The sequence below is a fragment of the Meles meles genome, chromosome 6, assembly GCF_922984935.1.
Source record: "Meles meles chromosome 6, mMelMel3.1 paternal haplotype, whole genome shotgun sequence".
Taxonomy (NCBI): domain Eukaryota; kingdom Metazoa; phylum Chordata; class Mammalia; order Carnivora; family Mustelidae; genus Meles; species Meles meles.
The window spans coordinates 104,089,449-104,227,940 of record NC_060071.1 but is presented as its reverse complement, the minus strand read 5'-3'; the positions used below and the strand labels follow the sequence as shown (position 1 = coordinate 104,227,940).

General features: G+C 41.4%; 1 protein-coding gene across 2 annotated transcripts; it reads right to left on the bottom strand.

Moving 5' to 3' along the window:
• Positions 1-19,136: 19,136 nt before the first annotated feature.
• On the bottom strand, positions 19,137-135,632 carry GNG2 (G protein subunit gamma 2). 2 transcript variants are annotated; one of them, XM_046009989.1, is made up of 4 exons: positions 135,432-135,569; positions 118,282-118,323; positions 44,744-44,859; positions 19,137-22,463 (listed from the first exon to the last, which is right to left on the bottom strand). In XM_046009989.1, exons 3-4 carry the CDS (start codon positions 44,828-44,830, stop codon positions 22,335-22,337), a joined length of 216 nt encoding a protein of 71 aa, XP_045865945.1. In that variant the 5' UTR covers positions 44,831-44,859; positions 118,282-118,323; positions 135,432-135,569; the 3' UTR covers positions 19,137-22,334. The 2 variants fall into 2 exon arrangements, with proteins under 2 accessions (XP_045865945.1, XP_045865946.1); XM_046009990.1 differs by lacking the exon at positions 118,282-118,323 and having other exon boundaries at positions 135,432-135,632.
• Between the last annotated feature and the right edge of the window lie 2,860 nt (positions 135,633-138,492).

Below are 138,492 nucleotides of genomic sequence, written 5' to 3'. Positions count from 1 at the left end.
TTTTTGACGTGGGCCTCTTTGATAGGGCACCTGGGAAATAAAGAACATCCCAGCCTGTCTGCTCCAAGCATCGCTGGAGAAAGGGAAATAAAAGCAGTGCACAATGTGAACCTGTTTTCTGCTTTGAACCTCCTTTCTACACAAGGTAGAAGGTAAGTCACATGTGGGATCTCTCTAAGGGGTGCACCTAAATATGGGGGGGGACTTCTAAAATGCTAAGCAGTGAGAGGCAGGTGGCAGATCAGTTCAACGTTCTCCTTGACCTCCACTGGGATGTTCTCATTTCTGGCCACTCTTTGTTGGTACACAATCACTGCTCTGCCTGCCTCATGCCCACTACCGGGTCTCTGGCTCCTCTGTGTCTTGTTCCCCTCCATTGTTTGGGAACATCTCAGGGCTTCTGCCCCATTCCCATGGATGCTGGGACCCCTGAGGCCACAGCTTTGATCCGCTGCCACAGCCAATGAAACACAGTAAATCAGCCCTACCTGCTTACACTGAAGTTGGCACCTGGCGGCCCACATGAAGACCTCAGATGCGTTTTGTCTGATGTGTTTTGTCTGACGTACTGATGGATGAAAAAACATAAAAATTAGAGCAATCACAAAATTCAGAAGATTTTATACATTTCCAATCCTTCTCCCATCCTTTTCTCTCTCTTGGCCTTCTCGGAGTCCCCAAATAGACTTACATCACCTTAAAAAACATCGCAAAAAAAAAAAAAAATCATTGTCCACAACATGACTCAATCAATCAGTTCAAGCTTTCTTTTCCAGTTCTGCTTCACAGGTAATGCTATATGATGTTAAAGACCTAAAATTCTCTAAACCCCATGTTTCTCAAAGTCTGTGGTGAAGGACCAATTTTTAAACTTTTAATTATCACATGTCAGAGACTTGTGTACAGTAAGCTTTCAACACACAGTTGCTGGGTTGAAGTACTTCAGCGAAAAAAAAAAGTGCAAGGAAACCATTGGATGGGTCACGGAGTGTTACTGGCCAAGTGGAAACAGAACTCAGTGCTTTGGGCTCTTAGTTTAATTATCACAAATTCTCACAAATTGAGCCCTAAATGTGAGGTAATTCTGACAGATAAAAACAAATATTGTATGACATCACTTACTCGAGGAAGCTAAAAGAGCCAAACTCATGTATGTGGAAATTAGAATGGCGGTCACCATGGGCTTGGGGTGGGGAAATTGGGGAGATGTTGTTAAGGGTACACACTTGCAACTAGCCAATAAATTAGTTCTGGAGAGCTAACGCACAGAATAGTGAATACAGCCCATAATACTGTACCATAAACGTCAAAGTTGCTAAGAGACTAGATCTTAATTGCTCTCACCACAAAAAAGAAGTGATAATTATGTGACGTGATAGAGGTGTTAGCTAATCCTACTGCATTATATAAACACACCAAACCAACATGTCCTATATGCCTGAAACCGGTGTCCATCTTGTCCCTTCAGGTGGAAGAATTAACACTAGATGTCCTATCACCCCCAAGCTCAGCCCAAACGACCAAGGAACCTAGAGGAATTGCAACCCCACTAACTTACCAGTAGTTAACCAGCACGACCTTAAAGATATAGTCACCAAGTGTATCTAATGAATTCTCTCATATAAAGAATAAAGAAATCTTCTCAGATTCCAAGTCTCTTGAGAGCAAAAGTCCTCGAAGGACCAGACAAAGCAGTACCAGAGAACCTGCTAGGACGATATCTTGGACATCCTATCAACAGTGTCCAGCTTCTCAAAACCCCTCTCTACTTGCAAGCCATCAGGGAGTTCAGGACTTCTGAGCATTAGCTCCTTTTTCTCCTGGGTGAGGCCACATCAACAAACAAGCTCTCTTTCTTCTCTGCAAAAGCTCTGTGTCCACTTTTATTGGCTTGCTGTGCATTGGGGAGACAAACTCTTGTTTGGTTCAGTGACACACCTTAAACTTACAAGATGTTTTATGGCATATCTGAATTTTAGAAGCCAATTAAAAAAAAAAACCAACAACCTTGAGCTATTATCGAGAATCACAGAAAAATCTGATGAACAAAAGAAAACCACAGCTCTATTTATTGTTGCCAAGTGAAATTTGGCAGTCTGAGTATCCTACCTGAATTATAATGAATGTTCAGACATCTTGAAGAAGGACATATAAAAGCCCCAGAAGTAGAATCCGTGTGTTCTTTGACCTTGGTACATGTTCACCCAAGAATGGGAATTCCTGATTCTTTTTCTGGCTTAAAAAAGGAGGTGGGGAGAGGAACTCAAGAGAATCAAGAGATTCAAAAGCCATGTTACTCAGGTGGGTGCGAGAGGGAGATCATCCAGCTTCAAGAGATTGTTCTGGGAAAAGAACAGCTCTCAAGGCTACAGCAGGAAAGGAACAAGCCAGTTCGGGAGGGATACTGAGGACACATTTAAAATCTAGACTTCCCATTCAGGGTCTCCCTGAAGTTGAGGGAGGTCAGACCATTTCTAGGTGTTGAGGTTTTAGGTTGATTTTGAAAATTAAGGAACTCAAAGCCTCGTAAAAATTGTGGTATATATTAACTATGTAATATATACCAAACCACTACTTCTCTCTCTCTCTCTCTTGCTCACACACACACACACAGCATATGTAGCCTGACATGGAAATTATAAGTTTGTATGTGAAACTGTTTGGGATTCAGCCAAGATATGGGGGTTCAGGTTATTTGTGGATGATGTTCCTTTCTGCCTCCCAGATTTTGAATATTTGCTTCTTAGTCTGTCTTGGGAACCATTTGCAGCCATTTTGGGTGTACAGTCAAACATTCCCCAAAATTCTTATTCATTCCAATGGTTTTATTTGCCATACATTTGCTTATTCTCAAACATACACCCTCAAGTCTGGGGGAAATTATTAAACTTTCCATGCCTCAGTTTCTGGATCTGTTAAATGAGAATGATAATGGCACTTGCCTGATAGGCTTGTGAAGTTTAAAATTTAATTACTATATGCATGAATGTTTATTGTACATATATTATACATGCATATGTGTACATATATGCATATGCATGGCACAAATTTGTATGCAGTGACATACATATCATATGCATGTTTTATGTACATATATACATGCATATAGGTTTATATGTTAATTCATGTGTACAGATATGTATATACATAAATACACAAGGGATGTCCTTATACGTATATAAACTGCTTGCAACATAGTACACACAGTATTATTTTCTTCTCATGTTCAATACTTGAACCACACTGAATCAATCGTGGTTTCCTCTCTTCTCTGCTCCTTTACACTTACTCCTCTCTCAGCCCAGAATAGCCTCCTGTTGTGGAGGGACACCTCCATTTGGCTATCTCCCTGGCTCAGATCAAGTCATCACCTTTAGGGGCCTTAAATCACCTTCTCTCCAGTTAGGTGTCCTTTCCACATGTGCAACTCCCTTTGGCATATCACCACTCCATGATATTATTTCTTTTTTTTTTTTCATGTAATTATTTATCTGTCCCCAGCACTAGATTGTGAACTCCTTGATGGTAGCATTTGTGTCTTACTGCTTTGGTGCGCTCATCTTCTAGCACAGTCTCTAGGCACAGAGCAGGGCTCACAAAATATTTGTTGAATAAGTGCAATCTAAAAAAATCTATAGGCAGGGCTCATAGCCACATATGTAAGTGTGGGCCAATGACCCCTGTGGAGAGCCTGGGCCATCGACAGGAGAGGAAGGAGGGCACAGTGTAGGTAGAGTGGGAGAAACCCTCTATTTCCCAGGTGGTGGAGGAAGGGGCAAGGATAGCAGACATATGGCCAGCTTTGCAGGTGAGGGCCCTGCATACATTTTGCTGTTCTTATCTCTGCCCCTACTTTGACTGTGATCTTAGAAAACAGCTTCGCTTAACTGCAACTTCCTCATCCCCAATTAACTACTCTACCTGGGATGACATTTAGCTAGATCAACTTCTGCAGCAGAATGGACTACTTTGGGCTGTCCCTTCTGACCCATCAATGTCACGCCTTTCTGGTTGTTAGTTTCAAACAGCCACCCTCATCCCTCTCTACATGCTAGGTATAAATGTCAAGTTGCTCTCCTTTTCATCTCATATTTCGTAAATATTAGTCATTTGTAAACCACTTTCTCATTTTTCCTATATTTGCATTTTACCTATACTCATTTTTGGCTTAACATTTTTGTTTAAATTAATCACTTTTTATTTATGCCTTTAGCCTTGTTCGAAGCAAAAATATTCTTAAAGTCATGAATTTGATATGCAAGTGGCACTTTTGAATACACTTAAAAATAAAAATATAACTGTAACAATGTATAATATTCATCTGTGTGCTTTCTAAAATGATCTTGGGTGATGGCATGCTCATTACCCTTTGGGGAATCTCAGACACCAGTGGCTCTCAAAGGGGGAGGTCCCTGATCACCTAGGAACTTGTTAAGTATGCAATTCTCTAGCCCCACCCCAGAGTTATTGACTAGGGCCAGTAATCTGTGTTTTAACAAGCACCCCCCTGACGTTTGCCCCCCTCCCCGCCCCACCCCGCCAGGTGATGCACTCAAGATTGAGAACGGCTGTCAGAGAACGTGGGGCACTCCAGTGAGCTGACCTCCTCTACCCAGGAGTCTCTAACTCAGACCCTTTCCCCAGCTTTGGCTCAGCCGACTCCCTTGGGGACCATTCATCATCCTGGTTCAGCCACTGAGACATGAGCAACAGCGCAGACGCACCTGCTTTTCCTGCAGCTGGCACAGCCTTCATTGGAACAATTTCCTTCCTGCTTTATTGTTTCCCAATCTTTCAGGCATTGAGTTGATTAAATTCAGAGGAAGAAATAGGTCAAATCCTCTGTCCCATAAAAACGAATTACCTTCTCTGTCCTCTTCATTTTGTCCTGTGAGGTGGGGTAATCTTTTTCCTTCCCTTTTCTCAGCACGGTTTTCTACGTGGTCAAGGCCCTCTCTATAGGGCAGGATGGCACGAGGACCTCAGATGTGTGTAGATGCCCCAAGAGGTGTCTCTGATCTCTGAGAAGAACCACTATCTCTGAAGAGAGAGTCATCGGACCTTATAAGCCATCTTGCTTTGCTCAGCCTTTGATACTGCAGCATATATATTGATGGTGGCAGGACAAGTCCAAAGACCCAGAGTGGGGTCCCACAGAAACAGCCAAGAGGGTCCTTGGCTTTGTGCAGGATGGAAATCAAATGTGAGCCAGCAGGAGGCAAAAGCAGAGTTTGCTGAAAATACATACAGAGAGAGATACAGACAGAGAATCTGGGACACTTGGAAAGGGAAAGAGGGAAGTCTCGTCTTTGCTTGGGCTCTGGGGTTTTTTACTGATTGTCTGGTGCACTTGTCCTCTCAGACATCCAGAAACCTGTCAGAATGAGGACAAGATCCAAGTGGACATCGTAAGTCACTTATTCCCTGAAGCCAGGGGTCTCGTTGAGAGGTCTAGCACCAGTGGTCTGGAATATGCAGGGTAACTTCCTTCCTCTGGTCTTTCTCAGCTGGTCCTTCATTAAAAGTGATCTATTCTAGAGAAATCAGTAACTCCTGGCCCCTTACAAGGAGGACATCTATTATTTGCTTTACAAGGCATGTGTAGAGTGAGGTGGGGTGCAGGTCCTGGCAAGAACAGAAGCCAGAAAAGAAGCAAAGGGTAAAAAAAAATCCAGCCTTGGGGCCCCTGGGTGACTCAGTGGGTTAAGCCTCTGCCTTCGGCTCAGGTCATGGTCTCAGGGTCCTGGGATCGGCCCCGCATTGGGCTCTCTGCTCAGCAGGGAGCCTGCTTCTCCCCTTCTCTCTCTGCTTGCCTCTCTGCCTACTTGTGATCTCTGTCTATCAAATAAATAAATAAATAAATAAAATCTTAAAAAAAAAAAAAAATCCAGCCTTTCCCCTCCTGGGGTCTCTTCAGTTTCTCTGTCTTGGTATCACTATTTCCTGCAGGGGCTTCTTCATCTCCTCTCCATCTACGTCATCAGTCATGCTGATTTCAGCTAGTTCATGCTTCAGCTTCCTACCTGCCAAGGAAGCCTAATCATTTTGTCTGTTCCACGCCCACCTCTCAGAGAAACTCTACTGTGGCTTTCCCTGGGTGATCCCCATCCTCTGAAACTTCCAGCCAACAGGTCCAAAGCTGAACATACCACCTTTGAGGGGAGGGGGGGAAATCTTTTCCCTCTACCTTTCTGAATTCTTGGCTGGGGCCCCTATTCCAAAACACAGGTTAACAAAAGAAAAACAAACAAGTTTATTAGCGTGTATATCTCATGTACACGTAGGACACACCTGGGTGAAACTAAGAAACTCTCTAAGAGGTGGCTTAGAATTCAGGCTGAAATACCATCTTCAGCTTGAAACAAAAAAGGGTATGGGAAGGCAGGTGTATGGGGATAACCGGGGAAAATTTGTCCATCAGAGTTTTATTATGCAGATTTAAGCTGGTGACTTCCCCACTGATAAGACTTTTTAAATATTCACTCATTCCTCTCTTCCAGGTATAGAAGGGAAAAAACCTCACATATGCAGGTTTCTTTTATAAACGTAATTTTCCCTTATAAAAGGGTAACTTCTACTCTGTTTTCAGACCTTCTCCTCTGTCTACTGTTCCTTGAAATAATCAACTCAAAATAACCTTTATGCCAATGGGGCCTATTTGGGGATGGCAAATTCTCGCCCTTCACCTTCCACAACAGCCCACTTGTTTTCTTGCCTTTCCCGTCTCAGTTAATTGAACCAAAGTCGGCTGCACCATCCAAGCCAGGAAAACTTGCCTCTTCCTCACGCACATTCAGTGGGTCAGCAAGGCCTGGTGATTCTGTGCCTTCATCTGAATCTTTCCTCCTTGTGCCCTGAAAGCCACGTTCTTAGTGAAGGTCCTCAGTCCACTGAGACAACAGCTTCCAGGCTGGTCAGTCCTTTCTGCACCTGCCCACAACTCGGCAGCTGAAGGAGATTTTAAACAACAAATCGATATCATGGCATTTCCCTGCGAAAACCTTTTCTGCTACCACCTCCTCGATAAAGATCAACAGTCTCACAAACCAGACCCTTGAGCACCCGACCCAAACCTCTTTCCTGCATTGTTCCCAAAGCATGTTGGAGTCCAACCACACAGCACCATTTGTCATTCCCAGGACACAGGAGCCTTTCTGCCTCTGGGCCTGGGAGACCTTCCTGCGGGCCCTCCTTTCCCGTCTGGTGATTTCCCACCAGCCTATGAATCCCAGCTCTGCTGTCAACTCTGTAGATTTCCCTGACTTCCCCCTGCAGCCAGCTAAGCCTGGTCCTTGTCCCCTGTGCACCTTCAGTAGCTCTTAAATGAGGGCCCCTTCTACTGGAGGGGGACAAGGTGGTCTCTCATTTGCCTCGGCCCCCCCTGGGGCCCAAAGCAGACACCAACCAGTACTGCGGCAGCCTGTGGAGATCAACCCCTTTCCAGGCACTGGGGAAGAGAACATTTTACTCTACCCTCTTAGGTTACCTAAGTCTGAAAATTAAGCCTACAAGGACATGAACAGGAGAAAACCCTACACACTTTTTAAATGTTTAGGTGTACAAGATAGTCTTCACAAGAGAGAAAGGTAACCAGAGCAGGAAGCTTTTATATCATTTAGGACAAAGGAACAGTGAGTTTGTGAAGAATTGACAAAAAAAGGGATTTGGGCCTCAGGGTAATCCAACTAGGGCTAGAAAGTCCTTGGGAGATAAGGGTTAGTTTAACAAGATTTGTTTGTAGATTGCTCAAATCCCATCTCTGTGGAGTAAGACTGCCGCAAAAAAAGAATTTATTTCCTGCTGCTAGTCAGAAAAGGGGGAGTTTCTCCCCTCTGGATTTGTTGCTAACTGCCTTCAGCTCAATTTTTTTTTTTAAGGTTTACTGATTTATTTTATTTTTATTTATTCTTAAGATTTTATTTATTTGAGGGGTGCCTGGGTGGCTCAGTGGGTTAAGCCGCTGCCTTTGGCTCAGGTCATGATCTCAGGGTCCTGGGATGAGTCCCGCATCTTTATTTATTTGAGAGAGAGAGAATAAGTGGGAGGGAGAGAGAGAAAGCGCGGGTGCTTGTGCACAAGAGCAGGGGAAGGGAGAGAGGGGAGGGAGGAGCAGGGAAAGAGGAGGGAGGAGCAGACTCTTCCCTGAGCAAAGAGCCTGATGTGGGGCTCCATCCCACAACCCTGGGATCATGACCTGAGCCGAAGGCAGACATTTAACTGAGCCACCCAGGAGCCCAAGGTTTATTGATTTATTTTAGAGACAGAGAGCACTTGCACATGGTGGAGGGGGGAGAGGGAGCAAGAATCTCAAGCAGAGCCAACGCAGGCCTCAATCTCTCAACCCTGAGCCAAAATCACTCAGGCACCCTCAAAATCAGTTTTATGTCAAAGAGGTATATTTTGGGGTGACCTATCCTGGTTTCCTTCATGGGCTACCTCATTGCCACAGAGTCCCACATCTAAAAATGAAGAGTTGTAAATCCAGCTCTAAACCTAACAAATCCAGAAGCCCAAAGCAGGCCCAGCATTTTGCCCAAGTCCACAGGGCACCGGCTGCGCTGCCATCCCACCCACACTGGGCTTCTTAGACAACATTTACCCTCTTAAGAAGCTGAGAACGCAAACCCTTTATCCCCAAGCCCCACAGCTTACTGTCTGCAAGAACAGTCCTCACTCTTCTGTCACCTTCATTAGTCCAGAGACTCTGACCTTGGAAAAGCAAAGGAGCAAAATTTTGTTTCATTATAGAAATTCTGGAAAGTCTTGTCAAATCATCAGCGGATCATCACATTCCTAGATTCCCCTTACTTGGTTGCGTCCCCCAGTTGTAGACTAGGATAATCCTTACCCAAATCCTAACCCAATCCTTACCCAGTCCTAACCAAACCTCCTCCCCACACCAGAAGACCTACCTTAGGGGCATGTGGCTGCTCAGTCAGTAAAGAATGCGTCTCTTGATCTTGGCTGTCCTAAGTTCAAGCCCCAGACTGGGTGTAGAGATGACTTAAACATAAGATAATCTTAAAACAAAACAAAACAAAGCAAAAAACACCCTACCTTAAACCAGACCTCAAAGTCTTTATCAGACCTTCCCCTTTCCCTATCGAGACACTATCAGACTTCCGTCTGGTGGTCAGCAATAAACTCACCTTCGCCTTATTAACAGGTTGTTTGGGAAGCTGGCCGTCAACAAGGATTTGTCTTCTCCAGGCTTCTCCTACCTAACGAAGAGACTGTTAGTTTGCATTCAAAGGGAGTTTGGTTCTCTCACCAAGTTCGACAGTGAAATTCTTTATCTTTAGAGGTAATGCCGGTGTACTTTGAGAAACCGGCACTGAGAGGATGCTTCCCTTCTCTAGATCCAAATCAGCCTTTGGCTTCTTCCTGGCGGCCAAACCCACCTGAGGCTGGAAATGCGATGACGTGGTGCTTTCTGAGAACTTACCAGCAGAGGGTGCTCTTGAAAAAAGAATTACTTGGAAGCTGCTTTTCAGGGACTGGAAAATTCCCACACAGGAGGCACCACTTAATTTTAATTATTGTAATTAATGGTAAATGCAAGTGGAGCTTCCACAGGACATAAACCAGAACAGGGACAGAGTGATAGAGGTGCCAACGGCGGGAAACCCAGCGGAGAGCCTTCCCAAAGTGGTGCTCAGATGAGGATTTAAAGCCTCTAGTGGGGGTTCCCTCCTTACTCAGACTCCTGCAATAATAGAATTTTCCCCCAAGTAATTCTGAAACCTGCCACATTTAACTCATGCCGCGTCAAAGTCGAAACTACTTACTCTGGGGCTCCTGAGAAATTATTCTCGACATTCATGCAGAAAGTCCCCCTAAGCCAGGAGTTGTCAAAGTTCTTCTGGTAATAATAGGTATTTTCACTTTCACAGGCCATACAGTTTCTGCCATAACTTCCCAAATCTGTCGTTAGAGCTCAAAACCAGGCACAAAAATTACACAACTTATGGGTGTGGCTGTTTCCTGATAAAACTTCACTTACGGACCCTGAAATTTAACATTCTGTCTAATTTTCACAGGTCACAAATGTCACTCTTGACTTTTTTTCCCCCCACCCATTAAAAATGTAAAAACCGTTTTTAATTTGTGGGCCATCAAAAGGCCAGATTTGGCCCATAGCCTGTGGCTTGCCCAACTCCCGCTCTAAGCCATCCGTTGGCCCAAACTTTTAACTCCCTCTGTAATTGCAACACCTCTTCTCTAACAGAATATCTCTATAAATTTTTCTCCCCAAGACTATCCAGGAATATCCTCCAAGAACGATGAAGGAAACAAAACAGCTCTTTGAGGTCCTACTGCGACTGAGCCGAAAGCTGTGGAAAATTCCGCCTGGGTACAGGGGTTCATTAAAAACAAGTGATTTTCAAGAGTCGACACAACTGACTGCTTTTTCTGGTGTGACTATTTGCTGCAAAACGCATGTTTTGCTGGGGAGGCTCTCCTGCATCAGCCCTGAGCGAGCAGAGAGAGTATAAGCAAAGCCACATCCACCGTGGTCTTGGACGTGCGTGTGAGAACTTCTTCAGTGGCTCTTTCCTTCTCTGTAAAGTGAGAGGATAATACTCTCTATCCGAAGGGACATTAAAGAGGAGGCCAAGAACCTGAAATGTAGCAGGCACTAACTGGACGGTAGCTTTCATTACCCAGAAGGTAGAAATGACCCCTGGGAAATACTTCATCAGTGTACAGGAATCAGCATATGTTCCACTGGGTTATACAGTGGTTTAGTCCATCTGGGCAGCTACTATCACGGAATATAGTAGTCCATGGGGGCTGGACACCAGAGCCGGGGTAGATTATAAACAATAGAAATGTATTGCTCACAATTCTGCAGGCTGGGAAGTTCAAGATCAAGATGTTGGGAGGGGGTGCCTGGGTGGCTCAGTGGGTTAAGCCATTGCCTTCGGCTCAGGTCATGATCTCAGGGTCCTGGGATCGAGTCCTACATCGGGCTCTCCACTCAGCGGCCAGCCTGCTTCCCTCTCTCTCTGCCTGCCTCTCTGTCTACTTGTGATCTCTCTCTGTCAAATAAATAAATAAAATCTTAAAAAAAAAAAAAGATGCTGGGAGATTCGGTGTCTCATGAGGATTTGCTTCCTGGCTCACAGGCAGCTGGGAGATTCGGTGTCTCGTGAGGACCTGCTTCCTGGCTCACAGGCAGCTGTCTTTTCTCTGTGTCCTCACAGGGTGGAAGGAATGAAGGACCATTCTGGAGTCTCTTTGCTAAGGGCACTAACTCCATTCATGACCTGATCACCTTTTATTTTTATTTATTTATTTATTTTCAGCGTAACAGTATTGTTTTTGCACCACACCCAGTGCTCCATGCAGTACGTGCCCTCCCTATTACCCACCATCTGGTTCCCCCAACCTCCCACCCCTGCCCCTTCAAAACCCTCAGGTTGTTTTTCAGAGTCCATAGTCTCTCGTGGTTCATCTCCCCTTCCAATTTCCCTCAACTCCCTTCTCCTCTCCATCTCCTTTTAAAGGCCAAATACCATCCCATTGGGAGTTAAGATTTCTTTCTTTCTTTTTTTTTTTTTTAAAGATTTATTATTTATTTATTTGACAGACAGATCTCAAGTAGGCAGAGAGGCAGGCAGAGAGAGAGGAAGGGAAGCAGGCTCCCTGCCGAGCGGAGAGCCCGATGCGGGGCTCAGATCCCAGGACCCTGGGATCATGACCTGAGCCGAAGGCAGAGGCTTTAACCCACTGAGCCACCCAGGTGCCCTGGGAGTTAAGATTTCAACAGATGAGTTTCAGGGGCCACAAACATTCTGTGTATAGATATGGTAATATGAATGGACGGTAAGATCTCAGAGAGCAAGGAACAAACAAAGTTCCTCTTCTTTGACTCGCTTCATCGGTGCCTGGCACCTAAGGGAGAAACGCCTGCGCCTTGATGGAAAGCCGTGCATCACTCTGAGCACATGCTTCCCACTTACCTGATTCTGATCCCATGGGGTTCTGCACCTTTTCCTGCCTTTGAGCTATTTTAGAGCCCCGTGAGTTATGGATAACTGATAGATATGTGAAATGCTTCTTACTTTACACACGCAACTCAATTCTGTCTTGGGGAGGTTCATCTGACTTCCCTCTCCCTTTGTGAAAGAAGACAGTTTTGCACCATTTGCAAATTCATTTCAGTATTTCTGATCTGCAAATATCTCTGCTTTTTGCCTTCTGCTTTGAACCAGTTTGGAACGTCTACCTGATTCCCTTATCAATAATGAGCTAAATAAAATCTTTGACATGTCTGTGTTTTATACCTGTGTGAGTCATGATTTTTAACTATTCTGGGGAAAATTATCTCCTCACATACCATTTAATTGTGAAACTGAATTCAGGAATGTCTTTTTGGAAAACATTTAAACAGCATCCCAGGGGATAACAACACATTTCTGTCTTGCCCTTTTGAATCATCTCCTCTTATATTCTTATGTTCCACTTATATTCTCTTATACTCCACTCAGGACATGGACACTAAATGATTATAAGACTCTGAATGATATGTTTCCCCATCTGCAAAACAAGGGGTTGAAGGAGAAACATCATAAAGTGGCAGTTTTCAAACTTTACAGTTGAAGGAACCCTTCGCACTTTTAAAATTATGGAGAACCCTTGAATGGTAATGCTTGGCTTATGTTGGTTACATCTATTGCCATTCATCATACTGGAAATTAAAACAATTTTTTAAAAAATATGCATTTACTAATTCATTGAAGTAACAATAACAAACCCATCACATGTTAATAAAATAACATTTTAATGAAATGTAACTGTTCTAAAACAAAAAGTACAGTGAGACAGACGGCATTGACATTTTTGCAAATCCTTTTCTCGCTTGGCTTAATACAAGTGCTGGATACTCATATGTGCATTTGCATTCAGTCTGCTGTGACGTCAATATTACGTAGGCTCTAGAAGCTCTATTGTACACTCGTGAGAGAATGAGAATAGAGAAGGCAAATCATACCATAGCATTATAATTTTGAGCTATCAAACCCACAGAAAGGATTTCAGGACCCTCAGGAGTTCTGGAATATTCTTTGAGACCAGCTTTTGTAAAGACAACAAGATGTCCCACAGGTGGAAGAAGTGATTTTTTGATGATGGGATGTACCAGTGCATCATGCAGACTCCTTTCTTAAAGCGACAGTTTGCTTTTGCGAACAGTCTGGAACAGTAAGCTTTTGCTCATGTGTGTACTTAGGCAAATGCAGGAGCATGTGTTGCTCTGTGCTGGGATCCTGTGTGACAAGCTGTGGTGGGATGTTGCATATTCCTGGAGCAGGGACAGGAAATGAGGTGGGGGTGAGGAGGGGAAAGGGAATGAGCACCATTCTTACCTCTTTCCAAGAAGCTCTGGGTGAATTCTTGAAACTGCATTTGCAAGGGCCTCTGTCCTGAGATTCTTCCTTTTTTTTTTTTAATTTAATTTTATTTTTTTAAAGATTTTTTTAAATTTCTTTTTTTTTAAAGGATTTTATTTATTTATTTATTTATTTGACAGGCAGAGATCACAAGTAGGCAGAGAGGCAGGCAGAGAGAGAGAGAGGAAGAAGCAGGCCCCCTGCTGAGCAGAGAGCCCCACGTGAGGCTCCATCCCAGGACTCTGGGATCATGACCTGAGCCAAAGGCAGAGGCTTTAACCCACTGAGCCACCCAGGCGCCCCTTTTTAATTTCTTTTCAGCGTCACAGTATTCATTGTTTTTGCACCACACCCAGTGCTCCATGCAATACATGCCCTCCTTAATACCCACCACCTGGCTGATCCCTTCTCAAATCAGGGCTTTTGGAATGAAGCCCCTGGAAGCCTCCACAGCCTCCCACACCCTGCTTCTGACCCTAGGAGGGTCACTGGGCTCTGAAATTACAGGCAAGCAGTTGTTAGAACAGCAGTTGGAAAGGGAAGGGATTTTCCCTTCCTGAAAGTCCTGGAAAAAAAACAAAAACAAAAAAACAAACAAAAAAAAAACTACTTCGGACCTTCCCCGTCACTATTCCTTCGTGGTTTTCCCTGCATGGGCTCCTCCACAGCACGAAGTTATTTCTTGTGCAAATGACCACATGACCACAGTGAAGAAAAGGCAAGGATTGACAAGAAAGAATTCCCTGATTTCATCTTTCCAGAAAAACGATCCAGAGGTTTGATGTTTACAAAATCTACTTATTCTACGAATGAGAACAGATTCAGAACTTTCTTACAGCCTGCTTCTCAAGTACTTGCCTTCCAATATCTATGATAAGATAGTAATGAACGGTTAAACTTTTGGGATCAAGACAGATGTAGGTTCTTATTCTTGATCTCCACTTGATAGCAACGGGAACTTAGGGGAAATGTCAACCTTTCCAGATCTCAAAGTCCTCAGCTGTAAAATGGAGTCAAATTAGTTCAAGTGTCTCCCGAAACTGAGCCTGGATCTAGAACTTGGGGGAACATAGTTGAATGGTGGTGAGGGCGATCTCAGAAAGCAAAGTAGGAATAAAAAAAAAAAAGGAGACGGATAAGAAGGAAAAAATCAATAGGGTATATTCCTGGGCTGGTTACTATTCTGGACAATTGAGGCTCAATCCTGCCAGAGACCCTCTGAGAAACAATATGAAATGTACCCCCAGAATTATCCTCTGAAGGGTGGGTGCTGGAGACATTAATCTCCTCCCTCATTGGTTGAAGAGTGCCCTGGGCAGGGGTGGGAGGAATGAATTTCCCCTGGGAAAAATGAATCTTCACCACAAACTGTGGCTGAAATCAAAGTGGGTCACGGGCTATGGCACGAGACACATAAGATATCTGCTCTTGGAGGTAGATGACATCCGTGTCATAGAGCCACCGTGAGCATGAAATGCAACCGTGTCTTAAAATGTTGAGCATTGTGGGGGCACCTGGGTGGCTCAGTGGGTTAAAGCCTCTGCCTTCGGCTCAGGTCATGATCTCAGGGTCCTGGAATTGAGCCCCTCATCGGGTTCTCTGCTCAATGGAGAGCCTGCTTCCTCCTCTCTCTCTGCCTGCCTCTCTGACTACTTGTGATCTCTCTCTCTCTCAAATAAATAAATAAAATCTTAAAAAAAAAAGTTGAGCATTGTGCCTGGCACACAGTTAAGTGCCCAATCAGTGTTGGCATGATCATTGCCGCCGCTATTACCTTGTGACCATGCTCATGCACTTTCTTGAATGAGAGACACAGGGGTAACTTGATGGCTTAGGGGGCTCCAGGAATGATCTTAATCCATAGCCTATGTCTTCCGTACCACAACTTGTAGGATTTACCATGACCTATGGCCAATTGTGATTATCACGGTACTCTGATTTTCCCCTTTTTTGTTTGTGCATGTGTGTGTTTTGCCCAAATCTGGGAGGAAGATAAGGTACATTCTCTCAGTTGTGTGGGGTGGTAAAAAGGCTGCTAGCATGGCTCCGGAGCACCACTGTCTAATCGCACTTCCTGTAATGATGGAGATGTTCCAGATCTCTGCTATCCTATATGGTAGCCTCTTGGACACTTGAGATGTGGATAGTGTGGCTGAAGCACTGAATTTCTGTTTTATTCCATTCTAGTTAATTTCTGTTTCAGTTTAAATAGCCACATAGAGACCCAGTAGAGGCCACTTAAGGAGAGTGTTCCCAGCGCATCTTGGACAAGACGTTGCCCCTGGCGCTAAGATGAAGGCCACGTGGACAGGGGTGTAATTCCCCTGGCCCCTGGGCCTGCAGGTACCCAGTAGATCGCACTTCTGGTTTGGAGGGTGGTGGTGGTATCACTGGGGCCAAGGGGCTGCTGGCGGAAGAGAATGGAGTCCCGACAACACTAGCCAGCACCGTCGCGGGGGAAGCAAGACCACGAGCCCAGTGCAGTTTGGATCACCGCTCTGTGCACAGAGCCAGCTGCTGACCATTGTGCGGCAGGGAGTGGCCTTATTAGCTGCCTTTGGCAGCCTCATAAGACCAGCATTTACTGGTTGCGCCTCTGCCTTGGCCCATTTCTCTCTATAAGCGTGTGTACTGTGCTGGACACACGGTACTTGGCAATGATACTAACATCCCCCAGTGTAGTGTGAGGCACTGAGGGCTGTTCACCTGGGGTTTTCTACTCCCAAGGAAATTAAGATTTACCCAGAAAGAAGATTTTCATACAGTAAGCACAGATTCCAACCTCGCCACCTCCCCACCCCTCCCCTCAGCTTCCTGTGTTCTACAACTGGTCATTCCAATTGGTAATTGACTATTTCCTGGTTTCCTTCCTCCACTAAACCACAAAGCCCATGAAGGCACGCATGCGGTGTCTACCCCAGCACATGCCTCAAGCACAGTCAAATGCCTAAATTATTTGAGGCTGATGACAAGGGCAATAGGAGTTGAGAGGAAAGAGAGAAGTATTTCCTGAAGTCATTCACTGACAATACGGATTTCAGACTAGATTTGAAAAATGAGCAAGATTTATTTACTTGAGGGGTTGAGTAATAGCATTCCAGGGGAGTAATGTCATAAACCAAAACATGGAGGTAGGATTGAAAATATTATATTTATGGGAGACTGGATGAACCACAAGGAAGTTTAGAAAAGAAGGTAGAATGAGTAGGGTGGGACTTGCCTCCCCAGGGCTGGAGTGTGGATCTGCTGGGTTGGGAAGAGCGCCGCGAGGCAGTGCACCCTGGTGTCTGAGCGTGCTGGAACTGGAGGGTGCCTCCAGGAGTCTGGCAAGATGGGGTTGGCATCAGTTTTTTCTGCCTTTGACCTTCCATCTCTCTTCCGCCAGTGGTCATGCTTCAGTCTCCTTAGATCTGCTGTTCTGCCCCTGTGGTACTGTGACTCCACCTCCATGCCTGGGTTCACAAATCAGATCCAGCCAATGAGAGTCTTAGGAAGTGTTGCAAGGACACTTCCAGGGACTTGTGCTGGAGCTGTTATTATCTTTCTTCTGTGATTGCTCAGCTGGTGAGAGCAAGCCTGGAATCGCTGATACTGTATTGAGGCTGCAGGGGAGAGTCCATCTGAGTCTTAAACCAGTGCAGGGGGAAGCAGGACCAAAGGATAAATGAAAACATCTGATGACATCATCTCGGCACCTGGATCCAGCTGAACCTGAATGGGGCCCTCTTTCGGAGCTCTTCCATTATTAGCCAGGTTCAGTTAGGTTCCTGCCACTTGCAACCAAAGGAGTCCTGACTAATGAATACTGGGGGTCAGTGGGATGGCTCAGAGTGGAAGGTGATGAGGAGATGAGCCACACCAGTAGATGTGACAGGAATTCAAATGTGAGGTACCAAGGGTCTGAACCGGGGGGTGTGAGGGCCGAGAGGAAAGGAGGTGAGTCAAGTGGTGAGAAAGAACTATTGAGAATTTTCCTCTCTTCAAAATTTGTGCAAGCAGTGTCTAATGATTCTTTATCACCTCTTCCTTCAGGATGCCATCATACCTTCTCTCTTTCATTCAGTTTTGACAACTTGGTGAAGCATTGAGGCAGGTATTCTTGTCCCTATCTTATAGTGTGGAGAAGTCAGAGGCTTGCCCAAGGTCATGGGGGAACTCTGGGGCCTAGCTCTGATGCTCTAGATCGTGCTAGATGGACTCCTGCATGGGTACAGTATGAAGTCACAGGCACCGTCTGTCACCTCAGAATGGAGGTGCACCCCCATCCCCAGGACATGGAGACACAGTAGGAGTCCTTACTGAGGAAAGGCCTGGGAGCCCATGACCCTTTTCATTAAAAATAAATTCTGCCTGAGTCTCCTGGTTCTAAATAGAAGAAAATGTAGATTTGGGGCAGAACCGAAGGGAAAGGGATTTCCCTTGGCAAATTATTTGCAATTTGTGTATTGGAGCTGACCCAGCTCCAATTCCCACGTCATTGTGAGTGCTGTCTAAAATGTGACCAGCTTATTAAAGAACCAGAGCTAGAGGCCATCCTTTCACGTGGGCGCAACAAAACAGGAGCAGAGGCAAAACCCACCAGCTGCCTTGGCTCCGTGTCTCATGGAGACATGGAGGATCCGTCTACCTTTTCACCCACAGGTTCTATGTCTGTCTACTCCTGGTCAGGCACTTCCTGTGGCTGCGGGAGTAAGTGAGCACACATACGACTGGTCTGTGCCTTCCCTTAGGCATTGTGAAAAGCTATCTGTCGTAAATACTTAAGTCGGTGGTCCTCGGGCTCCAGCATGCAGTGGGGCCCATGTATTTGAGTGCCCCTTCCAGAAATTCTGAGTGAGGGCCCATCATCTGCCTCTCCACTTGGGATTCTGAAGCAGGTGGTCCAGGGACCCCTGTCTGTGAAACAGTGATAAAAGTGGACAAGTGCACTAACTCCAAGTGGCCCCTTTTATCAGTTTTAAAGACGTGGCTGTCCCTGACACAACTCCTGGGAGAGCCCGCCCTTCCTTCTTTCCTAACGGGGTCTATTACTCACGGCATCATTTGACGAGCCTACAGAAGGTTTTGTTGACTGAGACTATCTCTGACGAGCTGCTGAATCTAGAATTCTAAGCATTTTGTCTTCTCCAGAACTCCTTTTAAATCGTGAACAATTTATGGAGGACAGCACTGTGTTTTGTTGTTGTTGTTGTTGTTTTGTTTTGTCTTGGTGAAGGAAAAACCCCAGTGCATCAGGCTAGAGTGTAATCGCAGCTCATGTCCTCACGGTCCAGCCTGCCAGAGCCCTGGGCTCTTCTGCATCACCTTTCTCTATCCCCAGGCATCGGCCTCTAAGATGGAGAGACCCAGGGAGACAGGCTTTTTAAAGAGTCTCATGTGGGGGGCTCAGTGGGTTAAGCCTCTGCCTTCAGCTCGGGTCACGATCTCGGGGTCCTGGGATTGAGTCCCCCATCGGACTCTCTGCTCAGCAGGGGGCCTGCTTCCCCCCTCTCTCTGCTGGCCTGTCTGTCTACTTGTGATCTCTCTCGCTGTCAAATAAATAAATAAAATCTTAAAAAAAAAAAAAAAGTCTCATGTGAGCCCTTCCTTAGAACACTTCTCTTAACAAAATCCTAAAAAAATCAATGGATTCCTATCTCCCCACCCCTCCTGGTATGTGTCATCATCCTTCTCAAATTAACCATGGAATCGATGGGCAAGCGGGCCCCCAGGCCCTCACAATGAACTTGACTGCATATGAAATGAATTTGAAAATTCCATTTATTAAAACAAATACATTGCCCATGTGGGATGAAAATGTGCACATCACATTCAGGTTTTCCTGCTTTAACATTCCTGTATTTCCCTCTCTTTGAAAGACACACTCCACAGATCTAATATAGGAAAAAAGGTGAACAATCCTTGGGTTGGAAAACATTAATGATATGTAACAATTCACCATTGCCAGGAGCAGCTTGAAGCAAACATTTGAAAACAAAAGCAAAAACAAGAAAGCTACAAAAATCTAAGACAGCATGCTCCACTTCCCCAAATCCCATTTGTGAATAGGAGTATATAGAGAAATGGTTTTTAATTTTTCCTTGGTAAGCAATCTCTTCCAAATATTATTATCAAAATTAACCTTGGATCAAAGTACTGTTTTGGAACCTCTAATTTAAATTAAATGGTTCTTGGTTTAAAATTGGAAAGAAGAAATAAAAAAGAAAGAAAAAGAAAGGAGGGAGGAAGGGAGGGAGGGAGCAAGGGAAGAGAGAGAAAGAAAGGAAGGAAGGAAGGAAGGAACAATAAATAAATCAGAGTTAATACTGAGGACAATGCAAGATTTTTTTTTTCTTAATGTGAGGGTTATTGTTACAGTTTAAGCTAACTGCATGACAGATTTCCATTACTATCCGTTATATACAGAAATTAGGGCCTTGAAAAATTAAGTTAATATTTCCTATTAGTTATTCCTTAAGATAAAATTATGCTGGTAGACATGATTGTTGAATCTCGAACAGAATTAAAGCTCTGTAGAGGTATAAATCATCAAAAGATTTCTTTCCCCCTTAACAAGTAAAAATACCAATAAGCAAAAACTCATATAAAGACTCTGATTTTATAGTACCATACTACAGGACACGAAGTTATGAAAAAGCCAAAACATTTTCCTTAAACTTAATTTCAGATGGGCTGTGTATTTTCTGCTTTCCTTTTGTAAACAAGGTCACAAGTTTGGAACTTCCTTAACTTTTAATTACCAGAGCCATATTACAGTGCTTCCTTCAAGTTTTAATTCCATTTTAATTGCTCCAAAGATCAAGATTTACCTAAAAACATAAGCATCCCTCTAAGAAAAATAAATGGTGTGGATTATGAAAATCCGTGGGGTCTTACAATGACGCTTTAATCACTATCAAAAGGTGCTTTATTCACACTAGTTTTTAGGTGACCACATACTCAATTCATGTTTTGGATAATTTTTAAAATGTGATATGGTTTTAGCTGTTCCACAGTATTACGAAGCTAATGGTACAACACCGTATATAGTTTAATGAATACTTGGCCAGGGTCTTCCCACTAAATCTTCATTAGTGTCTCTTTGACTGTAACAACATGGCAAGGTTTGGACAGAAGTACCCGGTTGTAGAAGTACTCATACATTTGCAAGTATCTCAGCATTCCTCTGCCCGGGGCCCCAGTTGGATATATGCATTCTTTTACCATCATGCCCTTAAAAGGAGCAAAGGAAAATATTTACTAACTCTTTTGAAATCTGCCCTTGGCCTATTAAGTTTTTATATCTTCTCTTTTCCTTCCTCACCTTTTTTTTTCTTCTTTTTTTAAACAGAAGGAAGAGAAGGGAAGGAGAATAGAATTAATTTGGAAATTGTCTTTTGCAATTTCAAAGTAAACAGGGAGCTCTAAGACCGGTCCTCTTTTGCGTGGGAATGGCACAGAAAAGAGTGATGCAGGTTTCCAGAACCTTCCCTTACTGATGAAGGCTAGAGCTGAAATGAAAAATCAGTTTCAATATCATCTCTCAGGAAGAGAGAGCTCTAGCTGCAAGGAAGGTGTAAAGAAAGACTGAGAGACTCTAACGAACAAGATGGAGAACAAAACCAGGAAAGGCTCTTTTGAGAAATGTGGTGAGTGAAAAGCGAAGACTATCCCAGTGGCAAAAGAGAGCCAGAACCCTTTCTGGTGGTGCTGGTGGGCCCCTACCTGCCCCCTTCTCCCTGGCAGGTGAACAGCCGGGATTCTGAGAATGGGTCTTCTCTGGAGCCATTGGTTTACTTCTCCTGATATTTGAATGAACAGAAAGTGTTCTTTCAATCTAAAATTTCCACAATGCAGGCAAAGATGAAAATGGCTCTTAATCTATGACAAAAAGGCCTCCCATTTGATGGTGAATCCTTCCTTCCTTCTCCTGCCTGTTAGTTCCTGTGCTGCCCTGGATCCTGGATACAACCAAAATGCTTTGGATTCTGGAAAATACGTTGAAGAGGCGTTTAAGCCACCATGAACTCAGAGGTATTTTAGGCATGGCTAAGGCTCTGAAGTCATCTCAGTTTTCAAGACACTGAGTTTGTTCTTCTCCAGCTTCTTTTCCTTCTCGTTCCTGTTCCAAACTTGAGTAAAACAACAAACCTTCTGAATGGATGTAACATAGGGACATTTTCATGCAGTATTACTCAAAAATCGTCACAAATATATGAAAGCACCAGTCACAACACATGATTTACTTTTACTTGCAGAATCAAAGCTATCATGTACAAATGTTAGGAATGGTGATAAGAGAACACAGACAACTGGGCATTTTTTGTTGTTATCACCATGAGGACAAACCACGGGGAACAGCTCCCTAAACACTTGGGTGCTCATCCTTGGAGTTCAGTCTTGCAGGCAATCCAGTCTTGCAGACAATCCAGTCTTCGCTCTGCACTACTCTAACTAGAAGGGGTGGGAAGGAGAGGCAGGAGAGAAGGAAAAAAGAAAAAGGCACAAAGACTAAACATCAATGCCATTAAACAAACCGCGGCTACACTGGACAATTCAGCTTATTGAAGGGTATTCTAAAGGCAATATTCATTCCAAGAAGGTCATACACATCTTAGCTCAGTACAGCTGTCTGTTTTTATTTTTATTATTTTTTTTAAATAGGAAGCAGAAACATAAGGTTTGGGAAGGGATAGCAGAAAAGAAATGAGGCGGATTTTATCTTTACATATTCCCCTCCTCCAGGCAGTTCGGCAGATATCAGATCTCTTAACTCAGGATGTGGTTTGGCTTTCATTCTCATCAAGGGGACCGGTTCTTTAAACATGCATAGCCTGGAGTTTCCAGGATGGTTCTCCTCCCTCTCTTTAAATGCTGTGGACTAGAAAGGCGCCCACTTTGCTAAAAACCCAACATCAGTGTCCCAGGAGCCCTGAGGCTCTACAGGCTCCTCCAGAAGACTTAAAGGATGGCGCAGAAAAACTTCTTCTCCCTAAATGGGTTTTCTGAAGCCGGGACGGGGGTCAGAAGGGGGTCTTCCTTGGCATGAGCCTCGCAGTAGGCCATCAAGTCTGCGGCGGCCTTGGATACCTGAAGAGGAGGACAGAAACAAGGCGACCTTAAGAGGAAGCATTTGCGGAAGCAATGCAGGCATGCGCAGGCAGCCGGGCCGACTTCTGGGTCCAGTTGCCCCACCCCCCAAGGACTTGGGCTCAGCTCCGTAGACTGCGCAGGTCACTAGCTCCTGGGAAAGTGAGGTGGGCGGGGGCAGGGGGAAGAGGCGTTCAAACTCCTGAGGGCCTCGGTTTCCTTCTCTGCAAAGGGGGTTGGTGATCTTGATTCACGGGGCTGTCTCTGGCAGGTAAGGGACTAGGGCGAGGTGAGTGAGGCTCTTAGGGCACAAACGGAATGGGTGCTCACTGTTAGGGTCACGTGAGGCTTAACCTTCCATTTGCACAGTCCTGACAATGCGGGTCTCCATACATTTTGTGCCTCCTTACCCACTTCACCCTAGTCCCAGCCCTGACTGCAAGGGTTAAAGGAGATAATCCATCCATGAAGCCATGTTGATTTCCTTTTTATTTTTATTTATGCATTTTTATGTATGTATGTATTTTAAAATTGTATTTATTTATTTGACAGAGTGAGTGCACAGGAGCAGGGCTGGGGGCAGGGCAGCTAAGGGCAGAGGGAGAGGGAGAAGCAGACTCCCCGCTGAGCAGGGAGCTCTTGTGGGGCTCCATTCCAGGACCCCAGGATCATGATTTGAGTGGAAGGCAGACGCTTAACTGACTGAGCCTCCCAAACTCAGTTTTCATATATTGCATCATTGCATATAATTTATTATACATCTGAAATATATATTACTTCAGTCTGGCACTGTATCCTGTAGGGACGAGTCCCACTGCGAGGCTGGTCAGTGATTTCAGTGATGCAGTCATTTCTCACTTTTCTATAGCTTTGTCTTGGGAATGGTCTGGAATACCTTCCTTCAACCAGCCTTCAGAATGGCAAATTTTCACTACTTGAGGATAGACTTAATTTGGGAAAATAAACCAGAGGTCAATCGTAACTACATCTGGGGGCTAAGTGAATGATCTACCTGAGGAATGTCAATTTGGGTTCAAAAACCATAAAGTTAAGAGTCACTTTCTCACATGACATACTTGCTCTGGAGATTATTCCAAGAGCTTTTAACATCACTGTACTCCTATGATAGCCTTTCAAAGTGACTACCGAAAGGATAGTCCTCTGTATAAGAGTGGAATGGAGGATACCATTGCTAAAAATCAATCAATCAATCAATCAATCACTGCCCCACCTTACAGGTGGCTTACACATACCCACACAATGACATCAGATTTGCTCTGCTAATGAGATGTGAGAGAAGTGACGTGGGTCACTTTGGGGCAGAAGCATCAAGACCCAATGCATCGTTTGCCAAGCTCTTTCTCTCTGCTTGTCCAACTGAGTAATATACTGAGAACCACCTTAATGGATTCGGAGGTTTTAACAAAAGTCACAGTGGCCACACCCTTGATTTAGTCCTTGCCTTATGACTGAGTTGATTCGAGCTGTGTCACTTAAAGGCCTTTCAATTTTATGGTTTACTGCTTTCATCTTCCAACCCTGTAAGTCTCTTTGAATTTTCGGACTCTGTTCCTTTCATCACAGGCCAGACAGAGGCAATATTCTGGACAGAGGCTACTGCCTCTGCCAGGGTCCCTGCTCAGAGCGACATGGTGTGGAGTGGCAGATAATCCATAAAGGGCATGTGGTGGGAGTAAGAAGTAGATCTTTTTTGTTGTAAGCCCCTAAGAATGGGAGGAGAGGACCTTTTGTTACTGCAACAAAACCTAGTGGACTCTGACTGATATAAAGAGGTATAGGTATTGGCGTATCTATTAGTCTCTTCGGTCTGCCTTAACGAATTATCACAATTGGGTGACTTAAAACAACAGAAATTTATTCTCTGACAGTGCTGAAGACTGGAAGTTCAAACTCAAGGTTTCAGTAGGACTGGTTCCCCCTTGAGGCCCAAGGAGAATCTGTTCCATGCTTCTTAGCTAGTGCCTGGTAGTTTGCAACAATCCTTGGTGTCCCTCTTCTTATAAATGTGCCACTCCAATCTCTGCCTGTATCTTCACATGGCCTTCTGTCCTGTGTGTCTCTGTCCTCACATGACATTCTCTTCTTTGTGCCCAAATTTCCTACCTACCAATCATTGGATTAGGGCCCACCTTAATCCAGTATGAGCTCATCTCAACATCTATAAGTATCCTACTTCCAAATAAGATCACATTCTAAGGTTCCAGGTAGGTTTAGGGTATACTGTTCAAATGGTTGTGTAAAAGTCAGTCTCACTTTTTTTTTTTTCATTTAAAATTTTTTATTAACCTTTTCCCCAGCTTTATTGAGATATAATTGAATAACAGTGTGTGACTTTAAGGTGTATATTGCAATGATTTGATATATTACTGTATCATGAAACTGTGACTACAAGTTAATTAACACCTCACCTAATTACCTTTTTCTGTATGTGTGTGGTGAGAACATTTCCGATCTACTCTTTTAGCAACTTGCTAGTGTATAATACAGTATTGTTAATGACAGTCATTGTGCTGTACTTTCAGTCTCCAGAATTTATTCATCTTATAACTCGAAGTTTATAGCCTTTGACCAGTATTTCCCCATATCCTCACCATCCAGCCTCTGGCAACCACCATTCTACAGTTTCTGTGGGTTGAATTTTTTAGGTTTCACAGGATAGCATACAGTATTTGTCTTTCTCTGTCTGACTTATCTTACTTAGCATAGTGCCCTCAAGGACCATCATATTGTCACAAATGGCCAGATTTCCTTTTTCTGGCTGAATAATATTCCATTGTGTGTATATAAAACATCTTCTTTATTCATTCATGCACAGATGAACACTTAAGTTGTTTCCATATTTTGACTACTGTGAATAATGCTGCAATGAAAAGGGGGGTGCAGATAACTCTTTGAAATTCTGATTTCCCTTGGCTATATATCCAGAACTGGGATGGCTGGATCATACAGTAGTTCTACTTTTAACTTTCTGAGGACCCTCCACAGTGTTTTCTATAGTGGCTGCACCATTATACATACCACCAACAGCATATAGGGTTCTCTTTTCTCTGCATCTTCACCAACACTTGTTATCACTTGTCTTTTTGATAATAGCCATTCTAACAGGTGTGAAGTGATATTTACTATGCTTTTGATTTGCATTCTCCTAATTAGTGTTGTTGAACATTTGTTCACATCCTGACTGGCCATTTATATGTCTTCTTTGGAAAAATGTCGACTCAGTTACTCTGCCCATTTTTTAATCAGATTTTTTTTACTTGCATGAGTTCTTTATATATTTTGGATATTAACCCCTTACCATATACAAGGTTTGCAAATATTTTCTCTTTTTCCAAAGGTTGCTTTTTCATTTTGTTGATTGTGTTTTTTGCTCTGCAGAACCTTTTAGTCTTGTGTAGACCTCTGATTTGCTTTTGTGTTCGTTGTATGTATGTTTGCTGTCATAGTCAAGAAATCATTGCCAAGACCAGAGTCAAGAAGCTCACCTCCTCTGTCTTCTTCTAGGAGTTTTACAGCTTCAGGTCTTATATTTAAGCCTTTGATACATTTTGAGTTAGTTTTCCTCAGTAGCGTAAGATGTGGATTTAGTTTCATTCTTTCGCATATGATTATTCAATTTTCCCAACACCACTTATTTGAAGAGATAATCTTTTCCCTACTGAGCATTTTGGCTCCCTTATAAAATATTAGTTGATGGTATATACTGGGGTTTATTTCTTGGCTCTTTATTTGACTCCATTGGTCTGTATGTCTATTTTTTATGCCATACTGTTTTCGTTACTACAGCTTTGTAATAGAGTTTGAGATCAGGAAGTGTGATGTCTCCAGTTTTGTGCTTCTCAGGATTGCTTTGGCTATTCAGGGTCTTTTGTGGTTCCATACGAATTTTATGATATTTTTTTCTATTTCTGTGAAAAATGCCATTGGAATTTTGATATGGACTACAGGAATTTGTAGATGGTTTTGGATAGTATGGAAATTTTAACAATATTAATTCTTCTGATCTATGAACACAGAAGCTTTCCATTTATTTGTGTCTTAAATTTCTTTCATTGAGACCCTAGTTTTCAGTGTACATTCCCTTCATATTCTTGGGTAAATTTATTCCAAAGTATTTTACTGTTTTTGATGCTATTATGAATGAGATTTTATATCTTTTTCTATTTCATTTTTTTTGATATAAAAACACAATGGATGTATGATGCTGATTTTTATCCTACTACTTTACTGCTTAGTTGACCTTGTTGATTAATTCTGAGTTTTCTTGTGTGGGATCTTTAGAATTTTCTATATATGACCATATCATCTAACAGAGACAATTTCACTTCTTACTTTCTAATTTGGATGCCTTTTATTTCTATTTCTTGCCTGACTTCTCTGGCTAGGGCTTCCAGTACTACGTTGAATAGGAGTGGTGAAAGTGGGAACCCTTGTCTTGTTCCCGATTTAGAAGAAAATCTTTCATCATTGAGGATAGGATGACGCTTTCAATCTTTCATCACTGAGGATGATGCTAGCTGTGGGCTTGTCATATATGGCCTTTATCACGTTGAGGTACATTCCTTCTATACCCAATTTACTGAATTTTTATCATGAAGGATGTTGTATTTTGTTAAATGCTTTTTCTGCCTCTATTGAGATCATTGTATTTTACCTTTCATTCTATTGATGTGATGTGTCACATTTATGGATTTGTTGCACCATCTTTGCATCCCAGGGATAAATCCCACTTAATTGTGGTGTATGACTCTTTCAATGTGCTGTTGAATTTGGTTCACTAATGTTTTGTAAAGAATTTTTGCGTATATTCACCAGGGATATTGGCCTGTAGTTTTAACTTGTAGTATCCTTATCTGGTTTTGGTAGCAGGGTAATTCTGCCCTTTTATAATGAGTTTGGGGTATTCCCTTCTCTGATTTTGGAAGAGTTTGAAAAAGATTAGCATAAATTCTTTTTTAAATATTGGGTAGAATTCACCAGAGAAACCACCTGGTCTTGGGCTTTTCCTTGTTGGGAGCTTTTTAATTACTGATTCAATCTCTTTATTCTTTTTTGGTCTGTTCAGATGTTCTATTTCTTCATGATTTAGTCTTGGAAGGGGATATGCTTCTTATCCATTTCTTCTAGGTTATCCAATTTATTGGCATATAATTTTTTCATACTGGTCTCTTATGACCCTTTGTTTTTCTGTGTTATCAACTTCAATATCTTCTTTCATTTCTGGTTTTATTTGAGTCTTTCCTCTTTTTCTTCTTAGCCTAGCTAAGGATTTGTCAGTTTTGTTCATCTTTTCGAAAACCAGCGCTAGGTTTCATTGATCTTTTCTATTATTTTTCCAGTCTCTATTTTATTTCTGCTGTTATCTTTGTTTCCTTCCTTCTGCTAACTTCAGCCTTAATTTGATCTTTTTAGTTCCTGAGGTTTAAAGTTAGGTTACTTAGGACAGACCTACCTTCCTTCCTTTTTAATGTAGGTGAAAGGAAAACTTCCCTCCTGAACTGCTTTTGCTGCATCTCATAAATTTAGGGATGTTGTGTTTCCACTTTTTTGTTTTCAGATATTTTTTGATTTACCTTCTAATTTCTTTGATCTGTTGGTTTGCTGTTTCATATCACTGTGGTTAGAAAAGATTCTTGGTACAATTTCAGTCTTCTTAAATTAGCTAAGACTTATCTTGGGGCCTATTATTTATCCTGTCCTGAGGAATGTAGCATGTACACTTGAGAAGGACATGTATGCTGCTGCTGTATGGAAGGTTGCGTACATGTCTTTCAGATCCATTTGGTCTAACGTATAGTTCAAGTCCAGTGTTTCCTTATGAATTTTCTGTCTGGGTGATCTATCCATTGTTAAATTTCCTACTATTATTTTATTATTGTTTATTTCTCATCAGGTCTGGTAATATTTGCTTTTTCATAAAAAGATTTTATTTGTCAGAGAGAGAGAGCATAAACAGGGGTAGCAGCAGGCAGAGGAAAAAGCAGACTCTCTGCTGAGCAAGAAGCCTAATGTGGGACTTGATCCCAGGACCCTGGAACCTGACCTGAGCCAAAGGCAGGTGCTTTTTTTTTTTTTTTTTAAAGATTTATTTACTTAACAGAGAACGAGAAATCACCAGTAGACAGAGAGAGAGGGGGAAGCAGGCTTCCCGCTGAGCAGAGAGCCTGATGCGGGGCTAGATCCCAGGACCCTGAGATCATGACCTGAGCCGAAGGCAGAGGCTCAACCTACTGAGCCACCCAGGCACCCCCAAAGGCAGATGCTTAACCAACTGAGTCACCCAGGCATCCCAGGTCTGGTAATATTTGCTTAATATATTTAGGTGTTCTTGTGTTGGGTGTATATATATTTACAATGGTTATATATCCTCTTGATAAATTGACCCCTTTATCATTATATAAGGACCTCTGTCTCTTCTTACAGTTTTTGGCTTAAAGCATTGCTCTCTAACCAACATTGCGTCACTTGTAAAATATTATTATGCTCCTATTATGTTTCAGATTAGCTTTTCTTTTTTGCTCTACACAATAATCCGGAGGTAAGAAGTGTTAAATTCCTTTCATAGGTGAAAAATTAAGGCTCAGCAGATGGCTTGAGTTGTTCAATGTCATATAGCAAAGCTCTTGGCAGAAAAAGAACCGAACCCTGATGCTTTGCCATAAAGCCACAGCTATCTACATATGAGCTACTCAAATGCAGGGCTAGTTCCAAAAGCTGAAATTGAAATTCCTCATGCATCTTTATGAAATGCTACCATGACGGAATGAAAGGAAACAGCCTGTTCTTGTCTTAGCTCCTCTAAATGAAAGCAAAGGACAGACTTTCAGACTGAATCTCAATTACTTTTTTTGTGTGTGTGCCTTTTACTTGTTTGAGCCACAGTCATTATTACCCCAAACAGGAGCTCAACTGTAAGCAGCGAAGACTAGGCAAGAGTAATATGTAAAACTCACCTGCACCACCAGCACACACAAACACAGGCATAACCTCAGAAATATTGCAGGTTCAGTTCCAGACTACCGCAATAAGGTGAATACCATAATAAAATGAGTCAAATGAATTTTTCAGTTCCCCAGGGCATATAAGAGTTATGTTTACACTCTCCTACAGTCTGTTAAGTGTGCAACATCATTATGCCTAAGAAAACAATGTATATACCTTAATTCAAAAATACGTCATTGTTAAAAATTGCTAACCATCACCTGAGCTTTCAGCAAGTCATAATCACTCATCACAGATCACCAAAGCACATCATGAAAAAGTTTAAAATATTGTAAGAATTACCAGTATGGGATACAGAGACATGAAGGGAGCAAATGCTGTTGGAAAAATGACACAGATAGACTTGCTCAGTGCAGGGCTGCCAAAAACCCTTCAGTGTGTAGAAACTGCAGTATCAGAAGGGCAACAGAGCAAAGCACAATAAAACAAGGTCGGCCTGTGCGTGGCAGAAATTTTCAAAATCTTTTTATGACACAGAAAGTGCTATCTTGGGCAAAATGAAGAAGTTGTTTGATTTGAACGTTTGAACACTTGATTCTAAATACGTTCTTTCTCAAAATATTTTCTGAGTTCTATCTTGTTTTCCTTAACTAGACTGCACTTCCCCGTGGATGATAGTCCAACACATTTTCAGAATCCTAGCCATAATGAGAATAATTACTAATATTTCTCTGCTCTTGCTATATGTCAGAACTGTGCTAACCCCTTTACATACAGTATCTTATTTAATGCTTACAACAATGTGATGGGTCATAAGCTATTACTGTCCTCATCTTGAATATGTGAATTTGAGGCTTCATTAGGAAGGTGTTTGCTGTAGGTCTCACAGATCATGAGTGGGTGAGTAGTGAGTCTTAGCGTTCGTGACTTAATCCTTCTTTTCCAACCCATAGTGTCATCCTTGTCCCCTGCCTTCAATGAGTCACAGCAATAGGCAAGTCTCTTTCTGACTATCCCTGCTAACGTTCTGCACACTGCGTCCTTTACACTATATATCCCTACTTCCATTAAGATTTCCCCAGTAACCCTACTCAATCTCTCTCTTTCCTGTCCTACCACTTATTCCTCCAAAAATACCTCAAATTTGTCTCCTTATTGTCATTGCTGTGGTGACTACCCAAGTTTAAGTTCCCGTCTTCTTTCTCCATGTTTACGGAAATGATTTCTTAACTAAAAAGCGATTAATTTGGGTTTTCTAAGGGGTCTGCTATAAACTGAATGTTCATAGCCTCCAAAACTTATATATTGAAACTTAACTCCCAATGTGATGGAACTTGGAGTTCTCATGAATGGGATTCGTGCTATAAGAGAGAGCACAGAGCTCCTGTGCCCCTTCTGCCATATGAGAACATAGTGCGAAGTCAACCATCTATCTATTAACCAGGGAGCAGGCTCTCACTACACATGGAATCTGCCAGTGCCTTGATGTTGGACTTCCCAGGCCCCAGAACTGTGAGAAAAATGTCTGTTTTTCTAAGCCACACAGTGTGGTGTTCTGTTACAGCAGCTCAAATGGACTAACACAGGGTCAACAGATAGAATTCGGGGGGTGATCTGGTCTGTGAATGTTGATGATAAAAGTTACATCTTTATTTTCACTAACCTCAAATGGAGATTTAGCATTTCTGTCCAGATGTAGACAATATAAACAGTAGCATCAGCAGTCCCTCTGACTTGGTTAGCCATAAACGTCAGATAGTTCCCATCACATTATAAGTACTGTTGTAAACATCACAACATTTCACTTACGTTCATCCACTGTATAATTATAGACTCAATATTAGGTCTTCTATAATCAGTCAATAAAGGGGTACCTATATAACTCTATCACAAATGGTTTTCTAAAAACTATATATAGGGGTGCCTGGGTGGCTCAGTGGGTTGGGCCTCTGCCTTTCGCTCAGGTCGTGGTCCCGGCATCCTGGGATCGAGCCCCGCGTCCGGCTCTCTGCTTGACAGGGAGCCTGCTTCCTCCTCTCTCTCTCTCTCTATGCCTGCCTCTCTCCCTACTTGTGATCTCTATCTGTCAAATAAATAAATAAAATCTTTAAAAAAAATAATAAAAACTATATATATTATATATATTTCTAGAAACTGTATTTCAATATGATTAGCTTCCTTTGTAATTTGAAAACATTACTCTGAGAAGGAGGCCATATGCTTCAGTAGGCTGCCAAACAGGTCTAGGGCAGAAAAGAGTTTAAGAATCTCAGTTGTAAATGAATTCCCAGCTTCTACTACTGTGCCAAGAGTAGTATTTTCCACACTGCAGCTAGAAAGTTAATTTAAAAATATATATTGGCTCATACCACTCTACTCAAAACTGCTAATAGTTTCCCATTGTACTTTATAGAGAACCAAAACATCTTAAAACAGCCTGCATGCTTTGGGCCTGCCCATCTTTCCAATATCATGTGTGGCATTCGTCCCTCCTCACACACACCTCCGCTAATGTTATGGAAGCTCCAAGTTCTTTTCTGCCTCAGAGCTTCACATATACAATCCCCGGAATATTCTTTTCCTCATTTTCTCAACAGCCTGACTCCTTCTGTTCCTTTAGGTGTCAACTGAAATATTGCCTCTTTGCAGAGTCTTCAATGACCATTTCATCCAATAATGACTTTCCTCATTATGTGCTTTCATCCCATTCTTTTCCTTTATAGGAAAACACTTCTTACAATTTATAATGACAACTGTTATTTATTTGTGTTTGATTATTTGTCTTCCACTTTAGACACTATACTCTAGGAAGACAGAAACTGTATCTCCTTTATCTACCACTGTATGATCAGTGCCAGACACATGGTAGACACTCAGATAATTCCTGAGGAATTCTCAAACCTAATCTTATTCAACAAATATTCTATTCAACTAATGTTTACTAAGTACCTAATAAACCAGGCATAGGTCTGGATACTTGGAATAAGAAAGGAAGAAAATACACAAAGATTCCTGTCCTTGTAGAACTTAAGTATTTTTCCAGATTTCTAATTCAGATTATGATGAAAAAAAAAACACACACTAATTACACTGGAAAAATATAGGAACAAGCAGTTTATAAATGTTAGGCAACAGGCAGCAGAGGATAGTGATCAGTGAGAGAAGGGAGACAACATAAGCCCCATGACTGACCCAGCTGACTGTGTAAAAAGGGTTTTTAGGCCACGGTACAGGGAGGGGCCACCAAAACAGAGTTAAGGAATCTCCTTGAGTTAAGGAGAGAGTAACAGAGAAGAAAGAGCTACACAGACACAGAAAGAGAGAGAGAGAAAGTATGAGCTCTGGAGGCCTCCAGAGGACTCCTTTTGTCTTTAGCTGAATATTGATCAGCACACATGTGGGAGAAAACTGCTTAAGGGTGTGCAAAAATATTCAGAAAGAGTCAAATGGAATAATCCCTGGTGATCAGACAGGGCTGGAGTAGTTTGTGCCTCCACGGGCAGAGTAGAAAGATCTCGTAACACTGGAGGATTGAATAGAGTCCTATAAGGAGTATTGTTTCAGGAATGGTGCCAAATTGGCCTCGGTTAAAGGCTGTTACAGACCCACATGCCAATGCTCAGTAGTAAGTCTTGAATAGACCAAAATGTTTCCAAGTAACTTAATTGCACCATAGAACAAAACCCTCAAATATTAAAAGGAATACAAAAAAATTCCAGTAAGCCACAATATCTAGAATCTAATAAAAAAAAATTCATGCATATAATTAAGTGGGGAAAAAAAATCTCTCCCATATAAGGAGAAAAATTACTACAAAGAAGACCCAGGATTGACCCACATGATTAAATTAATAGATGAGGATGTTGTTAAGATAGCTATTGTAAATACTGTCCATAAAACCAAGAAGGTAAAGGAAAGCAAAACATGAAAAAAAGCAATATGGAAGATATTTAAAAGATCCAAATCAAATCTCTGGAGATAAACAATACACTGGATGGAATTATCAGCAGATTTAGATGCTGCAGAAGAAGAGATGAGTGAACTTGAAGATAACAACAGACCTCTACAAAATGAAGTACAAAGAGAAAGTAGACTGAAAAAATATGAATACAACACCTGGGTAGACAATAACTTAAGGACCTGAATACATATATAATTGGGGTCTCTGAAGGACAGGAGAAAGGTTGTGGGTGCAGAAGAAGGAAGAAACAATATCTGAAGACATAGTGGCTGAAAAATGTATAATGGTTGATGAAAACAACAAACCCACAGGTTCAAGTAACTCAACAAAACCCAAATGAAGAAACAGGACTCAAACTACACCAATGAACAGCATCATCAAATTGCTGATACAGTATTTGAATGGGAGAATGGAGAGAACAGAAAAGAAAGTACAATAGTTACAGAAGGTAGAAGGTAATAAGATTTTCATTAATTAACTAACTAATTTATTTATTTATTTGGGGGGAGCGGGAGGGGGAGAGGGAGAGGGGCAGAATCTCAAGTAGGCTCCATACCCACTGTGGAGTCCAACGCGGGACTCAATCTCACAACCTTGAGATCATGACCTTAGCTGAAATTGAGACACTTAACCAACTGAGCCACCCAGGTGCCCCAGAGGGTAGTAAGTTTTATAAGGAAATGAAAAGTAGAGCAGGGTAAAAGGGATTAAGAATATGAGTGTGTGTAGGGGGTTGGGGAACTACTGGGGAAGCAGCAGCTAGGCTTAATGGAGAAGGCAATTAATCTTTGGGTGAAAACTTACAGAATGGAGGGGAAGCACTGACTTGCATTGTGAAGGAGCACTTCGAATGCTGTGGGGAAAGCAGCAAGTACTTTGTGGGAGTTAAGGGTCAAAGTAGAGAGTATACTTAGACAGAAAAGAGAGGGACAAGTACTGAACTCCAGAACATGTCAATGTAAGAAACTGGGGAGCCCAGGAGGAGCCAGAACAGGAAATTTAGACATAGTCCCCTGTGAGAGTGGGGACTGTTGAGAGCCAAATGCTGAAGAAAATGCTTAAAGGCATAAGGAATCATCAGCCATGACAAATGTTGCCTATAGGTCAAGTATGATGAAATGGAGAACTGACTATTAGATTTTGCCATTTGTAGTCATCAGCAACCTTGGTGAGAGGAGGCTCAAGAGAACAGTGGGAGGGAAAGCCTCACCGGAATTGGGTTACAAGCAAATGGGGCCTCCTCCTCCTTCTTCTTCATGAACAATTCAGTCTTAAAGGGATTGGGTGAGACTAAGCAAAGTGGGCTCCACACCCGATCAGGGATCCACAGTGGGAGGTCAGAGCTTGAGCAGGGTGAGGAGAGCATCTGTATAGGAGATAGCCTGGTGAGGTGTGTGGGAGCCCAAGAGGGTTGTGAATGCATCCATGTCAGGAGGAGAGATCATGGAATGGGACCCTGGCTCCCTACAGGAGAGTTGGCCAAATATAGACCAGGGGAGCTAGGATCCTCATTGTCAGTGAAGGGAGTTACAAATACGGGAAGCAGAAAGCTAGAATATACTCTGTGGTGTAGGACAGGACCTGGTGGTGTTGTTGTGAACTCATGACTACATATACACAGATACGAAGATAAAGAAATAAACAGACATGTATGGTGTTCTCTAACTCTCTCCACTGAGAGGAACTTGGAGCAGCAACACTTCAAACACTTCAGCAATGGGAACAAGTAGCATCCAGAGTTTCATTTCTAAATACCATTCTCAAAGGAACTAGTTAGCTCTTAGAGAGAAGGGTGATTCTAAGGTCAGGGCAGGGAAATAATAAGAGGACCCTACAACATCTTTTTGTGCCACGCACTAGGGAAGCAGCCAAAGAAAGATGGAATCACGTCAGAAGGACGCGGTAGCTAGCTTTTCAGTCTGTGCCAATTAAGACATCAAGATAAATGATGATAGTAGCAGATTATAAACCACCGAATAAAAGAGCAAGCCATGAGTCTAATATCAATATAATTAAATAAAATTTTAAAAACAAATTTTTGGTGAGGAGTCGGGTAGTGAATATAGCCTCAAGGTCTGTCTCCCAAGATAAGTATTTATTAACTACAAAAGACAAAAGAAGAACTTTACATGAAAAAACTAGAAGATAACACCTTAATTAAGTAGTTAACATTACCAGTAAGTGACAATTTGAAATCATACACCACTGATAAAATGTAATGAGATAAAAATCCCCATCAATTCTATATTAATGTTCCCGTTTTGTTACCTGAATTTAATCATAAGGAAATATCTGACAAACCCAACTTGAGTGGTGTTCTACCAAGTGAATGTTCCGTAACCTTCAAAAGTGTCAAGGCCATGAAATTCAAGGAACTCTATGGAGAGGACAACTAAATGCAACACATGATTCTGAACTGGGTCCTTTCCGCAAAGGGATTTGAGAATAGGGTGATTTGCAATACTTAAATGGGGTCTGAGGACTAGAAAGTAGTAACGTCTCAGTGTTAGTCTCCTAATTCTGATGACTGCATTATGATTATGTAGAAGAATGTTTTTACTTACAGGAAACACATACTAAAGTATTTGGTGTTGATGGGGTAACATCTGACAACTTATTTTCAAATGGTTCAGGGGAAACAAAATGCTTTGTATGGCATTTGCAGTCCTGCTGTATCTTTGAGATTATTTCCAGAGTAAAAATAACTTTTCAAAAGAAAGGGAAAAGAGACATTAGAGATAGTGAGTATAGACAACTTTTCCAAGAAGTTCTGCAAAGCAGAGCAAACAAATGAGGCAGTTGCTAGAGGAGGAAGTGGGCAATTCAGAGGAAGAAAATAAAATTTTATTTAAGAGGGACAAGCAACACTACGTTTGTGCACTGATGGAAATGATGACATAGAGAACCAAAATTGATGATTCAGGACGGACAGGTGGTGGAGTGTGACCCTGGATCAGGGAGATGAGAACGATGCACATGTGAAGGAATTACATTTGATAAGAGCGTGGATCTTCTCAGATTGACCATTGCTGAAACCCAGCGATCCAGCAACCTCTCCAGCTAGACTGGGGCTGAGAAATTGGAAGTAAAGAAACGGTGACCCTAGAGAGTCCCAATAAAGGCCACCAAACTTTGATTTTAGGCTCTGAAAAAATAGGAACCGACTCTAGGCAGACATTCTGACAGCTCTGAGAAGAAGCAGTTGTCAGGATACGAATCAGACCTAAGAATTTAAACAGTATATAAGGATAGAGTTCTGTCTTCGTTACATTCTGAAATGAAGACACATTTTAAAACTGATGTCACAAAATGCTTGCAAGCCATCAGGCAAAGATATAAGCACTGACAGGTGGTCACTGCCTCTATGTGTGAGAAGTCACATGTGTGTTAAGGGCATCAGTCATTCAGTCAAATCTTTCAGTTGAGTTGCCTGCATTAAAGGCACCAGTCAGGGTTGACTTAACTTGAATTTGTTGCTTAAAAAGACCTCAAGGACTGTGCTGGGATGCAGGCTTGAAATGGGATGTTCATCATCTATCATTGGCTTGGCGATGTACCTGAAGGCAAAAGAAACTACGAAACCTCTGGGATGAGATAGAATTTCCAAAGTAGGAGAGACTGGTCTGACATTTGTCTAGAAAGGTCTTTGGCTCAGGTCAAAAGCAACTGGCTATTTTTAAGTCTTCATATTTCTCTGAATCATTAAAATGTAATTCAAGTCAGAAAAAAAGAAAACATCCAGCTTAAACACAAGTGACTGCAGAAAAAACCTTAGGATTCTTTGAAATGCCTTGGAACCATACTGAAAATATGAGAGGTGTTATGGACAGCAAGACTACTAATGTTGGGAATGAAAGGCAGCAAGTTACCATGATGTCTCACATCATCATGGCACCCACATCACAGCTGGTGGTCAAAATTTAGTCTAAAGGTTATTTCCTGGGTGTGAGGAGTGCCCAAGATCAAACTTTCATTATGATACTAGAGGACGTAAAATTGTATAAATAAACATTGACTATTTTTTATTTATAAAATAATGAGTGAATCATCTAAGTAGTCTTACCCTCCCGTCTCATCCAAGATGGTATTAAATTAATGGTACATCAATGGGATTTTACTAAATAAGGAAATAGGAAATATTTTTGAAATTAATAACTTCAAATGAATCATCAAAAAAGCACATTATATATAATTTCCTCTATTTAATAAGAAAAGAAAGACATTCAAAGTGTCATCCAAAGTAGTTATATTTTTTAAGAAGGGAGACTTCTTCTGGCCTGAAAACTGGGCTATTCAGAAAAATTCTTTTCCTAGGGATTTCAAATGATCAAGGTTTAACAGTACTACTGCTATAGCTCCTAGACACAATGCATAAAGCTAAGCATGTACACGGTGCTTAATAAATATGGAATTTTAAAAAGTTATATCAACTCTCACAAAAATGAAGTGTCAAGCTTAGTTACTAATGTATGTGTGAGTTCAATTTTATGTTTTTTGCTTCATTTTCAGCAAACTGAATGAATGAGGACTGGCCAACTGTGAATACGACCCCTTCCTCTTTATGTCCTTTGACATACGATACTGATTTTATTATCCCTAAAAATACTCTCAACTGGTCAATGAGGAGGATAGTATCTCATTCTCCCCAATCAAATGCAAGCATCTTTTCAAAAATATTTATTTATTTCTTTCAGAGAGAGAGAGAGTGTGTGAGTGGCAAGAGAAGCAGAGGGAGGGAATCTTTAAGCAGACTTCCCACCAAGGATGGAGCTGGATGAAGGCATCAGTCTCACCACCCATGAGATCACGACCTGAGATGAAACCAAGAGTCAGACACTCAATCGACTGAGCTACCCAGGCACCCCTCAAATGCAAGCATTTTAGAAAAGAGATGTTAAAAATTTCATTTCAAATCCTGAAAAAAATACTTCAAAAGTCCCAAACCTAGGATATATGTCCTTTCTCTACTACCAAGGATGATGTCTAACTGGTCCATTTCTCAGTACCATTTTCTGTGACGTTCAATTCCAACCTTTTATGAGTCAGTCATCAGAAAGATGATTCAATCATTAGAAACATTTGTGTTTGTTTGATAATTTATACATATTTGTTAGTTATGAAAATCAATGTTTTTATGTTGAATTATTATAAAAAGAAAGTATACAATAAATGCTGGCTTCTTATAATCAAACACAAGACATGAAAGTATTTACTGTACTCTCTTCATTTTTGTATTTCAATGAATTTTCTCCTATAACAGTTTTTTTTGTTTTTTTTAAGATTTATTTATTTTTCCAGAGAGAGAGAGAGAACGAGAATCCTCAAGCAGCCTCTCTGCTGATTGCAGAACCCAACGCAGCGCTTGGTCCTAGGACCCTGAGATCATGACCTAAGCCAACATCAAGAGTTGGACACTTAACCGACTGAACCACCCAGTGCCCCTATGACCACAGTTTTATTTGGCCAATGTGGTCATGCTTGCAATTTCCTAAACCACAAATGTCATTGGAAATGTCATGTGAAATATAGCTTCTGCTATTCTGTTATATGACATTCTAAACTTGAAGCTATCCACGAAAACAAACAAACAAAAAAAGTACTTAAATGCCTGTACCCCAGCACCCTGAAGGGTACAGAGAAGTGAATGACATGGTCTTTGACTTTGAGGACTGTGTAGTCTTTTTTTTTTTTTTTTTTTTTTTTTTAAGATTTTATTTATTTGGGGCGCCTGGGTGGCTCAGTGGGTTAAAGCCGCTGCCTTCGGCTCAGGTCATGATCTCAGGGTCCTGGCATCGAGCCCCACATCGGGCTCTCTGCTCGGCAGGGAGCCTGCTTCCCTCTCACTCTCTCTGCCTGCCTCCCTGCCTACTTGTGATCTCTGTCTCTCAAATAAATAAATAAAATCTTTAAAAAAAAAGATTTTATTTATTTATGACAGACAGAGATCACAAGTAGGCAGGGAGGCAGGCAGAGGGGAGGTTGGGGGAAGCAGGCTCCCTGCCGAGCAGAGAGCCCGATGTGGGGCTCGATGCCAGGACCCTGAGATCATGACCTGAGCCGAAGGCAGCGGCTTTAACCCACTGAGCCACCCAGGCGCCCCGAGGACTGTGTAGTCTTTTGGAAAATTTTATTTGATGAAAATGAAACCAATTGGTAAAAACAGTCAGAATGGCAAGATACTCGTGTAGAAGTGGGGACTGGAGCTGACCCCTGACTGGGGAGTAAGATTTGGGGAGGATCTCAGTTGGTTGGGCTTCTGTAAAAAAAAATATTTTAGACTGGTTGGATTACAAACGACAGAAATTTATTTCTCACAGTTCTGGAGACTGAAAAGTCCAAGATCAAGGTGCTGGCAGATTCAGTGTCTGATGGAGGTCACTTCCTGGTTTACAGATGTCTTCTCACTATTACCTCTCATGGTGGCAGGGATAAGGATCTCCCTGGGGTCTCTTATAGGGGCACTAATCCTATTCGTGAGGGCTCACCCTCCCAATCTAATCATCTTCCAAAGGCTCCATCTCCAGATATCATTATATTGGGGGTTAGGATTTCAACAAAAATCTTGGGAGGGTGGGGAGAGAAAAACATTCAGTCCGTAGTAGACAGGAAAAGAATGAGGGGAAGGGCATTCTCACTGAGGGACCCAGAATAACCACAGAAGTGGGAATTTACATAGCATATTCTCGGGATAATAAGGGGAACAAGTTGGAAAGGTCTATTAGGAATACTAGGGAGAAATGAGAAAGAAATTTGACATTTTTATGTGGGGTCAATTTATGGAGCATCCAATTAGTTTAGAAGCAATCATTTCGCCCATGCTTCTGGCCCTGGCTTTCTTTTGTTCTTATATCTACATTATTTTTCATGATGCTAACGATGCCCTCTGTCAAAGAGCTTAACTATGAGTGTGGGTTAATTCCTAGAGCAGTGTTGTGGTTTGATTCTAATGTCTGTTGATTGAACTGCAGATGGTTCACTCGTTCTACTAGAACAGAGATGCCATTCTAGCAATATGCACTTGAGACTAAAGGTAGCTGAATCAACCTATCTCTTTCTTCATGGAGCTGAAAGTAACATGGGATCCTGGGAGCTGTGGGCAGCCATCATGTCTGCCACACGGAACAGGAAGCTGAGAAATCTATTCTTCCCGGGAAAAGAAAGAGGCAGACGCACGGAGTGAGGCAGGGGCATGTAACAGAGCTCTCCTGGTTTCTGATGGTCTTCCAGCTCTTATTTCTACGGCTTACTCAGCTACATTTCTGCTCTTGGAATCTGAGACACACTCTATCTTTTATAATCAATCCCCTCTTCCTGCTTAAGTGAACTTGGTCTAGGCTTCTATTATTAGAAACCCAACGAGCCCTAACAGAGTGGCGAATAAATAGACTTATTGAAACCTGCTGTCCTTTACTTTTGGACGTGCTCTCTCTCTCAATTTGTGCTCTAAGGACAAGCTTCCTTTCATCTGTTTTTGCTCAACATCTCTGTGACTATATTGCTGTCTCATACATCTGAGTGTCACAGTCTCTACGTCCCTGTCCGTCCCTGTCCCTAGATCCCTTCCCAGCTTCCTTTGATTTCTCTTTACTTTCTGTCCTTGAATGAAATGCTAACAAAGAAACACAGAAAGGCTGGGAGTACAATTTATATATGCCTGAGGCTTATGAACAGATAATGGGTTCATTAGCTCAATTCTCCCAGGATCTATGAGGCAGAGGGATAGGACACAAGGTTTAAAAATGAATACGCTATTCAGATCCTCTTATGGTACAGCTTCTCTCTGCAGCCCGCGTTATTCTGGAGGCCGCAGGAGGGATGAGTCCACCCCTGCTGATGGGACTCTCAAAGCACCAGTGCCAGCTGTGTCCCCTGCCCCCGGCTTCTCACGGCCTCAGTCACAGTGGGCTCTGCCAGATGTACACAGCGCCGCTGCTGCCGTACAGAACTCGAAGCGGTCACTCCTCTGCCTGTGGAATCACATGCATGGGATCTTCAGAGAAAAGCCCTTTCTTGCCGACAGGATCATGCAGGAAAAGTAGGTGGAGAAGCCCGAGTGCTCAGAAGCCTTTGAAGGGAGTCCTGAAGGCAAATAGCCAAGCCCTAAACCAGCTAGCTGACAACTCTGTCAACACGGTCACAGTTTAGCCAACAGCTTGAACTAAAAATAATCGGACACTTCGCCACAGCACGCTTGCCTGGCTCTGATGTGCAGGACAAAGGCTGAGTGACAAGCTTCCCCTGTATTTCCAACAACGTGAGGTCTAACGACAGAGCAAGGGTCCAGAGATGTGGATGCGAAGATCGCCTAGGGAGATCACCACCTAGAGCTGTTTGTTAGATAAACGCTTTCTCTTTCTTACAGTGGCCGTGCCTCTGGTGTCTTGAGAAGTAGTATAGGAAGGGAGTCAGGGTGTAGTGCTGCCTTCTTTCTGATAATATCTGGTGATTATGCTTCCCACGTATCTTATTTATGTGATAGGTCTTGTTCATATTTTTTTGTAACCTCCTCCTAAACTAGGAGAGCCATGTCTTCCTCTCTCTCTCCACCTCTGCATCTCTAGGACCTAACATGGTCTGGCCGTTTAAAAAGCTGTCAACAAAGTACTTATTAGATAAAAGAATAAATGAACAACTGAAAATTGGCCAAAATTCAACCTTATGAGGAAGGTCTGGGAAAGCTTCTCAAAGGATGTAATGACTGATCTGAGTCTTCACGGAGTTGCCAGAGTTTAAAAGCAGAAGAATAGAAAGGAGGAGAGTGAATGTTCTAGGCATTTAAAATTTTCATCAGGGGCATCAGAAGTGGCTCGGTATGGCAGGTGGGCAAAAAAAAGGGGATGAAGCCAAAAAGAGTGGCAGAGGCCAGAAGGACCTTGCATAATCTGTTAAAGAGTTTGAATTTTATTTTACAGGTGATGGGAAGCATGAAAAGATTTTCTGTGCAAGAGGAACATAATGAGATTTTCTTAGAGAAAATTTTCTTTGGTAGCAATGTGGAGGATAATTAATGGCAGAGATGGAGACAGGGTTGAGCTGGATTTCAGAGATCAACTAGGAGCCCCCTGCAGTCAGTAATTCAGGTGATGGAGGATGGAGGTCTGATTTATGGTTGAAAAGGCCTATTTCCGTCCTCTTCCTCCCACTGCTGGCTTTTCATCACCTCTAACACCATCACAACCTCCTTCAGGAGCCAGATCTGAGGATCCCGAGGAGTAACAGAAAATGCCAACCACAATAGCGCTTCGCAAATACTTTGATCTTAGCTGGGCCACCCTGAAAGGCAAAGTGACATTTTCCAGAAGGCCCATGGGCAGAAGTTTCCTCTCTCCCCATCCCTCCCAAAGAAGCACCAAATGACTCTTTTTGATGCCATGGTCTTTGAACCCCTCACTTCTTGCAGCAGATTTTGTGCCCACCTTCCACACTGTACTTTCTCAGCAAGGGAGTGAAAAAGAAGAGGCAAAGGGAAAAGAGGAAAAGAGGAAGGTGTTGTAAAAGAGCAAGGCAAATGGTGAGTTCCCTGTATTTATCTCATTCATGAATAAGAAGAGTTAAAGCTGTGGAAAGAAGAGATGTTTTACATGGCCCCATTATCAGAACTCAAAAAAGATTAGGACAGATGCCCATGGATATTTGCTCAGCTTATTTATGAAGAAAGACTCTCCAATCCATATGTGATGGGAGTTAGAAGGAGCAAACCCCAGGTGTCTGGCTGGCTCAGTTAGTAAAGCATGTATGGGACTCTTGATCTCAGGGTCATGAGTTCAAGACCCACATCAGGGGCGCCTGGGTGGCTCAGTGGTTTAAGCCGCTGCCTTCGGCTCAGGTCATGATCTCAGGGTCCTGGGATCGAGTCCCGCATCGGGTTCTCTGCTCAGCAGGGAGCCTGCTTCCCTCTCTCTCTCTCTCTCTGTCTACTTGTGATCTCTCTCTGTCAAATAAATAAAATAAAAAATCTAAAAAAAAAAAAAAGACCCACATCAGGTATGGAGTTTACTTAAAAAAAAAGAAAAAGGAGGAGGAGGAGCAAATCTGTTCCCTAGGTTCTTCTTCTTCTTCCTTTTTTTTTTTTTTTTAAGGCTTTATTTATTTAGTTGAGAGAGAGAGAGAGCATGAGCAGGAGGGAAATAGAGAAGGAGAAGCAGACTAACCAATGAGCAAGGAGCCCCACTTGGGGGTTGATTCCAGGGTCCTGGGATTATGACCTGAGCCAAAGGCGACAGTTAACTCACTGACCCAACCAGGTGCCCCTCCCCTAGGTTCTTTACCATGGCTATACATTGAAACTAACTGACAACTTAAAAAAAAAAAGGCAAAAAACCAAACCTGATGCCTGATTCATACCCCAAGAGATTCTAATTTAATTGTTCTAGAGTATGGTCTTAGAATTGATCTTTCCAGAGTTCCCCGGGTAATGTGAATGTCCAGGTGAGCTGAGAACCACTGTTCTAGACCGGGGGTCAGCAAACTTTTCTGTAAAAGGCCAGACAGTAAATATTTTGTTTTGTGGACCACACTGTCTCTCTTGCAACTACTCTGCTCTGCTATTGTAGTGAGAAAGTAGCCACAGACAATGTGTATATGAATGGATCTGTTCTAATAAAACCTTGATCTGGCTCATAAGCCTTAATTTTTTGACCTTTGCTCTAGAAGCATACTTCCAAGGTTGGGTGGGTTGTTCAGGTTGCTAACTCTGTATGGAGGAAATAGGAAAAATATTCTAGTTTAAAAAGAATTTTGGCATTTGGATGAATGTTCTAGCTTTATTTGAAAAAAATGAGATATGTTTCTGAGTTCCATTTGATAAAATACTTTCATTAACCCACGATGCTGTTTGACTTCTTAGGGAGACCATGTGTGATTTTTGTGTTTTGAAGGGAAAAAAACCCAGTAAGTTATTAAATACAACCTACAGTGGTGAAGAGAAAGATTAATCATGACAGATAGACAATTAAACTTAGAACCCAAACCAAGACAGAAAAGCTAAAACCCAAAGAAAAGACAGTCTCTACACAATCAGGGAGGTCAGCTGGTGACCTGGTAAGTTTTGTTTTCTCCGATTTCGTTGCCTAGAATTCAACCATGAGCTTGTTTTTCATTTGTCTATTCTGCCGTTATTATTCTGTTTTGAATTCTACGTGGAGAACCAGTTTTAATTTATGCTGTCATTTTATTCTGGAGAAATTTGGAGAAGATAAAGCTCAGGAAAATGAGCTTTTTGCCCAATTATTAAGTTTCTCTCTTGCCCTTGCTGCTTTCATCACTCTCCAGAGAAGGGGAGTCAAGGACAGAGACCTGCAAACCATGATCTTTATAATGAAGGCTGGAGGGTCTGTGTGGGTGATGTGGTCCTTACCTTTATCCTGTCGATGTTGGCTTCCATCTTCAGCTGTTCTACCAGCTTCCTGGCTTGTGCTATGCTGGCGGTATTGTTGCTAGCCATCGGAATGCTGGGCGGGTTTTTCAGATACACTGGGAAAGAACACAGGAAGGAAGAATGCATCAGGGCATTCAGGAGCTGCCAAACGTACAGGATCATCATCATGGGGGAACTTTGAAAGAGTGGCTGTGGTCAGGCCTGGCTCTCCCAGCCCTCTCCATCCCCAGTCCAGCGCCGAGTCTGACTGCAGGCAGACCAGGAGATGAGGTGTGCTTGTGGTTTTCCAGACCCTCCACTCCACCCCAACACACACACACACACACACACACACACACACACACACACACACACACCCCTCCGCACTTCTACCCCTTCTTCAGGGAAAAACAATGAAGACTGTTTACCAAATCAGTTAGAATAAGATGCGCGGCTGAATTGAGAAAGAAAGTCATTAAAATTATCTTAATGTTTGAACTGAGCTCAAAATGGTAAGGGTGACAGCAGACGTGATAAGTGTTGTTATTTTCCAGGTACTGCTATGGTCAGATACTCTGTTTAAGTGCCCTCAGAGGATGAAGAATGAAAGGCAAGCAGAGAGGAATGGTAAAGTAATCCCTGAGGACTAAAGACACCAAGTGTATAATGTTCTGCTGGTGGCTTCCAACACTAACTTTCTAGTTAACTGTAGCCACCTCAGTCTGTCACACCACAGACACTGCATAGGATGTGTGGTTTCTCAGTGTAGTTTATCCAGCGTTTAAAAAAAATAGCCTTTTCTCTCTATTCTATTTGAAATATGGCTAGACACAACTATTTACTTCACTCACAGTTCTTCATCTGCAATGTCAAGGGGGAAGAATTGCTATGTCTAACTTGTTAATGACATCAACGAGTTCAGCAGAATTCTGTATTCAGTGTAACGGACTTACTACTTTTATAAATATGGAAATGGGACACAAATATTTAGAGAGTAGAATTCTGTACTTATTTGAATTATGAGATGGTTTCTTTGCCTCTGGGATTGCCAGATCTCCTCCCCATCCTTTCCCCTACCCGATTCAAGTCCTATCCCAATTTCATTTCTCTTCTAATTCTTTCTTGACCCACCATCTCAATTTTTGTTGTTGTTGTTCATCACGGAAAGTACCCTATTTTATTTTGGGGGCCCATTTCCTCCACATGCTGATCAGGTCTCACTCCACGTCAAGGTGCCATATGCTATTTCAGGTCTGTGTAAATGTGCTCTTTGAGGTCACTGACACCCCACAGTGAAGCAATGTCTGAGAGCAGCAATTTAGCTGGAGTGCATGACCCAAGAAGTGAGAGGCATTCAAGCCTTGCTTCAGTCAACAGTTGAATCCTGTTCTGAAGACATATTAAAAAGTGTGACTTCTGCTAGCTTTGGGGAATATTTTTATCCAGAGGTAAAGTAAAATCAGGCAACCATCTCAAGAAGGAAAGAGGACACATAGAAAACCTGGGAAACGAAGTATAATCCCTAGTAAATTCAATACAAGACTGTTATGTATTCAGTAAAATCAAAAAACAATTTTTAATTACCAAAAGAGCATAAATATGTAAATTATCTTCTTTGGTTCTTATATCTTTGTATCTTGTTCTTCAAGGCAAAAGAAGAAATTATGTATAAGTCTTTGTAAACAAAGAGGTCCCTTCATAGTGTTATTTTATAAAGAAAACTGCAAAATCAGCCACCCCAACAGCATAGCATTTACAGTATAATTGAAAGATAATTAACTGTTCCCTCCACTTATTTTCAAAGGCATCAGAGACAATAAAATGGAAAGGAAGACTGAAGGGATTTTGAAGCCATAAAGATCTCTGAGGTCTACTTCACATGCTTGAAGATCAGCGGACGGATCTTTATGTAAAAACAAAACAAAACAAAAAACAAGAAGAAGCTTTAACAACTATGATTTCATCAGCATAATTAGGAACCCAATCATCTCAGCCCCACAAGGAAATTATATGTCCCCAAATCGAACAAAAATCTAATACCCGTGCAAAAACGTCACAGGACCAAGATGGAATCTTGATTTACCCAGAAGCATAGCCTAACTCTTTCATTCATCCAAAGTTGGAAGTAATCGTGATCTATAAGACCCTGGACACTGTTTTGTGAAGCTAACATTCCTTCCAAACTAGAATGTATCACACTAGAATACAGATTATCACAGAATTGCCAAATCCTCATTGGGCCTGAGGGAGATCTGGGAGTCTGGCCAGCTCTTCATCTGCCCTTGAATCTAAATCAGATTACACAGTAACCTGTGTCAGAAACCATAGCTTGCCTCCAAATACCACTTCTCTTCTTCTTTATTGGTAATAACAATTTGCTTTTCTTTTTCACAGAGCCCATGAGAACCCTGCATTTTAGCTGGGCATACTGGACTGAAATATACATTCTTCAGCCTCCTTTGCTGGTCAGTATATTTGGCCAATGAGTAATAAGCAGAAGTGCCCTTGAAAGGAGAAGGGTGTGCTCTTTGCCTCCCCTTCCTGCAACTGGCCTGGAAGACAGTCTTGTTGACCACAGAGCTTCACCTTGAACCTTTAGATTGATACTCTGGGGTAAGCAGGAAGGATCTGGGCACATACTGGCACTGTAGAGCCACCATATGCCAGCTGCGAACTGGCTATCATCTATGTGAAGAGAAATAAGTACCTACTTCGTTTACACCACCATTATTAAGAGTATTTCTGCCGTTGGACAATAGATCTACCATCAACTGAGTAAATGACCCAGTATTTTCATTTGAGTATCTAGGAAGTTCTATGTTCAAATGCCTGTTCATGTTTCCTGGGAAAGTTATGGCCTTCTGTCTTAGGAGACTGAGATAGAAAGTGTATGAGTTTTCTATTGCTACCATATCATATTACTACAAATGTAGGAGCTTAAACAATAGGAATTTCTTATCTTGCAGTTCTGGAGGTTAGAAGTTTGAAATAAGTCTCACTGGGCTAAAATCAAGGTATCAGCAGAGCTGTATTCCTTTTGGAGTCTGTAAGAGAAAATCTATTTCCTTGCCTCTCCCTAGCTTCTAGGGGCTACTGGCATTCTTTGGCTCTTGGTCTTATTCCTCATTTTCAAAGCCAGCAAAGGTGAGTTGAGTTATTCTTACATCATATCACTCTGGCCTCTTCTAGTCACATCCCCTTCTGACTCTGCTCTGCTCCCTTCCTCCACTTTTAAGAACCAGGCAACTCTACTGCCCCCTACCCCAGATAACCCAGGACAACCTCCCTATCTTTAGGCCAGCTTGACTAGCAACCTTAATTCCATCTGCATCCTTAATTGCCCTTTGCCATTAACATAGCATAGTCATACATTCCAGGAATGGAGACATGGACACTTTTGAGGGACTTCATTCTACCTACTATGGAAGAAGACCTTTGCATGGCAGAAGAGAGAAGTGGGGAGATGGGGGCTGAGATAGAAAAAGAAGAGAGGAGGGGTAGAACGCAAGTCTAGAAATGTTGGGGAGAGAAAACCTCTGAAAACTAAATGGACTTAGCAGAAAAAGTAAACACAGGCTTTGGTTTTAGTTTTAGGAAGATACATCCTCAATGTTCTAGTTTTACTATATGACCCAAAAGAATCTAGTTGTTTCCTACTAGGGATTTACCCCAAAGATGCAAATGTGGTGATCTGAAGGGGCACCTGCACCCCAATATTTATAGCAGCAACGTCCACATTAGCTAAACTATGGAAGGATCCCACATATCTATTGACAGATGAATGGATAAAGAAGTTGTGGTACACACACACACACACACACACACACACACTGGAATACTACTCAGCCATCAAAAAACCGAAATCTTGCCATTTGCAATGACAGGGATGGAACTAGAGGGTTATATGCGAAGTGAAATAAGTCAATCAGAAAGAACAATTATATTATCTCACTCATATTTAGGAAACAAAACAGAGCACGGGGGGAGAGAGGGAAAAATAAAACAAGATGAAACCAGAGAGGGCGACAAACCATAAGAGACTCTAAATCATAGGAAACAAACTGAGGGTTGCTGGAAGTAAGGGGCTGGAGGTATGGGGTAACTGGGTGATGGACATTAAGGAGGGCATGTGATATAATGAGCATTAGGTACTATTTAAGACTGATGAATTGCTGACCTCTACCTCTGAAACTAATAATACATTATATGTTAATTAGTTGAATTTAAAATTTAAAAAGTCCAGTGTCACATTTATTTATTTTTTTAATTATTTATTTATTTGAGAAAGAGGGCGAGACAGAGAGAGTGAGAGAGCATGCGAGCGTGAGCAGGAGGGGCAGAGGGAGAGGAGAAGCTCAAGCAGACTCCATGCTAAGATCAGGATCTGAGCCAAAATCAAGAGTGGAACACCTAACCAGCTGTGCCACCCAGGCGCCTCAAGCTGTTAGAATCACTTTGTGCATTTTCTTCTTTATACCTCCAGCTGCTTTCCCGTAAAATCCTTCTTCTGAAGACTGAAAGTGCTATAGGTTCCTAGACCAGTGTTCCAAAGAAATATGTATTTTCCTAAAAGGTGGCTATGGTAAATAAGGAAAGTTAGTCTGTCTTCTAAGCCTCACCTTGGACAATGCATCACACACACGGACATGCTCAGAATGCTTTTCATCTTATAAAACAGAAACTCTGTACCCAATAAATGGAAGTCCCATTCTTTCCTTCCCTCAGCCCTAGAACCACCTTCTGTTTTCTGTTTCTATGATTTTGGCTACTCTAGGTATCTCGTAGAAGTGGAATCATACAGTATTTATCTTTTCATGACTGGCTTATTTCACAGAGCATAATGCCTTCAAGGTTTACATCTGTCGTAGCATGTGTCAGAATCTCCTTCCTTTTTAAGGCTGAGTAATATTTCACTACATGTCTACACCACATTTTGCTTATCCATTCATCTGTTGAAAACACTTCCATTGCTTTCACATTTTAGCTACTGTGAATAATACTCCTATGGACAAGAGTGTACGAATATCTCTTCTAGACCCTACTTTCAATTCTTTTGGGTATATACCTAGAAGTGGAATTGCTGGGTCATATGGTAAACCTATTTTTAACTTTTTGAGGAACAGCCATCCTGATTTTTGTAGCAGTTATGCCATTTTACATTCCCACCAAAAGTGCACAAGGGATCCAATTTCTCATCTTCCCGACACTATTTTCCATTTTTGTCTTTTTGGTAGTGGTCATCTTAACGGGTATGAGGTGGTATCTCATTGTGGTTCTGATTTGCATTCCCTAATGGTCAGTGATGTTAAGCATCTTTTCAAGTATTTATTGACCATTTGCTTATGTCCTTTGGAGAAACAGCTATTCAAATCCTTTGCCCATTAAAAAAAATATTTTATTATTTTTACATGATCTCCACACCCAAGGTAGGGTTGAAACTCACAAGCCTGAGATCAAGAGCAGCACACTCCACCAACCAGGCCAGCCAGGCACCCCCACCTTTGCCTATTTTTGAATCAGGTTTTTTTGGTTGTTGAGTTTTAGCTCTCTATATATTCTGGATATTAACCTCTTCTCAGATATATGGGGTTTAGATACATTTTCTTTCATTCCATAGATTGCCTTTTCACTCTGTTAATAGTGTGCTTTGAGGCCCAAGAGTTTTTAATTTTCATAAAGTCCAAATTTCTTTTGTTCCCTGTGCCTCTGGTGTCATATCCAGGAAATCCAATGTTGTGAAGTTTCTGCTCTATGTCCTCCTTCTGAGAGTTGTAGAGGTTTAGCTCTTACATTTAGGTCTTTGATGCACCTGGAGTTAATTTTTGTGTATGGTGTTGGGTAAGGGTTCAACTTCATTCTTTACACGTGGATACTAGTTTTCCCAGCACCATTTGTCGAAAAGATTGTCTTTTACAAGTTGAATGGTCTTGTCATCCGTCTTGAAAATCATTTAACTGTATATGTGAGGATTTATTTCTGGGCTCTCTAGTCCTAAGTTAATTCTATTCTAAGTCCCTAAATATTTTATTATTCCATTTGACACTACTGTCAAATGGAATTGTTTCCTTAATACCCTTTCCAGATTGTTCCTTGTTCATGTAGACAAGTGAACTGCTACATCACAGATTCCTAATAGGGGAGACAAAAACTTTTGTCTTCTGTCCCTACCTGAGCTGACAGCGATTGCATGCGGTAAAAAGTGTTGTTGAGAAAAGGGTGTTGCATCCTGTGAGCACATCGGGCCAAGAGAAGTTGTTGACAGAGTCCTGTTAGGTGCTTAGGCAGAAGTACAGATGCATATCAGATACCCTTTACTAAGGTTCCTGTTTCATTCTACATCTATCTGGCTGAAATCGGGCAGACATTATTTTAAGAGGGAAGGAAATGGTTTGAATATAGCAACCACTGAAATAGCTAAAAGAAAAAGTAAAATTCTGCTGAAATGATCATGTGGACAAAGCTTGAAAACACAGGTGTGTGTATACCCCTTTTAAAAACAAACAACAAAAAACTTTTCGTTAAAAAGAAGAGAGTGATTAATTCCTATAGACTGCTCCCTGCTCACCCCATCAGCTAGTCTTTGGATTGCCTTATGATACACCAGAGTTTACCTTTGCAGGGGTCCAGCCTGGCCCCAGAACCACCAGAGGCCCACCTGAAAGACGCATCCATCTGTGGACTCTAACTCTTCTAGAAATCAGTGGGACAGAGGGAAATACAGCCAGTGTCTGGCTCTCTTGGGGAGACTCTGAAGTCCTGAGCTCACTTCTGGAACCTCAAAACACCTCTGGGAATCAGCTGGGGTGATATCAAAGGTTGGTAGTGCTGGTGTGATCCTCTTCCGTCTAGAAGTTGGTAGCCCCTCCCAAGTACTGAAATGGGTGACTGCACATCTCTGGATTTGAATCAGAGGACTGCCACAGATTAATTCTCTCAGGTTCCACAGCCAAGATCTCTTCTCAAAATTCAAACAATCTACCCTCTGGAAATTCCAAATGGGAGTCAATCTATTTTCTAAGCCCCACACTAGACCCACTGGCAATGGTTCTCAACCAAGGGAAGTGCCACCCCTCAGGAAGCATTTGGAAATGTGTGGGGGTGGTCTGGGTTATGACAGCCATCAGTCATCAGTCTCTAAATGCTAATGGCATTTAGAGAGCAGAGGCAGAAACTCTAATGCCCTGTGGAGTGCCAGGCAACAGTGAATTGTACTGCTCCCAGCCCCTCAATCAGAAAGGACACTGAAAAAAAAAAAAAAAAAGTCACAGATCCATGCATGAAAAATGTGCTCAGAGAAAGTACTCCATCAGGAAAGGTTCAAGGAAACTGGCTTTTATATTATGTCTTAGGATCCCTATTACCTTCCCAGGGATGAATAAGTGTTAAGTGCACATAATTCTCATTAGCATTATTGTGCTTTATGGATATTTAGTTCCTGCTTATTTAAAAGAGAGCACAATCTCTTGCAATGTGCTGGTGGAGTGAGATTATGCTGGGTCATATCTGCCAGTAAGCAAAAAGAATACAAACAACCAAAGCTCCTAGAACAATTACAGAGCTTGTGTGAGAGAGATTGGTAGGACTCCGGGAGAATGTCCTAATTATCCCACCTGAATTCCAAGCCTGAGAATCATACAGAAGGCATTTTACTCTTTTCACTGATGAGAGAAGCACCCCTCCTCCCCCCACCCCCTGAACATGAGAGATAGGGCTTGTTATAGAATAATAACCATTAGATGAGTTTTCTTCTTCTAAAAATATATCCAGCATTTTCATTTCTTTCAGGAGGAACTCTTCTGTTAAGAAACCATACATTTTCTTGTCATTTAGGCTTGGGAGTTCATACACAACTCCTTATTTCTGTGGCACCAAGATAAATAAAATGTTTTGATAATGAGACCTTTGCCTTAGACAGTATAGGTTAATTGGGGAGGATGCCATTCTTTTCAGGTTCTAATGGTGTTTTTTAAGCACGGCATCCAGTCTTCGTTCTGGCCTTTCATTTTAATTACAACTGTGTGTTCCTTACAACTGTGTTTTGATATCTGCGGTTGGTGGTAAGGGGGCTTGATTTACTTGTTTTATATATTTACAGGTTTAGATGACACTGGCAATAAAACAAACAATTCTAGGTTTACAGTCAAAGATTTACAGTCTCCCAGTTACTTGATGATATCTTCATTATTCTTGATTGCCAGTTAGCCATATCATCAGGGATCGGTTGTTGGCTGGGTTTGAATTAGAGGACCACTTCCTAACAATTTCAATTTGCAGTTCTTCAGAGCCTCTTCAGTTAGTCACCTGGGTAAATGTCTTTGTTAACAGCTCATACCTCAGCACAAGTTCAGTTTGGTCATTTTGCCAAACTCATTTTTTGTTGTTGATTTTGTTTTTTGGATCCCTACCCTAATGCATTCTGTAGCAAGTAAGAACCACCATTACCAGTTTGATGAGAGTATATATACGAAGGGTCCAGGGAAGGGCTTTCGCAGTCAGAACACAAGTGAATTTCTGAGTTGTGGCTGTGGCGTGAGTCGAATAATAATTGTAAAAACAGCCTGCCTAGTTTCACGGTACTTTTTTGTGAGATAGCTCCTCGTATTACTAGTTGGCCACTTTGACCTGAAAATACCAAAATAGCACATTTCCATCTCTACTAATCAGCAAACACTAATTTCTTTTTGGTTCTCCCACCACTGGGGAAATTTTAAATCAATAGAGGATTTATTTGGGAAGCTTGTTGCTTCTCCTTCAACACTTTCAAGCCCCAGAGTGTCAGGGTTGGAATCTGCCTCACGGGCTCACTCTTTCCCAATCTTACGTGTTTCAACAATTGGAGCCATCACAAAGATATGTTTTGGGTGTCATAATGTCCTGGTTTCCTCACTTGCCTTTGCTCATTTTTGAGTAGGCGTATGGAGGCTACAGGTGGCAAATAAAAAGGACATGAGAATGGGGAGGGGGTGTCAGGAAAAGGGTAGGATAATGGATGTCCACACGGACTTCACTGTGGAAGCGTTTGGGGATAGAAGGGGGCACTGCTTAGTATTTGAACAGGGGAGAGAAGGGGGAGGAGAGCAAGAGAGGGGAGGGGAGCCCCAGGGAAGGGAGAACAGGAGTCGCAGGGGGTTCCTGAGCACCCAGAATGCAGAGAACCAGACTGCACAATGCTGGCTAAGGATGGATTTGTAAATAAAACAAAACAGGAACCTTCCAAACCCCTTCCCCCTCCTCCTCACTCCCCTCCCCATCTTTCAGTGCTTCTCATTTCTGGGAATTTGGTTTTACAGGCCAAAAGCTTTGTTCTTTTACCAGAGGACCAGGAACTCGTACTAAAAATGAGTATTAGCTTATAAACCAAGCGTTTGCCATGTGCCAGGCCCCAGGTCAAGTCCCTGTTTCATCTTCACAACCCCAGGGACTGGGGTACTGCAGCCCTAGCTGGAGGAAACCAAGGCTCGGGTTAAGTCGGAACATTAGAGAGATGGGTGTTTCTAAAGCAAGCCCCCACCAGGGAAAGATGTTCTTCCAGCCCTTCTCAATTTCCATTTTTAGATGCAGCAGACTGATCCTAATCTGGGGACTGTGGTATCTGTTTGGCCATTTCACAAACATTAACAGCAATTTTTATGGTCTTTGTAGCTACGGAGAGAGCTAATGGGAATGAGATCTGGTGCAGAAGTTGTACCAAACAAAAATGTTATGGGGCCACTGGGGAAGGACATGAACCAAGGGAGCAACGTATCAACTTAAACTCTACTCAGGAAACCATGTGGTTTTGTTGGGACATTGCCACTTACCAAATGAGAGAAAGACAAGATTGCATCTGATTTCCCTCAAATCAGCATGGGAGCCATCTATGCTGTGTAGGTGGAGAGTAAGACACAACACAGCTTCCCTGACTTATCTGGGTGCCAGAAACCATTATTTGAAAATGACAGCTCTCTGCTTTCCAGTAAACTGCTGTTTTTGAAACAACATCTCTGTGAGATGCAGCCTTCTGCTTGGGAAGAGAATCACTGGTTAGCTTCTAACCACCTTGACAAAAACATAGCCCTTGGAAAACGTGGCTCGAAATCATGGGTTTCACAGATTTTGTAACATGAAACAGTAATGAATAGAGCATGCTGCAACTTAAAAAGCCCTGGATAATGCAGATGGCTGCATCCACAAATGGGAGCTGGCATTCTCAGGTGTTAGATGGGCGTTGTTTGCATGAAGGCAAAAAGACCCGTATTTTGTACGGTATATGCTGGATTTTCTTTTAAAAAAAAAAAAAAAAGGTGGAAACCTTGACCGTGAACCAGCAGGGTTCCAACCGAAGAGAAAAAATGAGCTTGTTTCCATAGAAATGGCTCTGTTAACCTACTGATGTCTAATGCTCCACAACAGCAGGCAAGGGGACGCTGATAGGCAGAGGCCTTCTGCCTCCTTGTAGGAAATTATTTATTGGTCAATTAATTTCTCTAAAAAACCAAAGAACAAAAAACACTGCTTCAATTCTAAATCCTCAGTGGATCTCAAGCCTTAGGCAACCCCAGGAGTTCGGGGAGACTAGCACGCCTGTTTCCTTGCCTCTCTGCTCAAATGGATCCTTAGGCTCTCAAAACGGTAACACCCGAAGTCCTTTGGCTGAGCTCCTCAACGCAACTTCCCCGGTAAGAACTAGAGCCCCTCCACTGACGTTTGTTACCACCGTGTTGTCTAGGAATATTTCCTGTGATAGAATTGACAGGTGGTACAGATTAGAGAAACAGGTAAAGAAGACAGTAGACCTGAACTCTGGTCCATTCTGACATTCCTGGCTGGGTTGTTTTGTTTTTGTTTGTTGGTTGGTTTTGTTTTGTTTCTTTTCGGTGAGAAAAATCACTTAATCGTTCTGGTCCTCAGGAGCTCAACTGGATTGTAGGACTGTATAAGTGTCCCTAATGTTTGTGATAACACCTTATAAAGTATGGACTGCTACAGAAGAAACAGGCACGAACAGGAAATGGCCACCACCATTTATTGAGCAACTACTAAGTACTATAACCTAGAAACATTACATACATAATCTCCAACCCTCGCAACAAGGAACATGGAAAAGGAATCCGGGACTAAGAAAGGCAGAGAGAAAAAAAATCTAGGATTATGAACTGTGCCTCTATTAACCAGGACCTTTGCGTAGGGTGGGGGGAGGTGGGTAAATCTTCACATCTGATTTTGAAATTTCTAATTTGCACTGACGACTTCTTAAAGAGACGGCGATCATTTGAAAATCAACTGCAATTTAAAATTAGTAAACAAGGATTTATTAAGTGTTTACAGTGTGACTCAGAAGCATGTGCACGTGTTAAACATAGTAAGTTTCTACGGAAACTGGCCACAAAGTGGATGTGAGAACCCTATGGGCTCCCTCCATAATTCTAAGAAGGTGCTGCTATCTTTCACTGGTATCTTCTGGAGGGAACACTCACGTCCACCTACAGCGTTTGTAAGGGTTTCCTGGGGGCACAGAATAAACTTGCAAGACAAGGGCCTGAGGCTAATTGTCTTCTGCTTCCTCCCTGCGTCTATTTCCCGTGTGTGAAGACCGGCAGAGTATCACTGCATACACAGCAGCTTTTCCATCAATATTTACAGTCCTTGTGGCCACCCCACCTCACCAGCCCTAGTGTTCAGCCAAAAATCCTGTTCTCTGTTCACCCAACACAGCCCATGCCCAAGGCGTTCATGATCTCCCTGTATGGCTTATTCCCTCACGTGCACCTGTGTCTTGCAGCCAGGCCCAGGCCTCCCTTCCTTGGAGAACTCTTCCTCAGCAACCACCTACCCCAGAGACCTCCTCAGGCCCTCAAACTCATACCAACCCAGGAGCCTGTGCTGGTAGAAACCAAGTCATTTCTCTGGCCTTTTAATAAATACTGCACCCTGACTGCTCTTATTAATCATTAGTATTTCATCTGGGTTTCCTCCCATAAATATTTATTACACCTATCCTTCTATCTCCGAAGTTGTCCTGTTTGTCCTTCTTCACTGGTTGAACAAGCCAAGCCAGGCTCCACCACAGGGCCCTTGCACTTGCTGTTTTCCCTGTCTGCCACGCTGCATTGCCCTGGCCGGTGGTGCCCATGGGTGCTGCTTTTTCTTTTGAGCCAACGTTCAAATGCCAGGTCTCCTGATTACACTGTATAATGAAGTGTCCTGTCTAGCCCATCCTTCTTCTGGCAGAGCTCCCTGTTTATTTATTTTTTGCAATGCATTATAATCATCTGAAGTCACTGAATTTTTATAGCATCTTTCTCCTCCTCTAAATATAAACTAAGAGCAAATAGCTTGTGGTGTTCCCAGTAGGTGCTCGATAAATATTTGTTAAATGAATGAAAGTCCTCCATGTAGCACCCTCCACACCCAGCCCTATGGGTCTTAGATGCTTCAGTACACGTTTGCTACTTGTGTGAGGATGAGTACCCGGAGCACGGAATCATCCATGCCCCTCACGATAGCCCTATCAAACATTGCTCCTCAGTACAGGTTGCTAATGGTGGCTTTTGTTTGGTAGCGAATGGGCTAATGGAGCATACTCCCTAAAAGGGCATCTCCCAGGCTCTGGATCTCATCTGATCTTTAAGTATCTCCACATAACTGGGGCAGAGGATAAGCTTGTGACTTATACCTTCTTTCCTCTCCTCATTTCCTGGCTACCACCAAGAGGGGGACTGATCCCCAGGGAACTACAAGTCCTGTAGGTTGTTTTTGGCAACATATAAATCATCACTAACTTTTCTCAGTTGCAAAGTTACACAAACACACTGTTTGAAAGTGTAAATATCTGTATGATGCTCAAAGCTCCTTTGTAGTCTTGGCCTCACCTTCCCCCAGCCTCCACCGAGCAGTGACCACGGGCTCAGGCAGAAACCCAGCATGAGGTCACAGCCTTGAAATGCAGCACAGAAGTCCTTGGCTCCGTTTTTTTGGGTTAGTGTCAGGGACAGCAAGGAGCACATCGGTCTTGAACTGACTTTTTAAAATATTTTAAGATATTAAAAAATAAATATTAATTTTTTTACTTTAAAAATATTTAAATACGTAAAAGAAATACATAGCCATTATCAGAAAACTGGAAAACATAGAGATTCAGAAAGCAAAACTCCCCTATATTGTACTCCCCTATATTGTAACAGGAGACAGCCAAAGGAAACTTGCCAGCCATTTATTTTTCAAGTACCTTTCCCCAACTTGGAATGCTTACGTTTTGGGTGTGGAGTATCATGTTAGGCAGATAATATTAACTAATATACATAATCATTTTCTGGGCCTTGCATCGATGCTGAATTTCTGAGATGTTTTCCCTTTAGGCACACTGTAAGATTTATCCATCCCCCCCATATCCATAAGAGAATGAAGTGATTTTAATGTTTCCCCATTACTCAACTGTCACATTTTATATCCTCTTTTAAGGCTATCACACATCTCTGACATGTAGTATAGAGCGATTTTTATTCTTCTAAACAATATTGTTTTTACAACTACTACTCTAAGCGCATAAAATAAATTGTCCTGCCTATATATCTTTGATTTTAAGGATTGGGTAGAGGGAAAAAAAACCCTAAGAAATTAAAGGTGAAGGGACACGTAACCTTTCTTTTACTTTATCACTAAGGTCACAGACAACTCTCGCCCATGCTGATTACCTTGTAATTCCCCTGGACTGAAGGGGAAGGGAATCAAGAAGAGAACCCTTCTCGGGGCACCTGGGTGGCTCAGTGGGTTAAGCCTCTGCCTTCAGCTCAGGTCATGATCCCAGGGTCCTAGGATCAAGCCCCACATCGGGCTCTCTGCTCAGCAGAGAGCCTGCTTCCCCCTCTTTCTCCCTGCCTCTCTGCCTACTTGTGATCTCTGTCTGTCAAATAAATAAATAAAATCTTTAAAAAAAAAAAAAAAAAAAAAGAAGGGGACCCTTCTCCACAGCGCAGCTGTTTACTCACCATCTCCAAAAGGTAAAGAGGGATTTTGTCTGAAATGATGACCTGGGGACCAGGAGATCGTCTTACAGATACTTTTTTTTAAAGTCAGGTTTATCAGGATATAACTCATATACATTAAAATCCAACCATTTTCAGCAGGCTGATGACCATTTGACAAGCTTGAGTGTAATCTTGAAACCACCTCAAAGCTGCACAGACTCTTTTCAGGAGCTACTTAGCCACTTTGCTCACTTTCCTCCTTTCCTAGCCTGGCCTCCCAGAATGCACAACTTTGAGATTAGTCCCCAGGTACCAAGAGCAGTTCCAGGAAAGCAAAGGCTGTGAACTTGACTGACCTTCCTTAACATGGAGTTTACAGAGGTATGAAATCTCAGAGACTGGCAGGAGCCAGAAGTTATCTTGCAGGACCATCTACCCAAAACAAATATTTTTTTATAATCATTGATTTAATATGCCAAAGTATAAGTGATTAAAATCACTTGTGACATAGGTTTCAAAAACCTTCTGAACATCTGGAGCCTGAGGTTGGCACTGTTTCATTTAACAAGTTTAGTTCTGTTTTGGCAGCCCCTGGGGGCTCAAAGCAGGAAAGCCTCTGCAGGGTGAGAGGTGAGGATTTTTCTAGGAATGAGCAAGTTAAAAAAAAATGGTTCCAAAATGACTCCTCTGCAAACGTATGCCACTAACCCTTAAAGAGAGGCTAAATATGAGGCATTTGAAACTCACTGACACAAGACCTTACTTCACAGGTAAAAACAACAACAACAACAAAATCAAGGGCAGAACAATGAAATGCATTGCCTTGGAAACACAGCCATCACCTAGTGTCAGAACCAGGGACTTGGGGCGCCTGGGTGGCTCAGTGGGTTAAGCCGCTGCCTTCGGCTCAGGTCATGATCTCAGGGTCCTGGGATCAAGTCCCACATTGGGCTCTCTGCTCGGCAGGGAGCCTGCTTCTCTCTCTCTTTCTCTCTCTCTCTCTCTCTCTCTCGCTGTCAAATAAATAAAAAAATAAAATCTTAAAAAAAAAAAAAAAAAAGAACCAGGGACTTAATCCTGTTTCCTGAGGCTGCCTAATATCAGAATTATTAAGGTTCAAATTACTTCAGATTTCTCACTAAGTAAGTCCCACCCTGTCCCCATGTATGGTCACCCCTAAAGAAACTCTATCAGGAGAATGGGGGGGGGGAGTTGGTGAGATGAAAAAATATGATCCTGCTCTTTCTGCCAACCGCCCCCACCCCCGCGCCCCACCACGTCATGATGATCACCACTCAACAGTGAGACTGTCTGATCTATTAAGGCTAGAAGCACTGGGCTTAATTTTCTCACCTTAGTTGTGTGTGTGTGTGTGCGCGCGCGCGCGTGCTGTTTTTGTAAAGAATGTAAATAACAGGCAAATTTGACTACCAGGTGCCCTGTTTAGTGAGTAAAGAGTATTTGCCAAGCCGATCTCTACACTTTAACAAAATGGGTTTAATGTTGTGTGGAAAGAGAAACTTGTGTAGCTCTCCAAGGAATTTTCTGGAGGCCATCTCTTTGGAACACGTATGGTGTCTTTGGATGGGAGCACGAAGGGAAGACAGAGGGGCATGGAATTAGGGAGAGCTGTGAGGATGCTTTCTGAGCTGACATCCACAACTCCCCAAGGTACTGAACTGATGGATGTTCACAAAGAAAATGTGGGAATCAGCATGGGGTAATACAGAGTGCTGAATTCCAAGGTTGGAGGTCTGGATTTGAGTATCAGCTTTGGGGGCGCCTGGGTGGCTCAGTGGGTTAAGCCTGGCCTTCGGCTCAGGTCATGGTCTCAGGGTCCTGGGATCGAGCCCCGCATCAGGCTCTCTGCTCAGCAGGAAGCTGGCTTCCTCCCTCTCTCTCTGCTTGCCTCTCTGCCTACTTGTGATCTCTGTCTGTTAAATAAATAAATAAAATCTTTTAAAAAAACAAAGAGACAAAAAAAAAAAAGTATTTGTCCAGTGATCACAGATGAGTCATTGTAATCCCTCTGGGCCTCGGTTTCCCCCTCTGTAAGATGAGAGTGTTGATGTGAATGATTGATTTTTGTTGGTTGTTTTAGAGATACTAATATCGTTTCACTCTTGTCAGTGTATCATTGAATCCGACAGCTCCAGGCCTTTCTCAACATAGTTAAGCGTCAGCCCCAATTCCAAAATTAAATGTCCAAGGAGAGTGGACAAATATGCAGTAAAGCCCCAAGACCGAGAGGAACCCAGTTGGTTGAAAGGAAGATTTCAAGCTTTCTATTTTCTGTCTTTCCAGATCATTCCCGCTGGGCCCTGATTATAAAAATTCAGGACACCCACCTGTTGAGATGCCTCCTTTTCATCATCCCTCAAAACCTTCGTGAACTCGCGTGTCACCTTATCAGGCTTAGACTCCATGGTCTGTTGTGTGGTCCACTCCCTTCAAATTCACAGCAACATGGCCTCTATCTCCCTTAGTCATACCAGCTTATAAAAATCCCCAACCCTGATGGACTCCAACTCTCAATCTATCCTCGAGCAGCTTAAGAGTGCCGAGTAAAACATAACCACGAATGCACAGGATATTAACTTCAAGTAGGTCTATAGTGCTGCCCCGTTTTTCTTCCAAATTTCCTTAGTCAACCTCCAGTAATGTTTTCATCACCTTTTCCTCTCTCCTCAAGCCTCTAATATGTCCTCAGTCCCCATCGTCATCCCCAGCTGATGACCTTGCTTCACACTTGTCATTTCACTAAAAAACAGCACCAGCAGTACCCAGAAGCACACACCTATGCTCTCTCATGACCAACATCACTCACCCACGGGCACATGCACGTCTGTGCTCATAAATACTGCCTTCTCTTCTCTTGCGATGATGAACTGCTCATGCCTTGGTTTTTGCTGCTGTTGGTTTCTTTTTTTCTTTTTCTTTTTCTTAATATCTTGGTGAGGAGCCCCTTCACTTCAACACTGACTCCCACCTTACCTATTAAAGGACTTGAGCCTTGTCCTTTTTCTTTCATTTTCTCCTGCATCATCAATTTTCCTTCCTCTTTACTGGAGCGACCCCATCAGCACATAAACAAGCCAAAACATCTCCCATCTTCAGAAAAACAACAAAACCTGTCCCTTGACCTTGCATGCCCTCCCAGCAAGAATCCCATTTTTCTATTTTCCCTTACAGATGCCAGGAAGACTTGTCTAGCCTCGCTGTATCCACTTCCCTTCCTTCATTATTTTCCTATAGCCCCTCCAAACGGGTTCTCCTCCACGTAATTTACAGAAATTACATTTGTCTAGGTCAGCAGCAGGTTCAATTTCCAGTTTTTCAAATCCAGCGATCACATGGTCAGTCCTCTCCTTACCTGACTTGTTCTTCAGTCTGCTGTGGCTATTGGAACCAACTACCTTAAACTTGATGGCTTCAAACAATAGCAATTTATTCTTTCACAGTTCTGGAAGATAATAATTCAATAGCAGTTCCACTGAAGGGAGATCAAGGTGGCAGCAGGGCCATGATCTCTCCTAGACTCTCAAGGGAAGAATCCATTTCAAGCCTCTTCTAGCTTCTGGTGGCTGCTGGAGATCCCTGACTTGTGGTCCCATCACTCCAGGCTCTGGCTTTGTGATCACAGTGCCCTTTTCTCTTCTGTGGGGCATCTCTGTCTTGTAAGGATACTTATCATTGAATTTGGAATGCTCCAAGATAATCTAGGATAATGATTCCATGTCAAGAACTTAATCATGTCTGCAAAGACTCTTTACCCATATAAGGTTACATTTACAATTGCAGGGATTAGAACCTGGTATTGTTGGTGGCCATTATTCAGCTACTACCACCTTCTGGCAGGATTTAACACAGTGCATTGCTTCCATCTCCTACATAGCCTCTTCACCAGACTCCAGGGATGTAGCTTTTTCTTGACTGTTAGACTCATTGATTGACTGATTCACTCATTCATTCATTCACTCTTCTTAATTGTGGTAAAAGACACATAAAATTTACCATGTTAACCATGCTTACATTGCACAGAGCTCTAGAACTTTTTCATCTTGCAAAACTGAAACTCTATGCCCATTGAACAACTCATTTCCCTGTCTCCCCAACCCCTGGCAACCACAATTCTACTTTCTGTTTCTATGAGTTCGACTACTTCAGACACCTCACATAAGTGAAATCACACAGTACTTGTCTTTTTGCGACTGGCTTATTTTATCCACACTGTAGCATGTGATAGGATTTCCTTCTTTTTTTAAGGCTAGCATCCCATATATATCACAAACACACACACACGCACATAGATACATACATATATTATATACATATCACATTTTGTTTATCCTTTCATCCACTGAAGAACACGGCTATTGGGAATAATGATGCTATGAACATAGATTGTACTTTCAATTCTGCAGAATATACACCCAGAAGTGGGGTTCCTAGATCATAGGGTAGTTCTATTTTTAGTTTTTTGAGGAAACTCCATACTGTTTTTCATAATAGTTGCATCGTTTTACATTCCTGCCAACAGTGAAGTGCACAAGGGTTTCAATTTCTTCATCTCCTCACAACCCTTGTTATTTTCTGTTATTTTCTAGATTCTTATCTTCCCTCTCAATTCCTTCTCAGTCTCTCTTCTTGGTTTTATTCATCTGCTTGATCCCCAGGTCTCAGTGTGTTTGCACTTTTTATGTTTACACTTTTCTATGTTTACACTCAAACCAGGTGATCTCATTCAGACCCATGGCTGAATTAGGAGCCCTTGGCTTCCACCTCTCAAGCTTCTATCTCCATTACCAGTCTTGCTTTTGAACTCTAGAGCCAACTCTCTACTCAACCTCTCCACAGGAATGGGCATCTCAGACTTAACATGTCCTAAAGCAAATTTCTAATTTTTCTCCCCAAACCTGCTCTTCCTACAGTCTTCCTCATGGCAGTCAATGGCAGCTCCATTCTTCTGGATGCTCAGATTAAAAACTCTGACATTCTTTCTTCTTTGTCTCACAGCTCACTTCCAATCTCCCGGCAAATCCCCGAACACTTCCTTCAGAATATATCCAGACCCCAGCCCCTTCTCCTCCCACAGCTACCAGTCTGACCCTCACCACCTTTATTTCCTGCTTGAAAATTTCAGTTTCAGCCTGTCTTCCCTGATTTTGCCCTTGCCCTTTCAGTGTGTTCGTCACATAGCAGCTAGAGTTTATGTTAATAAAATGTATGTCAGAATGATGTCAGTCCTCTGTTTATGACTCTCCAACAGCTTCCCACCTCACTCAGAGTGAAAGCTCAGACTTTTACACGGTCTACAAGAGCTGAATGTCCATAGGCAGCTCTCTCATTTCACCTCCCACCAGTCTCTTCTTGCCCACTTGAATACAGCCAGAGTGTCTCCTTCCTGTTCTTTGGATATGACAGACATACTCCTGTCCCAGAGCCTCTGTACCTTCCGACCCCTCTGTTTGGGCTGTTCTTCTTATATTTTACCCCCTCACTTTATTCAGGTGTCTGTTCAGACATCAGCTTATCAGAGACTTTCCCTGTCTAAAAAAGTACCTCCCCTTCTTATACTTCTCATGCTCCCTACCCAGCTTTATGTTCTTTTTTGGTACTTGGAACTAACTGACATATTGTATCTGTATTTATTTTTATTACCTGTATTGCCTGCATTTATTTAGTATAGCCTACTAACATATAAGCCCCATAGCACAGAAAATTAGCCTGTTTTAATCACTGCTCAATCACTAGTGCCTAGAACAGTGTCTGGTTCACGGCAGGCTTTCAGTAACGATTTATAGAATGAATGAGGCACCTATTATGCCTTTGTAAAAAGAGACCTTTTCCAGAAGGAGATTTGCTTCTATTGATTATTTATAGATGGGCCTTGAGAGCTTGGGTACTTTGGAACTCTTAGAAAGGCCTACAGAAAGTTAACTTTAAAACAAGTTTCCTCTTGGAACCTCTAAACATTGCCTTTATAACCTGTACGGAATTTGATGCTAACTTGTCAGAGATACTCCTGAGGCTTATTTGTTCCATTTAATTTTAGGCCATCAACACAGAATGATTAAGTGTAAGAGTAGAAGGTTACCTTCATGAACTCCTATTATATTTTCCACTGTTTTGGGGAAACACCTCTTAGACAAACCAGAAATAGACTTCCAGATGAAGAAACAATAGCAAGATCAGGTGACCTGACCAAGGTCACAGATGGTGACAATAAGCCAATTCTTACATCTCTGACAACTAATACTTCTACTTACCCCAGAAGATTGAATCCCATTTCTTACTAGGTCTTTCCTGCATAAATGACTAGTCTCCTCCACAAAGTAGGTGTAAGGACAGAGCTGACACCCAGAATCACTTCACTTATGGTAGTGTTGGATTAGTCAGGCTCATGGCTCCTATGTCCCCTATCACCAAGGGATCTGGCAAGGTAGGATTTACCAAGCACTTCTGCAATCCTGCAACAAAACAAAGCTGATCCTGCTGAAGAGGAATGAGAGCGTTCCAACCGTATTTATACAGTGTGTTAACCAAATATGCCAAAGGAATATTTGAAGAGCCTTGGTTGGCTCTTCTGTGCCTGGTTGGATCACTATTTGCTTGGCTGAGGGTTCTTCAGAGTTACAGGTTGAGGCTAGGATGAATGGGACACTTCCCAGACAGGGAGGGGCTGGTCAGTCATCTGTATATAGAAATTTCTAGAGGTAGATGCTTTCATTACTGGTGAGTTTAAAAGTAGGATGATAGGTCTTCTTCTGGCTGATGAGAATAGATAATATTGTCCTAGCAAACAGTTTCCCAGAGGCATTAAATTGCCTATAAAAATGTCCATTTACCTGCCAAACTAGTAACAGAGCAACCTCCATCAATGACTCCTGCCAGTCTCTTCTCTCAATGCCAGCTCCCCACCTTCCTTATGTTTCCTGCCCAACCAAGCACAGAAGGATCAGGGGAGTCCCTGTGGCCAGTGGGTTCTGTCTTCTCTCATCCTAAAGAATACTTCCACGAAACTCAAACCAATAATGAGTAGGAAAGAGAGGTGGACAGACTTTTTGTTTTAGCATTTGGATATTCATTAACCTCACCCACACCCAATTACTTTTGGCTCTAGGCACATAAAGCCTATATTCATGACTAATGCTTCACATTCTTTATGTTTTGCCTCTCTTACAGAGCAAATTCTGCTGGAGCTGCTAGAAAACTCTGCGGTTTATGGATACTCTTTTTCAGAAACACTGTGTGTCTTACAAGGCTGCTTCATGAGTGACTGGATTCCAAGCACCCTCCCAGCTTTCCCTTCTTCAGCAAATGTTAGATGGGTCGTCCAGATAGGAACCACATCCACCATTGGGGGTAGATAGGAATGGGAAGAATGGAAACAGTCAGTGGTCCCCATTAAAGCAACGATTGAAAATAGCTGGAAAAATAACAACACACAACCGATCCTGTATCTAAGCTAGCTTATACGCTGGGTCTGTCATTCAAGGGACCCCTGATTCAGCAAATGAGCCCAATTCATTTTACAGAGATCTAATTAATACTCTGACCTAACTGAGTCATTTATAATTCCTAGGATTTGGTCTTAAAAACCCTAATGTCAGTAATCCCACTTGTCTGTGAGATGCTTCTATTCCTAAGAGCTCCACATATCCACAAATGACAGAACAGAATCTTTAATAGAAGTCTTTTAAAATTACTAAAGCTGTGACTTGAGATGAGAACAAAGAGACAAGGGTTCTGTTCACACCAGATACTGTGATTGTACAAAGTCTGAAAAAAGGCAAACACCCAACAGGGCCTCCAGAGAAAATTTGGTTTCCATGAAGTATTCTGGTGTCATGACAAATCCTTAGGATTCTAATGACACAAGGGGATCAGTTCATCTCCCTTAACATCATTTGCAAAGAACACAGAATACTTGGTTTCAAAAACTTTCACTTTTCCTTTACATAACAGATCATTCTTCTTAACATCTGGGTAGATTTATTTAATCTAACTGGGCAATTAAACAGAACTCTTGCCAGCCCTCTGGCACTATTTTTCTATCAAATATCAGTGTATTCTAGAGACTCACGTGCCAGGCCGTGCTGGGAGCCAGGAAAGCTGACACGAGCTCAGTGTTCAAGGAGCTTACGCTCTAAAGGTAAAAGCAGACCCATAAGTAGGCAGTTGCAATATGGTGTGTTACAGGCTAAGAGAAAGGCTTTAGCCAGAAAGACTGGAGAAAGGCCAGGTACCAGAAGAACCCAGGAGGGGCACCTGAACCATTCCCCCCCCCCAGAAAAAGAAAGGAAGAAATAGTTTAAAGCACTAATGTGAAATATAGTGGTCATTTAGGTTAAATAAGAATTTCTCTATAAGTAGAATGGTGGTGGCCAGGGGCCAGGGGTAAGGGAAGTGGGGAGATGTTGGTCAAAATGGGCAACATTCAGTTATAAGATAAATAAGTTCTGGGGATACAAATGTATAGCATGGTAACTATAGTTACTATACTGTATTAGTATAGTATTATACTACCTATACTGTATTGGGTACTTGAAAGTTGCTGAGATCTTAAATGGTCTCAACACACACACACACACACTGGTAATTATGTAATGTGAGGGATGTGTCAACTAGCCTTATTGTGGTAATTATTTTGCACTATATACATGAATCAAATCTTCATATTGGACAACCTACACTTACACAATGGCATAGGCTGATTATATCTCAATAAAGCTGGAGGGGAAAAAGAAGAATCTGGTGCATAAAGAGTCCTCCTAGAAAACAAAATAGGAACTTCTATGAACTTGCTTTGCGATTCCTGTATGAGGGACACCGTGGAATCACAATTTGAGCCAATGACATAAAGAATCAGACCTGACTGACTTTGCAGGTCTGGTATTATTTTTTGTTATTCATTTAATGGCAGCTGGGTCTTCATCAAACTGGAAGCACTGAATTATAAAAGAAAATCTGAATTTGGACAGTTTTAATGCTCTTAAATTGGGAAAGGGAGACGGAGAAAAGAAGTGTAGTGACTGTAATTCAAAATGACACCAGTTCCAGATAAACAGGAGACATCTGATTCCAGACAAAGTTGTTTACTGTGTTGCCGGACTACCTATGCACTCAGATGGAATTATCTGACCAAATGGAACTGCTAATGGTCAGGGGAGACAAAAAATGAGAAGACCAGCACAGCCCAGGAATGAAGAAAGCCTTTTCCAATTAATAGCCCAAGGAAAGGAACCAATTGAAGTGTGTTTGGCAACTTGCCTCAATTTAGACAGTCCCATCTGCCTCCAACAACTGCCTTTTCCTCATTGTTTAAGAGCTCAGGAAAGGTCTCCACGCATTCCAGTTACTATTGATCAGGCCATAACTAAAAAGTTGTTTAACATGAATGAGTCTGAAAATAGAAAAATGCAAATATCTGGTACCTATATCCAAGTATTTTCTCAAAAAGATGATTACCTTTTGGTGACTTTAATTCCTCGACTATAAGTGTTAGTCTATATTTGATCAACTTAACAAAAAGTTGGCTAGAATCACAAACTAATAATCTGAGTACAGCACAGGGAATATAGTCAATGATATTATAGTAGCACGATGTGGTGACAGATGGGACCTCTGTTTGCGGTGTAACACAGCATGGTATATAGACTTGTTCCATCACTACGTTGTACACCTGAAATTGTGGCATCGTGTGTCAGCAAGACCCAAATTAAGGAAAAATATAAGTCTCCGACAGAGGACAGCGTTGAAAACACTATTCTGTGTCAGTGGTGGTTCGGGGTCTGTTGTGGGGTGCTGAGACATCAAACTTCACCCTACATTTCTGCCCACCATACCCCTCTGTGCCTGGAAAAGTTAGTTCTGAGCTCATTCTTGAATCAGATGTAAAACTTCTGCCTTGCCCCTTACCTATGAATCTACTTTTGCCTCGAATTTCCATGACTTGTTTAGGAGGAAAGAGAGCTAGCTTATTTTTCGAAGGCAAAAGTCCACGATTTTTGCTTTGCTCTTCATGACTTTTCTCTAAATAAATTTAGATGTGCCTTACTGAAGCCTGGAGGCAGAAGCAAACATAATGTCAAGCTGATGATTTCAGAAGACTTGCAAGACAGCAAAATAACTCAGTGTAACTTATGGCTAACAGCAGATCTGAGGGTTCACATCTTAAAGAAGAAAGGGGGCACTGCTTTAAAAAAATGGACACTTTACATTCTCAATGTTCTCAAATCTCTGTTCTTCTCAAACTCTTATTTAGCTTAAAAAACAAAACAGAAAGAAAACTGACTACTTCCTTGGAGCCTTCTCCTTTCTGGCCCCACTCCATCCTCACCTCTCTAAGTATATTTAAGTCTTCAAAGTCAAGTCCTAGTCCTGTACAAGAGAACTGGAGCACTAGATCCCAAAGAAGAGATTGTCCTCTGACTTCCACAGAAACAGATTCTGAGTGCTTCTTGTCTTCTGCACATTTTAATCACTCTTACTCACAATGGTTCTGCCATTGGTTGGGAGGAAGGAGACACAGAGTCTGTCCAGTTCTAAAGTCATGCTACCTGGTTTTATTTAGTTGGATCTGTTGCCATACACTACCCGGTCAAGTTACTTAAATACTCAGCCTCAGTTTTGTCAACTATAAAGTGGGAGTATTATAGTACCTAGTGTTTTTTTTTTTTTAAAGATTTTACTTATTTATTTGACAGATAGAGATCACAAGTAGTCAGAGAGGCAGAGAGAGATAGAGGAAGAGGAAGCAGGCTCCCTGCTGAGCAGAGAGCCTGATGCGGGACTCAATCCCAGGACCCTGAGATCATGACCTGCGTGGAAGGCAGAGGCTTTAAACCACTGAGCCACCCAGGCGCCCTAGTACCTAGTTCTTAATGCTAGAATAGTACCCCATTCACAGGACATGCTTAGTGCATAAATATAGTACATACATAGGACATAGTAGTGGTTGCTGCAATTATTAGATAATGCACACCAAAGAAGAGATTATGCACAGGGTTATCAGAAGTAGATAAGAGCATTACATATTTTGAAAGATAAACAGGACCAATGTTTACCTGAATTATGTATACTTTTGGCAGATCCTTATTTGGAGAAATATGATACTCAGAACTCCAAAGCCTGTATCTTCTTGGGGGTTGCCTAACAATTAAAGATGAATCTCAACTATTGACTTTTTCCAGGATAGCAGCTGGGGCCAACGATGTTTCTACCTCAAGGCTCCTAGGCTGAATGCAGAACAGAACTCTGTTCTGGCATTTTCTTGCCTCTTTCCTCTCTCCCTTCTCTCCTCTGATTTGTAATGCTTTCAAATAACGAAGTCCCTCTGTGAGGTAATGCTGTGGGCCTGATCTCCCCAAATGTCTTACATTTCGAAATTACCTCTCCCTGTGCCATTCTTCTTCATCTATTAACGAATCTCAACTAAAATGTATTAATAACCACGAGCATAACCACTAATGTCACCTAAAAGTACTGAGTGGTAAATGATATTTAAATAGTATTTTGTAACTTCATAGAGGTCAACAATGTGAATTATATCATTTTGCCTTCATAGCTGTTCTGTGATAGCAAAGAAGATCTAGCATTCCGATTTTCAGATTAGGAAACAGTCTCAAATGAATGAATGGGCTTGCTCTAGTCCACAGGTAAGTAACTCTATATAAGAAACATCCAAACAGAAAGCTAGTTAGGTAATTAATTAGATAAAGCTAATAAGGTAACTCATACTAAGATGTGAATAATCAACAGGTTAAACCTGTCAAGAGACATATGCTTTTAAAAAGAGAAAACTGAAAGGCTAATAAATTTATAATTATAGGATAAAAGTGGGAGTGGGACTTTAAGTATCTTTGGGCAGAGAATCTTTTTGATTTTTGTTGCCCATTCTTGCTGGACTTCTGTTCACTGAAGCATCACAGAGTATTTGCTAAAGCTGAGAGGAGAGAGTAAACCTATGCCCCTCAGGAATCTGTGGGTCTTTCCAGTCATAAGCAAGGGCTTACATTCCACTTTTGTCTTAAATTCATATCCATTTTGCATTCTATTCCATGTCTGCTTTACTATAAAACAATTTTTAAGTAAAATTAAGTGAAACTTTTCCCATACTAATCCTGGTCGGGGGTTGTATTCTCCCAGCTTAAGAAGGCACTATGAACTCCATTTGGAGTACCACAAACACGTGTCTTTTTACTTAAATCTAAATCACACACAAGCGGAGACATCTACTAGTACAGAGTAGAAAAATGCAAATGCGTTTACATACATATTTGTATATGTATAGAGAAAACTCAAAGTAACCATTTGATTTCACAGCTTCCAAAATGTTGTGCATCACTAAACCAACCCTCTCTTTACTTCTATGGTTCAGATTTTCTCCAGGCTTGGTGACCTCTATATAATTTTTTTTAAGGTTTTATTTATTTATTTGACACAGAGAGAGAGAGACAGGGAGAGAGGAAACACAAGCAAGGGGAGTGGGAAAGGGAGAAGCAGGCTTCCCGCTGAGCTGGGAGTCAGATGGAAGACTCCGATCATGACCTGAGAGAAAGGCAGTCGCCCAACCACTGAGCCACCCAGAGGCACCCCAACTACTGTGCAGTTCTCACTTAAGACCTAAGAACAACAGGAAACTCTGGCAGAACTGCTCTGCCCGGCTCTGGGCGCCATCTTGATGGCTTCCGCCGGAAATGCGACACACGCTGCGGCCCAAAGCCAAGGTTTCCTACTGAATGCCTGTAATTTTCTCTCCTCAGTTGTTATTTTTAAATAAGGGTATTTTGTGAAAAAGAAAACCACCCCATACCTGGGAACGCATAAAGAAAGTTATTTGGCAGAAAGAACTGCGCTGCTAGTAAGACGTGTGTCAGGCTGTTTAAGGCTGAGCTCCTGGGGCCCGTCTGAGTAACTCTTGCGGGTAGTACCTACATGGCCACAGGCACAGCACTTCTCCTCCACCCCCGTGGCAGCCTTGGAAATTAGCAGTGGCAGTCTCTGACTGGGCTCCATTGAGCCGTCCCACCCGCGGCTGCTCAGGAAGCACATACCAGCAAGCAGACTGAAAGGGGCCTTTATAAACAGGAGTCGGTTATTTCTTTTTTTTTTTTTTTTTTTTTTTTTTTTTAGGAGTCGGTTATTTCTTAAACAGACTCCCACATAAAGACTTTTTTGTTTCTTACTCTTTAGGAAAAACTGAGCTTCTTCTGAGAGGTCTTTGGAGAGGGAGGAGAAACTGAAGACGGGGAGGAGGCTCAATGGGGGATGCAGCTCAGCCAGGGACAAAGGAGGGGTAGGGCCAAGAGTCAGACTTCTGAGGTAAAACCTGCAGTGTCTCTGGCTGACAGGGAGTGGGGTCAGGGCTAAGGGGCACTGGCTGGTCACAGCCACTTGGGGTCTTCTCCCGCGGGAAAGGGAGCTACCCACACGCGGAACATTTAGGAGAGGTCCCAGTGCGTTGCCCTCCAGAAAAATGCCAGAGAATGAATTTTGTTGGTTTTTTTGTTGTTGTTGCTTTGTTTTGTCATGTTGTGTTTTGTTTTCTGAGTGGACTCCACTTCTTGTCTTTTTCTTCTCCTTTTCTTTTTATCTAAAAAGCTACATCTTATATTTCATGAGTTCACAAGCAATTTCCTTCCCATCATACTATCCTGGTTTCTCTCTCTTTTGCTAAAGAAGCATAATCTCCTAAACTATTTCAGATGTCCCCAAATCTGAGGCGTGTGTAGGAAAAGGATTGAGTTTTATAATTTGGTGTTTTGTCACATGATCATACACACATGCACACACACACACAGAAGAAATGGGATATATAGTAAAGTCTCCTTCATTTATTATTTGTTAATTAAATATTCAATAAGAATTTATCATAATGTAACTGGATCCAGGTGGTACCTCTACAGGAAATGCTAAGGAAACAGTACGAAGAAAAAAAATGACAGGATTTCAGAGATCTGTATGCATTTAGAAGTGAAGAGAAAAAGGTGCTGTTTATTGCAATTCTGTATTAGCTTTGTTAAAAGAGAATATCTATGTAGAAGTCAGCTACAGTTAATACTTATATTTTTCTAGTACATTTTTTCATGATTTTGAAAACCCTTCCTAGGTTTAATTTACACGGTCTCATTATGTTGTTTAAAAAGAACAACCCATTGCCTTAAGAGAATCTGTATCTAAGCACCTCTGGTAATGGCATTTATCTCTGTGGTCTTGTCCCAGCTGCAGGTGTGACAGCATTATGAAATTAGCACTAGTTTAATATCCTGTACACACCTCATACCCAGAGGCATAAATTACCTGCCTGTGTCCTAAGGAAGAAGACAGAGCCTGTAGATATCAAATAAAGCATTCCATGGCTTATGGCCCCTCTTCGAGCAATAAAAAGTTGGCCCTTTAGGAACATGCTTGAAACAAAGGGAGGTGTGGTAGGAACTGTGGAAATGCAAGTCTTGGTTTCCATACACTATTCTGTTTATACGTTTGCTCCAGTGTCCTAAACATTCTGCCTCTGTTGGCATCCTTGAAGGAGGTAACCTCCTTTCAGTAATAGTAGTAACACCATTAATACTAGTAACAATAGCAACACTAGTAATAATAGTAACACTTCTTAAGAACCTGCCAGAGGCAAACATGTTCTAAGTACTTTAAATTGATTCACTCAATTCTCACAACATTATACGGTGGGTACTAATATTCTCTCCCATCTTAAATTTTTGGAAATGGATGCACAGAGAGGTTGAGAACCTCTGTCCTTTTCTCTTCTGTTCTCTCCTCTCCATCCCCAGAAGATTTCAGGTATTCCTAAGGAGCCCAGTAGCCCAGTAGCCTTTTTACTATTCTACATTGCCTCCTGCATTTCCATGGTCCCAACAATTTCAATTGTTAGGTCTGTATAAATTCATGATGCCTTGGCATAGAAAGGTCTATATTGGTAGTAACATGGTTAAAACTCATGTTTGGGGCATTCCTGTCATCTTCAATTGTTTACAAAGCATGAATGGGAAGGAGAGGCTAAGAACCACTCAAAGGATACTATTCTACTACTATTCTACTAGCTCAAATCTCTGAGCTCACCTGGACCTTTCCATGTATACACTGCATCCATACTAAGTCTTCCCTACTGTATCTCATGGTACTTCACTCCCATCCTTCAGACTACTTCTAGAGCATGTGTATGTACATGTGTATGTGTGTATGCATATACAGTTGTGTGTATGTCTACTTGTCTCCCCAGATAGATTATAAGCTCCATGAGGGCAAGGACCATATCTGTTCTATTTGCCTACAAATACTTGGAACCTGGTATCCAGTAGGTACTCACTTAATATGTGTTCAATGAGCTTATCCCTTAGACTCAGTAATACAGCAATAAAAGATGATCTTAGGCTGTGTCACATTTTGCCTAATAAAATGTCTCTTCCTCAGTGCTTATTACCTCTCCCCCATCACTGGACCACATCCATTCCTAGGGCAGAACATGCTCAAACACACAGTCACAGTCAGCAGCAACCTAGTTGACGTGTAAATCTACCTTTTATTCAGGGTCCAGGAACCCCCTTGGTGGGGCTGGCCAATAAAAAATGTCCAATAAAAAATGGACTATCTTGGGGTAAATGTATTACTTTTAAGTTCTAAGGTGAATCCCAAAGTATGTGATCAGAGCATACTATACGATATTTTATTAGTGACTTGCTTGAAAGACTAGAAAAAACAATCTGTGTTTGGCATGTTCACTCTTTATATGTAGAGAGTTATCTCCAAGGACATCAAAGATGTCCAAAACCAAATCGTTCTTTTAACATTTTAAACATTACGGTTACAATCTTGTTTATAAATTACTGCATTTTAATCGCGTGCCTTATTATCAACAAAGAAAAGTTTTGTTGAGTACAATGTCAATCCAGTCACTATCAGAAATGAAACCAACTGTGAATTAATAGAATTTAAATTAACCAAGCTTTTACGCTAGCTGAATTATAAAGTTTTCTAAATTCTATTTCCTTGATGGTAATGTACAAGAATATCTTCTAAAACACAACAACACTAGACTTTAATTATTTCACAGGAAAACAGATTCCAGTCAGCAGTGTTAATTTTGTGTTAAGTAACCAATTCTACTCCACAGCCAGCTTCAAGTAAAAGCCGTCTTATTTTTGTGCTATGTATGTTAGTGTATTTACTTATTTACTTACTGTTTTGGAGAAGAGTCTGCAAAACACAAGGTAAATAAGCACTTTCCCAGGGACTATGCCAGAGATGAAAAACTGCTCTTTTATTTTTAGAAAAGAGTTGGGATAGATTGACAATTTTTAAATTTGAGTTCAACCTTAGCCTTGTCTTATAAAGATGAAATTATAAGATCTGCTCTTTCCTTGAAATGAAGGAGATAGACGTCAACTTCATTATTTTAAGTGCTCTCCTTGGGGACTTCCATCTACATAAGAACAACTATGAAGCAGAGTGAACAGGAAGGTGCTCTGCGCAGGGAGAGACAGCCCCACTCTTTAGCAACGTGCATGATTCCATCTTGGCAATGTGGCCAATCTTATTAGGGCACAACCTCGGCAGGTGTCTTTGACACTGTTAAATAAAAGCGGTTGACAGGGGCGCCTGGATGGCTCAGTGGGTTAAAGCCTCCTGGGATCAAGCCCACATCAGGCTTTCTGCCCAGCAGGGAGCCTGCTTCCCTTCCTCTCTCTCTCTGCCTGTTGGTGATCTCTGTCTGTCAAATAAATAAATTTTATTTATTTATAAATAAATAAATTTTAAAATTTAAATTTTATTTGACAGAGATCACAAGTAGGCAGAGAGAGAGAGGAGGAAGCGGGCTCCTCGTTGAGCAGAGAGCCTGATGTGGGGCTCAATCCCCACAGGGATCCACGTCAGGATCATGACCTGAGCCGAAGGCAGAGGCTTCAACCCACGAGCCCCCTAGGCACCCCTAAAATCTTTTTTTTTTTTAAGATTTTTTTTTTAATTTATTTGACAGAAATTACAATAGGCAGAGAGGCAGGCAGAGAGAGAGAGGAGGAAGCAGGCTCCCTGCTGAGCAGAAAGCCCGATGCGGGGCTCGATTCCAGGACCCTGGGATCATGACCCGAGCTGAAGGCAGAGGCTTTAACCCACTGAGCCACCCAGGCGCCCCAAATCTTTTTTTTTTTTTTTAAGTAGTTTATGGATCACTTCTATGCCTCTGAATCCCCCTGCTTTTCCCGTCATTCTGGCTCTTTATCCTGTTGCTCTGCTCCCTTTCCCTTTTTTTGGAGAGGGAGGTGTTGCTTGTGGGTTGGTTTGAAAAATAATACAGTATTTCTGATGTTTGGTAAGAAAATGATTTAAAAAATACAGATTTGCTTTTATGGTCAAAGGAACCATGGCAAAATAGCTCAATGGTATGGTTCAAAAAAATAAATAAAAAGCCTCATTTTTATTTACAAAGAACAAAAGTCTCCCTTGATTAATACTAAATACCTTGAATCAGAGGAAAGTCAGTGTGTGCAGGATTTTTACCATTTTCTGGATGTTAAGTAATAAAAAAGACATGGTTCTAATACACCCAGCACTGGGCTAAGGTTCTGGTTCTAATTCTCTAGATGATGTTGCATCTTATAGGAAGATTCCAGAGGAGATTGCAGGACGAAGGAAACCAGCCATGTCATTGCTATCTGACAAACGGGTTGCAATTTTCCTGTGCTTTCCTCCTGGGGCTGCATGACAGCATCTATGGAAAAATTGCTCCTTCTCTATCCCTCTTGCCAGCAGCGGCTGACTTTCACTGGGAAGTGTGGTGACTGGGTATTTTTGACTTGAGAGCATTTGGGGACTGCTTCTACTGTGATGGAAGAAATATCAAAATGGAGACATCATTTTGAAGGGGTTGGGGGAGGAGATGGAGATGGGCTTCCATGCCAAAGGACCACCAAACGTTTAGATCAAATCCATGAGGCAGGTCTTTCCACGCCACCACCTCCTCTCCTTTCTAGCAACAGACAACCGTGTTTTCAACAGGCTCTGCTGACATGGTACCCCAGCCAGCCCTGAACAAGCCTGGCACTATATACACAATCAGATCTTCAGCAGTGGGTGCGGTTTGAGCCCTACAGCATAGCCAGAGAACTGAAGAGCACCTAGGCACCCAGGTCATATTTCCTACATTCTGCCCATTTGGCTGGGCCTTCTGCCAGACCTTCCTCCTTGAATCTTAATAAACACTATTAAATGGGAGGCAGGGTTGCAGCTGGCAGATGACCCTGAAACCTTACAGTATTCTCTGACATCCCCTGTCCAGCACACTGCACAACTGGGATATCTACACCAACCTGGGTGTGGTCCATACTGCCCTCACCACACTGCAAGCAGCTAGGTCTCCTGGGCCCCACTCTTCTGCTCCTGGCTGGCTCCTCTCTCATTAGCCACGGACGAAGATGCACTAGCCACAAATCCAGATCTCCCAGGACAGTGTGCTTAATTTGATTAATTTCCATTTCTTATTTTCAGAAGTATTTTGGTGGTGAAATGTTAACACTTTAAAATGTTAAAACATAGGCATCCCAGTGACCGAAATATGAAATAACAGCCCAGAATTTGCACACTGGCTTCCCACAAGATCCTTGTGGGAAGCCAGTGTGCAAATTTCCCCACCATGTTCTGCCAGCCAGCAGCACACTATTCTCAACTACTCCATGTATCTCCAGGGGGCAAATAATGGATATGTTCCAGCACCCACTCAATTTCTGTTTTCTTCTGGCTAAAATAATAATAGATCTAAAACATGACTTTCCATCTAAAATTAGCCCTTGGTTAGACACTATCAGCTACCACTCAACTAAAGGAAATTTCCTACAGAAGTAAAATGATTATGTAGATAGAATGATGCCTAATTTCAGCCACTAAGTCAATCATTCTTTATACATCTGATGCCTCTTCTATGTAGGATGTTGTACAACAGGGGATAAAGAAATAAGCAGAAAGAGGTTCCTATTCTTCAGGAATATATTTTTAAGGTCGACTTTTATATTCTTTTAGAGTCCCACTGTATCCTTTGTATTTCTAATGTCTCCCTTTCTAAAAATGACAGTAATTATAGGTTTACCTTACAACAAATATTGTTGCAACTTTTACCTCCTGTCAGACATCCAGAAGAACAGAAGAGCCTGGATGTGGTATCTTTCCTGTGTTTCTTCCTGAGAAAAGACTGTAGCAACTCCAAAGTTCTCAGCACATACCCTTACTTCACGTGGGTAGGCAAAAAGGACTATTTCATGCTAAGTATGTGCTTTTTTTCAAAGAACTAATTTAAGGCAGTGCCACTTATTTTTTTTAAAGAGCATTTTGTTACAAAACATTTCAGAAAAAATATCCATTCTGTGTTGCAGAGATAATCTTTTAAGGATCTAAAATGTATAGAGGAAGGGTTTTGATTTTTTTGTTTTTCAAGAAAAGTCACATTAGCTGTGATTAGAGGGGAAGGAAGGCGTCAGTGAGCACTGTATGAAAGGCAGTGTGAGCCAGACTCCATACTGATAAGTCGACTGCAGAAGAGAACTGGTAGCTTCTAATAGGTTATATTTATATCCATTTTCCCTCTCATTTTCCATTTATTCCAAGTTTAATCTGTTTTCCTGCTGCCTCTCTAAATCCGTCCTATATCCTGAGAGTAGCTTAGGTATCTTTGCTGCATTCGTTCCTGCTTTTTATTCTGTTCATTTTATTTGAGGCAATAACAGTTTATAAGGAACAAATCTCATTATAAGTCAGTCATAATTATTACACTCAAATGTGTCCTTTTCCCTTAGAACAGAACAGAGGCCCAATACGACTAAATATAAATTTCTCAACCCCAAATTGCATTTTTATCCATGAGCTTTACAAGACTTTTACAAGGCTCTTTTCCTTTAAGGACAATGTCCTTATTCTAAGAAAAGAACAAAAGATGAAAGGGAGCATAGGGAACAGATAATTAAACTGATTAATATACTTGAGCTCTAAACATGGCTAACGTTTCTTACTAGCTGAGGCAAAATGGCGACCACTTTGGGTTACATAGCTTTCCGGCAGGGTAAAGGAAAAGCAAAGTTTTAAGTAGAAAGAAATGTCCCTGAAATCAAAGGCAAGGAAGAAGTCAAGAAGTGACAGGCTCTTTGGCTCTTCCTGATGGCAGCGCGCACGGCAATAAGGCACCACACCAGGTCATGCGTATCTTTTGTCCATGTCCCTTGTTTTATCATGAGATCCCAACCACATTATCTTCAAGTTTCTTCCAAAGTTAAGAATCTGTGAATGATTCTGACCAATATTAAATAACAGTTCAAACCCACACTACACTTAAAACACATACACACACACACACACACACACACACACACACACTTCAAATGAAATCTGATCAAGCAAACTGGACCAGGGGAACCTGTCCAACAAGTTTCACCAACTGAAGCCCCTGTTACTGGACGCAACACATCAGGGCTGCACAGGAGCTCCCTTAGACTGCCTTAATTAGGTATTTCACTTACAAATGAATTAATTAATTAGTGATAAGCACCTGAAGCACATTACTCATGTGGTCTAGCTAAAGCTTTAAATAGCTAAAGATTGCTGACATCTCCTTACTATTGGGTAATGTTACAAAGGGGCTTAGCATACAAGATGATTTATCAAACCTTTCCCCCCAGAACCATTCGTGTTTATCCTAACTCCTCCTCTACCCTGGGCACCCTCAGCAGGGAGAATCCTTCAGAAAGATTCAGGACGAAAGGATTAAAGCAGGAACTATAGCTAATGTGGTCAGCTCTGCTTCACCAGGATTTCTGTGGACTTAATGAGGTTGCCCAAGATGGCGGTCTTCTTCTTTACCTTGGTCTTGATGTCCATTGTATGTTGCCTAATGAGCCCTGTGCAATGGCATTGCCATGTATGGCAGCCTGTCCATGGAATAGAAGTGGTGACAGACCTCACAAGAGCCAAGAAAAGGACTACAAAATGTTTAAGTATCTCCTGCAAAAGTAAATAAAAAAGCAAGCAAGCAAGCAAAGACCCAGTGACTCCCAGTATTAAATAAACCAGTGGAAATTCCTACCCAAACCCAGATCCAATAGGCCCACTAAATATGGCAAACTGAGTAAAAAACTTAAATTAGGCCAGAAAGAATTTTGTATGTCCTTTATAAAACTTATTCATACAAATAAGAAAAAAATCATTTGGTTATTTGTGGACATAATGTGGGCCTGGGGATGAAAATGTTTGTCAAGAAACTAAATGAATTATTGGCATGGATCTTTTCTGAGGAAGCCACTGGGAAGATTCCCATTGAAAATAATCTTGTGAAAGAGAAATGTCTGAGCAATTAAATAAAAAACAGTGGTAAATGCACACAACATTATTGACCAGACTGACTGACTACATGCATCTAGATAAATTACCAGACCAGGATGGTACTCAAAGAGTTTGGAAAAAAAAAAAAGAAAAAAGTAAAGGTGAAATTGTGGAAGTACTGCCTAAAGCACTGTTCAATCAATAAATGTGCAAAACTCTTCAAAATTAGGCAAATTATTAAGGTGTTCAAAATTCATAAATCAGGAGTATGAATAAAGCCATCAAAGGTTTTTTTCATTACTTCCTTTTAAGATATAGGACACGCTCTCTGGAAATTTCTAATTTAATTTTCCAGATTAAGGGAGTATACTTCCATTTGATGCCACGGTTAATAGTGGATAATACAGAAAACAAGTTATTTAGAGACACTACATATGTAACATTTATTTTTTATTATAATAATGACTTTTTCTGGATTATAAAATAATCTGTCACTTGAAAAAAGTCTATAAAATTCAGAGAGGTAATAGGGAAAATATAAGTCATTTGTAATCCTACTATCTAAAGATTAATTTTTAGTGATATTCTTTCCATTATTTGTAATATATATACAGAATGAAATTACATATATGAAAAAAATTTTCCAGACACATGTGCAACATTTCTGTTGTTATTGTTGAATTAGTTTCAAGGGAACATATGGAGCACCTTGAGCTTAATATTAGACTTTTGAAAGCAATTTAAAGGTTGAAAGCTTCGCTCCCACAGTAACTTTGAGTTTTATACAGTATGAACATCCAGGACACTTATTTCTTTATCTTTATCAGGAGCACCCTTTTTTCATTCGTTACTCCCCCTACAACTTCTCCATGTCTCTGCTGCTCCTGTTGGCACTATGCATGATGGCCTGGAGAAAAATACCACTAATCCTGTAATGCCCTCCCACAGAGCAAAGATCCCATAAGGAGCAATTGTATTATTATTATTTTTTTTTTTTTTTACTTCTTCCCCGAAACCTTACTTAATGCTTTTATTTTTTCTCCAATTTATTTTTTTAAATTGCAAAGGCACAGAAACGTTCAAACAATGAACACCCATATACCATCGACCCAGATGTGCCCTCATCACTTCTGCTTCCGGTCTCCCTCCCCATCATTATAAATGAGGTAGCAGACATGGTTAGACTCCATCGCTCTGAAAGCAGAACTATGGATTACAGGTTCATATAACCTGTAATGTTAGGTTATATGAAGAAGTTAGCGAACTTCAGCAGTTTTATCTAAATATGTATTTTAGCTTTTCCTAGGCCATTTCCCACCTCAAGGAAATAAAACAAAACCAAATCAGGTAACGGAAACATGGATTGCAGTGTTGGAAACATGGATTACATCTTGTCTGGGGTGAGGTACTGGTAAAGGACTGTCCGCACGAAGTTGTTTCCCAGTGTGGGGACTTTGGCCCCATATTAGAATCACTGACATATTAGAAGAACGAATCAAGGCTGGTAACCCTGCAGGGAATAAATCTCCTCCAGAATGTCAGATCTGGTCAATCGTCCAATTCTGTTTTGAGAAACTCACCTGGGGACTTCTGGTTTGTTGGAAGAAGCCAGGCAGTAATCAAAGTGGACAGTACTCAACCCACAAGAGGGGGAATCTGCACTGGCCATGGTGGCATATGGTACCCCTGGATAGACCCCTGGCCAGCCTTCACTAACCAGGGCAGCTGTAGAAACAGCAGAAAGTATCTCTCTCTCTCTCTCTCTGGTCTAAGTGGGAAGAGGTTTCAGTATGGTATTAAAGCTATACTTGGTATATTTAGCCTGAGACACTGGAATTAAGGGATGTGGGATTGGGAGGTGAAGGGGTGGAAGGTGGAGAGGCTTACAGTCAGGTCCAAGGTCCAAAGGAATCTGAGTGTTCTCATCTCCCATTTCTGGCAATATTCTACTGTATTTCTCACATGCTTTCTTCCCTCCCTAAGAATAACGACAGCTGACACATATATAAGGCTGAGAGGCACTGTGGCAGCCTTGCTAGGACTTGGAGCCCAACGGTCCAAGTTTGGGTCTCAGTTCTGCCATCTCCCAGCCAGCCGATCTTGGGCATCTGGATCGTGGGGATGATGAGAAAAGTCATGCATACCTCCTGGGATCTTGGAAGAATTACATATGTTAATATATTCAAGGCACTTAGAGCAGTGCCAGGCACTGTTAACTGTATTTTATTTTATTTTAAGATTTTATTTATTTATTTGAGTGCGAGAGAGAGAGAGAGAGAGAGAGAGAGAGAGAGAGTGCGCGAGCATGAGAGGGGGCAGGGTCAGAGGGAGAAGCAGACTCCCTGCTGGGCAGGGAGCCTGATATGGGACTCAATCCTGGGACTCCAGGATCAGGACCTGAGCTGAAGGCAGTTGCTTAACCACCCAGTTGACCCTGTTAGCTCTATTTTAAATCTACTAAATAATCATGTTAAACAGAGGCCTTTCCGTGTCTCAACTCTTTTTTTTTTTTAATTTTTATTTTTTTATTTGACAGAGAGAAAGATCACAAGTAGGCAGAGAGGCAAGCAGAGAGAGGAGGATGCAGGCTCCCCACTGAGCAGAGAGCCCAATGCGGGGCTCGATCCCAGGACCCTGGGATCATGACCCGAGCCAAAGGCAGGGGCTTTAACCCACTGAGCCACCCAGGCACCCTTCCATGTCTCAACTCTTAATCCTCACAAAAAACCCCACGTGAGGGGCGCCTGGGTGGCTCAGTGGGTTAAGCCTCTGCCTTCAGCTCAGGTCATGATCTCAGGGCCCTGAGATCCAGCCCCACATAGGGCTCTCTGCTCAGCAGGGAGCCTGCTTCCTCCTCTCTCTCTGCCTGTCTCTTTGCCTACTTGTGACCTTGTGATCTCTGTCTGTCAAATAAATAAATAAAATCTTAAAAAAAAAAAAAAAACCCACATGAGGAGGCTACCATTATTCCCAAGAAAATGAAACTCAGTTAAGTTCATTAAATCAACAAGGTTTCCCAGATAGTAAGTGGAGGGTGCCGGGATTTGAGTTCAGATGGTACATCTCCAAGGCCACCTGCTTGGCTTGTTCAGGACACAGGAACACCAAGCTGTGCCCAGGGGCTATCTCATTCCCACAGGGCTGGATGAGAATCCCTTCTCTGCTCCAAAGCAGAACTCATTCATTTTCCCCATACCGAACACACAACCTGCACAGTTTTTATAAAGCCTCACATTAAAAGCATGACGTCAAGCCATGTTATACTTTTCATCTTACACGACTGCAAAAGCTGAAGCTGATCAGCTTGGTGAGCTGCAAGGACAGGTCCCTGGCCCAGTTCCCGAGGTGCTGACCGCATTCCCTTCCCAACCCCCAACCGCAACCCTGGACAAAGAGGCGCAGCTCTCCACTCGACCCCCTCTTTATTCAATAATGGCTCAAAACTGATTTGAGCAGCAGTGACGCATTTTCAGAGGTTCAAAAACTAAAGGCAAAAGGGAGGAAAAGTAGGTTGTTCTGGAAGCTCTGCCAGCGAATTCCATGTAGACAGGTGACCCACATTATGTCAATTAAGTGCCGCTGTAGAGGCACGCTACCATGGGCTTTTTAAAACATTGAACATTGTAAGGGAACGTGGAGATGGATTAAGGTTTGATGAATACACTAGGGCCTTTCCTCTGTAATTCAATTAATAGAAGCGGGCATGGACTTTCGTTGGAATCCTCCCAGGCAGCTGGAAGGCAAAGTGGGGCACAGACTTTGAAGTCCATGAGGGGAGAACAGTAGGTCCTGGAAAGGCTGCTCTCCCTCTAAGTATGTGTTATGTGTCACGATGGGTCCCAGCCCAACAGCACTGTGCCCATGAAGACCCAGTGGACACTGAGGTACAGGAGGCGCGTGGCTAGTGGAGCAGATGAGCTTTTTCCCCAGCCGCCACTCCTCCCTTCCAGCCCATGTCCTTCACTTTCTGCCTTCTCCTCCAGATCTGCCTTTACGAGCATGTCCGTATCCTGAACTCCTTTCTCAAACCACTTCTTCTAACAAAATGCATAGGACCTGCACGATCTGGCTCAGGGCCCCTTCAGTCTCTCCAGCTCTCCCTCCCTCTGGCCACACAGACATTTTTTCAGTTTCTCAAACAGCTCCTTCCCACCTCAAGGCCTTTGCAAGCATGCTAGCTGTTACTTTGTGTTCTGCCCAGTGTGATTCCCCGAGGGTCTCTCCTACTGACCTCAAACTCATCCATCCATCCATCCTCCTTTCCTTCCTTATTTATTTATATTTAAATTCAGTTAATTAACATATAGTGTATTACTAGTTTCAGAAGTAGAGGTCAGTTGTACATCAGTTGCATATAACACCCAGTGTCCATTACATCATGTGCCCTCCTTAATGCCCATCGCCCAGTCACCCCCTCCCTCTTCCCCATCCCCCACAGCAACCCTCAAACTCAACCTTTAGATCTCCACTTTCCTGGCTCCCCGAAATACTGCTCGTTCCTAGACATGATTATAGTTTATAAAAATGGATCATATATGTATCATACAATCACAAGATTATTTGAATATTTTCCACCTTCTCCACTAACTGCCAGCTCTATGCTGACCCTTGTTTTGGCTCACGATGACATACACAGGGCCTAGGATAGCTTCTGGCCTGCAGTGGGTAGTTATTCTTTGTTGAACGAACTCATGAATGAACGAAATCCATGCATTCAGAGTCTTAGTCTCTTCAACTAAGGTGAAATAATAACTTTGCTCGCATATCAGTGGCTGATACTGACATTACTTTTCTCGGACAATCTGTGTGCTGTTTAAAGGATCTTGAGTCCAAGGTGTCAGGCAAAGCCATGGTGAGATTTTCAGGAAGAAATGGTGGGGGACTATTGGGAAGATGTGAGTTAAGCTGATTTTTCTATCCACTTATCTTCTGGTCTGTTCTATTACTTCCTTCACTGATGCACAGACATCAGGGTCATCTCATTAAGAGATGAGCAGGGCAAACATGCCCAGTGCTCAGACTCAAGACAGAGATGCCACACGGCGCTGTGGTGCTGTGTGAACTCTGGACTGCTCTCCCTGATGGCTGTCTGAGCTCACTGCAGGCCTCCCCTGCCCGCCACCCTTCCTTTGTCTCTGAGGTTTCTTTGCCAAGTATACCACCATTGCCTCCTTCAAAATCACAGCAAGGAGTATCAAAGTAAAGTAATGCTGACATTAGAAGGCAGGTGTCTGGGGCACTTTTGTCATAAAATATTGTGAATATAATATTTCAGCAGACAATTCAGCAGTTTCTAGTAAATTTTTAATGCACATTCTTTTTCACTCAAGGATATACTTCGAAAATTTGCTCTGAAGGATTCTCATACAGCATGCAAAGATATATGTACAAACATGATTCTTATTTTGTCAAAAAATGGGAGAAAAACTCAACTGTCGAACAGCAGGGACTGGTTAGAAAATTCTGGTACAGTTATCCTATTTGTTACAGTCATTTAATAGAATACTACGCAACTTATGCAAAATGAATGTATACTCTGACTTTGAAAGATGTAAGCAATATCCTGTTCAGATTCAGAATTTTTTTAAATACATTTTATAGTGATATACAAACATATATTATAAATTGTGATTATAAGGGGTTCATAGAAAACTTTAAATTTCTATATTGCACACTAGTGTCTACTCTTTATAGTCTTTATAACTGCATTTTACTTAAAAATCATAATGTTCATGCTTTTAAAAAAGATAAAAATTATTTTCAAAGTAGGATTAAGTCATTGTTCACTCCATCAAGATGCTGTCCTCAGACTTACAAAGAAGGCAACTCTCCAATCCATGATTTCTAGAAAAGCCAGTCCCTTGAACCAGTGTAGGCAGCCTCCAGGATGACATGCAGTAATGATTCCTGTCCCCTGGTACTCACATCCTGTGCCATCAATAGCATGTGGCAGAACTGATGGCATGTTACTTCTACCATTAGGTTATAAAAGACTGGGGCTTTGGTCTTGAGTTGTCTCTCTCCTGGATCACTCACACCGGGGGAGGTCATGTCATGAGCAGCTGCACAGAGAGGCCCCTGAGATGATGAAGTGAGGCTTGCTGCCAACAGCCATATGAATGAGCTTGGAACCAGTCCTCCAGACCTGGTCAAGTCTCAGATGACTGCAGCCCTGGCTGATAACTTAGTGGCAGTCTCACGAGAGCACCTGAGCCAGAACTCCCAGCTAAGCTGGTTCAGGATTCCTGACCCCCAGAAACCATTAGATAATATGTGTTTGTCATTTGAAGACACCTGTTTGGATTACTTTATTATGGAGCCGCAGATCACTAATACAGGACCCGATCACCTATGCAATTTTTAATGCCTGTTTCCTAATCTACACCAATAGTCCTTTAAGGTTACCATCTCTGTGCTCTAAACTTAGTTGCACATTGGTTCCTGCTTTGTACCAACCTCAAATTGGTAAAGACCAGCAACTAAAGTTAGTATAGGGCATTTTGTCCTGTTCTCAGGAGCATGCCACTAATGATGAGGGGTGGGGACTGAATCCAAGTGAGGTCACCAGAGACACAGGAGCTGGAACTGATACGGTCTCCAGCCTTGAAATGAAAATGCTGTGTTTTCACTTCTGCCTTTTTTTTTTTTAAAGATCTGATCCAATCAAATGATCATGTTATTGACCTAGGCAATGGTTCCCATTAAATGTCACAAGAGAACACCCATAATTTAAAGAAAAAGACTGAAGAGCTCAAAAATCTGCCCATTATTTCCTTGCCAAGTGAGGTCCCTGATAAAAGAAGAAATGGACTCTTTTCACCGGTCCTTAATGTGGACCTTAATTAAGCAATTAATTGCTTAATGCCAAGCACAGAGAAGGAAATGAGCTTTCATTTTCATAGAAGATGTTTCTGATCTACTGTTGGTGATTTTCCACTCAAGACCCTTGGTTTTTAATCTAGCCATTAGCATCTGTTCAAATAATTCTAGGAATGGCTTTTATCTTCTGCTTGAAAATGGCTTACGCATGTATTGTACAGTTCTGTATAATTGAAAAAAATGTGTGTATGATCCACCACCTCAAAAATCAATGAGAGTTCAGGGAAGGTAGTCAGCATGTCCAAGGAGGGCCAATCTCTCCCAAGGCACCACTCATTCACTGCCAGCTTGGTCTAAGGAGACTTTGTAGTCGCCACCAAGTAAAATCTACAGTCGGTGTGTCTGTGCCTCCAGTATGGCTAAGTAACAAAGTCATGAAGTCCCTACAGGGAGTTCTCAAACTCAAACATTCTCCACATGCGTGTTCTTCTATTTTCACAAATATAAGTAGATGCCAGTGTGATCCACCAAATGCAAATCCATTTAAAAGCACTGTTTTTAATAGCTTTCTTAACCAATGGATATCAAAAGTACAACTTATAGGGCGCCTGGGTGGCTCAGTGGGTTAAGCCTCTGCCTTCAGCTCAGGTCATGATCTCAGGGTCCTGGGATTTAGGCCCACATTGGGCTCTCTACTCAGCAGGGAGCCTACTTCCCCCTCTTTCTCTGCCTGCTTCTCTGCCTATTTGTGATCTATCAAATAAATAAATAAAATCTGTTTTAAAAAAAAGTACAACTTTAATACTGAAATTTGTAAAATTTTACTTAAAGAAAAAAAGACTTCCAATTGACACGTTGAGAATCATTGTTCTAGAGTTGTTACAGGATCAGGGAAATAAAAAATTCTTCATTCTCCACTGAGATGTAACTGCATTCTCATTTCGTTTTACCCACTCCCTGAATGTGAAGATTCCATACACTGATTAAAACAAATCATACTTTATGTATAGATTTACATCTACAGAATATACATTTTAAAAAGAAAAGCAGTCTCTTTATAGAGTAAGTATGGCATATAAAATATACTATATCATAATTTCCAGTAGGCCAAAAACTTAAAAAAAAAAATTATGGAGGAGGAAAGAAGCAACAGTGTGAACTACCCTCACATAAGCTGTGCAGGATGGTAAGGTACTTTCATCATTCTTTTTCCCTTCTTTTTCTACTTTTCTTCCTAAATTTTGAGGCAGAGGCTAAAATTCACTTCCCTGGCTTTCTTGTGGCAAAAGTACAGGTACATCATCCAACTTGCTGCTGACTTCAAAATGGAAACTTGAAATGTGGAGAATTGGGGATGGTGGATGTGGGTGTGATGGCAGCTGCTGTGAGCTACAGCGTTTGCTCCCAGCAAAGTCAATAGTGATGTCTTCTCCGGACCAGCTCTGTGGCATGATTTGGCTATTATTTCTGACTCTCTATACTCTACAACTAAAGATCCTCCGTCTCTCCCAGAGATTCGATGAGCATCGTGTATCCTGCTGATAAATTCCTTCTACAGTAAAATTCACCCAAGTTATTTACCACGGCCTGTAATTAAGAGTACCCACAGTGGATAGAGCTGGGGAACAGAACACAACTCTCTGAGGCTTGAGTCTTTTGATGTCCAGCATGGATTATCTGGTTAAGATTTAGGTCACAGGTACCCTGGCACCATCTGCGTTTTTCCCAAACCAAAGGATTTGTAGTAGCCAGTTTCTGATCTTGTGGAGACATAAGGAAAAATACTGGAAACATCTATCTACTAAGGTTCCTGCCATCTTCTTGGGATTTATTATGTATGCAGGTCTACACTACTCAAATAACAGTATTCTTGTTGACCTTAGAGGGAAAAAGGGATTGGAAGTCACTGAGGTCTAGGACCATGTGTGTCACTACCAGAGTAAAACAATTTACCATAAACTAAAAACAGATGTCATTTCTGCCTTGCCCAAGATTTGTTTGATGATATTGGACCAGCTGTGAACACATAAGTTTAAGCTCCCACTAAAACCACAGTCAATTCTCATTATTCAAGGTAGTTACGTTCTACGAAGTTCCCACAAACACTGAATTAGCAAATGTTAATTAGCATTGCATCCAAGGGAAATGCAGGGCTATGGTCCTTGGAGCCTCTGGTCACAATATTTGGTCAAATGATCAATATATAACCTTGTTTAATCTGTATTTCTGCTCAAAGACACCTTATTTAAGACACTTTATAATTTTTTTAATTTATTTTTTAAAGATTTTATTTATTTATTTGACAGAGAGAGATCACAAGCAGACAGAGAGGCAGGCAGAGAGAGAGAGAGGGAAGCAGGCTCGCCGCCGAGCAGAGAGCCCGATGCGGGACTCGATCCCAGGACCCTGAGATCATGACCCGAGCCAAAGGCAGCGGCTTAACCCACTGAGCCACCCAAGACACTTTGGGGTGCATGGGTAGCTCAGTTGGTTAAGTGTCCAACTCTTGATCTCAGCTCAGGTCTTGATCTCAGGGTCATGAGTTCAAGCCCTGCACTAGAGGACTTGAGATGTAATAATAGTGAGACACTCTATTATTGATTCATTAACACTGAACACTAGGCAACAGCACTATAACTCATGCCTAAACAAGGCTTATCTAGCACACATATTTTCTCCAAAAGTCACCTCACACATAGTGTTTCTGCAGTTGGAAATGAGAGCACTTGAACACAACGCTTGGCAGCTATTTTATTTTTATTTTTTATTTTTTTATATTTTATTTATTTATTTGACAGAGAGAGAGGTCACAAGTAGGCAGAGAGGCAGGCAGAGAGAGAGAGGGAGAAACAGGCTCCTCACCGAGCAGAGAGACCGATGTGGGGCTCGATCCCAGGACCCTGAGATCATGACCTGAGCCGAAGGCAGAGGCTTAAACCACTGAGCCACCCAGGCACCCCTTGGCAGCTATTTTAAACAGTAAAATCACCATCAACAACAAAAAAAGGCACAATCATATGAAAAACTTCGCACTAAAAAGACCATGGAAAAAACACTCATTTCCAGTATGAGAGCTAAAACAAAAGGCAGAATGTTGCTTTGGTTTGACTTCAGCTGGGCAAATGTGTATTAAGCAACTCAGTATTTTCACTCTGTTTATGCCAGCAAATTATCACAAAGTGTCAGGAGGACTGACTGGGGGGTTACAAATAAATTTCAGTGATTGGGCAAATTCATAAATATGGAATCTGGAATAATTAGGATTGACTATACTTTGTTCACAAAAATCTTCCTGGATACCAGGAACTGCTTTTGACCATTGTTACTACACACCCTCATTTGAATTAAGGTATCATAAATCTTTGAAGAGCAATGTAAATTGCAGGGAGAAAATAACCTTCAGAAAATACGTTTGGGCTTAAATATTAATGTGCTAACGATGATCTTTAGTGACGTCCTCAATTGACAATCTGTAAGGGAGGTAAATTTTTAACGTTTCTTGTTCATTCATAAGCAAATGCAGCTTAATGCGAACTACACCCTGACAGCTTTTCATCTAGATTCTCTCCATTGGTCCTGGGATTTTCTTTCAGCAGATAGATGTCGTGTGGTTTTCAAACATGGCTACAAGCAGACCATGCATATTACTTAACATCTTTTCTAAATTTCTCTATGTAACATTCATGTCTATCATTTCAAAGGACAGCACACTACTTCACTGAGCTGTTGGATATTTTGATTGGTTCCAATTTTTGCTATTATAAACAGCTCTACTGTAAGTGTTTTTATTTTTTTATTTTTTATTTTTTATTTTATTTTATTTTTTTTTTTTAAAGATTTTATTTATTTATTTGACAGAGAGAAACACAGCGAGAGAGGGAATACATGCAGGGGGAGTGAGAGAGGGAGAAGCAGGCTTCCCGCCACGCAGGGAGCCCGATATGGGGCTCGATCCCATGACGCTGGGATCATGACCCGAGCCAAAGGCAGAGGCTTAACCCACTGAGCCACCCAGGCGCCCCTCTACTGTAAGTGTTTTTAAAGAAAGTTTTCATTTCCTTTAACATTGTTTCCTAAGGATAAATCCCCAAAATGGATAAAGAAAATAAGCAGCCCTGATTGCTAATAATAAATTAATTAGGTCCTTTCAGAAAAGTGGTGACAAGTTTTCCCATTTCCCCAGTGGTTCTCTGCCACTGATTTTATTTTTTTAATTTCCTAAATTAATACATGTGAAATTATATCTCATAAATGTTTTAGTTGCATTTACTTAATTACTGGTGGGGATGAAAAGCTTTTTCATATATTGATTCAGTCACTCACTTAGTCAATTAGCATTTATCAAATCCCTACCAGGAGACCAGACCTCTGTCAGACACTGTCCCTACCGTTAGGGAACTTCCCTTCTGCCTGTTTTTACTTATATACAAACTGCCTGCTAACATTCAAGTGTCTGCCTATTGGAGGCTTGTGTTATCATTATAGCTTTGAATAAGCAACCTTATTTATTTAAATTTAGACAATACATTTTCACCTATTAACAAAATATTCCCATTTCATTTTTTAAGGTTTTTTTTTAAAAAAAAAAGATTTTATTTATTTATTTGACAGTGAATAAGTGAGAGAGAGAGAGAGAGAGAGAGAGAGAGAGTACAAGCAGGGGGGAATGGCAGGGAGAGGGAGAGGCAGACTCCCACTGAGCAGAGAGCCTGATGTGGGGACTCAATCCCAGAACCCTGGGATCATGACCTGAGCAGAAGGCAGACACCCAACCGACTGAGCCACCAAGGCACCCCTCCTTAGTTTTGATGGTTTGATTGAATAACTTTAATTTCTATAGAGGCAGAAATAAAAGTCCTACTCAATAAATATTTAACAACTGGCAAAACAAAATATTAAGATGTAATGTAATAAGCCAAAATATTTAACCGAAATATATTTAACATTCCTCTATTTGTTAAATTAACTATATACTTAAATATTCATAAATGATATATTATGGGGAAAATAATTCACCAAAACATTCTAGAAATTTCCAAACCACTTGTTAATTTTTATGTCAATGACTTCACCATTAACCGCCATTAGATCTCCAGTGTCTTTGTTCCAGCTGGATATGCTGAAGGCTTTTCACAACTGGTGTATACCTGGATGCCAGTGCTCCCCACAGGGCCTGTGCCCACTTTGCCACCCTTACCAACTCTGGACAGCCCCAGGCCAGGAGGAGGGTGCTGCACACCCCTCCACCCTTGTCTCCCAAACCACTCAGTGGCTGCCGAGGCCCTGAGTACCTGCGCTGTGCTCCTTCCAGGGCCACTGCCACCTCCATGGCCACTGATGGAAGACGTCATTAGATACTTCATAATCTCAATGGAGAGATCATTTCTCTTCACCAACCGATAAAAAAACATTTCAGTGTTTTAATACCCAGTGAGGCTCCACTTCTATGTGCCAGCTGATTATTAGGCCTGGCAAACCCAAGATAAGACTTTCATATGAAATGACTATTGAGAAATGTAATTCCTATAGATCTGACATCTGCTTAGATAATACATCCTAAGCATCCCTAAACACTTGAGGTAGTCAACCTGCCAGGAACAGGGGAACACACTGGAATCATCCTTCAATGCTCCACATTTGAAATTTGCATGCATTGCAAATATCTAATCTAAATAAACAAAACCCACAGTCAAACTTGATGAGAGCATTTAAATGCCTCTGGGCAAATTTACACCATCACTTTTATCCAATTATGAATACTGAGCTACTCTTTCTGGCAATTGGACAAACAGGAGATCCAAATTCCTTTGAGGCCTAGTCTCTCTGGCTGGGAAGAGCTCAGAAAGGTGATAGCTAAGGGACTTAAAAGCTTCCCTCTGTTCGGCCCTCAGACCAGCTTACCCTCTTCCACAGCACTTGTGAATAAGGAAACAGATTGTTCTCCAAGAGTAAAACTATTAAATCTGCTACAAATTTTTTTCCCCAAAACTCAGAAATAAGGCAGAAAGATTCGTGTGCCCTTTCAAAGTGATACAAGAGCATGGTCTAACAAGCTTCCCCGGTTTCATCTGACCCTTCGGAGAAGGATGGTTTCTTCATTTACTGCTGATTAGGGCCCAGACTCTATGAAAGCTAGAGGGTCACTGAGAGGAGACTGATAAATTACAGATGATTTTTCTTTCTGGTAGAAATACAAATTATTCAATTGGAAAACTGACCCCCAAACTTATGCCTGTATTGCTCAATAGAGGATTAGCCAGTTTGATATGGAACTTGGTGATGGCATTCCTTTCTCCACTGACCTATACATTTCTTGTAGTCTTCAAATCAGGTTTTTCGTTCATTGTTTCCTTTCATGAATTAATTAAATCCTTGACACATACTCATTATGTATGTGTATGAGATTCATGTTCTTAACTTTTTCAAAATTGACTTTGACACTCATAACCTAATAGGTTGCGGTGAAGATGGGCAAAGACATCATCAAAGGGACAGAATTACTTCCAGACACGGCTGGCTAGGTTGACGACAGTAACTTGACTAAATTAATTTCATCACCTGTCAGTTAGGAAGGGAAAGTTGGTGGTTCAGCAACGGAAGCTTCATAAGTCAACGTCCATCTATCAAAGCACTGACCGGGGGGATGTGAGGTCCACTTGGCAGGTGTATCTCTGTGTCTTCAGTAGGCCAGAGCCTGATGTCACTAACACAGAGACCATTTATCTAGCCCTTTTTTTCTGCCATGTTCATGCTCACTGAGTAACCTCTGGACTATAAGTTGGTCTCTCAGGCAAGGAAATGATTCACTGGTCAGGCCAATATGAGTAACCCAACCAGCTGCAGTTTCTGCTAATAAACTGTCACTGGCATGTGGTTTTACATTCCAGTACTTTGTGGAACGGACAGCAAGTGTCTGCATAGTGACTTTAGTCAACTCTGGTTCTTCTACTAGATCAAGTTTCTGGCCTCCAGGCTGTGGCCTGCCCCACACCACGTGACAGCACCAAGGGAAATGCTAGCTGGACAGAACTCTGGTGACTGTGCTTCTCAGATAACCTGCGGCTGTGGACATGTTGTTTGTTCATTTGTTGGTTTTTACATTTCCAAGCCCTATGGACCAAGGCTTTTGTAAAATTCAGTTAAAATATATTTCTGCAAAAGTGAAATTTTAAAGGTCATAGAAAATATAGACCCATATTTTATTACTAGATTCAAGAGAATCCAAATGACTCTGTAATACAGAAGTTCCTTTTAAAAGTAGAAAAGTCTCTAAATGTTCACTTCCAATTTATGCACTTATCCCAAGTCTAGGGACTACACTGTATGTGGGGACTTGATAGAAATGCACATTCTTGGGCCTTATCTCAGGGCTCCTGAATCAGAAACTCTGGGGGTGTGGCCCAGCAATCTGTGTTTTAACAAGACCTCCCTGTGATTCTGATGTTTGATCAATTACATGATTCTAGGTGAGAAACACTCAACTAGAGTGAGAACACATCAGAAGCCATAGCTTAAATGGCTAAGGGGCCAGGTAGGTACAGAAATGTAACTGTGACAAGATGAGAATTACAAGGAATGGTAGAGTCCTTGGCAAACCCGTAGCCTAGATGTCCCAACATGGGAGCACTGAATACAGACACACACACACTCAAATACACACCTCTGGACAAACAAAACTTCTACTAGCTAGTAGGAGACCCTGGTCTATTATTTTTTCTAAATATGGATTTATACTCATCTCAGCCTTAATAAAATGATGATTTGCTTTTTCCTGACAACTATTTAAGCTCAGCATATTATATATTAAAACCTGAGTGTATGAAGGCTTATTCTTGAGGTCTCTATCCTGTCACAATAATCTATTTCCATTTCTAATTCTATATCACACTATTTTGAATTATCAGACACTATAATACATATTGAATCATCCTTATTTCTTTTTCTCTGATGGTTGGAAAGTTAATTTTTACCAATTAGTTTTGGAATAATTTTGTTATACTCTAACCAAGTGTCCTGTTAACATTTCAACTGAAGTTCTTAACTATTAGTTAATAATTACTTAACGATTCATTCACTTGGTGATAGGGTAGGAAAAAATAGGCTTTTGGTTCTCATCCCAGTTCTGCTGCTCAGTAACTGTGGTTTGGGGCTTTATCCTCTCAACTGGCAATACCAATGTAAGAAATTAATAAATAGCATATGCTAATTACTGTCCATTTGGAATTTCTCCAAAATATCTCTGCCCTTTTGCTTCTACCTATCCTAAAGCACTGCAGACCCCTTCTCTTCTCTATCCAGTTAGCACTTATCTTTACTTGAGGGACGAAAGAAATGAAGAATAAAGCAACCCTGAAAGTGATACATTTCTTCCTTGGTGCTGCTCATCTACAACTTAATTATTTCATACATAGTACTTTCCTTAGAACCGTTTTGGAGGTAGATGTACTATATTCATAAAATGTGACCTCTGACATGATTTCTGATTTCCTCGTTCTTACTGAAACTTCCCGTGTGTTCAAGTAGAGAATACATTTTATAACTTCCTATGTGTCTGAGGGGAAAAAAAATGTTTTCCACTGGCATCAGAAGAAAAAAAACAAACAGGTTAGACTACGTCAAAGATAAAAATGTGCAAATAAGAAACACAATCAACAGAATGAAAAGGCAACCCACTAAATGGGAGAAAATATCTACAAATCATATAATGGGTTAATATCCAGAATTATTAAAAAATGCCTAAAACTTAATTATTAAAAACCTGACTTAAAAAATAGGCAAAGAACGTGAACAGACTTTTCTCCAAAGAAGACAAATGGTCAATAAGCATATGACACAATGCTCAATAATCAGAAAAATGCAAATCAAAACCAGGAGATATCATCTCACATCTGTTAGAATGGCCATTACCAAAAAGACAAAAGATAACAAGTATTGGCGAGGAGGTGGGGAAAAGGGAACCCTCCTGTCCTGTTGGTGGGAATATAAAATGGTTCAACTGCTGTGGAAAAGAGTATGGTGGTTCCTCAGTAACAAAAAACTTAACTACCATATGATCCAGCAAGTCCACTTCTGGATATATACCCAAAGGGATCGAAAGCCAGGTCTTGAAGAGCTATTGGTACTTCCATGTTCACAGCAGCATTATTCCCAATAGCCAAGAGGTGGAAGCAAACTAAGGGTCCATCTGTAGATGAACGGATAAACAAAATGTGGAATATTATTTTTCAGCCTTCAAAAGAAAGGAAATTCTGTCACATGAATGAAACTCGAAGGCATTCAGCTAAGTGAAATAAGCCAGTCACAAAAAATACAAATTCTGTCCATAAATATTACATGAGGTGCCTAGAGTAGTCAAATTCATAGAGACAGAAAGTAGAATGGTGATTGCCAGGGGCTGGGGAGAAGGAGGAATGGGACATTATTGTTTAATAGGGACAGAGTTTCAGTGTTACAAGATGAAAAGAGTTTTTGGGATCGTTAGTGGTGATGGTAACACAATGAGAATGTGCTTAATACCACTCAACTGTACACTTGAAAATTGTTGAGATGGTCAACTGTATGTTATGTGTATTCTACCACAATTTTAAAAAGATGAAACCTCAAAAAAACCCACGATGTTTATTTTCCTTTTTCTACCCTTAATTTTGATGTAAATCACAATTCTGCCTTATTGTTGGCACCATTCTTGTGTCAGTTCTGACGAAGACCTTGGTTGGGGATGGCCTGAGTCCCAGGGAAGGGACTCCTTCAGAGTCTATGGGCTCTGCCTCAGAATGGTTCAATCTTGGTGGAGGCAAGAGCAGATGGGCAGAAATGGGCTGGGACAGGGAAAACCACAGAGTTCCCCAAAGAGCCCAGAAGCAAACTCACACTTGTCAGCAAAGCATCAGAACCAGAGGTATGCTGCAGAGACAGGAAGAGTCTCAAACAAGCTGGGACACAAGTCCTTGAAGGTCAATTCCAGATAGACATGGGTTTCCACAACATTAAGGAAGTACTATCAGAGATGGAGATTTTTTTTTTTAAGATTTTATTTATTTATCAGAAAGAGATCACAAGTAGGCAGAGAGGCAGGCAGAGAGAGTGAGAGGGAAGCAGGCTCCCTTCAGAGCAGAGAGCCCGACGTGGGACTCGATCCCAGGACCCTGAGATCATGACCCACGCCGAAGGCAGCGGCTTAAACCACTGAGCCACCCAGGCGCCCCGAGATGGAGATTTTTTATTACAAATAGCCTTCCTTCCATTTCCTTCCCATCTCTCACTCCTGCTGAAGGAGAAATATAACCGAAACTTAGGTCTTTATTAAATACTGGTTGGGACCACCCTACCTATATTATTTCTACCAAATACTCATGGTTCGGAGGCAGGAAAATTGAAGGCAAGGCTGACGATGTCCAACTACTCTAGTGGACTACCCAAGAAGGCAGGGTACAGTGACTTGGTAGCACTTGTCTGGGAAGCTGTTCCCTAAGGTGGCAAAGGCACCCCATCTCAGGGGCCGTGCAGTTACAGAGCTGATGGGCTCTGCAGTGAAACCCACATTTGTATTCAATGCATAGCCTATTATTTGTAGTTATTTTTAATTCAGACAAAGAACTTTCCTTTGTCCTCTGTGGCTATTTTGTTTGTTCCATGGGGCTTTTGCTCACTACTATTTTGACAATTTTCTCTTTCTTATTTTAATGAGAGATCTTTTTAGCTTTGTTTCATGTTACTTTATTGCATTTTTTCATTTTTATTAAGTGGGGATAAGGGAGCAAGGAAAGAACTATGAGGGCAATCTTTTCTCTCGGCCAAGTCTATGGTGTTCTTTCTATATATCTTCTTTAATGCACAGCTATGGGAGACCCAGCAAAACCTAAACGCCAGGGTTAATAGTCCCTTAAAATTCACTATGCAAGCCATTTGAAAGAACCACTAAGAAAAAAAAAGTAAATGCTCTGTCCTTTCCTGTATAATTTAAATACTTCACAATCATTTGTAAGCAATAATATTAGCTTCAAAGGCAGCATGAGGGAAATGGTTAGAATAATACCATTCCAAAGTTTTTAGAACATGAGATCTGTAAACTAGAATCTGTGGTCTCTAACATATGTAACCACAGGACAGAGACAATTTGCTTGAGAAGTCCAAGCCATAGATGGAAAATACAGTAGATGAAAAACAATACCCAGAGAGCAAGAACTTTGTAGAGAAGAGATAAAGAGTCTTAAACCCACAGTCACAGGGTCTCTCTGCTGATAGAGCCCCTTTCATACTGGCTTGTCTCCCAATAGCTTCATTTCAAAGTGGAACTTGAAAAGAGTGTTGTTTTTATGCAGACATTTCCCACCACCTTCCTTTAAAACCCTATTCCTTCAACACATTGTGGGACATGCAGCTGTTATAACCTTATGGGACTCTGGCCTCACGGTGAAGTCAATCACATGCTCTGTCTACATGGCCAAGTTCACTTCCAACTAGCTTTTCACCAAAGGAGTTCTCTGTTGTCTCAGAACCCGGTAAGAAGGGATCCCAAACTATTTGGGAATCTACTCAGGGAAAGACAGGCAACAGTACAGATAGGCTTATGTCCCTAGAAAGCAAAGCTGATCACTAATTCCCCCACCTAGGAACTAACTTTTTCATCAATCTTCTCAATACATCTCTCCTTGAAGTTACCATAGAGTATGGATTCAACTGGAAACTTGGTTCCAGCTGTATAACCTCTTAATTCTAACGTCACCCCTTTCACATCACAGACTTATTCTCTCTGGAATTGTGCAATGCGGCAATGCTGCCTCCAAATCCAGTTCCATTCTCATTAGCTTTGGAGCAATCTCTTTTACAGCTGGCTGACCTTAGGAAGCGTCTTTGTCTCCAAGATGATCAAACCAAGGAAACTCCTGTATTTCCTCACTGTAAGTGAATGAAGGGTTTGACTCCACTATATCTGAGTGGAGATAAAGCCTGACTGTCTAACTCTACTCCGTGTTAGTAAACCAGGAGGTATACAACATTTATTCCTAAATTTCAATAGGCCAAAGCTCTTCCCTGGCTCTCAGGGCTTTTGGAATACACTCCATGGTAAGTTAACCTTCACTCTTGGAACGATGCCACCCAAAGCAGACCCCAACCAAATACCATTACTTGTGCATGTCAACATTATTTGCTTGTTCCTTTTGTTTCTAACACTTTTCCCCTTTAGCCATTTTGTTGTGATACTAGTTCTCAGATATCACTATTCTCAGTTTCCTTATTGTTTAATTAATGTATCATAGTCCTACCTTATATTTTAATATATGAACTTCTGAGTGAATCTTTTTCACATGGGATAAGTTATAACTGTTAGGATTGTTATATCTGGACCATCACCTATCATTATTTCCCCTTATTTTTGCTATTTTTAATTTTTAAAATTAAAATATACACTCTGGTATTGACCAAACACTGTATATACACTCCCATCTCTTTTGAAATATGCTGGGAGGAAAGCACTGAATAAAACTATTTCTACTTAAGCCAGATCTGCACACTAACACACACATGCACACAATCATGACAATCACCAAATTGATTTTTCTGTTAACTTCTAATTATAGCCATGAAAAGCCCAAAATTCCCAGGCTTCTTTTTCTGAGAAAAAAGGACATTTGAGCTATGGGCTGAAGCCCTTCTCTTATTTTGTTCTGTCTTTGGACTGTTATTCAGAAACGTCTATTTTTCTTGTGCGTCAGAAAGACATGTATTCAAATTCTGACTATTACTTAACAAAGCAAGTTATTTAATCTGAGACTGTTTTCTCATCTGGAACAAGGGGATCATCCCACCAGAGGTGTAAAGATTAAATAAGATGATGTGCCATAAAGAAACTGATACATAGTAGATACTCTCTAAATATTAGTTCCCTTTAAGTTTTCTATCACAGTCTTACTCTGCAATGGGCCTGTGGTCAGAAGTATTGATTCTTTCTACTTATAGGGTTTCTTGTCTCTCATACTCAGAGTTGATAAGACAACCACAATATGAAGAAATCCCTATTTAGGACCCAAAGCATACGGTCAGTGACTATTTAGGGTTGGTGGGATATGTGAAAATCTTTCTTTAGCTTTCCCAAATGAATGACATCTTGCCTGGATAATTTTTTCCATAAAGGGAACTGCAGATGTTTCATTTCCCTGGGGAGTTTATGGTCTCAATTGCAGCTTCTTCTGAAATCAGTGTTTTGAATATTATCTGGCCTTTCTTCCAGATGTTGTAAGATATCTTCCTCACTGAAGTTTGAAAATGTTATAAATAATGTCTTGATCTTTTTCTCTAGATGTTAAGATCCATGTCTAGGCTAAGCCTTGGATCAATTCTGGAAACATGTCTTACCTTCAATTGTTGATTCTTTAAAATGTATTTCTTCTACTAGCTTAAGTACTTACTCTATTATTTTTAAGTTAAAACACCGTGCTCAATTCTAGCAATGAGTCATTGTGGTATGCCATTATTTATACATATTCACATAAGCCGTTTAATGTTGGATTTGAATTTCTAGTTATAAGCATACTTGCCTAATTAACTATTTGAAAGTTCTCTATGTAAACACTTTACTACTTCTAGAAATGTCATTACTGGTATTCCAATTTTTACTACATGGCCTTTGTCTCATGGCTTTCTATCTTCTTTATTATCATGTAGAGTCTATTTAAGTCATTTCTTGAATTCCAAATGAGACTATTTTGGTTGTTCTGTACCAGACAATTTCAAAGTTAATTTTTTTCTATTCTTTCATAATTTTGTTCTTTGGCGTTCCAACATTTAAAAATTAGTTGGGTTATTTTGAAAATTCTTTTTCGCTTTTTAAAAAAATTTTTTGGATACCAAGGTTATTTTATTGAAGATTTTTGAGACATTTTCATTGGCATTTTAATGAGTTTACTATGAAGAAGGCTGTCTATGCTGCTACTTACACCACTGGTTTCTAAGAGGCAAAAAAATCTCTACTTGTTAATTCTATTCTTTAAAAGTAAATACAGGAGTACTGTAGGTGTTTTTTAAACTGATGATAAAATTCTTACAATAAGTAATATTCCTCATCTACCTTATACCTTAAATTTTGTCTTTATAACCCTCTGTTCGACAGATAATTATGTTTCAAAGAAAACTGAAATGTAAATAATTAGTCTCCTTTGTTAAGATCCTACTTTTAAGAAAGTCTTGGCTAATCCAGAGCCAAATGAAGAAACAACATGATTAACCACACAAAGCTTAGAAAGCTGCTTTCATCTACAATAATGCTGCGCCATAGTAGCAAAGCTGGAATGAGATCAAGTAGCACAAAGCTCTTCTTTAATATTCTTTAAGTCAGCTTATCACATCTATTCCTGGGGACTGGAACTAGGAACTCCTCTGTATTTTAGTCTAAGAACAAGTTTTAGCACTATGAGAAGAAAAACTATGTATTTTTATATTTATCTTACATCTAGCCATTTAACCAAACTATCAGTTCTAAAAGAAACAAAAACTTATTTGAAAATCATTACAAAATATTTTTGAAAGATATAAAACAAGACTTGGAATGGAGAGACATGGGGAAAAAAAGAATATAAAAGTTGATCCCGGGGCGCCTGGGTGGCTCAGTGGGTTGAGCCTCTGCCTGCATCTTGGGTCATGATCTCAGGGTCCTGAGATTGAGCCCCGCATCAAGCTCTCTGCTCAGCGAGAAGCCTGCTTCCCCCATCTCTCTGCCCGCCTCTCTGCCTACTTGTAATCTCTCTGTCAAATAAATAAAATCTTTTTTTAAAAAAAAAGTTGATCCTTTCCAGATTAATATATGATGCAGTTTTAATGAGATTCTCCAATGGTTGTTACCCCCTTTTTAGACTAACAAAATGAACTTAAAGTTTATATGGAAAAAAAGCCAAATGACACCAAGAAATATTGAAAAAGAAGAGTGAAATGGGACTTGGTTGCTTTTCTATATATTACAACCTAAAATAAAACTACTGACATCAAGATAGTATCATATTGACACAGGAATAGGAGACTGACCCAAGAACTGTAAGGCAAGGTACAGAAATTGACATAAGCATATATGAAACCATATAGGACTACAGTGCCATTGAAATTCAGTAGAGAAAACAGCGTTTTTAAAATAAATGGTGTCAGGTGCCCAGATGACTCAGTGGGTTAAGCCCCTGCCTTTGGCTCAGGTCATGATCTCAGGTCCTGGGATCAAGTCCCACATCAGGCTTTCTGCTCAGCAGGGAGCCTGCTTCCCTCTCTGTCTGCCTCTGCTTACTTGTGATCTCTGTCTGTCAAATAAATAAATACAATCTTTAAAATAAATGGTGTCATCAGACTGAATACTCATTTGAAAGAACATAAAATTATATTCCTACCTGACACCATATACAAAATATATCCCAGATGGATTTAATATATGCATATAAAAATAAATCAGTAAAAGTATCAGAATAAGAGTTAGGAGAATATTTGTATTATTTTAGATAAAGGAAACCTCCCTAAGCAAAATAAGAAACCAAAAGAAAAACATGCATACATGTGACTAAATATAAAAAAAGGTTTTTTTTGAATGGCAAAAGAGATATAAACAAAATCAAAGGCAAATGATGGGGAGCTTGGGTGGCTCAGTCATTAAGCGTCTGTCTTTAGCTCCGGTCATGATCCCAGGGTCCTGGGATGGAGCCCCGCCTCAGGCTCCTGCTCAGCAGGAAGCCAGCTTTTCCCTCTCCCTCACCCACTCAAGCAGGAAGCCTGCTTTTCCCTCTCCCTCACCCACTCCCCCTGCTTGTATTCCCTCTCCCTCAGCATCTCTCTGTCAAATAAATGAATAAAAACTTAAAAAAAAAAAAATCAAAGGCAAATGGGAGACCAGGAAATAAGTAACTACAACATGAAGAGCAAAAATCTTACTATGGGTAATAATCAAAAAGCCACCTACAAACCGAGGAATCAGATACCTTTATAGAAACATGGGCAAAAGATAAGAAATGAAAATTCACAGAAGAAAATGCAAAAGAGCAATAAAAGCATATGAAAGTATGTTCAACCTCACCAAAATTCGAGGGATATCAATTAAAATAGAATAGCATTCTTCACTCAATAGCATAATAATACCCAGTGGTCACCAGAATGTAGGAAACAAACAGTCTCATACTTGCTGGGAGGAGCCTGAACTGTAAAATCTTTGGGAAAGAAATCTGGTAACGCATTTTGAAATTTGAGATCTATATCCCCCTTTGACTCAACAACACTCCTCCCCATACCTCCGCCCTGGGAATCAACCAGAGTGAAGCACTGGTGTATAAAGACATATTCATCCAGGGAAATACAACCACAACCAAGGGAGACAAGGTTAATTTCTCTCCACAGGGGACAGTGCAGTGAACACTACACACTCACTAACATGAGTGCATCAGATCCATACCAATGAGTTGCATGAAGGTCTGTGACATTTATCATGTAAAACATAGTTGACGGTAATAGTTACGTTGTTGAAATCTTCAAAACCACAGTATGCACATGTGTGTTATTTCACTGTAATAAACTACTGATATGTGTGTGTGATGGAGCTATACAAAATCACTGATATTCAACTGCTTTTGAGCTAATAAAATGGCAATTCCATAGGTCACAATCTAACGTATGTTTATTACATATGTATGAGCACGAAAAAAATGTGAAATGATACAGCCTGGGGCACTGACCCTGGTTATCTGGAGAAGGGAGGAGATAAGGAAGCAAAGGGTGAATAAACAACCCTTCATACATCTTTGCACTATTTTACCACTTAAACTTGCAAATTAAAAATATCAAATAAAGAAAAAAGTTAAAGAAAAAAATAGCAAGGAAATAAGATACTCAGGCTGGATATTACTTGAACAACTATATCGAGGGGCAAAATCTATAGCAATGATCTTTTTCTTTTTCTTTTTTTTAAACTTATTCATTTGAGAGAGAGAGAGAGAGAGAGCAAGAGAGAGCACGAGCAGGGAGGTGGGGGGTAAAAGGAGAGGAAGAAGCAAACTCCCTATTGAGCAGGGCACCCGACATGTGGGGCTCGATCCCAGGGCCCCGGATCATGACATAAACCTGAGGGACACACTCCAACTGAGCCACCCAGGTGCCCCTATAGCAATGGTCTGTTTAACTTTATCAAATGTAGCAAACAAAAAGCAATTTATTTCCTTGTCTCTTTCACCAAGATAGTTCAAATCAAAACCCCCACCCAATTCTTTGTTATTTAAAACAAAGAATTTCAGAATACATTTGCAACAAGACTAGTAAAAATGAAAATTCAAAGAACATTAAGTATCCACAAAGGGAGCAACAGAAACACTTTTACACTACTACTGAAGAATAAATTGGTGTAACCACTTTAAAACAATATGGCATTACCTAATACAGTTGAACACTGCATATTCTATGACCTAGCAACTGACCTCCAATGCACATGTCCCAGAAAACTCCTGGATGACAACTAGGACAGATGTACAGAGGGACAGAGGGTACAGAACAGCATTTTCATGAAAGCAAGAAGCTGGAAGCAACCAAAATGGGTAGAATGGATCAAGTATGGTGTATGTCACACAGTGCAAGAACGGTATCGATACACTAATTAATACCTGAGAGTGGTAAAAATAACTATAGCTACGTCTATCTACCTGCATGAATCTCAAAACATAATCTTGAATAAATTCCGAATGACAGAAAAGCATGAATCCATTTCAGGAACAGGCAACACTAAAAATTTAAAAAAAAAAAAAAAAAGGCAGGGGAATGATAAAAAGTCCAGAGCATGGCTTTCTAGGAATGGGGAGAAAGGAAAGGAACAATGATGGGAAAATGGGAGTCTTCAAAAGTGATACTTAGCAATAAAATTAGTAGGGAGGGGGAAGATGGGGAAACGTATGTGTGCATGTTTTATTAATAGTCTTTAGTGTGTGTGTATGTGAATGCATTCTTCTGACGTATGCTATCTTTCACTCATGCACATGTGAACACCCACAGAGAAATCTAGGTCAATGTCTGCTTATGCCTACAAAGCCTGTCCTACTACTGGAGAAGTCACTTAAACATCTTCCTGGCATATTTTGCATTAAAGATGCTTAATACATACATGAACAGACATATTTCTAGAATGAAGAGATATAATCTATGCCTACATATATACTTCTAGAAAGGATATATAGAATATAATCCAATATATATTTCTAGAATGGATGGATATACTCCATAAATGGATGGACATCCCTGGGAGCCACTTCTTCCAGAATCAAGGTAAAACAGAAATTTCTCTTATGCAATTTTTTTGTAGTGCACCAGAGGTTGGACAGAATATCACAGAAAATCCCAGGTAAACAGCATGACACCTTGGGAAAACTTCCTTTGCTAAGTTACAGCAAAAAACAAAGGCAACGTTGCTGAGTAGAGTTCCATAGGTTTTACTTTCACCCTGGGTTCATATTTTATTCATGTTATGATTTAAAGCATATGACACCAATACTCAAACCATGGTTATAAAGACTGCTAAGAGTAGGGGCCCTTGGGCGGCTCAGTTGGTTAAGTGTCTGCCTTCAGCTCAGGTCATCATGATCCCTGGGGCTGGGGTCGAGTCCTGTATGGGGCTCCCGGCTCCGCAGAGAGCCTGCTTCTCCCTCTCCCTCTGCTGTTCCCCCTGCTTGTGCCTTCTCTCTCTCTCTCTCTGTCAAATAAATAAAATCTTAAAAAAAAAAAAAAAAAGATTGCCAAGAGTAGGATAAAAATGACTTTTATCCACTACAAATTGCGAGTACCCAGGAAACACTGATTTATTGAGAGCAGACCACATGGAGCTCTATTTCCAGACATTACAGTGTTAGTCCTGATTCACAGCAGTGGGGCAGCTAAGGGTATTCTAAATAAGGCGGTGTTTCACCAGGTAAAGGAAAGCAATTAGAAAGGGAGGAAATCTGTCTTGATTCCCATCCTCTACAGCTGCTCCAAATCAAAGTTATACCTCTGACTGAATCACTACAAACTCTGAGCTACCAGCTTCTTTTCCCTTCCGAGGATTATTTTGAATATTTGGACTTCGACTTTACTCACTCTATTCTGTCTACTGCTGTTGGGAGCTTGGTGAATACTCTGATTTAGCTAAGACGCTTTATTGACAGGATATCCTGCATCTAGTTAACAGAGGCCAAGGGAAAAAGTGATTAGACAAATTGAACACATGTTATTTTTAAAAGGAAAGGAAAAGACAAAAAAGTCAATGTAGCCCTAGGCCCCTTATCATCTCAAGTAAACCAAAACAGTAGGATACTGAGCCACCTCCAAAATATGACTTATGTACAGACGTGACATTTTAATTCCTAATGCTAGAAAGTTCCATGTGGTGCTCAAGACCTGGAAATGCAGGTGCAGCATGATCAATAAGGAAAACAGCCTTAAGTTTTTCGTTAGCAAATTTATTTAGAAAGGGGGAAATTAAATTAATGGCTGCTGTTGAATTTTTTTCTCCAAGCAGTTTTACAGACTGCTTTTTTAAAATAACAGCTTCGTTGAAATATAATACACACTGTATAATTCACTCTTTTAAAGTATACAGCGTGGTAACTTTTAGAATATTCACAGTTATGCATCTATCACCACTATTATTCCAGAACATTTTTGTCATCCTCCCCCCCAAAAAACCCATACCCATTAGCAGTCATTCCCCATTTCCCCCTCCATCACCCCAGGCCCTTTAACCACTAATCTACTTCCTGTCTCTATGGATTTGACTATTCTGGACATTTCAATAAATGGAACTATATAACATGTTGCCTGTTGTGTCTGGTTTCTTTTACTTAGCATAATGTTTGCAAGGTTTATCCACACTGTAAGCATGAATGTGTACTTCAGTCTTTTTTTATGCGCATAACATTCCACTGCATAGATACACTGCAATTTCATACAGGGATCGGTTGATGGACATTTGGGCTGTATGCTCTGGGTTGCTTATTTCTGTGAAAAAGCAAAAGAAAGCCGAGGAAGCAGAAGGAACTGAGCTTCAGTTCAGAATCAACCTAAACCGGGGATTAATAAACACAATTACTGTTCTATCTGCATTTATACCCAACTGTAGTAGCCATCCTACTCCCAGAGGATATCAAAGAAAAGGTCAACTATGGTAACATGGAATATGTGAAAGTTTTTTCTTACAGTATTAATGAAGAAAGAAGAAGGGAAAAGGAAACAAAACATGACCCCCAGTGGGTGAGCAAACGGTGGCACACCAATCCAACAGAATACTACTCCATAATAATAGAAACAAATTCCTGGTCCTTACAACCAGGATGTGTCTCCTGCCATCATGCTGAGCAAAAGCCAGAAAAAATACATAATATGATTGCATTTATGTAAAATACTAGAAAACATAAACTCTTCTAGGGTGACAGAAGGCAGATCAGTGACTGCCTGGAGATGGGCATGGGAAGAAAAGACAGTTATTTGGGTATGAGGAAACTCTGGAATGGAAATGCTCATTATCTTGATTGTAGTGATGGTTTCACAGGTGTCTTCATTCAAAACTCATTAACTTTAAGTATGTACCATTTACTGTATGTCAGTAATATCTCAATAAAGCTGTAAAGAAACTTTTTTAAAAAGTGAGTATACTCCCCCAAAAAGTATCTGAATGACTACTGTGCTAAAAAAAAACTGCCTTTGTTTTGCATATGTGGTTTTAGTTAATTTTGCAACAAGTCAAATTATTCTCATTTTATGCACAAAGGAACTTGAGATTGAGAGTTCGATAATTTGCCATGGTTCCTGCCATCGGTATTAAACTGAGATCTCTTAATCTTAACCCCCAAACCCACCTTCTTTTCTCTACCACACTGCCAGTCACTGTTCGTATTACAGACCCAACTCTTTTTTCTGGAATTTCTGGGTCCCAGCACTTCCCCAGTCAGGGAACTTTCTGGCCCACAGAAGAGGTTCATGCTTTACTGTGGTGTTCCAAATTTGTTTTCTTTTGCCTATCATGGTATGCTCCCACAAATACTTCTCCAATTACGGGTATTTGTCCGAGTTAGTTGATTTATTCATTTTCAGTGGATCAGAGTAGTTAATCTGGATTAGATCAAGGAAGTAATCCTGGTCCCTGGGTCAAAGAAGTGAAAACGATTCATCTGAGATTAAAAGCAAGCTGGACAAAACAAAACTAGTCACTCAACTCACTAGCTGAGCATTGTACTTCATTGGGACCATAGTTTCCACTTTTGAATATGGGAGGTCCAAGAACATGGACGAGTCAAAGTTGCTCTGAGGTGTCTATCTGCTTTTGGCCACCCCTAGCACTAAACGTGGGCTCTAGGTTGAGGTTGCCATCCCCTCTCTGTATGGGACAAACACCAGAGCCACTTCCTCACCTCTGTACAACCTCCAGATCACCCTACCATGTACATTCACAGCTGAAGTTTGTCCAAATGCTACCATTGTGCTTGGGCCCCTCTGATCATGGGCTATACCCTGGAGTAAGTAAAATTAATGAAAAAAAAAATGCAAGTTGGTTAAAACAATTGTTTTGGATAAGATAGCTAAATTGGGGGGAGGAAGGAATGCCATTTCTTTCATGCAAGACTTTCATAATGAAGGTTCCCTATGCTAGATATCTTCCATTTGCCCTTTCAGACCCATTCTCCATCCCATTCCACCAAGCTCTATGCCTCAGAAAACTAAACTGGATGAATTCAGCAGCAGATTTCTTTGTTCTTTGTCTTCCAGTTGGGTATGGCCAATGGGGAGCGTAAGCAGTTCAGAGGGAGAAAGGATCATTTCAGCTTATAGGTTTTCTGGGATCCCTGCCTCCAGGGTCATTATAATCTGGCTCCACCCCTTTCCTGGAGTCTGCAGCTTCTCTCAGGAGGCCACTCCTCCCCACCCTCATCCCTTCAGTCCCGTAATAGTAAAGGAGCCCAAGAGAAGTGCACTTTCCCTAAACTCTGTCCATGTCCTCGTAAATATTCTCTTTATTAAGTTCTCCTAAAATTAACCAATTTGAGGATGCCAAATGTTTCCAGTACAACAGACATTTTCTGAGGGCTAAGAGTATGCCTTATTCAGAAAATGAACTTAACTCCAAGTCTTCGATTTATATGAAAACACTGACATTCGTGGGGTTGATACCAAGCCCAGGCAAAAATAAACAATCGCTAGGAGAGATGTGGAATGGAGAGCTCAAACAGCACTGATTCAAACTTATTGCACCAGCGGTCATGTAACACAAAGACATATTCACAAGATTTACGAGCACAGGAAAGGTGGCAGAGGCATTTCTCGGATTTTTTTTAAGTAATTTTTTTTTTATTTTTTTATAAACATATAATGTATTATTAGCCCCAGGGGTACAGGTCTGTGAATCGCCAGGTTTACACACTTCACAGCACTCACCATATCACATACCCTCCCCAACATTTCTCAGATTTTAAAATGTGAGAGATGTAAAACATTTTCAGGTTGCTCCATCGTCCTTCATGCTTACAAATCATATTTCCATGGCGCCTTCAACATCTCTGCATATATTACTTAGATTGAGACTTTAAACCACTTCTGGGGAAGTCTTACGATCAATACGAAAAAGAGATGTTTGCTACAATAAAAACTGCCTAAATGGCAAATCTAAGAAAGAGAGCAGATTTCAGAGGTACCATCTGTTTTCCTTCATTGAGAAGTATTATCATATATAGTAAAAAATGCTATAAAAGTGAAGTGATGCCTCTGTGTCAGACATAAATTATAATCTCAAACAGATTTTGATTACTGAAAGCTTATATCAAAGATATAAGTCCATTAAGGAAATCTAAGCCCAAAACAACTAACCTCTGGTCTCCAGAATTAATCCGACTGTATTATTCCCAAATAAAGAAAATTCTTTAACTAGAATCACTGCATAACTACTTTAAGGCTGATTTTCTTTAACAATTTTTTGGTAATGAAGGCAAAATATCACATAGCACAAATCTTTTAAGTAAAAAAGAGCTAACTATTGTTGTTGGGGTTTTATTTTTGTTTGGTTTGAGTGTGTGTGTGTACACACGCGTGCGTGCACGTGCATGGGTGTGTTCATGTTTGCTAAAGATTACAGCCACAGATCAAGAGGGGAAACTCATTGAACTAACCTGAGCCAGCAAGGTAAGCTCTATCTTTGTATTCATTATGAGCGCCTATAAGAACTCAAAGAGTATTTGAGAGAAGATAAAAAAGAAAAAAAAAAATTGGGGAGGACTCTAGCAGCTTCCATTTAATTTTGCATAACACCAGATGGCTCTTATAACATTCTCACTACTTATTTTCAAAATGAGTGGTAAATTCATGCTTTTGATTTTCCCTAAGTCAATGCAACGTATCAATGAATAATACTGCTTTGCATTTGTACAGTATTTTACAATTTACAGTGTTTTCCAATTCATTATCTCAACTAATCTTTACAGCAGTTCCAACATAGTCAGGGGGAATATTATAACCCCCATTTTACCGGTGAGAAAACAGACCTGGAGATATCATTCAGAGCTCTTTGTAGCAACTTGAATTAGGTTAAGTAAAAAATGGAAATGGAAATGTATTGACTCACATCAACCAAATTCATGGTCTCCGATTGTTAGCGAGTGCTCTCCTTTCCCTTTATCTGTCTCTCTCATTTGTTTCCTTTCTGGGCATCAAACTTTTTTTCAGCAGACTCAAACATGGCCTTATGTGACTCTTACTGGCCTGAGATGAGGAAGGATGAGACCTCATCCTCCACTTGCGTTGGAATATTCCAGAGGAAGAACTTACTGGCCCCTGCTGGGTCACGTCCACCCTTTGAACCGCCTTCTGTGGTCTGGGTGTGAAATACTGTGGCTTCCCCAGCTTGGGTCAAGTCCCCACCCTTGTGGCCAGTATTACCCAAACAAACAAACAAAACAGGAATAGCCAGAGTCAGTGAAGAAACTGTAAGCAGTGAGCCAGCCACCCCAATTTGTATGTACCGCATTAAATACATTGTCCCGGGGCCGAGTCAGAATGACACCATACCCAGATCTTCCGAGCGCAAGTCCGGCCGCCATCCACTTTACAGCACAGCCCGTCATGCAGGAGCCACCAAGGGGTTGTAGGTCTCTCCGCTCCTCACAGCTACCAGTGTAGTCTGGCTCAAGGATATAACTCAGAATAGACTCAGGTTCAAGTCCTGATCCTTTCCCTTGTCAGCTGGGCTCATGGGCAACTTACTTATCCTCTGAGAACTGTCACGGGGTCATCAACGTGATCAAGGGAGATAATGTACTCCAGAGGACTCTGAAAATTATAAGGAACTACCTGAAAGCTTATTACTAAAGTTGTAAATGTAAATTTAAGGGAGGCTAAAATTACACAGTAACATCCTTCAGTGTAGTCCTCCCTCCCACTATGCTCTACTGGCATCACTTTGGTGCTGATATTTTTTCAGTTTCCAAAAATGCACGACTCAGAAAGAAGTTCAAGGAGCATCTCCAAATTAAAAGACTGAGTCCAGAAGAGCAGCTTACTAACAGATGGTTTTAGTGGCACTTATTAGACTCACCTTTTCCATACTGATTAACCAAAAAAATGAACATTTCTGGAAGACACACAAGAGACTCTTAACAGTGGTCGCCTCCAGGGGGTGGGGCTAGAAACTAGTGTTTGGAAAGAAACTTCTAGTTTTCATTTGTGTTTGTCTTGACTGCTTGAATATTCTCTATTCCTTTCTATTCTATTCCTTTCATAACGCCAAACTAAATTAAAACCATGGTTATCACAGAAGAGGACGACAGTATACACCTAGCATAGGGTCTGACACAGAAAAAGCTTTCAGTGAGTTCTCATTTACTGATCAAACGAGGTATTTCTAGTTACCACCCTTCCAGTAAAATCAACATCATTAGAATAAAAGTCAGCTTTCATCTCTGTGACTGTACATGTTTTCCATTAATCATACGGTGAGGAATATTCATTGCCACCTGCCGAGGATATGATTTTAAACTCTTACACCTTCACACACCAAACGTGAGAGCTACCTTCTTAATTCCCAACTATAAAGCACAGCGCATGCAGCGACCTCACAGTTCTGTTACTGCTGTTCTTATAGGCACACTTCCCTATGAACTTCGGAGGCTGCTGAGCTTCTAGGAATCATTCTCTTTTACATTTGGGGGTTTGCATGATATTTTCTAAGAAATGAAAGGTTACATGGCAGCACAGGCCAGAGCTAAAAGACGGATTTAAATGGTATTTTTTTAAATGATGCAATGGCTAAGAAGTTCAGATGCTATGTATTGGCCAGGTCCTGTTACTGGTTGCCTAGTTACATCTCTGCAGAAAGGTCAAAATGGTTGCCTCTAAATCTAGAAGGAATTAAAAAATGTTAAAGCTTCATAATTAAACCAAGGATTGTGTGAGCCCTTATGTAAGCATCCCTTAAAACAAGTCCCCATGAGACTTGGGTCATGTGACAGCTCCCGGGGACGTCAAAGGAGATGTTTTAATAAAGAGAATTTCTGTATCTGAAATTTGTTACCTTGCTCACATTTCATTAAAGTTATCACATCTGGGCTCTTTCCATCTTGATCATATCCAACTGCAGTCTGCAACTACAGGATATTAAAAAATTGTCCAACCTAGTTGACACAATGTCTATCCCATGAACGTCAGAAGACTGTCCAGAGTTTTAAATGGCTCAACTTAGAAAACAAATTTTTATTGTGAGCAGCTTTGCCAGTATAGGCCAGTCTATAATCTAGTAACAAAAACTGTACATCGTAATGAACAACTAGTGTCTTAACTCTCAGAGATGTCCCTCCTTCAGCCCCCTGGAGCATTTCTTCATCAGTGCTGCCTTGCAGACACTTTAATGTCTAAATATCTTCTCTGAGTAATGCGACAGGACAGAACAATAATTTTGGTCTAGAAACTTAACACGAGTGCATTAAAATGGCTCAGACTTCTTCCAGAATTTAAAGAGAGGGAGAAGCAGTCTTCTTCCTCCCCGACCCCCTGCTTGAAATCCAATCAGTTTTGTTTTGTTTTGTTTTTAGGTAAAATTCACATAACAGAAAATTAACCATTAACCATTTTAAAGTGCACAGTTCAACAGCACTTAGTACCTCCAAAATGCTGTGCAGTCATCACCTCTCTCTAGTTCCAAGACAATTTCTATTACTCCCAAAGGAACCATGCACCCAGAGTAGTCATTTGGACCTCTTATTTATTTACTCTCTAATTTCTCGCTGGCAAAGAATAAAAGAATCTGGGTTTAAATAGCAGCATACTGATTGGGTACGCTTTCATTTCTTCTGGAACTTGTTTGATTCACCAAAAAACAGCAGAGGTCTAAAGCTGAAATGATGCTAGTGCTAACAAAACGAAATCAGGATTGGTTGTCCTAGAAGGAAGGAACCCAAAAAGGGGATTGAGGAAGATACTCAAATAACCCACAGTTCTATCCAAGACCTATCCTTGTCAGAAACCCAGACCAACCTCCATGACTTGAGAGAGCTCAATCTATCTTGGAAAAAGAAAGTGGTTGGTGGTGGTGGTTGGGGGGGGGGGGGGGGGCGCGCTGGTTATTGAAGAATTCCTTATACCTACCAACTAGGGCAGTTTGGAATATAGGGAACAATTAAATACATTAAAAAGAAGAAGAAAGAAAGAAAAAAGAGTGTCAGCTTCTGAAAGTCAAAAGTCTGTTCTGGGGAAGCTCATTCATTGTTCTTGCAGTCCTCTTTGTCCCAGTGGCTTAAAGAACAAAAATATCCAAATAAAGGTCACAGAAATGTAAAAAGTGAGACCCTAGGACCTTCAGTATTCCCGTTTTCTCGGCCTGGCTTGCTGTGGCTAACACAGGGCAGTGTATGATGGAAGGGAGGAAGGGCTGAGCACGTCTTCACCCAGAGGCAGCTACTTAGATCTGGGCAAGCAGCTCACACTGTCCACGTGGAAGGTCAGGAAGCACCAAGTTCCAGAGCTGCGTAACATGCCAAGACAGGATCCATTCCAATCCTTTCCCCTCAGGCTTTCAAGATCATCTTCCTAATACTTACCGCTTTCTGGACAGTCTATGCTGCCTCTTAGGTGGGAAAGTCCCATTTCATCATACAAAAGACAGGATTCAAACTAAGAGAGAGAGAACCCTGTGCTGCCTTGGCCAACTTCGGTTTTTATCATTTCCAAACATGCTGACATGCTGAGAAAAAGATGTGGTGAGATACTGTGGTCACTTCAGTGACAAAGTTATTAAAGATGTGTTCACGGAAGGCATCTCGTAGGAAGGTGCTTATGATAATACTGGAGAACTGAAAGGGTAGGGCATGGAATGTAACACTTCCTAAATGTCACAGGTTCTTCTTAGGGCTGAATCTCACAGTCAGTGTTTTTTGGGTTTGTCTTTTTTTTTTTTAAGTTGGTTTGAGCAAACATGTAAATGCGGATACAGACTTTCTAAGAGTTGGAGTCACTCCTATCTTCAACCCAAACGTTGGGGGTTGTTGTCATTTCCTAGTTCAATCAAAATTTCTATTCTGGGGCACCCGCGTGGCTTAGTCGGTGGAGTGAGTTACTTTCCTGGTCTCAGGATTTTAAGTTTGAGCCCCACAATGTGTGTAGAGATTACTTTTAAAATAAAATCTTTATTTAGTTATTTATTTCATCTAATTTTTTAAAAAGTAGTCTCTACACCTAACATGGGTCTCAAACTCACAACCCTGAGATCAAGAGTCTCTTGCTCTTCTGACTGAGCCAGTCAGGTGACCCCAAAACAAAATCTTTAAAAAAAAATTTTCTATTTTAACAATTCATGGTCATGACAGCTACTTTCCTCTAGAGCCATTTGTTAGCCATCTGGTGCAGTGACCAATTTGCCCAGGACTAGCCCAGTTTTAGCACCAAAAGTTCTGTGTCCCTGGAAACCTCCAGTCTTAGACAAATCAGGATGGTTTGTTGCTTACTGCTAATCCTAGGTTTGGTCTTCAGATCTGCATTGCTGGAATGTCTAGACGTGGATAGAGAGGGGACTTGCTACAGAAATAGCTGAAAATCTCCAACAAAAATTTCCAGCAACATTCTACTCCAGAGATGTTTTTCAAAAAATAACCCAGTGATCTATTTCACTCATGAGGCAAGAAATGGTTTCTTACTTTGTGGGGATGACCTACCTGATATATGATGGAAATTAAACCATACTTTGAAATTAGCTATAATAAATACCACTACAGTGAGGTTCTAAGATATTATGTTATTTTTTCCTCCAATTTCTACATTTTAGAGCCTAATAAATATAACATAATATGACAGGCAGACATAACAGCATGAAATAAAAATCTCCCATTTCTTTGGTACTATTCAAAGACCTTGGAACCTGCACATTGTGGGCAAACACCCCAGAGTTAGAGGAACTCCAAAATCAGCATGCTCTCCAGAGGCCACACCCATAGTACCAAAAGGTCTAGCCAAGAAAGAAGCTGTGGGACTTCAACCTGTCCACCAGATCCAATGCCAGATACTCCAAGAAAAGCAAAAAGCCTTTAGGGCCGGTCTCTACAAACAGGATTTGCAGAGTCAAGACAGGAACTTGCTTCAGCAATCTGGGAACCCTAACCCTGCTCCACCCCTCACAGGGAAATGTTAGACACTCCTACCACTGCTACCTGAGGCCTTTCTGCTTTTCTGAATAACTAATCTCTTTCACTTTGTAGCAGACAGAATAGCCCCCAAATAAGTCCAGGTCCTAATCTCTGGAACCTGTGAATGCTTAACCTTCACAAGGGAAAAGGGATTTTGCATTAAGGACTTTCAGAAGGGAAGAGTATCCTGGATTATTCAGGTGGGCCAAATCTTATCACATTGGGCCTTAAAATCAAAGAAGAGTTCAGAGTTAAGAGATGTAGATAGAGTAGAAGACAGACAGGCAATGCTATTGGCTTGGAAGATAGAGGAAGGTAAACTCTAGAATTCTCTCCTAGAGCCTCCAGAAGGAAAGGGAGCTCTATTGATACTTTGCTTTAAGCCCAGTGAGATCCCTCCAGAACCAAACCTGCAGAACAGTAATTTTTATTGCTTTTGAGCAACCAAGCTTGTGATAATTTGTTGCGACAGCAAACGAATATATCCTTCATCACTGCTGCTTTTGAATTTGCATGATGCTTTAGTAGTATTTTGCTCTAAACCCCAATATTTGACCATTTCTTACCTAGTGTTTAATTTACTGCTCTATATAGACTTAAAAAAACAGATTTGGTACTAGAGCAAATTTGCTCAAAATCCCTCCAGTGGCGCAAAACACCATTTTTCTTTACATGTCTACTTCGTTTTGTTTCTTTCTTTAGTTTGTTAGCACATGACCACTTGTATAAGGAATCACTGAGCACAACTGAAATCAGTAATTTTGCATGGAGCAAATATGCTTGAGAATGGAAAAGGATAACCCCTCTAAAGTTGTGCGCAAAGACACAGTAGTCCTCAATGTCTCCTTAGGGTGCTCGGGATATCACAATGACTGGAAGATGCCACAGGCCTTTTGTGAGCCAAGAACAGGAATACCGAAGAGTACAAGGAAGAATTGTCCCATTCAACCTGCCAGCAACTCCCATGGAGCAAGTCTGCCTGGATTGTCCAGGCAATTTAAGTCCACTCATTAGCATGAAAGAAAACAACACAAACATCAGACAGAGAACATCAAATACTTATAAGACCATCTTCACTATTAGTGATATAGTAGTTCCTGCTCATCCGAGGTTTAGCTTTCTGCAGTTTCAGTGGCCGTTGGTCACCTGCAAGGAAGCAGGTGATCCCCGGCCTAATGCTTCGCCACAATGCCCATGTCATTCCCTTCATTTCCTCTCCTATGTAGGCATTTTATCATCATGTGTCACCACAAGAAGGGTGAGCACAATACAGTAAGATATTTTGAAAGACCATTGCTCTAAATGTTCTATTTTATTATTGTTGTTCATCTCTTACTGTGCCTAATTTATAATTAAACTTTATCGTGTGTGTGTGTGTGTGTGTGTGTGTGTGTGTGTGTGTGTATGAGGAAGCACAGAATACATACAGTTCAGTACTCGTGCAATTTCAGGCATCCACTGGGGGGTCCTGGAACGTATCCCCCACAAACAAAGGGGGATTACTCTATTTGGTAGAATATAAGGATGGCTCTGTACTCATTTGTAAGATACTAAGTACTTAAACAAAAGAACCTCACTATGGCGTAGCTATATATGGTCTTTAAAGCACACTCACACAGGCCTTTCTTCTAATAGGCGCTAGACCAGAGGTTCTTTTTTTTCCCCCTAAAGATTTACTTATTTACTTGAGAGGGGGGGGGGGGGCAAAGGGAGAGAAGCTTCAAGCAGACTCCCCTGCTGCAGCCTGACGCAGGTCTCGACCTCACAACCCATGAGCTCATAACCTGAGCAGAAACCAAGAGCTGGATGCTCAACTGCCTGGGCCACCCAGGCACCCCACTACAGCAGAGATTCTAAATTTCAAATACTAGCAAATACTCAAAACTTGCTGAATAAATACATGATGAAAGACTAGCTCCAGTAATTAAATCAGGTTATAGGGAGGTAGGATTTTTTATTAGCACTCTTCTGTAATCACTAAATAGTTATGTAAATAAACAATTAAAAATCCAACAACCAAATTCAAACAACTGATGTATAGTCCAATGGGGAAAGAAGAGAGATAGGTGTGGGATAAATGAAAAATACTGGCCATGAGTTGACAGTTGTGGAAATTGAGTGATGGGGATGTGGAAGTCCATGATATTATTCTATTGTGGAAAAAGCTTGAAATTTTTCCTAATGAGGTTAAATTTTAAAATAGGAGGAAAATCCACGTTGCTGACTATAGGTCAGGGAGGGCAAACACATTATCACCTGTCTCGGCAATGTGAGGACCTTTCAAGTCTACAACCAGATTCAGATGGCTTTAGCTCTTTTCAAAAGCCAAGTCAGCTTCTTTAAGAAGAAAGCCCTACAGCATCAGATTGACCTTTTGTTATTACTGTTTGTTGCTGCTGGAAAAGCCGTTACAATGTCTACAACCAATCTGTTAAGAACAGGGCTTACCCTTCTCTGATCTAATCTACTGTGATGTCTGTCTTGCACAGGGTATGTCTTCAGTAGCCGCAACCCATCAATCAGGTTTGGTGCCATAGGAATACATTTTCAGGCTGTGACCTCAAGGCTCTCCAACTCAGGTTTTTAGAAGAAAATGGGAAAATCTGGGGAGACATCTGATTTTAACTATTATCAAGGGTAGCTGCTTTTTTTCTTAAATCCTGAAGTCCTGTTAATTTTGTGAAAGCCTCTATGCATATTTGTTATTGATAAACATCACATGTTAAATGCATTCGTCTACAGGATCAGTCAGGATATTTTTTTCTGCTTCAAGTTCTGGTTAGATTCAAGAAGCTCCTGGGAGAAAATATTCCTTAATTCTTACCTCTTCAGTTCCTAAAGCCTGAGGCTCACTGGCAGATCTGGGCTGTTGAGAAAGCAGAGAGGAAAATGAATGCTTCTTCTTTTTTTTTTAATAAAAAGGAAAAATAACATGATACATAAGAGCTGGATAAGCAAATGAGTGTTTCTGTAAATAGAGTTTGGTGGTAACGGTTGAATAGCTCTAAGGGCAGATGGTCTCAGAGTCTTGCATTTCTGAGCCAGGACACACACACTGTGTTAACTCTTTTTCTTTTAAGAAGCAGATGTGGGGCACCCAGGTGGCTCAGTGGGTTAAGGCCTCTGCCTTCGGCTCAGGTCATGATCACAGGGTCCTGGGATCGAGCCCCGCATCGGGCTCTCTGCTCAGCAAGGAGCCCGCTTCCTCCTCTCTCTCTCTCTCTACCTGCCTCTCTGACTACTTGTGATCTCTGTCTGTCAAACAAATAAATAAATAAGCAGCAGATGTGAAAAAAAAGAGTCTCTTTGTGAACTTCCCTGGCCTGCCAGAAAACATGAAACATAAAGTAGGCTTGGGAACCTAAGGGAACCAGAGTTCTTGGTGACAGAGATGCCTGAGTGAGATGACTAAGAAGAAGTTTTCTTCGCTGAACTAACCTGATTTGCTCCCAACAGGACCAAAGGGGCAGAGGCAGAACACGTTCTTGTTCCAGGAGATATGAACAGAGCTGGATTTCCACTTGTGTGTATCCAGCCCTTTTAGAGGGTAGATTTGGACAACTTAGGAATTATAAAAGCATCTTTAGTGTCTAACATTGTGTAGGTTGTTTAGAAGTAGAGACACGGACAGCCCTGGCCACGTGACTTCGGAGAATGTTGAGTGAAATTCACTTTGGGTCCTAGGACCAAATGAATATCCATGTCTATAAAGATCTCCTGTGACTTCAGACTGCCAGGTGTGCTGGCGTCTCAGCCCAACCAATTACATTCCCAGATGACCGGAAGGGATCATATGTTTTAAAATGAGCCAATGTTATTAGGAAAGCATTATCTCGTGATTAATGACAGCAAAGAAAAATAAAAAGCCAAGGGCCAAAACCAATCTGTTTCCAGAGAATGAACCCTAGGGATAACAATGATTAGTGGGACTTGCAAAAGAAGCCTGTCCAAGGGGGCTCAGGGCCCAGCATTATTGGTGCTAGCAGCCTCCCAGGGAAATAGTTTGACTCTATTCATCAAGATCCTCAAATACATTCTCAATCATTGTCTTAGTGATAGCACTCCTTGACTTTATTAAAAAGAAAAAAATCCGAAAGGTAGACAAAGAATTTTTGCCAAGGTGTTAGAAATAGCCTAAATACAAGTAATATAATTTATGTATTTATTTATTTATTTTTAATTTATTTGACAGACAGAGATCACAAGTAGACAGAGAGGCAGGCAGAGAGAGGAAGGGAAGCAGGCTCCCTGCTGAGCAGAGAGCCCGATGTGGGGCTCGATCCCAGAACTCTGGGATCATGACCTGAGCCGAAGGCAGAGGCTTTAACCCACTGAGCCACCCAGGCACCCCAAGTAACATAATTTATTAAGTAAAACAAAAACTCTACATGATGGACCTTTGAAATAATATACACAAAACCTTAAATGATGAGGAAAAATACACATGATATAAAGTTATGTGAAAAAATACAAAATTATATATAGTGTGACCTCAGTATATTTTTAAGATATATTTCTCAAATATACTTTATCACATATAATATTCTTCTAATATATCACAAATAATATCTTCTAGTAAATGTTATAATCTTTCGGATCTAGATTATTCTGGAAAATGACTGGAAGAAGGTACATCAAAATGTAAATAGCATATTGCCCCTTCTATCCTACAGGGACAATGGAAGTAGCAGGAATTGCTAGATATGGCCAGTTATCTGTTCTGCTCTTCTAGGTTTATAACTTTTTTTTTTTAATTTGACAGAGAGAAACCACAACTAGGCAGAGAAGAAGGCAGAGAGAGAGGAGGAAGCAGGCTCCCTACAGAACAGAGAGCCCGATGCGGGACTCAATCCCAGGACCCTGGAATCATGACCTGAGCCGAAGGCAGAGGCTTTAACCCACTGAGCCACCCAGACGCCCCTAGGTTTATAACAGATTTTTAAGGTAGGAATCCTACATGTCAAGAATATCTACTTTTCCCAGGCACCATTTCTTCAAAGTGTGTGGCTATGAGACAAAGTTCAGTGGGACGGCTGCAAAAATGATTTGTGCAACTTTTGGGCCATGCCCTCTCCTTTCCAATGTTCTCCCTTCCTGGTGGTCATAAGTGGATCCTTAGGGCAAGCCACTTCAGATCAAAAAGCAAGAGAAACACACTCAAATGATGCACTGACATGGTAAAAAAAAAAAAAGCCCTGGATGATCCTGGGGAACAGAGCTATGTTTCCAGCCCTGGACCCACCCACCTCTGGGTTATTATGTGAAAGAGAAAGAACTTCTGCCACCCCACTGTGAAATCAAGCCTTTGTTACATGCAGTTCAACCCCAACCTAATCAACAGAGGGGATCATTTCTTTATAATTTAAGTATTTTCCAAATTTTCAATAATCACCATGAATTACTTTACCAGAAAAAAATTAAGTTAAGCATGGTTTAGTAATTTTAAGAAAATTAAGATAGCAGAGAATAAAGTTCGAGCAACACGTGCCTTCTGTCCATATATGAGAGAAAAAGTGAAATCTACAATTTCAAGAAGTAGTTATTATATCTTCTCAAGGGCATAAATCACACACCAACTCCCTGAGTTTGTATGACCTTTTCATCATACTTCATGGCACTTTATTTCAAGGCTTCTGAAAAATAGTTTTAATACAGAAAAGTTCTTTAGCTTTAAATAAAATCTGCTTTAATATGTGTTCAAGGACTACTCTAAAAAAAATAAAACTCTAGTCAACATATTAAAATTCTCCATTGAAGAGGATACCTAGACCTCTTCAAGTAAACTTAGAAACAATTAAAAACAGCTTTATATGCACTAACTCATATCTTTAATTTAAGGCTGTTGTTTGTCCCTCAGATAGAATCATAATGACTCACTTCTACTGTTAAGTCCACTGGCCCAATAACTCTGTTGATTATCCTCAAACAACCATTATTATTATTATTATTATTATTATTAGATTTTATTTATTTGACACAGAGAGAGGGAGGGAACACAAGCAGGGGGAGTGAAAGAGGGGGAAGCATACTCTCAACTGAACAGGGAGCCCGATAGGAGGCTCATTCCCAGGACCCTGGGATCATGACCTGAGCCGAATGATGACATTTAACGACTGAGCCACCCAGGTAGCCCCCTCAAACAAACGTGGTATTTTGATTTTACTTTCTTCTGGAATGGAGGCCGATCTGTCAGAGCTCACAGGACTTCCCTAATCTGGGCCTGTATTATAAGATGACTGTCCAAGATAAAAAAAAGTCACATCTACTCCATAAACTAGAGAAAAGAAACCTCGTCTCCTTGGGGATCAGCTCCGAAACTATGGCCTCACTGAAACCAGTGTCTACCCATATTAGAATAAGACACTTTATAACACAGATCCCTTAATCCACTAGAACATTTTGCCAGTGGTATCTGGTGCCTTTAGAAGATCATTAGAGCCCTGTGGACCTGCACACAAGACACTTCCCTAGGTAGACCTTAGAGACTTATATATAATTATACATCAGATAAAGGACCTACTCCCCCCGCCTCCGCCTTCTCCCCGAGAGAACACCAAATGGTCCTTTTCTCTCCTGTGAATCACAACACCCGACACTAATATGGCTAACTTATATTCAATAACAAAGGCAGGATGCCAGAGTTTCCTCACTTCCCTCTTAGGATGACTATGCCAGTACGTTTTCAAGAACCCCCTAAACTCACTCTTGCAACAGGCAAATAGAAGCTCATAGTCCAAGCTCTGAATTCTCAGTTCCTCTCCCCCTCTTCTCTTGACAGGAACATAAGCAAGCCAACTCAACAGGCCTAATTACCATGGTAACAACATGCACTGTGATTATGAGTGTGTTTGTTTTTTAAAATGACTCACAGATTGTTCTCCCAGAAGCCCCAGACACACCGGTTTCTGGGTGGTTTATAAAATCTATTCAAAGTTTTCTTGCAAATTTCTTGCCCCTATTAGCATAACTGCTATGATGGAGAGAGATTCATCAAATCAAATATGCCCTTCTCCTTGAGGATGACAAAAAAACCCCACTTGGTTCCTTAACCGCTCCAAGATTAATCAATTTAAAACTTGGGTTAATAATGAAATTAATTTGAGTTTGTACACTGGAGATAATTAATCTGTCCCTAATTTAAATAATTAAGGTATTTCATAATGTAGTTTTAGAGACCCAAATGAAATAATCAAGTAAAATAAAAGCAGCAGTGAAAAATATCAAATAAAATAGCCTAAATCTGTGGGCACATGTCAGACACATGCGAAGTGTTACAAAAGAAGAGAGGTATATGGGGGCGCCTGGGTGGCTCAGTGGTTTAAGCTGCTGCCTTCAGCTCGGGTCATGATCTCAGAGTCCTGGGATCGAGTCCTGCATCGGGCTCTCTGTTCAGCAGGGAACCTGCTTCCCTCTCACTCTCTCTGTCTGTCTCTCTGCCTACTTATGATCTCTCTCTGTCAAATAAATAAATAAAATCTTTAAAAAAAAAAAAAAAGAAGAGAGGTATGTTTTAGTATCAAGATGTTTTTAAACCAATGTCCAAAATACAAACATTAAACATGGGGGTGCCTGGGTGGTACAGTCGGTTAAGGGTCCCACTCTTGGTTTTGGCTCAGGTCATAATCTCAGGGGTCATGAACCGGAGCCCCTCAGCAGGGAGTCTGCTCGCGATTCTCTCTCTCCCTTTGCCCCTCCACCCTGCATGCACACATGCACACATGCTCTCTAACAAATAAATGAATCTTTAAAAGTGCAAACATGAAAGAGTCCAGACATTTGGAAAAACTGTGGACTGCTTCCATTCACTTATTCAATATGCATTATTTAAGACCTTCTACGTAGCAAGTGTCATTGTTTATAACTGCTACAGGGCCCTCTTATCAGAGACAAAGGCCATGGGTGTGGCTTAGTCTGTTATCTTGGAAAGATTCTTTGCTTCAGAAGGCATCATTCTAGGTAAGCTCTCAATGAAAGGGACCATTTTCCAATGATAGCATTGAGCCTAGAATTCAGAGTCCTGACTTGGGCAAGATGGTTGACTCACTCTTACAAAAAAAAAAAAAAAAAAGATTGGTAATTTTGGTATGTCAGTTTTCCTCCACGTGAACTGGATAAAAGCCTTACTTTAAAAGAAATATAAATGGAAACTTTTAAATCTGTTTAACTTAAAACTCTATCTCCTGATGCTTACATAGAACACAACACATAACACACACACACACACAATAGTTGTTAGAAATTACGGTTTCCCAATGGCTACATATTTTATGTACTGTTACCAATACTATACTTTTCCTCTAGAGTTTGAAGGGATAACCAGAATGAATCCGTCAGGATAGGCTAGGTTATACTGTATGGTAAAAAACAACCCCAAAATCTTGGTGTAGAACCAAAGTTTATTTCTCACTCTCACTACATGCGCATTGCAGGTCAGTGGACAGGACCCCCCCCCTCATATTGTCTTTACCCCAAGACCCAGGCTTAAGAGTGCAGCCCCCATTTCTGTGCTTCTACCACTGCCAATTGCCCAGGGCAGCAATCGCATCCTGGTTCTCAGAAGCTTCTTCCTGGAAGTGGTAAAGAGCCCTTCTACCCTCATTTTACTGGCTAATACAAGAGATGTGGCTACACTTAACTAAAGTGGACAGAGAAGTGTAAAGTAAGCCTATCATGAATCCAGAAGGAAAACAGGAAATATTTATGACTGAGGGTATAAATTACTGGACAAACAGTGCAAGGCTGAAGTCAAAACATCGACATCTGGCTACCCCAGAGAAAAAGGCCTCCTCAGGTGATTCCTTACTCCAAGTTCTTTGTACCTGTGACTCATGTTGGGCCAACAATCACTTCTGCTAGAATTTGATAGAAATCCCATTGATAGATTAAAAGACGCTCTACTCCAGCTCTGTGGTAACAATAATAATTGAACAGCTACACTTCTAAATAGCTACTATATGTCATGCACTATGCTACATAAACATTTTAATATTATTTTCTCCTGACAATTTTGTGAGGTAGGTATTGTCATTATTATTTCCCATTTTATAGATGATGAAACCAGGAGCATAGAAAGTAACTTGCTCAAGAGGTTCTGATTCCAAACTACGATGCTTGCTTATGTATTAAGCCCATATTTGAGGATTAAGACACAGTAAAAAACAAGTAATTTTTTTTTACCTAGAAATTTTCACCTTACCTTTTATATTATTTTAATTAAAATCTAGGGGCTATTCAATAGCAAGTTTTTTCTTCTTAGTGAAACCACTTAATGTCCATCGACAGCAATGTTCCCTAAATACAACAATCATTTATGAGTTTTTTATAAGTTTTCTTTTAGATTTTTATTTTATTTGACAGAGAGAGAGATCACAAGTAGGCATATAGGCAGGCAGAGATGGGGGGGGAAGCAAGCTCCCCGCTGAGCAGAGTACCCCATGCAGGCTCGATCCCAGGACCCTGACAGGATCATGATCTGAGCCGAAGGCAGACGCTTAACCCACTGAGCCACCCAGTCTCCCCTATGAGTTTTTTTTTATAAAAGCAAAGGACCAGATCAATTCTCCCAAGAGACTCTAAAATGATATTTTTTTCCTATTAAAATTTTTTCACAATTTTTCTCATTTCTGTACAGATCAGAAAAACACCCTTCTTAAACAGAGTTCTGTTGGCAAAGCCTAGAAATTAACTTTACTCTCTTGTTTAAAAATGCAAATATGAGTAGGAAGCACTCCATCATTTATTACAGAAAAGGTACTCCTACTATTAATCCTTAGTCTGCCCTGATGAGGAGGCAAAGAAAGCACACCTCAAGACAAGCAGTCAAAACACTGTAATGTCAGCCATTCCACTTCAAAGTTCTCCCTTTCCACTATGGCTGCCTCATCTATGGGGCCTCTCAAATACACCCACCACCTCCGTGAAAAGTAGGAACCATGAAGAAGAGACAAAAGTAATGGAAGTGACTGCTGCCTGCAGAGTTGGAAAGTGAAAACCAATTTTCGAAATAACTCATCATCAGGAATTCCAGAGATGAGTCATTCTTCTTGTACAGGTGCTGTAATCAACAAAATACACACCTCTCGAGAGAAAACAATTTTCATTTAAGTCTGGCGCCATACACAGAGCCCTTAACCTCTCTAGCTCCTGTCCTGGCCCAGAGTGGATTTTATTCACATCAAACTGATTTCACTGACCAGTCAGGAAAACTAAGTGTGTGTGTGTGTGTGTGTGTGTGTGTGTGTGTGTGTGTAGGTGTGTGTGTGTTCACAATGGAGATAATGCAAGACTAAATTAAATGCTGTCTACATTAAATGATATTCTTACTGCTTCATAGGACCTGATGTATTTTCTTCTGGAATGGTATGTTTAGAAGGCCATTCTTTACTAAGTCTCACATTAGCCATTTTGTATTTGCTTTCAGGATTCGTTCTCCAATCTACCTAGATCACCACCATGAACAAAAACAAGCTCTTTGTAGTTTTTCAATGAGAAATGCATGGAAACACTGTCCAACTCCAAGTTGTGTGATTTTGATGTTATTTAACCTTTTTGAGCCTTGATATCTTCACTTATAAACCGGGAGTAATAATGGTTTCGGACTCCATGACACCATGGCCGATGATAATCATTAACTCCTTCTTCTTTGCTAACAGAACCAGACCTTTTCTCTGGGATCTGGTGGCTGCACTCTCCGGAGAGGAAGGGCTGCCCTCCCCACCTCCCCACCCCCCCACCCCCCATCTTCCCCTCCACCCCCACTGCCTCAGGAGGAAGCTCTCACGTGAGCTAGACACAGCAGTTCCATCTGCTTAGTCTCTCGAGATAAGGCATGTGAACTGTGAGGGGAATTTGGCTGGAGACAGCTTTTCTGTCACACTAATAAGAGGTATGTGAAAAGAAATGAGTCCCTTCACTGTGCCTCTAGATACTGAAATCCAGCCGCTAGTCTGAAAGCAGCCACCTCAGCATGGGGAGGGGAGAAGCCTAAGAGAGTGCACCCACCTGCTGAAGATGTCAGAACAGCGGGAAGGAAAGAATCCAGGTTGCTAAGAACAGTGCCCAGTTGTGAATAACTCTGGGGTTACCTTTCCTTCAGGACCTCTTGAGGCAAATTCCATTGTTTACGCCATTTTGGTATGGTGTTCCTTTACCAGCAGCCAAAAGTGCCCTAATAGAAAAACACTCCTTCCCACCTCATAGGGTGATTTTCAAAACTCATGGCAAACAGTAATGTACATAAAGTACTCAGCACACAGCAGCACAAACAGCATGCCTGGCAAATGCCAGTTTTCAACTTGATTGCTGAAAGGTGTTGAGCTTTGCTCGCTCAACCATGAGCAAGCACTTGACTCTGTGTGGTTTGAATGACTCCTCTGCAAGGTTTTCCTTGGTTCCCCTGAACAGAATGAAAGGCAGAAATCATTGCTTTCTCTACGTTTTTCATCTAAGAGATGATACCAATTCCTAAGATTATTTTAAACAATAACGTTGGCATTTAATTCAGATAACAAGCCCTGTAGTGCCGACTGTAGTGTGGAAAAATATAATTATAACAAAGCAGTCTTCCTGACTGTGAGAATCAATTTGATCTGAATAAAATTTAACCCAGACCAAGTACTCAACAGAGCCACCAAGTGTGCTGCATTTGGAGTCTGCCTAGTTTAATGCAAAAGCTGCTTTCTGGAGAGGAAAGACCTATTTCATAGATTATTATACACGTAGATGAAAAGAACACATTTCCTCTGGGACTTCACCACATCCTTACATCAGGAAGGCACCTGCACCTGCCTGGGAACCTTCTCTCCCCAGATCCTCACATGGTGTTCTCCTCATCACGTGTCTCAATTCAAATATTGCTTCCTCAGAGAGGTCTTCAGGGATTATACATTCCCATCACCACTACCATCATATGCACAATCTCCATCATTCAACCTGTTTCTATCTTCATCCATCTCCACACTTCTCACTACCGGATATTTTCTTGTATTAGAGCATGTTTCTGTTGATGGGGTCCACACTTGGCTATGATCTAATCTGCCTGGGCTGAGGTTGGGACCTGGGTACTTTTTTTTTCTTCCCCAAAGTACCCCTCAGTTATATTGAATGAGCAGCCAGATCTAAAAGCCATTTGTTTATGTGTTTACTGGATCTCTCCCAACACTAGAATGTGAGTTCCAAGAAAACAAAGAACTGGCCTGTTTTGTTCATCCAAGTCTCCCCGGCCCCTTGCAGGACACGTGGCACATTGCAGACATGCAGTTAAGACTTGTGGACACGCTGACCAACTGGAGTGTAATTATGTCAGTATTTGCCTGCTTCCCCTGTAGTTTCTGAGCTCCTAGAGAGCTCCTAGAATATCTATCCTAGTGACAAAAGAAAGTTCACTAAATAAACAAATTATAAACAAACTGCATTTGTGAACTTAAATGTTCACACACACAGGGACACATGCACAAAATAACAGATATGTGAAGTGAGGGGTGTATTAATTAACTCAACAGTGGGGATCTTTTCACAATGTATACATGTACCAAATTGTCGCATTGTACATTTTAAATATCTTACCATTTTATTTGTCAATTATACCACAATAAAACTGAAATTAAAAACAAATAAACAGGGGCACCTGGGTGGCTCAGTGGGTTAAAGCCTTTGCCTTTGGCTCAGGTTATGATCTCAGGGTCTTGGGATTGAGCCCTGCATTGGGCTCTCTGCACAGCGGGGAGCCTGCTTCCCCCCACTCCTCCTGCCTGCCTCTCTGCCTACTTGTGATCTCTGTCTGTCAAATAAATAAACAGAATATTTAAAATGAACAAACAAAAAAACCCTGTAAAACTGTATTTGTGCACTATAAGGAAGACAAAGATAGAACTGGGTGTGGCCACTGTCCTCAAAGAGCTGGTGGAAGTGGAAAAATGCAGACTGCCATTATACACACTAGAATGTGCTAACTGCTGTGAAGAAAGAACAAAAGATTTCAGGGGAGGTACAGATTGTTTCTTACTGGGGAGGGCAGAGAAGAAACGCAGGAAGACTTCATGGAAGAAGTAGCATCTACAGAACAAATGAAATTGGCTATTCAGAGAATAAGACTGTGGGGTGAAGTGTGGAAGAGGAAGTAGAAAAGTTTTTCTAGGGAGAGGCAAGAACACAAACCAGCCAGCCTAGCTGGAGGTTAGGAGGGCCTGAACTAAGACACCAATTTTATCAACATGGAAAAGAGTAGATAGTGTCAAGATATGTTCCCAATGACAGTGCAAAAAGCTATGGGATTGGCTATAACTTGGACTGTTTTTTGAGAAACACCGAAATTGAGATTTTATAAATGAGGGACTGAGAGAATAGGGTGTCACTAATAGTCAGGGAATCAGGTAAGAGCTGGTTTTGAGTGGGGAAAGGCAATGGTAGCACAGATTTGGACACTTAAGTTTCATTTTTGGTGGCTTGAATGTTTGTAGGGTGCTTGATGTACAAGTTTAGAAAGCAGATGAGTGATCAGCATGAAGGATCGGATTTGGAACTGACCTGCATGGTGATAATGACAGAAATCATAGAAAAGATTTGATAAAGGGAGAGGGAGAAATTAAGGGGCAGAAAATTCAAATCTTGAGAACAAATGTATTTAGGGAATAGAACCTGGGAGTCAGTGAGGAAGTTGGGAGCCTCCAGAGAACTATGAAGGGTGACAGAATGTGCCACCCCAAAATATGCCTCCTTGACATAAGGATTATTTTGAGCAGATTATTTTGGGAAACAGCAGACACAGGAGAAATTCTGAAAACAGACTAGAAGTTACCGCCTGTGTAAGGGAAATTTACATTTATAAAGGAAATCTCCACTTATAAGGGTGCCTCTCTCTCCTACCTGAAAGGAAAGGATGACTAAATCACTAGACTCTAGTCAGTAGACAGGCATGAATTTAAGTTTGCATAAAAAATCTTACTCTTATTTACCATACTTTTCCTGGTCACCTCCCCATAACTGTCCTCCTCCACTCTTCCTCGTCTGTCTTTAGCTGAAGATGGTATTTCAGCCTGAATTCTAAGCCACCACTGAGAGTTACTCACTTTTCCCTGGGTATACATGAGGTATAACATGTTAATAAACCTGTGTGCTTTTCTCTTTTTAATCACAGGGTTCCCAGATGAGAACTTAGAAAGGTAGTGGGAAAACTATTTTTCTTCCCCTAAGGGTAGAGAGAGAATAGGTTAGTAGAGGTTATAAAAGTCAAGGGGAAGCTTTGTGGGCGGCAGGTTTAATTTTAAATTTATATGTGTGAACTAATTACAGGCAGAGAGGAAAAGGCCAGAGGCAGGCAAAGAGGAAAGGGCCAATAAAGGGAAGGAACCAAATACGTAGGAAAGGAATAGAATTACTGTCAGAACATAGTCCCCTAAATGTAAAAGGAAATGGAAAAGAGAGTGCAAGTAGAGTTTACTCATAGCTTGAGCAAAAGGCTGTGTTAATTTGACCTAGGAAGACAGGGAAAGAGAATGAATGGAGACACAGAGAAATTTTAAGGTGGTAAGTAATGAGGCTGAGGAAGCCTGTAATATATGCCTTCTCAGACAAACAAAAGCAAGGTCACCTGTAATAAATAAAAATAGGACTTGGGCTTAATGGATTTACTGAAAATGCATAGGGGATAGTAAAATATGAAATTCAAAGAAAAAAGAAAAGGGGTTTTGAAGAATAGCAACGGCCCTGCTGATGTTGCAGTAGAACCCAGCTCCAGAGCTTCTTTATTAGCTCTGAATGCAAGGTGCTTGAGGAGAGGATTGTGGGAAGGTCTGACCCTGACAACCAGGCTTGCAGGGAGACAAAGAAAAGCCAAAGGAACAGGGAGGAAGGGGTCAAGGGACTGGTTTTCCCAAGCCTCTCCAGAAAGAGCTTGACTGTTTACATATATTTGCCAAGAGATCAAAGAGCTGATCCTGTCATATCTCAAACCTTGGCATACAGTGGTACCATTTCTAAGAAACATGTTATCACCAGAATTTAAGATTGAACTCCCTCTTTTTAATGTTTAATGAAGTCCCCTAGGGATTGTCTGAACAATGACTCCCATTAAATACAACTTATTTTCTTTAACATAAGAGGTTGGGGGAACATTATACATCTCTAATGCTCTTATCTGAAAATCTGAATCTCAAATTCCACTGTGCCATCTTTACACTGAAATAAATTTGAACACAGAAACTGCATACTTACATAGAATGTTAAATTTAAACATTATGGTCTTCTTTTTAAAGAAAATAATTTTGTTTTAAAATTTTAAAAGTGACAAAGTATAAAGACTTTCTCTGTCCATTTGACCTAACACAGAGGGAGGTAAAATGGAGATTGAATTGGAGTGTAAGGCATTAATCATCTGTGCAACTCTAAAAACGTAACTTAAAATTCTGGGCCACTTCTATTACCCACCGTGGAGAGTTTGATACATGCCAAGCTCATCCCCAGGTCTTTTTCAGTTGTACCATTCCATGAGGTCACAGGTCAGGGGTTAAGTCTTAACACAACTCTGTAATTCCCTTCTCCACCTGGATCTAGTAAACCCGGTAATTGTAGAAAAAACAGATTTGCAAAGTAAACAAAATGGGGTTCATTATTCAACCAACCAACACACACAAAGAGTGCATTATAAGAATTTCACATATGATCATTCAGGAGCTCTTCAAACCATTCAAGGTCAACCTCTAACCAACACCATAAATCCCAGATATTGTTTCTCTTAACAGAGTCCCCCCTTCATCTTCCTGTCCAACTCTCCTCAGCCCTGGCCATATACTGCCTCACCAGTTTCAGAATCAGGGGTGAAATGTATAGTGAGAAATGAAACCCAGAAGGATTCTCCATTTTCAAAAGTGAAATTCAGATTAGAATCCCATTTCATTAGTAGAAACCTCTCTCAGAAATCTATTGTTATTTAACGAGTATAGCCCTTTCTCCATAGGTTAATCCTCTCCATTATAAAGAGCTGGAAAACAAGTTAGCACTTCAGAGGCTCTTCCCTTTTCCTGACACTGCCAACTATCAAGCATTTCTTTCTCATCCAACTGATGAGAAGAAACTAGAAAGACGCTGGAAGGGCAGTGCCCCAGTGGTTCCTTTGTGGTAGCCTGGTCCACATGTGACCAGAAGGGTCACTAGTGGAACTGTCTACAATAAGGGACTGGATTTCACCATCAGGTTCTTGATATCACCAATTATCAGGAGCTATGCAGATTTTCTTACTTTCTCCTCTTGATTTTAAAAGTTACTTCTGAGAGAAGTATTTTACTTGGGCAGGGATAATACTGGTATATGCAGGAGATGACATTCAAATATTATAATCAGGATCTTTAGGACACACTGTGTTAAGATGTGTCCATTTTAAAATGTCTCCTTGAAAACAATCCAATTAAAAAATGAGCCAAGGATTTGAGTGAACATTTCTCTAAAGAAAATTTACAAATGGCCACTAGGCCTATGAAAAGATGTTCAACGTCTAATCCTTAGGGAAATGCAAATGTCAAACACAAAGAAATACCAATTCATACCCCTTAGTATGGCTACTATCAAGAAAGACAAAGTCCCTAAGAAATAACAAGTGTTGGTGAGGATGAGGAGAAACCGGAACTCCAGTGCACTGCTATGGGATTGTAAAACGGTACGGTTACTGTGGAAAACAGTACGGTCATTCCTCACAAAATTAAGCAGAATTACAATTTGACCCAGCAATTCAATTCTGGGTACCCAAAAAGAGTGAAGGCAGGGACTGAGACAGATAACTGTACACCCATGATCACAGCAGCATTATTTATAATGGCTAAAACATGCAAGCAACCCCGGTGCCCAACAGATGAATGAATAAACAACGCATTGCATATACACACAATGGACGATTGTCCAGCCCCAAAAAAGAAGGAAATTCTGACACCTGCTATAACATGGATGAACTCTGAAGACATTACTGTTAAATGAATGAAGCCAGGCCGGAGAAGATAGATACTACAGGATTCCACGTGTATGAGGTACCTAGAGACAGAGAGAAGAATGGTGGTTGCTAGGGGGTGTGGGGAGAAGGAAATGGGGAGTTATTGTTTAGTGGGAATAGTTTCAGTCTGAGAAAATGAAAAAGATCTGCAGATGGGTAAGTGGTCATGGTTATACAACAATGTCAATATACTCCATGCCACAGAAGGTTTATTTAAAAATAGTTAGAATGGGAAATTTTATGTTATACATATTTTACCCCAATAAAGACAAAAAAAATGTCTCCTGGAACCTTGGCGGTGGTGGCAAAAGTGGACAACATGCTAACTTTTCTTATGCCACCAGGAAAGGAAAACTGAGTACCTACTAGGTACCAGGCACTCACATAGTCACACACAAAAGCAAAACCAAAACACCACAACACGAACAAAAATCAAACCCTGATGATGCACTATTAACTTGTCTTTACAACGAAGAAACTAAAGTTTATACGTTAATGTACTGGGTCAAATAGTAAAAACCAGCGGTAGGATTCAAAGGCAGATATGCCTGACTCTCGGAAGCCCGTCTTCTTTTCACTCCTCCATGTTCTTTTATTTTACCCACAGCTGTCTTTTTGAACTGGCTTTCTGCTTTGACAACAAAGCTTTTATACTTAAAAGTTAGACCTGCCTTCTGAAGTGGCTAAAAAAGTCCATCAACCAAATACATTCACTCCGTGCCCACCATATGAGGCCCAGGGCTGGCCACGAAATAATGGAGTCATGTTTCCACTCAGCCACTGGCCATATGGCAGAAAAAAAAAAAAACCAAATGATTAAAATTTCAGTGTAGGTCGACTCCCTCAAAGGCCCCGGAATACTCTGGGCAAAAGCATTATGTCTTTCAATATTCCATATGGCCAGAACAAGTGGAAAGAGTCTCATTTTATAGCATTGAAGCATTTTTATCTTTTTCCTAAACCTTCTACCATCACAGTTACTGATCAGCTGTTACTCACTAATGTTGTGCTTCATGATGGAATTGAACAATTAAGGAAATGTTTTGTGCGGTGTAGAAAATAGGCAACTCTCAGCTGTTTTGTGAAAGAGAATGGGGGCGTCCTTTTGACTCCCCTGTGCCTAAGGGCCAAGGTTTCATTTTCTCACTCTTGTGAAACACACAGAGGAGAATAACACAGACTGTGTACACATCCCCAAACAAAGCAGGGTGTTAGCACGATCTAGTGAATATCCAGCCTGTAGAAGAGTAAGTACCCAAGGGGTGAGCCCCATCCTCATACAGCCCAGATTCCCAACTTTCTACTTCATTTAATGACAGGCGGCTTGATCATGAACTCCGATTAGGGGCATTCTGGATCCAAGATCTACCCTCCATCTCCTCTGTGGAAGATTATCTTTACATATTTTGTTCTTTAGGAGGGAAATGGGAGGTGTGACTGTGAAAGAAAGGGAATGACTTATCTTGCCTACAGGTTTGATTAAATTCAATGAATCCGCAAGGAAACTCCATGGTTTCCACACCCGTGATATTTTGCCCCTTAGGCACAGTACAAGTTTAATTTAATAAGTAAGCTCAAAAAAGTGACTTTTTTTTAGTGACTAAGGATTCTTATCTCTGAAAATGTGCTGCTACACCACAAATTTTGAGACACCAAATCGATTTCAGAAAGATGGCATTAAAAAAGAGAGCTTACAGCTCTTCATAATTGAGAATGGTGATATAGGAGGAAGCGTATTCACTCTCAATGGCATATGTACGATTTAAAAAACTGTATTTTAAGAATCTGAGTGTCTAAATATGACCTTTGTACTATCTTTTACTCCACTATAAGCAATTCCTTCTTTCCTTTGAAAATGTATCTCCTTTCATTCTAAAAATTCAAGAAAAAAAACCTTTTATCAATGACCATTTATTGCTCACCCACACTTTCCGTTGGAGACAAAGCTTAATTTCTTAAAGCATGCTTCACTAGGGTCTTAAACTCTTCCTCCTCCATATCCTGCCAAAGAAATCCCACAATGTCATTTTCCCATCTGTTAGACCGATTTATTGGACTTTTACGTATCATTCATAAATCTGAACGAGTCATGGTAATAGGCTCTCATTAACAGAACCCATTGCTCAAGATAATCAAGGAACAAAATTGCATTCTGATTTTACTATTTGGCTCTGTTTACGGCGTATACAGGTAAAGAAATAACCCAGCTCCACTTCCACATTTTGTTCCTCATTGAAGTTAATATGCATCTTGACCTACAGATGAATAAAATCCACAGAAACATCAAATCCATACATATCTGATTCTGGACAAGTTAAACCCGCCAGGCTCCTTTGAGAAAAGATGCAACTTTAGGAGGAGACCTACTGGCAAATGGGAGCTGTTTCTGAGGCTACCCTGAAAATAGCTGCACAGAGCCCAGGGAGGAAGACACCTTTTTTTTAAAATGGTAAATATTGCCCCTCACATACGCTATTCCAGTCTTTGTTGGCAAATCCTGAGTACAAAAGGATTTAACGGAAAAAAAAAAAGGAAGAAAGAACAGAACAGAAAGAAAAAGACTAAAATCATAGTCATTATACTGCAAAACAGAAGACAGCTCAGTGAAATATGTAAGAAAGATAATGCAACCAACATTTTCCACCATTTACACCCTCAAAATGAGGGGACTGCCACGCTCAGATGATGAGCCCACAGCAATTCATTTCAACTGATCCCTGCTTTCCTTCCAAGAGAACTATGCAAAGGGCTCCTTGCATGTAGCGTGCTTTCCTGACGAATCACTAAAGCTAGACGCCAATGATTTTTTTTTTTTTAAGGCGAATGTGCTACAAATTTGGTCATTCTCAAAAGCCCTTCTAAAAGAACCCATCCTGATCCTTTTCCCCCCAATCCTGAAGCCAAGTCCCTATCTTCCCTCAGAAATCTGTCCCGAAAAACCGTAGGCGGTGGTCCTTTTCTCACGGAAAAAGGAGCAAGCGGAAAAGCGTCCCCTTTACCTTGGCGCCCGCGGCTGGTCGGAGAGCGGCTGGTCTCCTGTGTGGGAGCCGAAGTGTGCAGGCGAGCCCCGGAGCAGCCCGCCCAGCCCGCCCCGCGCCGCCCAGCCCGCCCCGCGCCGCCCAGCCCAGCAGTAGTAGGAGCTGCCACGGAGCGGCCGCCGCTGTGCGCTGTGCGTGTGTAGCAGCGGCGCCTGCAGCCCAGGGACTAGTCCCCACCCAGCTTTGTCTTCAATCATCATGCTTTCTACAGGAAGCGGCGCATCTCCCACTTCCTCCTCTTCTGGGTAGCTCTTCGCCGCTTGCTTCTTTCCCTCTCACTCAAGCTCGAGCTTTCGCCTCCTCCTGCGCGGCTCACACTAGTGTGACCAGAACCCCGCTCCCCCCCTTGTTCCAAATCCCTCAGGTGCCTCTGTTCCTTTCTTCCCCCTTCTCACTCCCCTCACCTCCACGACAGCTTCCAGCCACCGCCTGTCCGCCCCCCCGGCTTCCCCTCCTGCAGCCGGCTGCTTGGCCTGCACTGGCCAGTTGTTGTTTACGGTGCTCCTGCTGCTGCTTTTGGGGGGCCACAGCCACTGGCCAGGTTCTGGCCTTGAAATCCAGCACCAGCCTCAGTGGCTGCTCCTGATTTATGTGGTCCCTCTCAAGGCAGCCGGCTGGGAGCCTGCAGCTTGCAGCTTCTTGCTGCAGCATTTTGCTCTGTGGCCAACATTCCGGCAGTTTTATTTCTCCTAGGTCCCACTACCACTGAGGTCTTACTTAACCCACATGCTCAGAAAGGAATGGCCCTGATTAAGTATCCTTGTGGGGCATGGGAGCCAAACCAACTCCCACACTGCTACCTGTAGCCTAGCAGTGAAGACTTATTCCCAAAAGATTCTCAGTGGTGTGAGGGAATGGGCTGGATCTGAATGGCGTGTATTCCCAGCCTAGAGAGAGATCTCTGCCTCTGCCCCCCACCTACACACTCACAGACTCACACTGGTAGGGCTCTACGGACCCTCACCATCCTCTAATCCTTTTCCCTCATTTTAGGACATGGTGTAATGTTCAGGGTAAGGGAGTCTGTCTACCAGGATTGGAATCCAAGCGGTCTGTCTACCAGGATTGGAATCCAAGCGGTCATACTGACCATATGAATTTGGGGAAACTAACTTCTGTGGCCTTTCACTTCCTCATCTGCAAAACAGAGAGGATTATAGTCCCAGCCCACAGGAGACTGTGAGGATTAAAGAGATGTACACAAAATGCTCATAGTTCCTGGGATTTAGAAAGCATTCAATACGTATCAGCTCCTATTATTCTTAGAGGATCTGGGAGCTCAGAGACAGCATGGGACTTTGACCATCAGCGGTCACATGAGGACCTTTCCTTGGTTTCTGGATTCCCCCAAAGTTAGTACATTCACCACTACACCCCCACGATCTTGGTGACAATTTATTCAGCCTCAGTATTAATACAAGCTGCTTTGGGGAAACTACAGATTAAACATGGCCTGGGGGCATGGGAAAAATCCTTCCAGCATCCCGGCAGTGCTGTTAAGAAACCTCTAGTTTTCAGTGCACCGAAAGCTAATCCTCCCTAACCAACCGGAGTTAATCCCCCGCTCCACCTTTTTAAATCCAGTCTTGCCTTAATCCTCCAGCAGGTCTTCCTAACCCACCTTGAGACTACAGCACATTAACAGGGAAGGTACAGAATTTAATTTCTATGAAATGGTCCGAGACAGTCCTAGTATACCCTGTGTTTTGACTGAATTGTCCGTGAACAGTGTTTGCTTCTCTTTCTGGAAATCTTTGATCAAAAAGGACCCTTATGTCAACTCACTAACATCAGAAAATTACAAAATGGATTGTTTTAAGATTAAAAATAAAGAACTACTTTTGAACCACCAGCAAACAGAATTGTAGGAGGGGGAAAGAATGGACATATAGATTCCCACTGTGTCCTGCAACCCAGTGGAAATCAGACATGAATTTCCTCCAAATCACAAATCTTCATGTCAAGGGTTACCAGGAGCTTTTAAAGAAAAATTTAAATACAGTATATATGATGCAAGCCTTTAAAAAAACGAGAATCGGGGCACCTGGTTTGCTCAGCGGTTAAGCCCCTGCCTTGGGATGAGGTCATGATCTTGGGGTCCTGGGATGGAGCCCCGTGGCGGGCCCTCTGCTCAGCAGGGAGCCGGCTTTCCCCCCTCTCTGCCTGGCTCTTTGCCTACTTGTAATCTCTTTCTCTCTCTGTCAAATAAATAAATAAAATCTTTAAACAAAAAAATGAGAATCGCAATTATTAATTTCTGGAAAGATTATGGAAACAAATCTCTGGTTAATTTTAGACTAGGGGATTTTGGCGGTAACTCTGGAGTCAAACAGTTCTGTCTCTCTCTCCTTTTTTTTTTTTTTTAATTTATTTGACACAGAGAGAGAGAGATCACAAGTAGGCAGAGGCAGGCAGAGAGAGGGGGAAGCAGGCTCCCCGCTGAGCAGAGAGCCTGATACGGGGCTCGATCCCAGAACCCTGAGATCATGACCCAAGCCGAAGGCAGAGGCTTTAGCCCACTGAGCCACCCAGGCGCCCCTCTATCTCTTTCTTTAATCCTCTCTCTCTCTCTCCTTCTCACACACTCTCTCAACCAGTAGAGACTAGTTCCTATATAGAGGTATTCTACATAGGAAAATCACTTTCAGACAATGAAATCTACCAGGAATTTGGCCTGCTGCCTTCTGACTAGCTCTTCCACCTCTGGCCCTTAGAAACTCTTAGCAGGTTCACGTGGCCATTGCTTCCAAACAACTTCCGTTCACAGCTGAAACCAAGATTTTAAGATCGTTCTCTTTCTGTCATTAAACCCATTGCTTTCAACTGGTCCTAACTGCCTCTTTTTCTGAAGAAGAAAGAAAAATATGTGCGTGTAGCTTGGCCAAGAGAGAAGGTTAATCCTGTTCAGATCTCTTAACACAAGCATGGTAAGTACACACTAAGTCTACAAAGTGTTCATTTCTTAGGAGATATCATTACATCTCACCATTAACCATTCATGCCATTAGTAACTAAATATGAG

Bases quoted from the DNA above. Each gene is read 5' to 3' on its own strand.
- GNG2 (XM_046009990.1), bottom strand. From the start codon at position 44,830: ATGGCTAGCAACAATACCGCCAGCATAGCACAAGCCAGGAAGCTGGTA. The intron at 22,464-44,743 runs GTAAGGACCACA...CCTCCTCTTCAG, and splicing joins CCAACATCGACAGGATAAAG to GTATCCAAGGCCGCCGCAGA.